General features: G+C 39.8%; 2 protein-coding genes and 3 long non-coding RNA genes across 6 annotated transcripts; all 5 read left to right on the top strand.

Moving 5' to 3' along the window:
• Positions 1 to 25,506: 25,506 nt before the first annotated feature.
• Positions 25,507 to 81,795, top strand: LOC117483729 (extended synaptotagmin-2-like). 2 transcript variants are annotated; one of them, XM_034132076.1, is made up of 24 exons: positions 25,507 to 25,673; positions 27,319 to 27,706; positions 42,737 to 42,778; positions 45,808 to 45,942; positions 47,234 to 47,310; positions 47,911 to 47,983; positions 51,962 to 52,051; positions 56,365 to 56,420; positions 59,365 to 59,485; positions 60,522 to 60,698; positions 62,593 to 62,678; positions 63,434 to 63,482; positions 64,105 to 64,194; positions 64,775 to 64,870; positions 69,931 to 69,993; positions 71,543 to 71,617; positions 72,513 to 72,599; positions 74,168 to 74,317; positions 74,436 to 74,851; positions 75,662 to 75,760; positions 75,858 to 75,989; positions 78,078 to 78,183; positions 78,458 to 78,507; positions 78,974 to 81,795. In XM_034132076.1, the coding sequence occupies exons 2-24, from the start codon at positions 27,326 to 27,328 to the stop codon at positions 79,017 to 79,019; spliced, it is 2,697 nt and encodes an 898-aa protein (XP_033987967.1). In that variant the 5' UTR covers positions 25,507 to 25,673; positions 27,319 to 27,325; the 3' UTR covers positions 79,020 to 81,795. The 2 variants fall into 2 exon arrangements, with proteins under 2 accessions (XP_033987967.1, XP_033987968.1); XM_034132077.1 differs by lacking the exon at positions 69,931 to 69,993.
• Positions 81,796 to 83,631: 1,836 nt separating this feature from the next.
• On the top strand, positions 83,632 to 85,944 carry LOC117483730 (tripartite motif-containing protein 16-like). Its single transcript, XM_034132078.1, has one exon. The coding sequence runs from the start codon at positions 83,699 to 83,701 to the stop codon at positions 85,364 to 85,366; it is 1,668 nt and encodes a 555-aa protein (XP_033987969.1). The 5' UTR covers positions 83,632 to 83,698; the 3' UTR covers positions 85,367 to 85,944.
• Positions 85,945 to 94,745: 8,801 nt separating this feature from the next.
• On the top strand, positions 94,746 to 96,424 carry LOC117483731. Its single transcript, XR_004556014.1, has 3 exons — positions 94,746 to 94,880; positions 95,157 to 95,206; positions 95,682 to 96,424. It is a non-coding gene; the product is annotated as an uncharacterized LOC117483731 (long non-coding RNA).
• Positions 96,425 to 111,557: 15,133 nt separating this feature from the next.
• LOC117483733 lies at positions 111,558 to 112,389 on the top strand. Its single transcript, XR_004556016.1, has 3 exons — positions 111,558 to 111,662; positions 111,939 to 111,988; positions 112,307 to 112,389. It is a non-coding gene; the product is annotated as an uncharacterized LOC117483733 (long non-coding RNA).
• Positions 112,390 to 139,151: 26,762 nt separating this feature from the next.
• Positions 139,152 to 140,210, top strand: LOC117483732. Its single transcript, XR_004556015.1, has 3 exons — positions 139,152 to 139,256; positions 139,533 to 139,582; positions 140,108 to 140,210. It is a non-coding gene; the product is annotated as an uncharacterized LOC117483732 (long non-coding RNA).
• The last annotated feature ends 1,007 nt before the right edge of the window (positions 140,211 to 141,217 follow it).

Below are 141,217 nucleotides of genomic sequence, written 5' to 3'. Positions count from 1 at the left end.
CTCTCTCTCTCTCTCTCTCTCTCTCTCTCTCTCTCTCTCTCTCACACACACACACTTAATCAATGTGAAATGCTGCACTTAGAGGTTTCTACACACTCTACTATATTTTCCATTCCACTCATCTTTTGTTCTTTGGTCTTTGAAGTCTAAGACATTTTACTGTCCTCATTCCCACACCTGTCTGAGTGCTGTCTGAGAGCTGTGTGTGTGTGTGCGTGTGCGTGTGCGTGTGCGTGTGTCCCAGCCAATTTTTTTATTTCATGTTAAAGAGCTTCTGCGTCACCCAACATAAAATCAGTTTTCTTTATTTTCTTTAACTTCTTATATTCAAATTAATACTTTATTTTCATTTCTTTAATAAATTGTTATTGCACATTCTTACTTCAATGTTGTATGTTTATATGTATTATTTTGTATCTCTTTATCTTTCATTTACTCCATTCTAAAATGGAGAAACTGGCAGGAAACCAAATTTCCTCCAGGATAAATATTTTTTTCTGATTCCTATATTTATTCATTTTAAATACTTATTTTTTTATTATTCTTATATATTTCTTTTTTTTAAATCTATTTTGCAACTTATTTTTTTAGATTGTTTATGTTCGCACCACCAGATTCCAAAGCAAATTCCTTGTATGTGTAAACGTGTTATGGCAGAATGTTTAATACACCGTATTTCTGATATTTATTAGAGATCACATGCAAAGCTATATGATGTGTGTTACTGAGTTGGGTCACACACAGTTAGAGAGACAATGGTCGTTCTGAATTATCAATAGATGTATTCATTTTAAGTGAGCTGACACCGAGGGTATAGGAAGTTCAGAGAAGGCCTCGGGTTATAAAAACAGTTAACCTTTGTTAGTTAACTAATCCTAAAGATGTCATGAGATGATGACGTTTTAAACAATACAGGTTATAGCTTTCAGAGAGAAAAATATGTGACATTTGTGTGGTTGGCTGCATGATAAAATGTGTGTGCGTTAAACATGTTTGGGGAACATGTTCGTGTGTCATTTAGAAAAGTATATCTGCCCTGTGTTGTTCTGTTCTTGGGGGCATTTACTGCGATTGGCTGCTTTGGGCAGCAGGTGGTGATGTTTATTCCCATTATTGTTTGTTATGTTGCAACAATAATAATAATTACTTATCAGCTATATCTGTTGTGTTTTATTGATTCCTCTCTGTTTCATTCTTTCCTGTTGTGTTATGCTGGATCTCCACAACAAACGTACCTGGCAATAAACTTGATTCTGATATACAAAATGATACCTTCAGTCTAATGCAGAGTTCTTTCCTTGTATGTTATCCTGCTGTGTTTCATTGGCCGGCCTCCATCAGATTAGCTTTTGGGGTTAGATTATTTTGAGTTTACTCGTCACTGGATTAAATATTACAGCAGAAAGTGAACAGGGATCAGGCCTGCAGAACCTCCAGCATCACATCCAACACATAACATCTGTGTTTAGTGCCAGGACGAAACAAATGGAGTTTAAAGCAGGTCACAGAAATCGAGACACACACCAGATACCTGCTGCCTTCCTGCAAAATCCCAACATCCTACTCGTTAAAAACTCCAATGCATTTTATCTTAGATGTACAGCACATGTACGGTCACATCTAACCTGTTTTATAGGGGATGACAAGCCTCTATGCCATACATCATACGCCATTATACACAACTCGTGAAATAAATCCTTGACATTGTCGAGGAAATAAATCCTTATTCTTCACTTTGGATGAAAACACAACTCGCCTTCAGTGAAAATGTGGTATCGGTCATCAAGGAAGAGGCGATGGTATTTGTTTGACAGATCCCTAAAGCAAGGACTTCCCATAAAAGAGTCATTTTGTGAGCAGTGTGTGTGTGAGAGTGTGTGTGTGTTTGAGTGTGTGTGAGTGTGAGTGTGAGTGTGAGTGTGAGTGTGAGTGTGAGTGTGAGTGTGAGTGTGTGTGTGTGTGTGTGTGTGTCAGATTATAGGGATGCTGTAAATGGTGGTTTCCTGATTTCTTTCATCACAATAAACGCTGCAGGGGGATTCAGAGCGACATGAAGCTCTCATTGTGCTTCACTTTTATAAATACACTCGAGGAACTTCTGTGGCAACTAAATGTTTTGTGTACTGAAAGAAAGTCTTCAGTCGGGTTGACAACTTGTTATTCCAGTGACGGCTGGAGGCGTCATGTCTTCAGTTTGTCCTTTCTTCACATGTTCGTGACTGTGCAGGAATGCATTGTGGGAAATCTTTCAATTTGGACTCAAGGATGAACTTCCAAAGTCGCTGTGGCCTCATAAAACATGCCTTTGGTCATACCTTATCATTTATATGCAATTTTGTAATGTGTCAATGTCAATTCTGATTGGCAGCAGGGTGTCCAGTAATTGCTGATAAAGGATAACGATTAAATGGACTGTAATTATATTCAGTCTTTGCGACTCCTCAAGGCGCATTTGTTTTGCAGGAATGCATTGTGGGAAACTCTTAAAATTTGACACAAACCTCCAATTAGACTCAAGAAAGTAAAACATGCCTTTGGTCATACCTTATCATTTATATGCTACTTTTTTGTCTGTTTTTAATTATTTATTGTTTTTGTTTACTTACTTTGTGTTTGATTTGTCTATTTTTCTGTTTTGGTAGACTTTTACATATTTTAGTAATGAGTCAATGTCAATTCTGATTGGCAGCAGGATAACGATTAAATGTTCTGGAATTATATTCATATAGCACTTTATCAGGTCTTTGCGACTCCAAGTGCTTTAAATGTACACAAGTCATCACCCAAACCCCATTCATACAGAGCAATGTAACACTTGCTCGAGTAAGTTAACATTCACACACACTCACACACCGTTGGCCATGTCGTTCGGAGCAACTCGGGATTACGTATCTTGCCAAAGGACATGTTGACGGCTGGGATTGAACCCAAAATTTTACACATATACTGTCAAAGTATATTTACTGTTTGTCAACCGTACGCAATGTTATTGACTTGAATATTGCTAGCATAACGTTCGTTTTCAGGCTCTTAGCTGAGCGGACAAAGGTATCCAAGGTATTATTTACTAGAGTAGTAAATAACGTTTCCATTCCACAAGAACCCTCAGGTTTCACCAGGGACAATTTACCTTGTAAACACATTATATTATGATGGTAAAATGCATGAACATATAAATAAATTTCTTTTTTTTCTTTGCAAAATGATATCTGTGGGATAACGCCTGCTGAGATGTCCATTATCAGGAAAAAATGGATGATGTGGGAGCCAGAACAAAATAGAAAGTAACTGGATTTGACTAGATTTAATGTTATCCCCAACAATGATTGGTGCTACACTTTGGGTCTTTTCATGGGATTTATTGACAAAACCCCCCACCAGAACATGGTTTTGGACAATAAGCAGTGTCATTCCCATTTAGGTCTATTTACTTGATGCATTTATATGGTGTGGTATGCAACACAAGACTCCATTAGTGGAATAAACCTACATTCAAACCCAGATTATGAGAACCACAACTCCACGGATAGCTGTTCATATTTGTAGCGCCTCCATTATACTCTGAGCTGTTGTGTGTATAATGGACGCGAGCCTTTCGTCTCATTGTGTAAATGTTCACGCTCTCGGCACAAAAGCAACTGTTGGTAAGAAGGGCACACGAGGAAACAGCGCTGTGCTTAATCATAATGGGTTATGCCTCGCTGCTTGCTGTGGCCTAAATAAAAAGACAAAACAGCTTTCCTTTGATAAAAAAGAAATCCATTCTCTCACTAACATACAAAATATATGGGAAACTTCTGTTGTTGGATTCTCAGTGCGGAAAAATGTCATGTTTTCTCAATAAAATGCTCGGAAGAGAAAACAAGAAGAGTACAGTACATTTTTGTATAGCTTTATACAGATTGATGTTTAGGTTTAGTATATCTGAGATTAAATTGATTCAATTATTTTATTTAAGTCATGTGTGGATTAGCTTGTAAAGGTACGGAGCCCCCTAGGGGACATGGAGAAGAAAAAAAAAAAAAAGTTTTGCCAGATCTCGCAAAATCCCTTTGCGAGATCTCGCACAACTTTTCATTTCGCTCAATGTACTTCCGGGTCAGTTCAGCAACACAGAAACCACAACAATGGAGCGGTTCATCGATTTTTACTTTGAGCTTGGCCTAAAATATAAAGATATAACCTCAGTGCTTGGCAATAGGCACAGGTTTCACATAAGTGAAAGACACCTCAAGAGAATACTCAGAGCGAGGGGACATGCACGTCGCAAAGCATAATCTGAGCTGAGTTATTGACAGATTGGAATTTCGCGGATCAATAACTCATGAACATAACGTTGTAAAAATACAAACAACATGACTTTACAATCATAGCAAGGTAGACAACGAGCTACAGAGTCGTTTTTATCAGAACAGTTCGATACGCGCCGTCATCCGAGCTACACATCAAGAATTGGTCACAATCTGCAGCTGGAGGAGAGAGGAGTGCTTAGGGACGGATGACGGTGCGTATCGAACTGTTCTGATAAAAACGACTCTGTAGCTCGTTGTCTACCTTGCTATGATTGTAAAGTCATGTTGTTTGTATTTTTACAACGTTATGTTCATGAGTTATTGATCTGCGAAATTCGAATCTGTCAATAACTCAGCTCAGATTATGTATTATAAACCTGTGCCTATTGCCAAGCACTGATGTTTATATCTTTATATTTTAGGCCAAGCTCAAAGTAAAAATTGATGAACCGCTCCATTGTTGTGGTTTCTGTGTTGCCGAACCAACTGACCCTAGGGGGCTCCGTATAAAGGTACCTGAATAGAAAGGTGCAGGAATGAGTCCCCAAAAATGTGTTACTTCCAGTTTCCTCACCTTGAAGTCAATGGTTTTCTGAATGTGTTTTTGGTTGTTAAAATAAGGTCTGTAGTTAACAGACTAAATGAGACGACTAAACGTCATCACGCCCAACATTAGCCACCTTTAGCTTAGCGGTGGTGACGTAAAGTCATGTGACCGTGCTGTAGTTCCTTTATAGCCCAACATTAGCCTCCTTTAGCTTAGCGGTGGTGACGTGAAGTCATGTGACCGTGCTGTAGTTCCTTTATAGCCCAACATTAGCCTCCTTTAGCTTAGCGGTGGTGACGTAAAGTCATGTGACCGTGCTGTAGTTCCTTTATAGCCCAACATTAGCCTCCTTTAGCTTAGCGGTGGTGACGTGAAGTCATGTGACCGTGCTGTAGTTCCTTTATAGCCCAACATTAGCCTCCTTTAGCTTAGCGGTGGTGACGTGAAGTCATGTGACCGTGCTGTAGTTCCTTTATAGCCCAACATTAGCCGCCTTTAGCTTAGCGGTGGTGACGTGACGTCATGTGACCGTGTTCACAATAGCATCAATTAATAAATGTACCTACCAATGTATCTGGTACATTTAACAACCTTGTGCTTTGTAGTTGTGGTGTCAAACTGCTGCCACAAGAAATACTGTCCATCCTATTCTACAAATGTAGATTTGTTGTAGCAAGAGAAGATGTAAGACTGCTGTTTAGACATCAGTTGTGTTTGGGCAGTCATCATCATTTAAAAGCCTATAAATTGGGGAGAGTAGCAGCGATAAAAGTTTGTTACATAAATGATGTGTCTATTTTGATAAATGTAAGCTTACAGGAGTATTTCACTCGTGCTTTAGATCTCTTTCCCTTTTTGTCGTTTCTTGTCAAAGAAGCCGCATTTTAACGACAACGCTAACATCTATTCCTCTAGTTTGACAAAATTGTTGCCTGACTTCACCGCCAGCATTATAGTGTAGGTGTGTAGATTTTATGTAAACCAAAGCTTCTTGTTATTCCCTCTGGAGGTGGAAATACCTGCTCTCATCTCTATCAGCCCTGCTAGTTTTCCGTGTGGGCGCTCTTAATGATTCAATACCACAACAGATTCTGGGGTTTAGACAAAAGGTAACAAACAACCCAATGACACAAACACCTTAACGGATAATTCTCGTTTCTATAGTTTCAGTTATCTTTCACATGTTGTTAATTAAGTCCAGACCCTGGAGAAAGTTATTCCAAGTTGTTCTTTTAGTTCTAATCTGGTTCTTGTTAACATTGTCTTGTTACAAATGAACAAGGAACTGTTGACATTAAGTCAAATGGACCAACAGGTAACTAATTAATTGAATAGTACTGTTAAAGTCATCCTGAACACACTAGGGATTGCATTGAAATCCTTACTCATGTATTTGTAGATTACCAGATGATCTTACATACATATTTACACCACTTATAACATTTCTATCTTGACAAAATGAGCTACAATCACTTTTGTCTATAGCCATTTTGGGAGTTTTTAAAAAGCACCGTGGCTCAACAACACAATTATACAACAAACAATGATTTAAGGCGGGGGCTTCCTTGTGATTTATAGGCCATTAAAGTATTTTCCCTGTCGAGTTTATCTTATAAATTGGACATTTTTCGAGTGTGTTCTCACTTCCTATAAAGTTCATTCTAACATATTGTTCGCATAAAAATGTCGTGTTCAGCTATGGTTTTACTCCCTTTCTTGATAGTGCTTGTTCCAAAAAAACAAGAAGGCGATATTCAACAAAACCCAAGGCTTCAATACTGAACAACTCAAACCAATGAGTTTTTGGCGAATAGATCGACCTCTGACATACAGTCTTAAATAAAAAGATTTGGGCTGTTTTATAATTCCTATAGTAACATACAGTATGAGTCCAGTGTAGGGCTGCGTGTAATCTCGATTATTTGGGTCAATAATTGATATCACGATTATTAAAAACGATTATCCATTTACTTTGAAAACATCCATTTATTGGAGAAAAAAAAATATGAACAGTATGTTTTTAACAGTTGATTACCCTGAACTTTAAGGCGCCGTTTACACGAGGAGAAAACTGCTTGTATCTGCATAGTTTCGCGTGCGCATAGCCCTATTATTTACACGAGGCCGATAGAAACTGAACACACAAACGATAACGGGTCCCAAGGTGGATAGATTTGCAAACGAAACGCTCTGGGGGGTCAACCGAGTCCGTGTGATCGCCTCTATACGAATATTTCCTGAAAAAATAACGACAGCCCCGCCTCTCCTCACCTCTTCCCACCTCTCCCCCTCACCCCCGCCTCATTGCTGATTTGTTTCTACAACAACAACAATGGCGGATCACAGGGTTGCTGTTGTGCTACAGACGCTACTGACCATGATTCATATGTTAGTGCTACAACTACGGTGCTTCTACGAAAACCACAAGCAACTAGTGGACATGGAGAACCACATATACGACATGTGGCTAAATCCACCGCGGAGAACAACCAGAAGGGCGACCAGGAGAAAGTTTTGGGTAAGACCGGGCAGAACTAGCAGTTGGTGGGACAATTTTGTCAATGGCGTTGTCGTGGACGATGAATGGAGGGAGAACTTCCGCATGTCCAAAGCCTCTGTCGTTGCCCTGACTGAAGAACTGCGCCCATATATCGAGAAGAAAACAACAAACATGAGGGCGCCAATTGATACACTGAAAAGGGTTGCTGCGGTACTTTATTACCTGAGCGACGAGGGAAGGCTACGGAAGACTGCTAACGCCTTCGGAGTTTCCCGCCCGTCTTTGTCCCTCATTATTAGGGAGACATGCAGAGCGATCACCATCCACCTGGGTCCAAAATACATCAAGCTGCCTTTTACTGAGCCCGAGACCGCGGATCTGGTTGAGGGGTTCCATTGTGCACATCGCATGCCACAATGTTTAGGAGCAGTGGACGGAACCCACATCGAAATCAAGCAGCCATCTAACGACTCCACTAGTTACATCAACAGGAAAGGAAAATATTCCTTTAATGTACAGGCTGTCTGTGATTACAGGTACCGATTCATGGATGTCGTGGTAAAGTGGCCTGGGAGTGTGCATGATGCACGGGTCTTTGCTAATTCCAAGCTAAACATGTACTTAAAAACTGGAAAGATCCCTGCCCTGAAAAAACAGATTGTGGACGAAGAGGAGGCCATACCAATTTATCTTCTTGGTGATCCTGCCTACCCGCTGCTGCCGTACCTGATGAAGGAATATGCATCCGGTGGCTCCACAGCTCAGGAACAGTACTTTGGGCTAACTTTGTGTAGTGCACGTATGGTCATTGAGTGTGCTTTTGGTCGCCTCAAGGCCAGATTTGCTGCTCTTAGAAGGCCTATGGACATAAACATGGATGACCTGCCCCATGTGATTTATTCCTGCTTTGTCCTCCACAATTTGTGTGAGGCCAGTAAGGACGCTGTGGATGATCAGTCTGTGTTGGGAACAATGCAAGCTGAAAAGGACTTACAGCCTCCCACACAGTGCAATGGCTATCTCACTGACTGTAATGAGGGGGAGGGAAAGAGAGTGAGGAGAGTGCTTACGGCGTACATTGACCCTTAGGTCAACTACATCAAAGACAGACTGTACATTTTTTTTAAAGGTGTTTATTAAGATGTGATAAACATTCTTTGTTACATTCCCTGTCCTCACTGTGCAGCTCCTTCAGCGACAGGCTGCTGTACAATATTCATATACCTGGCTGCTAAATCTGAGGACTGTTACAGGATTTTTTGTATTATATCCTAACTTTTTTTAGTACTTTTTAATGCATGTCACATGTGTGAAACTAAGCAAATAACTATGTGATTCTCCAATGTCCAAAGTGTGAAACTAAAAATAAAATTGGCTGCAACCACTTCCAGACTTTCTTTGAACTTAATGTGCAACAAATGTCATCATCCTCATGAATGAAGTTATATGGCCCATTCTACCGAGTCAGGTTGTCCATATATATTTTGTACCATATCTTATTTACACATATAGTAAAAGAACCGTACATTTTGATATGGTATTTTCAGACTGTATTGGCCACTAGCGAAACATAGTACATACACTGTAGTAAAAAACTATTATATTAACCTGTTAAGATTGTGTTACCTTCCCTTCTCTAAATAGTATTTTAACAAATATTTGAGGGTTTTCAGTAAAAGTAATATAAGCAAATGTTGAATCAAAGTTGAATTTATACAATTCATAAAAATCATAATGCAAACTTTCTTTGTGAAATGCATAATACTGATCATATTGATTCCAGAGATGAAATAGAAGGGAATGAGGCTATAATGGGTAATGTTTTTTGTATTTTGAGCAAAACACTTCATAGACATGTTTTTTATATATCTGAGACCTATAATATATGCCTAACAATAGTTTGGGCTTTACCATTAAAGCCCAATGTGACATATCACAGTTCAGATATTTGACACTAGGGGGGGTTACTTTTCATAAATGTGGTGTATTTAGTCAAAATTAGGTTTACAAGGTGAAAAGGACTTACAGCCTCCCACACACTGATATAGATATCTCACTGACTGTAATGAGGGAGAAGGAAAGAGAGTGAGGAGAGTGCTTGCGGAGTACATTGACCCTTACATGAAAGACAAGACTGTTCTTTTATTTTAATAAAGTTTTTATTAATAACATTATTTATAAATGTGTACACAGTAAAAGGAAAAAAAACACCTTTGCTAGCTAAAAAAAGAAAGGCTTAAAAAAAAGGGATTCTCCATTTGTACAAAGTCTGGTGGAGTTAAAAATAAAAATGTTTCCAGACTTCCTTTGCTCACTGCTTTACTGCTCCTCCTCATCCAGTGACCGCCTGAATGAATACGGAGGAGATTGTTGCTGTGGGGTGTCAGGGTTCGTGTGTGGTACAGAGGGGTTTAATCTTGGTGTGGCCGTGTGTGGCCTTCGGGGTGGGTATGAGGGCACCTGGAAGTGTCCATATCCACTGTTGTTAGTATATGGAGGTGCTTGCATCAAATTGTAAATTGTTTTAGCTTCGCTGTAAGCTGGCCCTGTGAAATTGTGTTCTTCTCGTGAGGGAAATCTTTCTCAGTCGTGGTCCTCGGATATTGCGCCTGAAATAAGTCGCCTATCTCCGTATATTTAGGCTTGCAGGACTCCCAGTCTACATTATCCTGTATTTTTGTCGTCTTATATTCTAATGTTGCATTTAAAAGAAGTTCCACCTCGTCGTCGGACCACGAAAATAGCTCCTTTCTTGCGCGAATAACAGCCATCTTCGTTTGTTTGTTTTGTTTGTGCCTCACACACATCCGGGGGGGATCTTATACTCGCTGCTTTTGGTGTATTTTGTGGCGGAAGTTACAGCGCCACTTACAGTCCCGCCATATGTACTACAGCTTTCGAGCGGTCTCGTGTGGAAGTACAGCGCCACTTACAGTCCCAGCATATGTACTACAGAGTTTCCAGCGGCCTCGTTTGAACAGACACGTTAAATGAAACAAATGCATGTGAACGGAAGACTTTTTTTGAATACGTATACTGTGCATAAACGCAAACGGCCTCGTGTGAGCGGGGCCTAAGTATAATTCAACTGAAAAACCAATTAAAAAAAATGTTTGTTGAAAAAAATTGTTTTATTTAGATTATGTTGTTTTCATAATCGTTGCAAGCCAAAATCGTAATTGCGATTAAAATACGATTAATTGAGCAGCCCTAGTCCAGTGAAACATTTACAGTGAGGAATACAGAGAATGGGCAGAAAGCTTTGTCACAAGGTGCAAAGTTGTAGTCAGTAGTAACAGTAGGCAATGCTTCAAATATGGATGTTGCTGCAAAAAACCTACAAATTCTAAAACGTGGATGCTTCACGAACATTTTCTATTTGTGTCATGGTGGGGATCCAAGATAAGAGACACCAATTCAATATCCTGTCAAATGTGAAGGATGTCACAATCACTCCAGCTGTGATGGGGTTGAATTGCGGTCAGAAAAGTGTTTCAGCAAAGCATTTAAATGTCAGACTGAATGTTTATCTTTGACCTTCTGGATATAAAATGTCATCACTTCATCATTTTTGTCTATTAGACATTTTGTCATGTGAATTCTTGAGCTATGGCACAAATTGTATGTTTCCGACCACCCAGAGACAGACCTCTTCCTCTCTCATGAGAATGTTTTGACCTTTCCATCAAAACATGTTCATCACTGGCTGGAGAGGTGTCAAATCTGACCGTTCCCCCTCATTACAGCGCTGTGTGCCGCTTTAATCATGCCTCTCAGAAAGAAACTAGACTCAATCTCACACGCTTGTTACAAGGATTTAGACTACAAAGACAACCAATTAGAACGGACTGAGCTGACAGCTGGAAATCTGGTCCAATCAGCGAACTAAAGGACGACAACTGCAGGCAGTAAGGAGCACATCTTCACCCAACACACACATTGGTTTGCCATTTATTTCAAGCATCCAAATCCATTATTTTCCAAAACAATCAAAGCTCATTTTCAATAAAAGTTTGTTTTCCTTTAGTTTCTTTTCCAAAGGTTCAATTCATATATATTATTTGTACTCCAATGGAATTAATGCAATGTCAAGCAATTAAAATATGCTGATGACGCGTCCTTTAAAAAGAATAATAATGTCTTTCATAATGTTTTCTCAGGTTTCAAAGCTTAAACTGTGGTGTAAGGTCAACTTGATGCAAATCAGCGCTGGGCAAACACTTTAAATACACTTTGAATTACCTCATTTGCAGACATTTTAACCACTTTTTAAAAACCTGTGAAGTCACCTAGATGAAGACTAACGTTGTGTCTCTATTTGTGTACTCCTGTATTTACATTTGCTGTTTGTGCGTTATAATGCGAAATATGGAAAAATGATTTCTTGGATGCTGCAGTCATAACATCAAAGTTTGGAAAGCTGGACACCTCTCACACTCAAACACCGCCATCTTTGCTACGTAATAATAATAATGGCAACAGGCAACGTTAATGTAATTAGAAGATTAGCAGTTAAGGTTCCTCCGGTGAACACAACAGTATTCAAAGACAAGTTACACCTGTGGATTTTGTTCACTATTTAGATAACATACCACTATACTAGAGTCAAAAACACACCGTGGTTGATTTTATATGCGGCCGTTTGAGACACTACTACACGGACACATTTTACGCAACTGCATAAGTGTGTAAATTGTTATATGAGGAAGCTGAGATCCTTCAACGTATGCAGCAAGATGCTGGAGATCTTCTATCAGTCTGTGGTGGCTAGTGCACTCTTCTTTGCTGCGGTCTGCTGGGGGGGCAGCATCAGAGACGGTGACACCAGCAGGATCAATAAACTGATCAGGAAAGCTGGGTCAGTCATCGGCATCAAGCTGGACCCCTTTGAAGCTGTGGTGGAGAGGAGGACACTGAACAGGCTGTTGTCCATCATGGATAACCCCACCCATCCTCTCCACCTGCAGCTGGACAGTCAGTGGAGCTCCTTCTCCAACAGTCTGCTGCAGCTCCTTCTCCAACAGACTGCTGCAGCTCCTTCTCCAACAGACTGCTGCAGCTCCTTCTCCAACAGACTGCTGCAGCTCCTTCTCCAACAGACTGCTGCAGCTCCTTCTCCATCAGACTGCTGCAGCTCCTTCTCCATCAGACTGCTGCAGCTCCTTCTCCAACAGACTGCTGCAGCTCCTTCTCCAACAGACTGCTGCAGCTCCCCTGCCACAAGGACAGATACTGGAAAACATTCCTGCCCACTGCAATAACTCACCTCTGGCTGGAAGAGAACTCTCTGCTCCATAGTTTCTCTTGGAATAAAACCACGTTGTACATTTTACTCTATAATCTGTTCAATATTTATACTCCATATTCCATATATTTTGAATATATATATATATTTGTATATATATATATATATATATATATATAATATCTGCATATATATTTTCTATTTCGACATGTATATTTTATATTTTATTTTATTTTTCTTTCTATTCTTGTATATTTTGTAGTTTTGTTTTATTGTAAAATGCCTTTTATGCTGCTGTAACAACAACCATTTCCCAATTTGGGATCAATAAAGTACGATCTATCTATCTATCTATCTATCTATCTATCTATATGCCATTTAGTTTGTGTTGTGTGTTGTGTATTCACTTGGTACGATATAGCAGTGTACTAAAGGAAGTATTCACATTGAAACTATTAATGTAAGTATGATAGTCAGAGTGTTTCCAATAACAAGTCTGAAGGGGGCTTGCAGTAAGTCTTGATGTTTTATAAAAGTGAATGTCAGCCAGATAGAGAGCATCCTTGTGTTCAATATCTCTGTCTGCTATGGACACTTGACTGTAATAAATAGAAACCCTGTAAATCATTAATGATATAGCTCAGTTTGGTTTGCTCCCCTCAGGGCAACAGTACATAATACCACTGGTAAAGAAAAAGGTCATTTTATCCCATGTGCAATTACTGAGGTCGATGTATTGCATCTATCTTTGATATGAGAGCGCAGGCTTTGAAAGGAATTAGACACAGGGTAAACTAACGAGTAACTTTCCTTTATTTCCATTGAGAGATAGAGCGTAGGCCCGTGAGTTTCTTTGGTTTCTTTTCTCATTAAGTCTCTAATTCCAATGGGCTTTGATGTCTTCTTACATGGATTTTCTTTAGTTAGTGCGGGGCTATTTGAGTTGCTTCTTTATATATGTTTAAATCCGTTTATAATGATGGTTTTCTGTCCTGGGATTACTCCTATTCTGCTCATGCTCACTACCCGGGCAATAACGTTTTTCAGAGCCCAAGGAAGATGTTCTGCCTAAAGCCCAACAATATTAAGTCTATTATGACATAGGAATGAACAAAGCAGCAAAACCTCGGATTTGAGAAGCTGGAACTGGGGGAATATTTGGCTTTCCAATTGGAAATAATTGGTTAAATACAACGAATCAGACATAAAATAGCTGCTGGTTAAATATCCAATTGATTTATCCATATTTTTGCAGCTATAGTAGAGTTATGTACAAATAGCCACAGATCTGAGACGGATTACACCTCCAAAAATAACAATAATCAGACTTCAATTAGACTTCAACTGATTAGAGCTGAACAATTAGTCCAGGATTGATGAATCAATTAAAATAATTAGTCGGAAAACACTAAACACTTAATCAATTAAACAATTGTTTCTAAACAATCATACTGAAATATTTTCGATGCTCACAGGGGAACATGTTGTGCTTTCATGTGGTAGTGAATCAAATATATTTAGACTAAGCTGAAGTTGATGATTATCTTCATTGATGATATGTAGTTACAAATGTCAGACAAGACTAAAAGACATATAATAATAATAACAAAAAAAACACAGGCTGTCATATTAAGAATGCTTGTTTGGTCTAAATGAAATACATTTAAAAAATCCCAAACCTGAAACATATCTGTGCGAGGACTCTTTAAAGTAGAGACACTACATACTGATTTACACCTGAACATCAGCAGGAGAGGACTCTTTAAAGTAGAGACACTACATACTGATATACACCTGAACATCAGCAGGAGAGAACTCTTTAAAGTAGAGACACTACATACTGATATACACCTGAACATCAGCAGGAGAGGACTCTTTAAAGTAGAGACACTACATACTGATATACACCTGAACATCAGCAGGAGAGGACTCTTTAAAGTAGAGACACTAAATATTGATATACACCTGAACATCAGCAGGAGAGGACTCTTTAAAGTAGAGACACTAAATATTGATATACACCTGAACATCAGCAGGAGAGGACTCTTTAAAGTAGAGACACTACATACTGATATACACCTGAACATCAGCAGGAGAGGACTCTTTAAAGTAGAGACACTAAATACTGATATACACCTGAACATCAGCAGGAGAGGACTCTTTAAAGCAGAGACACTACATACTGATATACACCTGAACATCAGCAGGAGAGGACTCTTTAAAGTAGAGACACTACATACTGATATACACCTGGACATCAGCAGGAGAGGACTCTTTAAAGTAGAGACGCTACATACTGATATACACCTGAACATCAGCAGGAGAGGACTCTTTAAAGTAGAGACACTACATACTGATATACACCTGGACATCAGCAGGAGAGGACTCTTTAAAGTAGAGACACTAAATACTGATATACACCTGAACATCAGCAGGAGAGGACTCTTTAAAGTAGAGACACTACATACTGATATACACCTGGACATCAGCAGGAGAGGACTCTTTAAAGTAGAGACGCTACATACTGATATACACCTGAACATCAGCAGGAGAGGACTCTTTAAAGTAGAGACACTACATACTGATATACACCTGAACATCAGCAGGAGAGGACTCTTTAAAGTAGAGACACTACATACTGAGATACACCTGAACATCAGCAGGAGAGGACTCTTTAAAGTAGAGACACTACATACTGATATACACCTGAACATCAGCAGGAGAGGACTCTTTAAAGTAGAGACACTACATACTGAGATACACCTGAACATCAGCAGGAGAGGACTCTTTAAAGTAGAGACACTACATACTGATATACACCTGAACATCAGCAGGAGAGGACTCTTTAGAGTCTTATTGTGAGTCGTTTCGAGTAAAAGCATCAACTAAATGTAATGTAATCTCTGTTCTTATCCTGGGTGTAAATAGCACCTAACTTAAAGTAAATCTTTTTTATGAAGCTATTCTCCTATCTTTTATTTGTTTAGAATTGATTTTGAATCTGGACTTGAGACCCAAGAATCCAAATGAAACTGTGAGATTACCAGAGATTCCCACATCTAACTCAGACCTATTGTGGTGTGAATGTGCTATAAATCGTATGTTGATAGATTATAAGTGGATTCTCTTCCTGCAAATCCAATGATGACGTGTAGTTTAATCATATCATGCATTATAAAATCACTCATGAACTACATCGGGATGTTCCAGCTTCTATTCTTAGCCCTGTTCTTTTTTCTTCCGGCATCAAATATTTACACCAAACTCCACTGACTTTATGGTGGTCTTTATTGTGAGAATAAAGCAATAAAGGAACATTTAAATTAAGTATTTTTGAAAGAAAGCATCTGTCCAAGTTATAGCTGAACTGATTTAATTTACACATCAACATTTTTCCTTGTGCAGTGCCCTTGAGCAAAAGACAGACTTTAACTGTTACTGCACTATTATGCTTTTTGGGGTTCAAAACACAGCCGGCCAGCTAACCAATCAGAGCAGACTGGGCTCTGGTTTCAGACAGAGGGTGAACAGAGGTGCTGCAGCACAGGCAATATGAGAAAAATAAAGAGCTTTTTGAACATTAAATCATGGAGACATGTCCCAGTAGAGACACATACTGATATACACCTGAACATCAGCAGGAGAGGACTCTTTAAAGCAGGGGTGGGGAACCTTTTTCCTCTCAAGAGCCATTTCAATTTTTTCAACATCCTCCGGGGGCCGTACAAATTATTGACCTCTGCTTAAAAATACTAAAATCACAGCCCATTAATTTGGCCTTTCTTTCATGCTGTGCAAAGAAAAAGCAACCTCTTAATCCAGATATCTTACCATGACTCGTGTATGCATGCACGTGCACGGTGTGGCATGACCCCCAAAACAGAAAGATATGGACACAAGATGTGTGCAAATGTATTTAGTTTCCTATCCATGTGAACATGATTTAAGTGTGGGGGGGACCTAACCTCCTCTAGGGGGGTCTGGGGTGCATGCTCCCCCGGGAAGATTTTCTTTTTAAATGTTGAAGTTAAAAGCATCAATCTGGTGCACTTTGAGAGCAACATTAGGAGATCTATGGATACATCTCTCAACACCCATATGAAACAGAACTGTAAGCAGATTTTATTTTTCTTTATAGATATTTTACAAATCACACCCCATTTAAACTGTATTCTTGTTTATTAATAACAACTTTTTTTTACTGTCATATAGTATTTTATACCAGTTCTTCCTTTATTCTCTTGTGTTTGTATAACTATAATGATCATATAAAGATGTGCCTTTATCTCACTGGTTGTAGAAAAAGCTTCTTATATTCGTTAGCATAGCTAGCTAACCAGATGCTAATAACAACAAAGTTATTGACTGTCTGATCAGTATGTCAGATGAACAGATCGCCACCGGGCTTACAACTAAAGACACAGCCACGCAAAAACTGTGGCATGTTTACGGCTCCTTATGGGTACTGCAATTTGTGAAGTCCCGGCCCGGAGGGGCGTTCTGGTGCTCTCCGGCAGAACTACACCCTGTCAGACGAGACATATACCACGTGATGACACGTTAGGCTCGTGTTGTGTTCAAGGACCCTGACCTTGGCCAGAAAAAACAGGCACTCGCTTGTTTAATTCTTTTGCGGTCTAGATTTCTTAAATGTTTTTCTTTTTTGCGTGTGTTTATAAATTACCTCGAGGGCCGTACCAAATGGTCTCGCGGGCCGTATACGGCCCGGGGGCCGGAGGTTCCCCACCCCTGCTTTAAAGTATAGACACTAAATACTGATATACACCTGAACATCAGCAGGAGAGGACACTTTAAAGTAGAGACACTACATACTGATATACACCTGAACATCAGCAGGAGAGGACTCTTTAAAGTATAGACACTACATACTGATATACACCTGAACATCAGCAGGAGAGGACTCTTTAAAGTAGAGACACTACATACTGATATACACCTGAACATCAGCAGGAGAGGACTCTTTAAAGAAGAGTTTAGTAGAGTATAGAGTAGGAGTTTGGTACAATCTGTGCTCAGAAAAAGGTTTTTATGTGTTCTTTGGTTGACATCAGTTGTATGAAATAAAAAATAAAAAATAGCACTTAGAGAATTTAGCCCATTAGAAACTAATTCCCCAGCACTAACAATGGTTTGGTTTATTTCAAGCGAATACATTTGCATTTCTCTGAGTTTCTATATTTATTGTTTATTGCACTTATCGCAAGTTGCTTTGAGTAAAAGCATCAGCTAAATGTAATGTAATCTCTGTTCTTAACAGTACCTAATTTCTTCTTCAAATTAAAGGGGACCTATCATGCAAAATGCACTTTTGTACGTCTTTTATACATGAATATGTGTCCCCGGCGTTCCAGGGAACTCACCAAGTGTCAGAAAACACAACCCTCTCTATTTTCCTCCATACCCAAATCTCTAAAAAAGGGGCTGCAACGGATCTGGTAAAAACTGATCCAGATTTGAACACTTTACTGACGTCAGTAAAGTGGCGCTACGGCTATTGGGCCAACTCTCCACCTATCAGGGGAATGTGGGGTTGGGCCACGGCCGGCCATTGCCGCTCGAAAGCGCTGGAGACGCTGTAGTACATATGCCAGGCCTGTAAGTGGCGCTGTAGTCTGCCACAAAAGCAGCGAAGAAGACTTCCCGCCCATAGTTACCATGGTTACCCTTCTGTTTATTCTCCGCTGTGGCTCTTTTTCTCCCTCCCTGAGGCAAGCGTTTGCTCCCGCTGCTTTAATTCAATGCAATCCCTCCCCGTCGAGGCAAGCACTGTAATTCTCTCCGGTTAGTCCACCAGGAGATGACAAACACCCACCTCTCCGCCTCTTCCAAGGAACGAGGGGACCGTGCGGCAGAGTTTCAGTTTCAGTTTCTTTCGCCGGTCAAGATGTCCGTTAAAGTTTAAATCTTCCGGACAAAATTAGAAAAGTGCCGGTCAAAGGTCTTCTTTGTTATTTATTGAGCTTTAAAACAAATGAATAACGACTCTATAGGCCTATAATAATATAATAAAACACGGAGGACGGAGATCTTTTTTTCTCCCCCTCTTGACTTGATCAGAGCACGGCTCCCCTCTCCTGCAGGGGGGCATGGTCTCACAGAATCAGACCCGTAGACAGCAAACAGCACATAGAGCGAAATGAGGCATGGCTAAAATGCATGATCTGTTTGGTATTTTGAAAACAGAAACGTATAAAATATACCTTATATAGGTATGGCCCTACAATATATCATTTAGATATAGCATGATAGGTGTCCTTTAAGTAAATCATGTCGGACACACAAAATTCATCCCCGAGTATAAAAGCGGGAAAGAGCGTTGGGGGTTTTTGTAAAAGGTTTTTGTGTGTACAGTACATTAGGTGGCATCAGTGAGATCCTTAAACCCTCACATTTGTTTTGGGTGATGTGAACATTTTGACAGCCCGGTCTGCTTTCAGTCAGAGGAGGATTCTGGGAAGAGGGCAGTGTTTATCCCGAGGAGGATCAGCACTGGGATAACAGCCTGAAGACGGCTAAACATTAACAGACGGCAGCGAGATTATTCCCACTAATTATCTTCATTACTGACACAAGAAATGTTTTAGGACAACATCAACTGCCCTGATGTTTAATCCCTACAGAAACAAACAATTTCATTACGGATTCATCTGCTAATTATTCTGGAGTGTATATTTCATCAGTATGTTCTATAATATGTTGGTAAAAAGTGGTTTTCAGAGCCAAAGAAGACGTGTACAGTTTGCTTTCTGTCATTTCAAATCACAAATATATTTAGTTTATGATCTAATAGGAGGGAAAGAGGCAACACAACCTCACATTTTTCGAAGCTGGAATAGGGAAAATGTTGGCTATTCACTTAACCAGTTAAGCCCTGAGCCTGTTTTTCAGGTCTCAGGCTCGAAAATGACATTCCCAGAACAAATGACTATATTATCTTCACTTCTAAAAGGGGTGAATTAATAATCTTTTTTCTCAAAGCAATGATAAACCTGTGAGTTGGATGTAGAAAAGTCAGAATCAATATAGAATATTTTACTTTTTAAGTAAATTCAGATTGAACATAGTAAAAAAACGTAAATTATAGTGTCCGTCCAAAAAGAAAACATTAGGCTACTTATAGTGAGAACCACCCTTGAATGATGGGATGGTAGACTAAAAGCTTTAGGAATCCAAACTATAACATATAATAAGTACCCTGTATCAAGATTGATGCAAAACAAATGACATTTTACCTAGAGAGATATAGAACGAACTAGCTATCAAGAAATGTACTTGGTAATTTCCATTTTTAACATATAGATTCTAGGATTTCCTATAAAAAGCCGGAAGTCTGTGAATGATTGCACTTGCAGTATTAACAATCATAATCAAACTTCACACTTCAACTGATTAGAGATGAAACAACCAGTCCATCATTGATTAATCCACAGAATAAATAATTGCTAACACTTTTCATTATGATGTAGTAGGCCATTGCATTTTCTCAAATGTAAATATATGGTGGGTTTTGTATGACAGTAAATTGGTTATCTTTTGACTAAGGCTGGAGTTTATGATTTAAAAAAAATTAATGATTCATAGTTACGTCTTTAAAATGTCAGATAATAGTACAAAATATATATATTGTAATTCTAAAATATAAATAAAAAGCCAAAGTGACATTGAGAATTCAGGTGTGGTCTGAAAGATAATAAAAAAAGGCAAAGCTGACAAGTTAGGATTTGTTGTCTGGTCTAAAAACAAATAAATAAATACATAATAAAAATCAAATCACAAACCTATCTTATAGGACTTCAAATGCAATAAGATTTGGGGATTTTTTTTTTCACATGACATAATCATTAAATCAAGCTTACACTAAGACATCAGAAAATAAACGACCCTAAAGTAGGACAACTCCACACACATGTCCATATAAGGTAATAATATAATGTTATGAGCAATATAAATGTGATATTTCACCATTAGTAATGACAATAACAATGTCAAATCTCGACATGTATCTTTCATTTTTGTCATCCAGGTGTGCAATTGAAATTAGTATTTGTGATTTACATTTTAATGCTAGAAACCACAAATTAATAGTCAGCATAATTTGTGTTTGATATGAAATCGTTTGCATTAAAACATCCCTGTAAGTAAGTAGATAAAAGACTCACCATGAGCAGAAAGGTGGAGAAACACAAGGTGAGAAAAAGCAAACTTTTCATGTTTCCTCCTCAGGTTGAATCCTCTCACAGGTCCTCACGCAGGTAATAAATAAAACCAGGAGTTCGGACTTCATTTAAAATCCACTTTAGACTTCTCCATCCCGACAACAGGGTCTGAATACTGTTTTAATTCCATGAAAGTGCAGAAAAAACGGATGAAAATGCATGAGAATCCAGTGATGGTGTGTATCCCCACTGTTTCCCTCCACTGAGTTAACGTGCAGAGAGAGATCAGTGACCTGCAGACAAGTCTCCAACGATGAGCACAGAGACTTCCGGTGCTGTATTTCAAAATAAAACCTTAATTTACCTTCACTTCCGGAATTCCCCCCCCACCATATTTGTTCTCGTTTACGATGGAATTTTGATTGTCATGATACAACGACAGATATTTGGAAAATACTTATAGTTGCTATTTGTTTGTTATTCTTTTTGTCCCTGAAATAATTACATGTATCTTGTAAGCCTACATCCTGCACGAATAGAGAAGAGATGGTATTTTTTTTTTTCTTATTTGGCTTTTTTATTTGGGCAAGTAGACTATATTAAGTCAAGTAGCCTAATAAAACTTAAGTACGATTTTTATATATTGTTTCCATACTACATTTTGGAAGCAAATATTGTACTTTCTACTGTAATATTGTACTTTTTTTTAACTTTACTTCTACTATTAAAAATATCACTATACAATTAATAAAATGTCTTCACATTTACATATTTCATTCAATGCTTTGAACATTACCTAATCATTAATATGCCTTGTTCTTTTATCTTACAAAAGACATTCTTCATGGTTACAATAGCTGTTAAATAGGCCCTATTATGCTTTGTGGGATTATCCCTTTATAGTGTGTCATATGGATTTCTGTGCATGTAAATGGTCTGCAAAGGATCCCTTTGTTCCCTCCAGATGGAATTTTCTTTCTCTTTTTGAACATGAAAGCATGGAGACATGTCCCAGAAGAGGCACTAAATACAAATATGAACCTGAAAATGAGCAGAATGTGGCCTCTTTAATTGGCCCATGATGCTTACCACCTGCAGTTCACAGTTTATCCACTTCTTTATTACCAAAAGACTACAGACGGCAGCGATCCAGTACTCTTTTCATCCCCGCCAAATCATTTCTGTGCGGACTATCAGAGCCAAACAGAAGCCCTGTGTTAGATGTTTTCCCACAATACACTGAGAGGGGGGGGGGGGAATAACAGGGAGCCGGGGTTTGTTTGTCTAAATCCAACTGTGAAGTCTGGATCCAAACACTCACTCACCCCACAACAACCCTGTTACCTTGAGTAACCCATAACCCTAACTCTAAATACATTTGAAATTATTTCACTTTTCGGTTAGACATTTGAAGAAAAAATTGTGTGATGCGCAGCTATTGTGCCTATTCTTTTCTTTCTTTAAAAGAGGATAAAACCATTGTTGGACGTTTATGAATTTGTGTAAATAGTTTCTAGTTTGCATATTAAGCAAATGGAATTGTGTGTGATGTTAAATGGAGTTCATATTAAAGCCCCCTTAATGTTGTGTCAAAAGAGTTCATGTGGAAGCCATGGAAGTACATTTATTGGTTTATAATAAACAAATATATCGTATTTTTTGTCGTAATGAGTTTGCTTTTTCATTTCATAATATGGTGGAGGAAAATATTGATATATTCATATCATTTCATGTTTTCCCTCTGTCATTATGCTTTTGTGGTTCCTAAATTGCGTTATTTGTATTCCACATTTGACATTTGCAGCATAAAAAGTGTTAAGTGCAAAGGCTAAATGCTAACAAATATGGATTAAAGCAGACTTTTTGGTAGCAAGAGTGTATGTGCATTATAAACCCATCCTAATCTGGTTAATGTTCCCTTCAAATAGCAGGAAAATATGGCGCCCTTGGCTTTAGACCAGGTTTTTTTTGGTTACTGGTGCTCAAGCTAGCAATATGTTAAAATGAGATATGTTCAGGCAGTCTTTTTGACTGCCTGAACATATCTCATTTTAACATCAACACTACCATGTGCACATACATGGGCACAATACAGTATGATACTTACACAATGTTGGCACTTAGCGTTAAAAGGACAAATGCGTCATTCTGAAACTAGCTATGACTGTTGTACTGCGCGGATGTGAGAAAGGGCGCTCTAAAAGAAATATGTATCCACTTCAATGAGTCTTTCAGATTTACAACTAGATTATGAAAGTCTTTCTTTGAAATCTAGTAAAGTTCATTGGGGAAACACACAGTTTATCAGCTGAAGTCACTTAAGAGCCAGAGAGAGTGGAAACTTTATGATTCAGTAGGAACTCTCAGGACATTAATACATGCTCCCCTCTCTTTTTATAAATGCACATATCTCAGTACATGGTTTCTGTCCTGGCAGCTACCAGCTGTGGGCGAAAGTATCAACAAGACATTAATATGAGCAGACAGAAAACATAAAGCAGTCCCAGTACTTTATGACTTGTGTATAAACCCGGATTTAAACAGCGTGACGTGTTAAAAAAATACGTTAACATAGTAAACCCTGAGCCAGATAAGGGCAATTTATCATTACGTTTCTCAACTTATTTATTTTGTATTTTTTATATTTATGATTTATTTTTGGCACATTTTTTATTCCAGGGGAAAATTGGGTTTGCGAAAGTTGCTTCATTCAAGAAAAAATAAATCAAATAAATATATATTTTTTTTTTAAAAGGTGCAAAAAAAAAAGATAAAACATAACAAATATTTTACATATTATATAAAAATAAAAAGTGAAAGATACGTTTATTTTATAAATATATTTATATTTACATAAGACGTTTACAATTGTACACATTGCAATACAATATATAACTCAAATAAACTTTAAGGAAATCTACTTTTCCTCAAATTTTCGAATGAATTTAAATTAAATTCAAAGTGGCTGTATTGGTAAACATTTCAAGAAAATGGTTTGCTAAAGCATCGGAGTACACAACATTTTTTTCCCTCTGTCTCGTTACCCACATGCATTAACACTGATTGGACATAAATACATGTTTTGTTAGTTTTGAAGTGGTTTCTGGGGAGCTCTGTAAAGAGGAAGGGCGTTGTTGGTTCCAGTCATTTCCCTTATAAGGTTTTCTGTTGCTTGTCATGGTTTTTTTTTCTTTCTAAATGATTGTTTTGCTCTGATTTGAATGTATTCACCTCCTGGAAAAATACACTGTGAACAGCTTAACAACTGCGAGATAAAAATAAAAGTTTTTATTATTTTAAATATTGCTCACATTTCAGTTTCGAGTTGGAAAAGAAAATTTAATTGGTAACTAATTATCCTTTTTGTTGAGTTGAGTTTCTTACAATATACTATGTGGAGATTTACTTTCCAGTTAATTAATTATGATAATTCATCCATGTAACTGAATGATTATTTGTGTAGTGCCTAGAATACTCCTTAACGGCACTCCAACATGAATAAGGTATGCAAATGTCTCTTTCAATAAACAATATATCAACTCAACTGTCTCTGCAGACTCCCCCCTTTTCTCCAGAATGTATTTTATAGTCTTGATGTGGATTTATACTCTATACAAACACTACCATGACATCTAGTGGGTAATCACGCTCTGTGCAAACTCTGCTCAAAAACTCCTCATTTACAGTCCACTTCAAGATGGTATCTTTTAATTTTACATAGAAAATTAGAGTAGGCTGTCTAATTTATACTGTAAACTAATGAGGTCAATAGTAGTGTAAGCTCCCACATTACAGGCAACAGATAGGATGAAATGGTCAAAGGTCAAAGGCTAGTATCCCTGATGGCATGTGTAAGGGGATTGGTAAAGTGTGATGGGAAAATAGTTGAAGCCTCACTAGTTGTATATTTTGACCACACCACAAATAACAGTTTTGCATATCTGAGATATAAAAATAAGTATATAGAAAGATCAATCAGGGAAACATCATGTTTAAATAAGACTGTAGGCCTACGTGGTTAGTAGTAGCCTATCGCACGGGCTGATTCCTGTAGCATTTAATTTAGATTTCATATATTTAAATTTGACTACTTTTAAGACAATAGGCCTACCAATAATTGTATTATTGGTATTGTCCTACAATTAATGATTTGTATAGGGAGTGGGAACAAGGCAACTGAACAAGCAGTAGAGGATCAATTACCCCGAAATATAGCTAAATTAACACATTTACTGATACCTGACCCCTTAAATGCAGTTTACAATTTGTGGGACCTTGTAGGCCTATTATCTTTGTTAAAATATAAAAATGTTAGACCATTGAGACAACTTTGTGTGTTCGGATGTTCGGATCCAAAAGAAAACCAACAAAAATAAAAAAACTATGGACATCCTACTATTAGGCCTACAATAAAACCACTTGTTGGACTTAATATTAACTATATTTAGGCTATTTAAAAAATAAAATGTTTTGAAACAAGGAGAGTTTGGATTTGTTATTTGAATATGGACAGTTTGGTCTTGGATGCGTTTTGGGAGAGATTTTAAGAATATATCTAGGTCTAGGTATAACAACATATCGTCAAATGTGGACTACATTGACATTACAACTACGAAGACTGCTCAAATATCGTATTTGTGAAACTTTGACAGTTGGAGAAGAAGCACCATTTTCTCTCCACAAGATGGCGCCCAGGTCCGCCGTTATGTTTGTGTTTTGAAGCTCCCTCCCTGTCTGAGGCTGACCTTCTTCCCACGATGACAGTTTCCTGCAGGCTGTCCGCCTCACAGCGAGATGTGCTGAAGGGGAAGACGGGGTTATCTGAGTTAAAGCTGCTCGGCATGCTGTGGACTTGAGAGGAGGAGTGATTTTTTACTTTATTTTTTAAAGGGAAGGACGAATGTCGATACTGGTGAGTGTGTTGTTTGATAAATAAGTAGTTTTTTTCCGGCTAGTGTTTGGTTTACGCAGCTCCGATACGTGTCACTTTGCGGAGAGAACGTCACGAAAGACTCCCTTCAAAAGAATGGGGAATAAAGAGATCAATTGCTTTATTTGTAATTCTACGCACTGTAGGCAAAAACGTATACACAATTTAGATTAAGTAGAATGTGATCTTGTATTCGGCATATATTTAATCTAGCGAAACACAATATCTTTCAGTAAAAAATGTACTTTAGTTAACAAATGTACACTTTACGTTGCAGTGTGTTTTGATGGCAGAAGATTGCGGAGGCAGCGGTTGAAGCACTTTTAAAAGTCAAAATCTTACAGAAAAGAAATTGTGTAGGTGTATTACGTTAATGCCGAATTAAAAACGATTGTGTAACATTACGAATGATATATTACGTTCTCACTTTTGAAGTAGCTACTGCTGACATTTTCCACAGGTAACACAAATGTGCTAATATTGCAATGGAGTTTCGTATGACGTCCTCCCAGACAAGAAGGTAGACAGTGGAATAACATGTATAAATATGCCATTTGGAAATGTTTTGGAGACTAAAAGAGTATTATTTTAATGCCGTTAGGTAATATTCGGCTCTAATGTGGGTGTTGTGTAGTCAACTTTTTACTGCATAGGCTACTTGTTGAAGGGGAGTTACTGTAACATGGAGCCTCAATCTGGGTTAGGCCCGATATCTATTGTAGCCTTTTTAATATACCAATCATTTAAATACTGTTAAATTGTATTTTTGGAACCTATAACATCTTTGGTTCACAGGAAGTGAAATATGTTATACATTCACCCCCTGGTGTGCTGTCCATACACTTCTCATCAGTGTTGGCACTAATCAAATAACCAGTTAGTAAAACACATAATCTCAATGGTACATTTATGAGCCTCAACAGTTGGCTTGTTTTATTCTGTCATGCTTAATGTTGTTTTATTCCTTAGGGTATAACTACAGCATGACTGTGTCGTCATTTTCTGACCTTTGGAGATAGATATTGTGCATCCTGACCAAAAGTCAAAGAAAACTTTATTGTCAATTTCTCTGTGTGTGCTACAGACAGAGAAATCCAATTGCGTTTGTTACTGTCCCAAATAATAAGAATCAATACACATACATACACACCTGAACACCCAATCTAATATATACAGATATATGGACACATAATTAAGAGGTATACAATAAAAAAAGAATGCATAACAATAAATGTCTACAAATGATGCTTCGACTTTGTAGGTTTGTTACAAGATTCAAAGGTTTTATTGTCATATGCACAAAGCTATAGTGTAGAAATGGCAATGAAATTATTCTGACCTGAGCTCCTCCAACAATGCAACATATATAATAAAATACTAAAATACGAAATAAAAAGTAGTGCAAAAAGTCTATATACATGTAAATAGAATATGATATGTACAAGAACAGAATATGAAATAAAATAATGTAAATTAAGGCAAAATTAAATACGGTTTATTGCGTGGATAACTATTTATATAGATAAGTATATTGCATGAAAAACAGGAATGTTTATCGGGGCACTTAGCAGAGCTCAGGTGTTTAGCAGACTGTATAACTTTTCCTGTTTTTAAAATGTCGTTCCAGTGGTGAAATGACTAACAGGATGGAGGGTTCTTCGGCCCCAGGAGCCAAGGCGAACGGACCCATTGCAGCGCCCAGCAGCCCAACAAGCTCCAAAATCGGTCCGCCACTGTCCCCAGATGACCTGGACGATGGGCCTCAGTCTTCTCTGACTGATGTCACCCAAATGTGGATTACATTCGTCAAGACTTTCGCTATCATCTTCCCCATCTACGTCATGGGATACTTTGAGTTCAGCTTTAGTTGGGTTCTGATTGGACTCGCCATGTTGTTCTATTGGAGGAAAAACCACGGCACTAAGGACTACAGGATAAACCGAGCCTTAGCATACCTGGACCATGAGGATAAAGTATTGAAGCAGAGTGTGCCTACTTCAGATCTACCACCATGGGTAAGTCTTCCAGTGTTGTTACAGGAGTTTCAGGCTTCACCCCTCCCTTGGGCGTTCTTCTTCACCCTGCATGACGACGTTTAGGATGTCAACATTGAGTGTTCGCCTGCAAAACTGGCTGATAGGGATAACCTGCCACAACCAAAATGAAACTAGTTAGTCTTCACTCAAATTAAATATACATGTATTTTTCTCTTAGGGAAAACCTTGGATAGCACTATCCTACTTTCTTAGTTTGAGAAAAACAGATTTCTTGAGTATGTTTCCACATTTCAAGAAATCAAAGGACGAGACAAGTACCTTGTCATTTCCTTGTTTGGGTCTGTGGTTAGCCTTTCAAAACTCTTGCGTGTGATGTGTTGAAACTGGACGATTTAGCTGAACTTATTTCAACTTATGAGACTTGTTGTTGAGTAACACTCAGCTGCAAAAATTTTATTGGTGAAAAAGCAGTTTTTGGGGGAGTTAAGCTTGCAACAAATAGAGAATAATTAACAGTTGTTGGCAGTTGGCTACTCCCGAATGGCCAGCAATGTGAAACCATAAATTACCAACTTCATTTCTTGTCTTTGGATAATATTTCCTGGTGTTTAACCTACAAAGACCAATATGTTTGCAATCAGGGATCAATGTATTCATTCATCTCTGATTTCATTTGAATCTACAGGACAAATCAAATGTGGTTGCTCCTTAATGATGGTCTCATTAATAGCCTCCGGAAAGGTCACCCATTTTGCACACAAGCTCCCCATCAGTTCTATGAACTAATCCGTTTTTGAGCATTTCCATCGTCAGAGGCACCCGAAAGTGTTGGGAGTCTTCAATGAATAATTAACACATGGCCTCTGAGCCGACAGGGTGCCCGACGCTGGCACTGGTAAAAGCAGGAGAGCCATCAAACCTGTTCTTAATTTTCACTTTCCGTGTTCTTCCCCCTTGGCGTAGTTCCCTGTGACACATTTAGAAAGCTGTGTGAAGGAATAGGAGGTCGACTTGCTTCACGGCTACAACATAGCTGCCATTCTCCGTCTCAACATGTGCAAGCTTATCCTGCAAAAAATGTTGGTTCCCAAAGTGCAAGAAGGAATGGAGAGGAGTCACAGTGAGCCAGTAACATTTGCTTGTCAGAGCTTACTTTGCAAATTATCTCTTTCGGCCCGTGTTGGCTGAGAGTACAATGCTTTTCCCAAAGCCTTTTTTTTTTAGAGCAGGGCAATAGATAGAAGACTTTAGTTCAGTAATGGTTCCATTTATGATTTTCAAGCCTTGTTAAATACGCATCACACTTAAGGGGTTTTCAAATGGTGTTATTCTGTAGGGTGATAAAGTCAAATTGACCTGACATATCTCTGATCTTCCTTTTTCTAGTGAAGGCCAGACGATAACACAGAATTCAGGACAAATTGTTTTCATTTTGATTGGTTGTGTGCTCGACCTATCTCTGCATGCATGATAGAAACCTAATATTGTATTGTAGTTTACCTTTACAAAACCACATTTTAGCTAATTTAATAGAACAGTTTAATCAACATAATAAAGCCGCTATTAAGTATATGGATTTTGTTATTACTACTCTAAAAACAAGTTTATTTATATGCAAGTATTATGTTGACCTTGGTACCATTATCTGTTATTTGTAATAGTGGCACCTTTTTTAAAAGCATTCCTGCTGAGTGAATTGGAGCATTTTAAAGTGACCTTACTTTCCCAGTTAGTCTTGTGAGTTTTCCTTTTTTGTATTGCTGGTGTTGGTCCATATTCATTTAATAGTGTCAACAATGATGTCAACAAAATGTGTAGTTGAACATCAATATTACCAGCAACCCACACTTGATCTATACCATCATATTTTATGTGGTCTATTTTTTAAATGTAATTATGAAGCATTTCATACCAGAGCCTTTCAGTGACTTGAGAGATTTAGACAGTGCCTCGGTAATAAAGAGGTTCCCAGTCTGCCATCATATTTTAGTTTATGGCTGATGATGCTGGAAAAACTGTGGGAGGCTGAGTGGATGGCAGGCTGCCAGCGGGACTCAAACCCAGCCACAAAGCATCCCATCAACACATCCATTATCACACAGACCTTGAGAAACACAGAACTCAGCAATAGAGTGGTGCAGTGATGATGTGTTTTTGTAGGCTGACCATAACACAAGGGCTCCCTCCATTAAAACACAATGGGATTTTCCATTGGGTTTTTGAATATATGTTTCTGATAATGATATGTTTTGCTCAGAAGGATAATCTCCACATATTAACACCACTTTGTAATTGTTGAAGTGTAAATGCAATCTCCAGAAGTAAAATGCTAAACTTGGCTTTAAACAAACTACATCACGGTCACATGACACATCACCACCGCTTACCTTAAGGCGGATAATGTTCGGCGTGATGACGTTTAGTCTTTGTTTTTTCCATTGGTTTTCGATAAAATTGCAGAATATAAGCTCTGTGTAAAAAAAAAACGTTTATGATGCTTACACGTTTTGTTCAGCAGGATAATCTCCAAATATTAACACCACTTTATGATTTCTGAAGTAAAAAGCTAACGTTATGCTATAAAGGAACTACAGCACGGTCGCATGACTTCACAACACCACCGCTAAGCTAAAGGTGGCTAATGATGGGATTGATGACGTTTAGTTGACTCATTTAGACACTTGTTAGCAATCGCTGTTTTTTTATGTCGTAGAACAAAACATTTAAATCTCTTCTGCTTACAGTGTTTCCCACATAATTTGATTGTATTTGTGGGGGCACCGCACCCCCCCCTCCCCCCCGGCAAGAAAAGCCAAAGGCCCCTTAACCTAGGGCTGTGCGATTATGGCAAAAATCATAATCACGATTATTTTGGTCAATAATTGATATCACGATTATTAAATACGATTATTCATTGACTTTGAAAACATCCATTTATTGAACTTTTAAATACAAATAATAATTTGAACAGTATCTCTTTAACTGTTGATTTCCCTGAATGTATAATTCAACTGAAAAACCAATACAAAAATAAATGATACATAAATAATATAAAAATAATAAATACCAATAAACAAGATCAACAAATATTTTGGAGCGCACTTCAACAAGCTACTAAACATATATAAATATGATAAATACAAATACATTTGATCAAATATGTTGCAGTGCACTGTCACAACCTAGCAAAGCAAAATAATCGTTTTTTTCGATTATGTTGTTTTCGTAATTGTGGCAGGCCAAAATCGTAATTGCGATTAAAATACGATTAATTGCACAGCCCTACCTTAACCTATTTGGGTGGCCCACGCATCCACCCCCCCCCCTCAAATAACAAAATACATGCGAGTTCATGGCTACTGTAGCAGAGAACATTCTTGTTGCTCTGTGTTGCGTTGTTAATGAGTGAGACACACCGGAGTTGAGGATCTGTGGGGTTTATTCTCCCAAAAATATAATTTACAATTTAGGCATTTAGCAGACGCCTTATTCCAAAGCGACTTACGATGACCAATTACAGGGACATTCTCCCTGGAGTAACTGAGGGCCTTACTCAAGGGCACACTAGTAGTGGTGTTCCAAGCGGGATTTGAACTCGCAATCAGCCCACCTCACTATCCATTAGACCACCAAAAATATATATATATATATATATATATATATATATATATATATATATATATATATATATATATATATATATATATAATAAAAAAAAAAAAACATTGTCTTATATTAACCACAGACCTTATTCAAGTAATCTTACCAAAAAAAAGCCCTTGACTTCAAGTAGAGGGAACTTGTAAGTGCTTAAATGCTGACTAATTTCTAGGTTTAGGACTCATTCCTGCACCAATCTAAAGCCTGGGCCCAATACAAAACGATCAGCTATGTTTTTGTCTACAAAGTAGAATAAGGAAGAGACAGAGTGTTGGTAGAGCAGCTGTCTTTTTTGTTGTTTTAGGAGTCAGCTAGCTTATCTTTTAGTCAAACATTTTTTAACCCACATCAACGGGACTAATGTATAAACGTTTGAATGTATAAACCAAACAATGGTGATTGGCAGCTCATTGTTTTTGCCTGATTAAAGGGAAACTGACACACAAGCGAGTGAAAGTACGTCTGAAGGATTAACATGTTTTACTGATTACCAATCAGCTGTGAACTTTGACCCCTGAAAGACACTCAGACGCTGTCAGTCTGTCCTTAATACAGTAGAAGATACTTTATCTTTTTCACCTCTATCACACTGACCTCAGAACCCAATGATTAGAAGCTTATAGAAGACCTTGAGTCAGCGTGAAATAATCGTAGTTAGGAGCCAGTTTGTGTTACTGGCAGATTACTTGTTGGTAAAATGAGGATCAGGAACAAATACTTTCAAATTGCCAATCGCAACTTCCCAATGTGCAGGTTGAAGTCTTAAAGTTACTTTTTTGTCCAATACTTCGAAATTCTCGCATTTAAAAACCTAATCTCCAACAAAACATTTCCATTGAATGATTAAGTGATCAATCAAACAACTCATTTATTTTAATCTAATTTAATGTGACTAATTCCATCCAATCTAGAACACTTTCTCTAACTGTTCTGCCCTGAAGTTTTTTAAACTGAAGGTCCCTAAGCATTTCTCATTTGTGGTTAATGTCCTGCCAAAGTGGCTGTTCGTACTTTAGTAATCTGCTTAAACAAAAGAGCTTTTGATTGTAATTTCTAAGGATTATGTAAAGATTAACGCCCCGATACCAAGAGGTATTTTCAATGGAGTGAGGTAATTGTTACCTCCTTAGGCTTTGTGTCATCAAGGCTATGAAATCACAGAAAATAGTCCACAAATCTAGTAATTTCCAGGGCCCAATGTTAAACATTTAGGCCCCATTTACGCGGGAAAGCAAACAAACCGAATTCGATATCAAAAAAGTATTCCATTCACACGGATACGGCTCAATAAACGTGTCCCTTCACACGAGACCGCTCGACCCGCTGGAGACGCTGTAGTACATATGCCGGGCCTGTAAGTGGCGTACTTCCGCCACAAAATACACCAAAAGCAGCGAAGAAGACCCCCCCCCCCCCGAGCATGGTTGCCATGGTTGCCTGGTTGCCTGGTTGCCCTTTTGTTTATTCTCCGCGGTGGATTTAGCAACATGTAGTTCATGTAGTTCTCCATGTCCACTTGTTGCTGATGGTTGTGGTAGAGGAGCTGTAGATTTGCACTAACATCTGTAGCATGGTCAGTAGCTACTGACAGTAGCTACTGACCATGCTACAGCAGTGAGCAGCAGAGGTGGGTAGAGGCTATGGCTTCATCGTTATCAGGAAATGATCGTATAGGACGTACACACGGAGCCGTTTGGCCCCTCAGAGTGTTCCGTCCGCAGATCTATCCACCTTGGGACCTGTTATCGTTTGAGGGGTCCGTTTCCGTGGTTCCGTTACGGCCTCCCGTTTAAACAGTGCCTTAAAAACATAGTCTGAGTGTGTACAACAACACTCTACACTTTCATGAGTAAATACAATATATATTTGAATTATTTTACTTTTTACACGAGTATTCAGCTGCAAATGTTTCTGCCAAATGAATACAATTTGATTGGTTAAAGTTTAAGCACAAAAGTAAAGCGGTAATTAGTTTCTACCATCTTTCTCTTTGTTTGTTTTCTAATAGATGCAACATTTCTATTTTCCTGTCATGAAATTCAAGCCAGTTGTGGAAGGTTTTGTTTTCACAACAATCTCCCACTTTCCCCTAATTGCGATATTAGAGTGAACGACTTTTTGATCCATATTATCGTTGAAAAATGGGAATATTTACCAAACAAGGATTCTGTAGATTACCTTTTTAAATGCAGAGAATAAGTCAAATTCAATTTAGATATTGCACGAGCCCACTATTCGAATTTGATAACATTTTGATTAATCGTGCGGCTCTAGCAACAACTTAATTTATTTAGGGGTTTCAGTGAATTTTAATGTCCTTTTTAAACCTCTTTATTTCCACCCCAGTTGCACACACAATGAATACAATGCAATACGCTGAATAGAGCCACCTACTCACTCTGCATGTAAAGTCAACAACTCTGATGATCCCTGAATTATGGACTTTTGGTGGAGAGCCAGACTTCTTCTTCTTCTTCTCTCACTCTTTCAAGAAATATGCAGAGAATGAGTCAGTGTGGGTAGCAGCTCAGAGTCAACAGGCTGAGAATGCCTGAGGTAATGGTGCAGTTTTATCGCTGCTGTCAGACACAAGCAGCATCTATAAAGGCTTTATTTCGGTTGTTGTGGCCCCGCTGGTGTTCAGGAGTATTTAAAGTTATATTGCAGAGTCTAAACAGGGACTGTGGCAACCATGGGTCAGAAACATCACTGGACACACGGAGAAACATGGCAACCTTTAAAGGAGCCATATTATGCAAATGTTCAGGTGTATATCAGTATGTAGTGTCTCTACTTTAAAGAGTCCTCTCCTGCTGATGTTCAGGTGTATATCAGTATGTAGTGTCTCTACTTTAAAGAGTCCTCTCCTGCTGATGTTCAGGTGTATATCAGTATGTAGTGTCTCTACTTTAAAGAGTCCTCTCCTGCTGATGTTCAGGTGTATATCAGTATGTAGTGTCTCTACTTTAAAGAGTCCTCTCCTGCTGATGTTCAGGTGTATATCAGTATGTAGTGTCTCTACTTTAAAGAGTCCTCTCCTGCTGATGTTCAGGTGTATATCAGTATGTAGTGTCTCTACTTTAAAGAGTCCTCTCCTGCTGATGTTCAGGTGTATATCAGTATGTAGTGTCTCTACTTTAAAGAGTCCTCTCCTGCTGATGTTCAGGTGTATATCAGTATGTAGTGTCTCTACTTTAAAGAGTCCTCTCCTGCTGATGTTCAGGTGTATATCAGTATGTAGTGTCTCTACTTTAAAGAGTCCTCTCCTGCTGATGTTCAGGTGTATATCAGTATGTAGTGTCTCTACTTTAAAGAGTCCTCTCCTGCTGATGTTCAGGTGTATATCAGTATGTAGTGTCTCTACTTTAAAGAGTCCTCTCCTGCTGATGTTCAGGTGTATATCAGTATGTAGTGTCTCTACTTTAAAGAGTCCTCTCCTGCTGATGTTCAGGTGTATATCAGTATGTAGTATCTCTACTTTAAAGAGTCCTCTCCTGCTGATGTTCAGGTGTATATCAGTATGTAGTGTCTCTACTTTAAAGAGTCCTCTCCTGCTGATGTTCAGGTGTATATCAGTATGTAGTGTCTCTACTTTAAAGAGTCCTCTCCTGCTGATGTTCAGGTGTATATCAGTATGTAGTGTCTCTACTTTAAAGAGTCCTCTCCTGCTGATGTTCAGGTGTATCACGTACAATGTGTTGGAGCGCTAGCCAATAGGAGCACAAGTTTTTTAACCAGGAGAATAATTCTCATTAGGATTAAAAATGTCTTTGAGTCCTGGCCAAGATAGAGTAATTGTGTAATAATTGGTAATGTACAGTAAATACATATTAGGTTCAGCCCTACTTTCAGTAACAATATAAATATAATGTGGTTTTAAATTATGCCTGCTAGATACTATGAATTCAAAATGAAAGTATAAACTTTAGAAAGTTCAGAACTGGATAAATGCTGAAAATTTAAAAAGTAACAACTTCAAGAAAAAGGCTTTTGTTTTTGTTTTTCAAATAAATGTTTCACTCATTTCATCACGTAACAAACATCCCACACATTTGCTCTCATCATGCAACATTACTTTCATGTGCTTTTTTTAGTCTCTGTCCATAATCCATGATCACTCGAATGCTCTTTAATCCTTTGATCCATATGAGCTGGAAAATCATAATGTTTGTGAGGAAATGAGCAAAAGATAATCAGAGCCAGACTCCCATGTGCAACCTTTAAAGCTCTTAGGCTGCAGCCACACGAGGACGATAACGGTCGTATCCGCTACAGTTCTCTATCAGATGGATAGACGATTTCGGTGCGTTTCCGTTATCGTCCTTGTGTGGCTGCAGCCTTAATGTAATTAGCAATGCATGACATAAGATATGGGGCTACAGGGCATACAGTAAAACCACATTCCTGTTAAAGTATACACAATACAAGAGCTGAAATTTGAGCAGCGCAATTTAGGAATGTGTTTCAATAGCCCAAAGGACTTGTGTGGCCAGTGTGAAGAGACATTTATTAAGAGGATTTTCATATGTTTTAAGACAGTTTTTACAGATATTTTGACTATATGTGAAATGGTTTTTCACCAGTGCTTTAAGACTCCATGACTCTTGTGTATTAGTTTAGTATCCTTACCTTAATCAGAGCTGTTAACAAGCAGGTTTTTACTTTCAGATGATTGATTTTTAAGTAGTTTAAGCGCCTTTGGATTGTGATTGATTGTGTTATCACATTTAAAGGTAGGGTAGGTAAGTTTGAGAAACCGGCTCGAGATCGCTAGAATTTGAAAATACACAACCGGAGAACATTTTTGTCAAAGCACTTAAGATATTCATTGCTATCGGGATGTTAAGAGCATTCCATGGAATATAACAAAAAGTGTATCTCGAGCCGGTTTCTCAAACTTAACTACCCTACTGTACCTTTAACTACATCAGATTAAGTAGAAGTTGAGCAAAGGTGAATCGGGTGAAACCAAAACAAACAGAAGTCATCACTGTTCAGTGTTTCCCACAGATCTGAAATATACTTGGGGGGGTGCTGGTAGCGGGGGGGGGGGTTGAGGTGACGTGTCTTTGTGACGTGCAACAACATCAACATTAACATTAACCTTTCTGTTGGTCGCTTGTTAGCAGACCCTTCACGCCATGGCAGAGCGAACAGGTACAGCCAGGGCCCATAGTGATAGCCCTATAGTTTAAATATACTACCCACAAATAAACATATGGACATGGGTTACTATTTAAAAAAAAATGTTAAATGTATTTAGGAACCTATCAATGTGATTTTAAGTAGGGGTGGACCTCAAATCCTCTAGGGGACCAATCGAGGGCTTTGATTTATGATCTGTATGACAGTGGCCATGTCGGCAGGCCACATCATGTAGACAGCCAGTCACCCTGTGTGAGGCAGGCCACATCATGTAGACAGCCAGTCACCCTGTGTGAGGCAGACCACTTAACAGGCCAGGCCATCGGGAAACCCCCCGGTCCTCCCGATGGCCAGTCCGGGAGTGGGTACAGGAGGCGTAGAGCGAGCGATCATTGTCTACAAGTTAATCGATCGCAGATGGCGTCGTGGTCGCGGGCGAATAAAAAAAATAAAAATAAATAATATATAAAAAAAACGAAAAACTACTTGGGCGGCCGTTAATATACCTGGGCGGCCCGCCCAAGTACAGTCTATGTGTGGGAAACCCTGCTGTTATGCAAATCCACTCCATCCTAGGACACAAAATAAGCACCAAGTGGCTATTAGATTTGCATCGCTCACGAGCCAATAGAAACAATGGTAATCTCCTAAATGCCTGGTAGGATTCGAACATGTGTTGGTGGCAGTGTTTCCGCCAGGGGGGCGTCTTGCCGTCATTTGACGAGGGCGTACAAAAAATAAATAATTCGAGAGAAGATCGAGAGTTTTTATAACTTGAAATGAGGAAAAGGAAAAAGGACAAGGACATCCCTCAAAGGGCAAAGGAGTCTGTTGGGATCATTTTCGCCGCCCGCAAAGCGTGTTCCTGTGACGGAAAGTGTACTGCCGGCAAGCCTTGGCGGGGGGTGCTAGTGGAGCACGCGCGTGAACTGCGAGCGCCGGAGCCTCGTAGCGGCGAAACTGAGGCTCCGTGGTAAACTGTGGTAACATAAAGAGCCGTTTAGGAGCCGAAAGAGCCGGCTCTTCTTAGTGAGCCGAGCCAAATGATCCGGCTCACTAAAAAGAGCCGCAATTCCCATCACTAATACGTAAAGAGATAGTATCTATAAAGGGAACGGCTCAATTCAAAATTCAAGTCACGTGACACAACGTGACGTCACACTGTTTGGCACCCTTCAGATGAGGTATGCCAGTGTTTGAGTCAGTGTGGGTGTGTGTAACTATGAATATAAAGGTGGGTGTTGCTGGAAATGTTCAGTCAAACTCCTCCAACCCTCTTCCCTTGATGGCACATTTAAAAACAATGTAGTTGCAACCAGTCCGACTTTTCCATCTGCCTTTGAATAGACAGACATGGAAAGCTACCACCGCAGTGTTTCTGATTCTCTCTCTACGCCTCTTTCTGTTCCTCTCCACCTCCTCCTCCTCCTCCTCCTCTCTTTCTCTGCTCTCGGATGACATGTTCTGGGTGGGGTTTCTTCTTCTGATGTGCCAAAGGGCTGGGCTCTGCTCCACGCTGGAGAATGGAAACAATGTGGAGAAACAGAACAAGCCTTGTGCTGCTCTGCCCTGCTTTCACCTCCAGTTTGTGAATGTTTTCAATGGTTTTTCTCTTAAAACACTCGCCTCCAACACATTGGATTTAAAACAGTTCTTAAGGTTAAAGTGTGGGGGTGTTTCAATCTAAGTTTGTGGGTACAGATCGTTGCCCTTTTCACACTACGAATAAGGATGAAAAGGCATATTTTAGCTACAATCTTGACTTTAAATGAATATAATAACCATGTTATCCCCCCCAAACTGCCTTAAATTAAAGTCACTCCTTGTACTCAATGTTTTAAAGAACATCCAATGTTCTGATATAGATCCAAAACCTCCAAAGACATTTCTACTTTCGAAACAGAACAAGCCTCGTGCTGCTCTGCCCTGCTTTCACCTCCAGTCTGTGAATGTTTTCAATGGTTTTTCTCTTAAAACACTCGCTTCCAGTACATTGGATTTAAAACAGTTGTTGAGGTTAAAGTGTGGGGGTGTTTGAATCCACATTTGTTGGTACAGATCACTACAAATGAGGATGAAAAGGCATATTCTAGCTTAAATTCATGTTATCCCCCCCACACTGCCTTAAATGTAAGTAACTCCTTATACTCAATGTTTGAAATAGAAATCCAATGTTCTGATTCAGAGACAAGACATTTCTACTTCATGCACTCACAGCTGGAGCAACTCGTTTTTCTCTCTCCACTCCTTCCTATTGAAAGGCTTTGTATGTTTTAGTAAATGCATTGTAAAATGTTATTACCTGTAAAGCAGAAACTGGCTGAAGGGACAGGAAGAAGTCACTTAAAACATAGCAGTCTCCCTCATCTTAAATCTTTAAGGAAAACCTTTTATTTTTAGGTTTGGAAAGAGACACTACCTCAAATGTAAATGTCTTCCCAGTTTACTGCAAGATGTAAGATATCAAATAAAAAGCTATGTTTGACCCTAACCCTAACCCTGATTTTGCAGCCTTGATGGAAACTGTATTAATTTTCCTGAAGCGTAAAAACTGGAGAACATTTCCATCTTGGGGATATTGATTTAGAGCGTCTTAAACGCTTACATTTGGCTTAAGATACTCTGTTTTCAGCACTTATAAAGAAGCACTTCTGGTTGATAAGGGAACAAGATGCCGGCCATGTATTCCACCAGAATAAGCAGTTTGCACGATGATCGATGAGACCTTTCTCTCGCCAAGAATTCTTGGAGAGAATCCTGCTGTAAATGAGTATGCTCGTATTTTACGCTGACAAGCCACATTGACTGTTGTCAATGCTTAAAAAATAAGATTGCATTATTCCTCTGCATGTCACAACAGCACCTCGTTCTGCAGTCATTTTAGTTCCAGGAAAAGACAATCAAATTAGAAAGATTTAGGAGGGTTCTATGTTGAATATATTGCTTTATTCTTGAACTACTTCGTTCCTACCCTAACATATGGTCATGAAAGATGGGTCATGATGACAGAAAGAACGAGATCACGGATACAAGGGGCCGATATGGGTTTCCTTTCCCTGGCTCATCTCTCTTAGGGATAAGTTAAGAAGTACAGTCATCCAGGAGGGTAGAAAGGAGCCAGTAGAGCTGGTAAGGATGCCACCTGGCCGCGTCTATTGTTTTCCAACCCAATTGAGATTTAACCACGCCCACAAATCAAGTGTGTACGACAACACTCAAAAACCCAAGGATTTAATGTTTATAATGCAAAAGGATAAATCAAATGTTTGGTACACTAGATGTATGAAGATAATGAACTGTCCCTGGTTACAAGGTTGAATTAATATCAGTTATACTCTAGCTTAGGAGAAAATAAAACCCATTTGGGCTGTTTGCCAGTGTTCCCGGGGAATTTTGAATTGAGCTGTCCCTTAAGTTATAGATACTATCTCTTTACGTATTAGTGATGGGAATTCCGGCTCTTTTAGGCTCGCCGGCAGTGCACTTTCCGTCACAGGAACACGCTTTGCTGGCGGCGAAAATAATCCCACCAGACTCCTTTGCCCCTCCAACAGAGGGATGTCCTTGTCCTTTTTCCTTTTCGTCATTTCAAGCGATAAAAACTCGATCTTCTCTCGAATTTTTTTTTTTTTGGACGCCCTCGGTTTGGGTTCAGGGCGTCAAATGACGGCAAGACGCCCCCCTGGCGGAAACGCTGCTGTTCACCATTCAGCGTTCTGCAGCAAGAGGAATATTTGTCATTCTCCGACAGTGTTGGGAAGTAATAAAGTTTACTCAAATACTATAATATTCATAATAATAATAGATTACATTTTTATATTGCCTTTCAAGAGACCCCAGGCGGCTTCACATGGTGTAAGGACAAACAAACAAACAAACATGTAGTACTTATGTACAAATACTTTATTCTATGGTGAATCATTATTAAAAGAAGAATGACTTTTACTCGGCTCAGCGTAAATAAGGTCTTCTTCCACATTATGGATATTACTTTATAATGCCTGCTAAGTTTTGTTGTTTTTCTACCATTTAATTGGCAAAGCTGTGCCTGAACGTCATCTAAAATAGCACATCAATAACATGAAAGCAAAGGTATGCAGGGAGGAGGTCCAGTTATCGAATCGCTTTTGCGAACTCTACAATGAATTGAAAACAAACATATTTCTTTTATAATGAGTCCCTGCTGAGTTTAACAATTGATGATATGAGTTTAGTTTAGTTTCTGCCTGTTAAAAGGTAAGAAATCTGCTTAGACATGAATCCACATTAGGGTGTCAGTGAGATGTATCAGCAAAGGTACGCAGGGAGGAGTTGAAGTCATCGAAATAATCGCTATTGAAGGCTCGACAATGACTCCTAATCTAACATCTAGTCATGTCTTTGCACCCTCAGCACAATAGACTCAGATTTCATCCACCGATTCCTCTCTTATCTCTTTCTCGCTTTCCCTGAGAACTAAATATAGACGTCAGCGCGGAGCAACCCTCTCGTCACTAAGCTCTCCGGTTTCTGCACCTTTCGGCGCCTTCTGCAGTTTGAAGAGACGCTAATCGAGCACGTTTTCTGTTTGTTTTTGTTGTCGGAAGCTGAGTTGGATTCTTAGTCGACAGGCATTGACACGGCATAGCTGTAACATCTTTCATTTGCCGGTTTAAAACAATCAACTCCAGCAATTCTAAACATAATTATCTATGCTGTCCACACCCCTCTCTCTCTCTCACACACACATGCATTGTCTTTGGGGGTGTGTCTGCAAAGGGAGGATAGGATTTCCAAACAGCTGTGACATAGTTGGAGTGTGAGTCCTTCTTTTAAACACACACGTGTAACCTAAAGTGTGGGAGGGGCTGTGTTTCCGGAAATGTCTTTCGTCGTTCAGCATTCCCATTTGTTATATGATATCCTCGGGCCATTAGATCGCATGGAAATATAGCTGTGTGTTCAAAAGTACGGGCAGAAATGGATACATATATCTCTGAGAAACAGTTCAATCATATTATAAACAATTTGTGATGATTGGAAACAGATATGGGAAGCTTAGCATCAACATGTGTGCAGATTTAAATACTAACCGGTTCCTGTTTTCGTGTCAGGTGCACACAAATGTCGCTAACAAGCTGGACTAAACAGGAAACTAATTGGAAAAAGAAAGGTAGGGTTAGCACTGTTGCTAACCAACGGGGAATAATAGATAAACAAATCAAGCCCGGTGACGTTGTTGTGTACCAATAATGATTTAATGACGGAAATGAAAGTCTTAAAAAATGCCATTCTTCTTCTTCTCTTCACTTTTCTTTGTATCTAAATGATAGATTAGGTGTCTGAATAAAACCGTTTCCAACTCTTTTTAAAACACCAATATAACAGATGATTATACACTTAAAAAAACATTGTGTAAAAATACTAAAAAAAGGGAAACGCATGGTAGTACAGGTGATACTATTTGTGCCAGATCCATCACAGTATTTGACGCTCTTACTCGATGTAGGATGTTGCCTTGAATGACTTCACTCTGCAAAAAAAATGACGTGGCATTGTTAAGGCGAGACACTATAGGTGAATAGGGAATTCTTTTTAACTTAAAGATATCAGCTAGAGATATCTCCAGTTAATTACTTTCATTAAGACAATTGTTCTTTGTATTACACGTTTTCTGAAATCGCATGTTTAAATATGCAAATTAGCCATAATCTCATTTAAATATGCGCATATTTTAATACATTTCAGGAACACGGAAATGACTCAGTTTCCTTGCGTAAAAAAAGCACATTTTTTAAACACATTGTTGTTCTTCCTCAGTCTTATTTGTTTCCTCATACTTTATATTTAGTGTTATATCCCCAGTATTGTCTCAAACCTAATAGAGGACATTGTTCCTCTGCAGCTGCTTGTTTTATTGCACCCGTTAGTCACTCTTTCCTCCGTTTACTCGTGTTTTCCAACTCATCTGCTCTGTTTTTACTCTGCAGCAGATGCACTAGTCTGTAATTAGTTCAGGTGCCGGCCACATCTGGCACAGCTTCACTTGATCCAACCTTGAATAACCTTCACAGTTTAAACATAGACAGCCCACAGTGTTGAACACTGCAGCACCTAAACTTGTCATTACTGCCCGACGTGAATCAATGGGAAAACCAGGAAACAGATGTGAAAGAAATCGACAGAATATTTGACCTAAACATTATGTCGTCTGTGTGAATTTAAATCGTAGTTTGAACTCTTTCCTTCCTGTCTCTTTTCCAGGTCCATTATCCAGATGTGGAGAGAGTGGAATGGCTGAATAAGGTACACACACACACACACACACACACACACACACACTCACACACACACACACACACTGCTTCTCTCTCACTGTACTTGTTCACAGACACGTCCGCTTCATAATGTCAGTGATATGTTTTAAAACACGCATGCCATTCCACCTTAAGTTCACATATATGCTAACTCGGCCACAGAAAGACACACACACACACACGGCACACACACACACACACACACACACACGGCACACACACGGCACACACACACAAACACTCTCACTCTCTCTCTCTGCTCTCGCCCACTGGTTTGCTCTACATTCGGCCCTGTTAGCCTGTTAGCCTGTTAGCTAGCACATAGGTATATAAATAGGCTCTCAATCTGGAGCTCTGCTAGACCCTGAACCAGATCTAACATTCCCCGAAGAGAGAGAGCTGCACTTCCTCACATATTGCCCTAAATTCAAACCTGTCTGGGAACCATTTATTCAAAAATTCTGCAGTAGGAATCGAGACATCATTAAAACTGAAAATGTAAAAGTGAGTAAAACCGTAATGTGGGAAATTAAGAAAAGCAGGACAGTGTGTCAGGTCAATTTACACCATATCTCTTTACTTTATATGTAATATATCTATATGTAATATATCTATATATATATATATATATATATTATATCCTGCACAATAATCAAGAAGTCACCTATATGATAACTGTTGTTCTTTTCCGCTTTTATCACATAATGGGGTTTGGAAACGAGGCTGGGTGACTTGAATGACTTAGTTCAAGGTCAAAAAAAGGTTGTGTTTCTTGTAAAACAAACACTTTAATTCAGTTTTTATTCAAGCTATATTTCTATATGTCATTATTTGTACAATGCTTTAGAAATACTGCATGTCATTATGCTAAAAAAGCTATTTGAATTGAGAGGAAAGGGAGTAATAAAGAAGCACTTAGTGTAAATGTCCAGGTGCACTTCCAGTCAGAAGCTAATGGGTGCTGATGATCCAAATCGGACAAAGTGCTCTTCAGGTTTACGGTTGTTTACAAACACAGAGAGTCTGATTTTAAGGGGCAATAATTAAATATGTATGCTCCTCTAAAGCAAAGTGTTTTTCTGCGTGGAGGTGAGGACTCCTCTTCCCTTCTTACTGCTTATCTACTGAAGTTGAACGTGAGGGATTTAAAGCCTGATTATTAGTCTGGTAATTTGTTAAATCGGCTTATTTTTTGCAAATGAATTACAATCGAAATGTGTGTGTAGCTGGCGGAGAGAGAGTCTCACAATACATGCACTAAAGTGGGCAAAAAGATCAATAGAAAGTGATAAAACAACAAATACACAATCAATCTAAATCAGAATACTTTGTTTATCTCGGGGTGAATTGGGTTTCTTGACAGTTGCTCCATTTAAGAATGAAATGGGATAAAGATATTTATAAAAACATGGGAATTTCAACTAAGAATGTGAAATAAAATACAATGGAATACATATATGTATATAAACATAAGAAAATAAGGTAAAATGTCTAATAAAAGATATAGTAAGAGAACAATATTTACATACAAATAACAATACATATGTTCAATATTCAATCAAATACAATCGAATACAAATATTTATAAAAATGACAATATGTAGTATTTAAATGACAATAAATACAGTGTTGTGTACTTTGTAGTATTTATATATTAATGCTGAATTACACAGTCAACACAATATTATCATATTTGTATTATAGAAACATATTATTAATACTCCTAACTGCAACACCCCTATAAACAAAGTTATAACAATTATATTTAATAACAATTTATTTGCAAGTTGTCCTTTTTTGGGAAGACATTTGACATTTAAAGGAATAAGGTTTCCTCCAGGACTAAAGCACCAAAACAAAACCACAAACAATGCTCGTGTTCAGTCAGATATTCAGTCCCTTTTTTCCTGAACAGCTGAGAGCCACTCCTCAAAGACATCAAGTCAGGTGACGATCGGCTCTGAGAACATTCCTGCTCTCACACATTCCCGTTGTCTCGACTGTAAGAATTCCTCAAAAGTTTTTCGAGGTCACTGAGCAGCAGAGGATGTCTTTGAGATCAAATGTGGCCATGGCTGCGGTAACAGATACATGACTAACTCCCATTATATTACTATAAAACTGCAAAAGATAGTGTGTGTGTGAGAAAGTTTGTAGTGATTTTACATCGGTTACTATTCCACAAGTCCATCTACATGTGTCCAGACTTGTCTATTTACTGTTTCTCATTCGAACCCCATTCCTATATTTGCAACATACTTTGGGATTTTAGCCTTTGCACACCATTTACATGCACCAAAACATACATTACATGTCACTTGTTAGACGCTTTTATCCAAAGCAACTAACATACTCAATACTGTGGACAATCCCCCACAGGAGCAATTTGGGTTGAAGTGTCTCAACGACATGCTGACTGCAGTGGGGTTTGAACCTGTGACCCCCTGATCCAAACACTAACGCACTAGTCCACTGCGCCACACGCCTCCTACACATAACACACTACAGGAAAGGGAAATAAACGCATAATGGGAACCCTTTAAAAGAAAACAAAGGAATTCTTACTTGGGTTGAAGTTAAGCCTGGGCAATAAATGAATAAAACATATTAATATCGTGACATAAAACTGAAAAAAAGTGATTTTCATTTTCTAAACTTAACCGACAGTTTTAGTTGTTCTATTATTTGCCTTTATCTGCTAAGCTAATATCTTTAAATAACTTGTGATTAATTATCATAATTCTACTCAAATATGTTGTGAAAGCCCCAATATTCAACCTTACAATATCGATATTGAGGTGTTTCATCTGAAATTGTGATTATTCTCCATATTGCTCAGACCCTAAATGAAGCGTGTAGAAAAACAAATGGTGTTGAAAAATGGTTTTATAAACACTGACAATGACACCAAGGATGTGACATCTACAACATGTCTTAGCTCCAGCTGTGCATCCACCATGTTGGGTTTAGAGGTGAATTATCCGTCTAATTCTTTCTTCCTCTCTCTTTCTTCTTCAGACGGTGAAGCAGATGTGGCCGTTCATCTCCCAGTTTGTGGACAAGCTGTTCAGAGAGACCATCGAGCCGGCAGTGCAGGCCGCAAACCCTCACCTCAGCTCCTTCTGCTTCACCAAGATCGACATGGGCGACAAGGTGACACTGAGACAAAGTCTGACACAATATAATAGAGAGGCTGTTAGCATCTCAAGGGCTTCCTTTACAAAAAGTCAATGAGATTTGTCATTTTGGATTATTGCAGAAAATAATCTCTGTGGCAAACACACATTTATGATATTTACGAGCTTTGTTCAGCAAGATAATCTCCAGATATTAACACCACTTTATGACGTAAGAAGTAAATGTTGTGCTATCAAGGAACTACAGCACGGTCACATGACTTCACGTCACCACCGCTAAGCTAAAGGCGGCTAATGTTGGGCTATAAAGGAACTACAGCATGGTCACATGACTTCACGTTACCACCGCTAAGCTAAAGGTGGCTAATGTTGGGCTATAAAGGAACTACAGCACGGTCACATGACTTCACGTCACCACTGCTAAGCTAAAGGTGGCTAATGTTGGGCTATAAAGGAACTACAGCACGGTCACATGACTTCACGTCACCACCGCTAAGCTAAAGGCGGCTAATGTTGGGCTATAAAGGAACTACAGCACGGTCACATGACTTCACGTCACCACTGCTAAGCTAAAGGTGGCTAATGTTGGGCTATAAAGGAACTACAGCACGGTCACATGACATCACGTCACCACTGCTAAGCTAAAGGTGGCTAATGTTGGGCTATAAAGGAACTACAGCACGGTCACATGACTTCACGTCACCACCGCTAAGCTAAAGGTGGCTAATGTTGGGCTATAAAGGAACTACAGCACAGTCACATGACTTCACGTCACCACCGCTAAGCTAAAGGCGGCTAATGTTGGGCTATAAAGGAACTACAGCACGGTCGCATTATTTCACGTCACCACCGCTAAGCTAAAGGCGGCTAATGTTGGGCTATAAAGGAACTACAGCACGGTCACATGACTTCACGTCACCACTGCTAAGCTAAAGGCGGCTAATGTTGGGCTATAAAGGAACTACAGCACAGTCACATGACTTCACGTCACCACTGCTAAGCTAAAGGTGGCTAATGTTGGGCTATAAAGGAACTACAGCACCACCGCTAAGCTAAAGGCGGGTAATGTTGGACGTGATGGCGTTTAGTCGTCTCATTTAGACTCTTGTTAGCAACCGCTGTTTTTAAATGAACTAGTGTGGTATTTACTGATGTATTTGATGTCTTAGAACAAAATGTTAAAGTTCCTCTCGGTTGAACCACATACTAAACCATTGTTTACTCAAACATTTCAGACTAGAGGTAATAAACCGGTATTTTCTTTGAGATTTCCTCACTTTGAGACGTTTTTATCTGTGTTTCTGCAGCCGCTGAGAGTGAACGGGGTGAAGGTTTACACAGAGAATGTGGACAAGAGGCAGATCATCATGGATCTGCAGATCAGGTACACACACTTCACCTCTCACACTCTCACACACTTTAACCCAAATACATTTTATTTTGTGAACGATAAGGCTTCTGATATTCAATATTTTACCAATTGTCAGCAATCCCCATGATAAGAAAAATAACAACGGTGGCTACAAGCAGCAAAGTAGTGCAAATACAATGTAGTCTCAAATGCACTTTTTACTCCTGTCAAATGACAAATTGTTGAAAATTAAGCTGTTTTAGGACATTTTTTAGTTGAAAAAAGGAAACTTTGTATAGATATTTCCTTGGTTTTGGTCTTTGCTTAGGGTATTTTGACACTGAAGTTAAAGATGAATACGGAAGAGGATTAGGGTCATGTGATTTCTTCTGAGAAAATAGTCATAATTCCCACTTTAATCTAAATAAATCTTCACTTTTGGTGAGAATTTTTCCTCCTTTTGAATCCTCTTCCGTAGAAAAACACTCATTTTAATTTAAAAATTAAATTGTCTCTGCTTCCGTTTGTCGAGAACAAATGCAAACCTTTAAGACATGAATGTACAACACATTTCTATTTCCTTCTTCCTTACTTCACAATTACCATCATTTAATCTATTTGTAATCTTTCCAGTTTTGTGGGGAATACAGAGATAGACGTGGACATCAAGAAGTACTACTGCAGAGCGGGAATCAAGAGTATTCAGGTAGGACTGCAGCGGGGGATATATCATGTGAAGTGCTATTAACATTCTCAATGCCATGTCATGATGTAGGTTTGTTAGCCAGGGTGACGTAGAATACAAATGGTCTCACTAAGAAGAGGTAGGTCACTTCAAGTGTTCAAACTATTAGACGATCATCAAAATAAGAGAAATAATTCACTTTTTTCCTGTTTTTAATCATTTTAAATGTAATATTTTTGTCTTTAGGGTTGTTGTTTGTTAGACAAGCAACACATACATCAACAATTAGGATCCCTGCACTTGTAATTGACTTTTTTTTAAACTATTTTAAATGAACAATCAATAAATCAGAGGAACAATCAACTGATTACGTGATATTGAAAATATGTATTGGTTGCAGCCGTAGTCAGATTTGAATTTGTGGAATAATTGTATGTATATATATATATATATATATATATATATATATATATATATATATATATATATATATATACAATAGAATAAATAAAACTAGTAAATTAATACTCAAAGTAATTCAGTTTGCATGCATTTAAACTTGAACTGCACATGCATATTTAGTTATGAGGATAAATAGGTACAAAAAATTGACAGACATTCAGACTGGTTTTCCATATAAAGACAATTATCCAATTATCAATTCTAAGTTGCCTGATACTGTACAGCTCGTTTCAGCTGTATACAAGAGTTAAAATAACAACAATCCAGCCATTAAAACAAACAAAAACCCTGAATAAATTCATACATTAACCCAGATTACCCCACGTAAAATGTCCTTTTCCTCATAATCAAGGCTCAGTAACAGTCATCATGTTATGTGACATATTTTCCTTGATGGTTTGAGAAGAAAAAGCAACTCAGACTCAGATATCATTAAAACGCTCATAATCTCCTCTTTAAGCAGTGTGTACAACTCAAAATCTGCTTTTGAGTTAACCCAGGATCCCCCACTTAAATTAAAATCTGATGTCCTTTTCCTAAGTACAGTAGCCTGTGATGTACCATGTTATGTGAAAGGATGGGTATCATTAAGGTTTTAACGGTACTACTACTTTTATCGATCCGGTCCTTTAACGGTACTTGTATCGGTTCTTTTAGAGAACAAAATAAGGTAAACTAACTAAACAAATTGTGAACAAAACTAACATTGCTTTTTATTTAAATTAAATAAATAATATTTCACATCAAAAGAAACAACAATGTTTTAACAAATCGTATTAAATAATCTGATGCCAGAATAGCTGACAAAATAAATAACTCAGTTACCTCTAATCATCAACCCCGTCTGGATGTGGTGCACTTTTGCTAAATGTTTAAACAAATTGCTCGTGTTACCGCCCTGACATGCTCAACTCTTATTCCTCTTTTGGTAACGAGCATTGTCCACATCGAGACGGGCAAAGTTTAACCACACCTTGGAGCGCGTTCTCTCCCCCATCTCGTGTGTGTGTGTGTGTGTGTGTGTGTGTGTTGCATGCATGTAGCAGCCGCGTGTGTAAACTGCCCCGCCCCCTCGCACACAGACGGGGGAGAGAGAGAGATCTCTCGTCTGGATTGGAGAGATCGAAAATACATCATATTCATAGACGCATGTTAGAAACTAGTTGGCGACACTAAGACTGCGATATAATGTTTCTGTAGCAATAATACATATGACATATATGTTTTAAATGTCTCCAGTACCGATAAAAACACTGATAACGTTGGAGCTTAACGGCGCATAAAACACACGTGATGACGTCACCAACGAATCGCCGACTGAAGTAGTTGGCAACTAATTTGGTCATCGATTTTAATCGATTAAGTCGATTAGTTGTTGCACCCCTAAGTAGTAATATAATACATGTTATTTATATAGCGCTTTTCCCGGTGCTCAAAGAGCAGCTGCGTGTGTATAAACTGCCCCGACCCCTCGCACACAGACGAGAGAGAGAGATCTCTCGTCTGGATTGGAAAGATGGAAAATACTAAATAATCATAATATATAATGTAATATAATGTTTATGTAGCAATAATACATATGAGATATTTTTTAAATGTCTCCAGTACCGATAAAAAGACCGATAACGTCGGGGCTTAACGGTACCACGGTCTTTAATAATTCAGCCCCGGGGCCCGTTTAATACCGGGGCTCGGTACCCATCCCTAGGTATGTGACATATTTTCCTTGATGATTTGAGAAGGAAAGCAACACAGATATCATTAGAAAGCTCATCATCCCCTCTTCTTAACTCTAAATCTGATCAGTTCTTTCAGACAGATGTTATCATCGACAGCAGCTCTCATTTTCTTTGACCCCTGTGTGACCTCTTGCCTTCTGCAGAAACACTTTTACATAATGTGTTGACACAGGCCTGATAAAGGAGCTGTTATCCTCTCCGCTGCATCAGGCCATATTTGCTGTTCAGAGATCAGAGAAAGTCAGCGCAGTCAATATTTGCTTTTAAACTGTACAGCTGCAGTGTGTCGGCTTTTAGAGACTGCTGAAGAAATAAGTAGTTACAGCTGAGCTTGAATGATGAGTCACTTTCTGAGACTTTCTCACGCCACTTACTCCAGAACAGGACTGCTTCTTCTGTTAAAACCATGGTGGACTATAATGAACAACATTCACTTATTTATATTAATTTTAGCAGGATATGAAAATAAGCTTTCTCATGTAGTTAAATATATAGCTTTTATTAGTAGATATGAACTTACTCCCCTCGTTTTGTTTAGACATTTTATTTATCTTGCCTTATTTAAGATTTTCTGCCGCTGAAACGATCTCCAATGTCCTTCATTTTATTATTTTTATTGTACTAAGTTCAATTTAATGATACCTTTACTTCACATTTGTTTTACTCTATTTACTTAATATTAATTAATTTAATTAATTTAATTTATTGTATTTATTTTTATTATCTATTTATTCATGTATTTTATTATTTTAAAGTATTTATTATTATGTTTTTATTTATGCATTTATTTTATTTTTCTTACATTTTAATATTACTACTTTTCCTAATCTAATTTCTTCTACCTCGGGTTAAAATGCATCCTGACACACACAATCTCCTGCCCATGATTTATAAACCTTCAGGAAGGAGGTTGGTGTGTATAAACAAAATGAAAGGCTATCTTAAATCTCTCCACTGCGCCCATTTTGATGATCTTAATGTTGGTATTTGATTACTCACAGTGAGTTACGACCAAATTTGGTGCTGCAGACGGGCAGGCTGCATATCTGAGCTCTGAGTCACTGACAGAGACGTCTTCAAGTGGAAAACATTCACTGATGTTACTTCAGAATCAGAATACCTTTTATTATTCCCACAGAGGGTGTGTGTGTGTGTGTGTGTGTGTGTGTGTGTGTTGTGTGTGTGTGTGTGTGTGGTGTGTGTGTGTGTGTGTGTGTTGTGTGTGTGTGTGGTGTGTGTGTGTGTGTGTTGTGTGTGTGTGTGTGTGTGTGTTGTGTGTTGTGTGTGTGTGTGTGGGTGTGTTGTGTTGTGTGTGTGTGATGTGTGTGTGTAGTGTGTTGTGTGTGTGTTGTGTGTGTGTGGTGTGTGTGATGTGTGTGTGCTGTTGTGTGTGATTGTGTAGTGTGTGTGTGTGGTGTGTGTGTGGTGTGTGTCGTGTGGTGTGTGTGTGTGTGTGTGTGTTGTGGTGTCTGTGTGCTGTGTGTGTGTGTGTGTGTGTGTGATGTGTTGTGTGTGTCTGTGTGTGTGTGTGTGTGTGTGTGTGTGTGTGTGTGTGTGTGTGTGTGTGTGTGTGTGTGTGTGTGTGTGTGTGTGTGTTGTGTGTGCTGTGTGTGTGTGTGTCCTGCCTCCGAACCTACATAAGGAATAGCAGCTTAGAAAAAGATGATAAATGGCCTTACATGATATGTTATGGGACTTTTTAAAAAGACAATGAACATAAATACGTTTCAGTGAGATATTAAACATCACTAAGGACTAACTGACTAATTCATAATGTGTTGTATTATGTCCTCTGCAGCTCCATGGGACGCTGAGAGTGGTGATGGAGCCTCTGCTGGGAGACATGCCTCTGATCGGAGCGCTGTCCGTCTTCTTCCTCAAGAAACCAGTGAGTATCTTTTTAGTCTTAAAGGGGACCTATCATGCAAAATGCACTTTGTGATGTCTTTTATACATAAATATGTGTCCCTGGGAACTCACGCAGCATCAGAAAATAAAACCCTCTCTCTTTTCCTCCGTACCCAAATCTCTAAAAACGGGGCTACAACGGAGCTGATACAGATTTGCGTCCGATATGACGTAATATCGGAAATGTGGACCCACGGCCCTATCAGAAACGTTGCTATCAGAAACAATGCCCGACTGTTTTGGACGTAATATGGTCGGTGTTTCCATTAGCATCGCTAACACTCAGAGCTAACCTGTACTGGAGAGCATGTGTGTGAAGAAGCAGGAAATAAAAAGGAACTCACCTTGTGGTATAACCGGCAAGAGAGAAAGCCTTTGAGCTCCATACTGTTTCAGAAATAATCCTTGATAATCCATGATATGGCGTTTCATCACCGCAGTATTTAGTTTAGACAGTAGCTGCCGGGTCCCGCATGAGCTCAGACCCCCTTTTTTTTTTTTAAAGCTTTATGCCCCAAATCAGCACTTTTGAAACAGGAAGTGAAATAGAGGGATATGAGGCATGGCTAGAATGGGTGATCTGTTTGGTATTTTGAGCAAAACACTTCATAGACATGTTTTTTAATATATTTGTATATATCTGAGACCTATGCTATTGCCTAAAAATAGCATGATAGGTGACCTTTAAAGACAAAAAAACAGGTGTGCAGGTTGTCCATTTTTTGTTTTAACCCCCCCCCCCCCCTCCCCCCTACAGAATAAGACAAGATTAATGGTACAAAAACATTTAAAATGATAGACAAACATATCAGAATCAGAAACAGGTTTATTACCAGGTAGGTTGAGACGTACGAGGAATTTGACTTATCAAAGAACACAGATAGAGAACTATTTTAAGAACACTGTAGTAAAAAAAGACTATGGTTGAAACCACAGCACAAAAAACTAAAACAACAAAAAAAACATGTTAGTCATCATGGTTGACTTTAGTAAATCTGTGTTCTAATTCAGTTTAACAATGATGAATCAGTTAGGGAAGAGTACACAGTTTCAAACTTTTCATGTACGTTAAAAATGGTTGCACCAGTGAGTATCTTTGACCTCTTTTCTCTGGTCTTCTTTATCAGTGCATTCCTCGCTCACTGCTCTCTTCCTTCCTCTGATTCTGCACGTCTTCCAGATGCAGCCTTTGATACGGGAACACTAGGGCTGCACGATTACACGGTTATGCACGAAACTACTTTGCGATTATTATCTTGACTGGTTTTGCCATTGGAGGGATTGATGTATTATGTATTTATTTCAACAAGGACCATGCATACAGATACATTAATCTCAGCAAAGAGAAGACATGAATTATGCCAGATGTTTAGCTAGTAGCTCATTTCCATCTGCAGTCCTTAGGTCCTTATGGTCATTTTTTGCATCATTATTCTCACTTGTTTAAGAGGATCTGTATTGAACAAAGATATTTTATAAAGTCTGTAGAATACGATTTGTAGACTGGGATATCTATGCAGTTAATTCACAAACATTTGAATATTGCACTAGCCCAGATCGCCATTTTGATTCCATTTCAATGAATGTTGCAGCCCTAACCGGTTCCCATATACATGGCACGCGTCTCTGTGTGTATGTGTGTATGTGTATGTGTGTGTGTGTGTGTGTGTGTGTATGTGTATGTGTGTGTGTGTGTGTGTGTGTGTGTACCATCAAGATCTTTAAACAGACATGTGAAATAGTTTCCTCTCCTCAGAAAATTAGCATATTCTATATTTTGATCTGTCATTTGCATATGGCCCGAGTAGACGTCTGTGCACAGGTCTTAGGATAAAGCACACGTTAACAAAGAGAGAGGGTTATTATTTCTCTACAAGAAGATTATTATTTAAGGTGACATTTTTGAGTCATCGTTTTTTCCGATATGAGTTGTTCTGATAAATCCCCCGCGCTGCTTTCTTTGTCTTCCTGTGCCAGCGTGGCAGAACGGCATTGTGGGTAACCGTGGTCTACATCTAGAGCGCTAACTAGGCCACAGAAAGACACACGCACACACACACACACACACACGCACACGCACACGCACACGCACACGCACACGCACACGCACACGCACACGCACACGCACACACACTACCATTCTAAGAAGGGAAATATTGTACCACTAAAAAACAGGATGTTTTGATGTGGATTAACACATTTTTAAGTACCCTAAATAATGTATGAACTAACAGCACACTATTGGATGCAATTTAGTTTGTTTTTTTGTCATTTATTTCACATTGTCAGCTTCTGAAATTATTTTAAGTTTTTGTTTATTTTTGATAACTTGTCTAATAAATGAGTATTCTTACTCCATAAACTATAAGTACATATGATCCCACTTACCTAAATACCTTTTGCAACACAGTACTTCCTTCTAATAGAGTATTTCTACAGTGTTGTACTAGTACTTTTACTTCTAAGGATCTGAATGAAGGGATCTTTGGGAAGCTGTCTTCATTTCTGCAGTTTCATGCGTCACTTTTCCTCATCAGCTGTACAACTGCTCCCAGTACTTCACAATTTAAGCCTCTTTCAAAACCCTTTTTCATTCAACATTGCAGTCACTCTTAATCTGTAACACACACACACACACACACACACACACACACACACACACCATGTTTACATCACTTCAGGGGACATTACATTGACTTACATGTATTTCCTGGAGACTTATCCTAACCCTAACCATAACCAACACATGCCTAACCCTTACACACACACACAGACACACAGACACACACACACACACACACACACACACACACACACACACACACACACACACACACACACACACACACACACAGAGAGACGCGTGCCATTCCACCTTAAGTTCACATATATGCTAACCCTGACAGCTGGCACGAGGCCCGCGCTCCTCTCATGGTGCCTGCTGTTATTTTAAGATTCCCAACATGAGTCTGGTGATATGGACCTTACAGTTGGTGTGATGAAGATTACAACACCTGGAACAATGGGAGAAATTACATTCAACTATAATACCTTTTTTATTAGTCAGTTTAAAAACTATGTGAAGATTATTTTGGAGATTTGAGATTAAAATGAGAATTCTGAGAAACAAATAATTCCAATTTTCTTCAGAAAATCGCAGAATTCTGACATTTCTCTCCTGAAATGTTAGGATATATTACTTTAACAACATCTGGAACCTTATTTTATACAGACAGGTTACGTTTTCTGTGTTTACTGGGTTTTTCAATTTGGTTTTTTTTCCAGTCTTCTTACTGCAAGTCTTTCCCACTTTCCTGCAAAGTGTGTGTTGCTAAAAAAAGGAATCCATATCACCTCCATCTATTTCAAGTAATATAAGGAGACCTAACTTTCGTTTGATAAGAAACACTTTTCTTATTTTGACTTCTCCTTATCCACTGTTGTATCTAATAGCTGTTAATTTGTTTATGCAATGTCATTTACAAAGTACCTCAGCACAGACTTCCTGTTTGTTTGAGAGCTAACCCAATCAGCTCTATTGATTAACGGGTCGATTGAGTTACAGTCGGATCTGCAGAGTCATGGTGCCGGCACTGAGGAGCTGAGAATATGTAGAAGAAAAATCATTGAGATTTAGTTCAAAAGCTAAAACTTAAAATCACTTTTCTTAATGTTTCTGCTGCAGCTGAGAGTTGTTGTATTTATTTATTTATTGAAGTAGATTTAAAAATAGTTCCTTATAATTATGTTGGAATATATTAAGCTTTTTTTTATCTGATTGATGCGATTAGATTAATTGTCCATATTAAATCCTGACGTTTTATAATTGAAATACTGTAAATGTAACTATTTTACTTAACAGAATATTGCACACACAAACAAAAATATTACAGGCCATTAAATGTGTTATGAATACTTTAAAACCTAAGTTGCTATCAGGGGAAAATCCACCATTTGATAGGTAGTGAAATGATTCATACAAATCCTCAAATATGCAAATGTGATGTTTCTTTCCTACAAAAAAATCTCAAAAATAGTCACCAGAAACCTTAAACATTTGTGAATAATTTTTCTGCAACTTCTTAATAAACCTATTTGATCGTCACATTAAAGACTCATCTGGTGTCAAAACAAAAGTCTAAAAGTGTGTTTATGTAATTGTGATTTCCATTAATATGTTTAACAATGAGAGAGGTCATGTAATATACATGTTAAACACTTTATGTATTTACTTATTTTCCTTTTTTCTTCATCTATTATCAAAATCTTAATCATATTTCTTCTCTTTTTCAGTTGCTGGACATCAATTGGTCGGGACTCACAAACATGCTGGATATTCCTGGTGTCAGGTGTGTGTGTGTGTGTGTGTGTATTACTATACTTGTGGGGACCTAAATCTGTTTACACAGTCACGTGTGGGGACTCGCCTTCCTTATGGGGACATAATGGAGGTCCCCATAAGGGGAATCATTAATTTTAGGGTGAAGACTTGGTTAGGGTTAGGTTAAGGTTAAGGGTTAGGCATGTGTTGGTTATGGTTAAGGTTAGGACAAGTCTCCAGGAAATGCATGAAAGTCAATGTAATGTCCCCTGAAGTGATGTATACATGGTGTGTGTGTGTGCATCCTTTTGAAAGTGTATAACCATTTGCATGTCTGTGTGTCATTTGCTGGTCGCTGCATCCATTGATTTTACCTTGAATTACTCAGTTTACTTTGTTGTAAAGAACAAAGGTGCACACACACTCTTTAGTATTTTTTGCAGCGTGTAGAAGAGAAAATCTTTCCTGACAGAATAAAGCTGGTGCTTTGAAGAGACGTTCCCAGTGGACCCACTCTCTTACTGCTGCTGAAATTATATTACGTTTACCAGCGGATCACAGAATGGATTTCCCCACTAAGTATCGGTATTTACTATTTATAGTAACGTGATTATAAAAGTGGAGCCGCCGCAGACTGAGTTGTGATGTCGGATAGATTATGCAATTCCAGACGACATCAAATACATCAGTAAATACCCCACTGCTGAATTTTAAAAACGGTGGTTGCTATCAAGTGTCTAAATGAGACGACTAAACGTCATCACGACCAACATTAGCCGCCTTTAGCTTAGCGGTGGTGACATGAAGTCATGTGACCGTGCTGTAGTTCCTTTATAGCCCAACATTAGCCGGCTTTAGCTTAGCGGTGGTGACGTGAAGTCATGTGACCGTGCTGTAGTTCATTTATAGCCCAACATTAGCCACCTTTAGCTTAGCGGTGGTGACATGAAGTCATGTGACCGTGATGTAGTTCATTTATAGCCCAACATTAGCCGCCTTTAGCTTAGCGGTGGTGACATGAAGTCATGTGACCGTGATGGAGTTCCTTTATAGCCCAACATTAGCCACCTTTAGCTTAGCAGTGGTGACGTGAAGTCATGTGACCATGCTGTAGTTCCTTTATAGCCCAACATTAGCCACCTTTAGCTTAGCAGTGGTGACGTGAAGTCATGTGACCATGCTGTAGTTCCTTTATAGCCCAACATTAGCCACCTTTAGCTTAGCGGTGGTGACGTGAAGTCATGTGACCATGCTGTAGTTCCTTTATAGCCCAACATTAGCCACCTTTAGCTTAGCGGTGGTGACATGAAGTCATGTGACCGTGATGTAGTTCCTTTATAGCCCAACATTAGCCACCTTTAGCTTAGCAGTGGTGACGTGAAGTCATGTGACCATGCTGTAGTTCCTTTATAGCCCAACATTAGCCACCTTTAGCTTAGCAGTGGTGACGTGAAGTCATGTGACCATGCTGTAGTTCCTTTATAGCCCAACATTAGCCACCTTTAGCTTAGCGGTGGTGACGTGAAGTCATGTGACCATGCTGTAGTTCCTTTATAGGCCAACTTTAGCCACCATTAGCTTAGCGGTGGTGACGTGAAGTCATGTGACCGTGCTGTAGTTCCTTTAGCTTTTTACTTCTAAAACCATGAATTGATTTTAAAATAATCCTGCTGAGTATCGAATCATTCATTTGCAACAGATCTTATTTTCTGCTATATTCCAAAAGCCAATGGAATAATCCCAAGCTTTTTGTCAGGGAGATGCTAACTTCCATGTCGGCCTACAAAAATACATCATCATCCATCACTCTTTTGCCAATTATTTAGCCAAGAAGCTAGCTCGGCTAATAACAACAGTGTGTATTTTTTAAACCTGACTTTTCCCCATATTGTTGTACATGCAACAGGAGACATCCTATAATAACACAGAGTGCTGCTAACACACTGCTAGCTGGTTTCCTCTGTGTTGACCTGTTGCTGTATCCTGCTGATTCACTGTTTGTTTTCAGCAGAGAAACACTGCGGTTTCCAAAAGACTCCGCCCTGTGAAATGTAGCTTTCCTTGTTTGACGAGTTTGTGTGAAATCACCAGTGTGTGTCTGTGTGTGTGTGTGTGTGTGTGTGTGTGTGTCTGTGTCTGTGTCTGCTGAAGCCCTGCCCTTGCCCCACCCTCCTCTCTCTCTCCCTCCCTTCCTGTGAGAGCCCTCATTATTTCCTCAGTGAGGATTTGCGTTTTTCGTTCTGATGCAGCAGGAAATCCTGATGTGTTTAGTGAGTCAGCAGACCAGGAATTAACTGAGATCAACTTTAGAGTCTGATACACAGACCCAGGATCAGCTCTTTCAGGGGGGATTTATTACAGTAGTGAGGCAGAGCAGCTGTGTTTTAATACACGATGCTGCTGCCCTCTAGAGGAAATTAGGGTTAACATCAATGCATACTTACATATGAAAACAGATATTCTTTATTATATCCACAACGGGGAATTGTACATTGTTACAACAGAGAGACAAGCACATGTTAGTAAAATCACATTAAATAAAATCACAAAATATTGCAGTATTTCAAGTGAAAGTATAAAACATCACAAAACCTGTGGATTTAAAACATGGTTTGAAGTGAAAATACATTTGATAAAAGTCATTAACTTTCGTTTTGTCTTTAAAATATCAGAACATTTTGGAACATTTTGGTTTCTTAATCTTATATCTTGTCTGTCTCGAACCCAAAGAAATGCACTTCTTTGAAATGTAAAAAATAAACTGGAAATCTCAATATATTTGAGTCCCAAAAAAACTGCAATTTCTGCCCTTTATGAAAAAGTACTTTGAACTTTGAATTAATCATTTTTGTTTTGTTTTAAATATCTTGTTACTCTTTATAATTGTGCTCCTCCTCCTCCTCCTCCTCCTCCTCCTCCTCCTCCTCCTCCTCCTCCTCCTCCTCCTCCTCCTCCTCCTCTTCCTCTCTCAGTGGTTTGTGTGATAACATCATCCAGGACGTCATCTACAGCTTCCTCGTTCTTCCCAACCGGATCACCATTCCTCTGGTGGGAGAGGCCCAGCTGGCCCAGCTCCGCTTCCCCATTCCCCAGGTAACACACTCACTCACTCACACTCACTCACACTCACTCACTCACTCACTCACACTCACTCACTCACTCACACTCACTCACTCACTCACACTCACTCACACTCACTCACTCACTCACTCACACTCACTCACTCACTCACTCACTCACACTCACTCACTCACTCACACTCACACTCACTCACTCACTCACTCACACACTCACTCACTCACTCACTCACTCACTCACTCACTCACTCACACACAGTCGTATGCTCATAATATCAATACATTTAGGCACATTTAAGTTTGACACAAACACACACTCACTCACTCACTCACTCACTCACACACTCTCTCACACACACACTCACACACTCACTCACTCACTCACTCACACAGTCGTATGCTCATAATATCAATACATTTAGGCACATTTAAGTTTGACACAAACGCACACTCTCATACACACACACACACTCTCACACACACACACACACATACACACACACACACACTCTCACTCACACTGTCGTATGCTCATCATATCAATACATTTAGGCACATTTAAGTTTGACTCACACACACACACACACACACACACACACTCACAACAGACATTTTACAGTGTCATAGTTTTCAGACAATAAGTAAATTAATGAATCTGTTAATTGGCAGAGAATTATTTCACAAAACAATTGGTTGTTTTATATCATCTTCTGTTATCTGTATTCTGTGTATTTACATTTAAATGTTCGCATATGGGTCGAAAAATCAAAATAAACTAAACCAAATGTATCAAACTTCCTATTTTTTGAGTGAATTGCTCATCCTGTCTCAAGAAGCAAGCAGAAAAACTGCTAAATTACAAAAAATGTGTACTTATTCCTGCATTTTACTACTACCATTGTGTCACTTGCACTATTTTCTTGCACTGTTCTTTTAATATGAAGTATTCTTGTTGATTTGGAGGCGCCTCGAACTTCAGATTTGGATTGCCAACAACTCCTCTGTAACCATTGTGCAATTGCCAATAAAGCTTTTGATTCTCTAATCCTCAGGGCGTGCTGAGGATCCACTTCATCGAGGCGCAGGAACTGCTGGGTAAAGACAAGTTTTTGGGCGGGCTGATCAAAGGGAAGTCCGACCCGTACGGTGTCATCAAGGTGGGAACGCAGCTCTTCCAAAGCAAAGTCATCCACGAGACCGTCAACCCCAAGTGGAACGAAGTGTATGAGGTAAAGTCTGACAGAGGATCCGTACTGTAGAGTGGTGCAGTGACGCGTCCTAAAACCAGGAAGTGAGTCAGCATTATTTTCACCACTTCCTGTTCCCTCGTCTCAGAGCCAATGGGATCTCTCCATAGGGTTTTGGAAACTATCTGGAACTAAGGTCTGTGGTTGAGACACATTGAAGAGACGGATCACGTTTTGTTCTACGACATTAAATCCATCAGCAGTGACCTCACTGGTGGTTTCTGAAGAGTTGACGTGTCTGAAAAACGATGGTTGTTACCAAGTGGCTGAATAGGACTACAGAAGTCCTGGAGGCCGTTGTACGTCATTACGCCGAACACGTGAACACTCCCGCTAAGTTTGTTTCTGTTCTGCTTGAAAGCAAGTACCTGCCTCCTGCTAACTGTTCAAACAAACGCTTCAACTCGTACCATTTAGAATCTGTGTGTTTGAATATGGATCTTAAGTTGGCGTGACGTTGAAGTCGTGCTGCTGTACTCGCCTGTAGTTCCTTTATAGCATAACGTTAGCATTTTGCTTCTGGCGACTAGATTTAAGATTAGAACATTATAAAAGTAGGGTAGACATGAGGAGATTATCCGGCTGAACAAAACGTGCATTTATCAAACAGGTTCGTTTTCCACAGATCTTATTTCCAGCTATTTTTCAAAATCTTATGGAGAAATCCCGTTGCTTTTTTGTCGAGGGAACCAGCAGCTTACTTCCGGGTAAATACGTCATCCCTGCACCGCTCTATTAGAGTTAAAATGGGGGGGGGGGAAATGACGTTATACTTTGTTGTTGAGGCAAGACGAGTCTATTTTTACAGCACAAGGCAATTAAAACATTAAAAGCCATAGTGCAAACTATCATCAAAAAGACAAGAAATTACTACTGTAATTAAAACAATATGAAATGGAATAAGACAGGTATAACATGCTTAAGCTATTGTGTAGTGTTGGGTATAAATAGGTATTTGATTTAAATATGTATTTTATTCATCTTTGGGTCATTTTTTGTAATTTAAAAATAGAATACAAGGAAAAAATTTAATTGAAAATAAATATATATTTACAGTATATAAACATAAGAAGTGAAAGTAAAAAAGAGCACATTGTACGACAGTATTTAACAATAATAAATATTCATCCATCCATCTTCTCCCGCTTATCCGTGGTCGGGTCGTGGAGGTATCAGTTCCAGCAGAGAGCCCCAAACGTTCCTTTCCCTGGCCACATCAACCAGCTCTGACTGCGGGGTCCCAAGGCGCTCCTGGGCCAGCGAAGAGATATAATCCCTCCACCTGGTCCTAGGTCTACCCCTCGCTCTCCTCCCAGCTGGACGTGCCTGGAACACCTCCCTAGAGAGGCGCCCAGGTGGCATCCTTACTAGGTGCCCGAACCACCTCAACGGGCTCATTTCGACGCGAAGGAGGAGCGGTTCAACTCCGAGTCCCTCCCAGATGACTGAACTTCTCACCTTATCCCTAAGGGAGACGCCAGCCACCCTGCGGAGGAAACCCATCTCGGCCGCTTGTATCCGCGATCTCGTTCTTTCGGTCATGACCCATCCTTCATGACCATAGGTGAGGGTAGGAACGGAAATGGCCCGGTAGACAGAGAGCTTTGCCTTCTGGCTCAGCTCTCTGTTCGTCACAACGGTGCGGTAAAGCGACTGCAGTACCGCTCCCGCTGCTCCGATTCTCCGGCCCATCTCACGCTCCATTGTTCCCTCACTCGAGAACAAGACTAAATAATAAATATGTGTATTAATATTTATAAAGACATTATTAATGCTCCAGATCATTCCTATGGATCTACAGAAACAATCCAGGTTATACAGCCTAAGTATTGTCCATAATTGTCCGTTTTAAATGGAGTTTTATTTGTATTTTCAGGCCTTGATGTACGAACACGCTGGACCAAACATGCTGGAGCTCGAGCTGTTCGATGAAGACACGGATAAAGACGACTTCCTCGGGAGGTAAATGTTCAAACTTATTAAAAAACGTATTGGAAAGTGAAACCCCTCTCTTTCCCCCTGCTCTGTTTCTCTCTCTTTATAACCTCTGATCTTTGTTAAACTCAAAACACAAGCCTTATATATTCTGTCTCTGAAAACGTTATGATATTTAAATACTTTGCATGAATTAAGGCAAGATTTAAAAGTGCTGACACGACTCTAATGTGTGCAGCAGAGAGGAAATAATAATGATAATAGTTTCTAGAGTATCATTGTGTTTTTCTCTCGTCTTATACTAATCATATTCGTCACACTAATAGGATTTCACACTCCATTAACCTGAAGCTGCCTCACAGCGACTCTTACTGGGGTTTAGTGTGTGTGTGTGTGTGTGTGTGTGTGTGTGTGTGTGTGTGTGTGTGTGTGTGTGTGTGTGTGTGTGTGTGTGTGTGTGTGTGTGTGTGTGTGTGTGTGTGTGTGTGTGTGTGTGTGTGTGTGTGTGTGTGTGTGTGTGTGTGTGTGTGTGTGTGTGTGTGTGTGTGTGTGTGTGTGTGTGTGTGTGTGTGTGTGTGTGTGTGTGTGTGTGTGTGTGTGTGTGTGTGTGTGTGTGTGTGTGTGTGTGTGTGTGTGTGTGTGTGTGTGTGTGTGTGTGTGTGTGTGTGTGTGTGTGCTAAATGTATTGATATTATGAGCATACGACTGTGTGTGATTGTGTCTTTGAGAGTGTGTGTGATGAGTCGGCACTTATAGAAAGTTCGGTGTGTTTTGTTTTTCAGTCTGATGATCGACGTGGCCGAGCTGCAGAAGGAGCAGAAGGTGGACGAGGTAATCTGCAGATTTTACTCTCAAATTTAAATAGGAGACTTTTAGTGAAATATTTGCTCCTCTGTGCTCATTACTGTCATTTACTTTCTTTACACGTACAAGAGGTTACCTGTCACTCAAACCCTGTGTGGAAAACCCATTAGTATTGCATTTTATGTTGATAAAAGTAGAGTTTTTGCAAGTTAAATTCAGTTGTTCCCTCCTGTTAGCCATGATGCATAATAGTGACGACACTCCCGATGAATTGAGACGCTAGAGAGACTAAACTTGACTCATTGCGATTCAACAAAGTGTTTAATAAAGAGAGTAAAACAAACAATAAAGAGGTATGATGACCAAAGATTGTCGGCTTCTTATATAACATCATCTGATAAAGGAGATTATCAACATTTTTTTTTTGGAGGATGTTTTAATGTTATAACCATCATTTTAAAAAGTGTCATTAAAATAATTTGTGGTGAAGAGTAGCAAGAACAGTTGTTTTGATCTGTAAAAATATTGCCTTCACTTCTAAAATCCATATATTGTTATTTATGAGATATAATTGAATGCAAGAAGGGTGGACATTGTGTATAAAAAGTATTCTGATATTAACAATAAGACCTTTTTTCTGTGTCTGCAGTGGTTTGTGATAGAAGACGTGGCGACAGGGAAGATTCACCTGAAACTGGAGTGGTTATCTCTGCTGCCCTCACCGGAGAAACTGGACCAGGTACTTCATTTAATGAGGAAAACTCATTTAAATTATTAATATTAAACCTAATTAACTTTATAATTATACTTAACTTAACACAATTAGTAGAAGCAAGTAGAATTTACTTTTTTGCTTATATATTTACTTAGAAGATGGAGGAATACCGGTTCTTGTAGGTAATCATACATCCTGTCATGTACAAAATACTGAGTTTTTTTCTCAAAATGTTGATTTTTTTCTGAAAATCCAGATTATTTTCTAAAATCTCCAAATTCTGACTTTTTTTCAAAATCTCAAAATTCTGACTTTTTCTCAAAATTCTGACTTTTTCTCAAAATTCTGTATTTTTACTCAAAATCTAATTTTTTTTACTCAAAATCTCAAAATTCTGACTTTTTTCTCAAAATTTCAAAATCCTGACTTTTTTTCTCAAAATTCTGACTTTTTCTGAACATATGTCTATCTCCATAGGAAGAGGAAGAGTACATTCAGTATTTTCCCAACAATAAAACCATGCACATGTAAGCTCTTCCAATGAGGCTTTGCAGGATACATTTACCCCCAAAAACTAACCAGTGTCTCTTCCTCTTCCTCTCAGGCGCTAACGAGCATTAAAGCTGATCGCAATCAGGCGAACGACGGCCTCTCGTCGGCGTTGCTCGTCGTCTTCCTGGATTCAGCAAGAAATCTGCCGGTAAGTCAGTCTGATCCAACTTCCCAGCATGCACCTGGGCTAATGATTTCCAGTTTTAACCCTCAAGTCAAGAGGCGCTTTCACACCGGAGTACTTTTCCCAAGAACTAGGCCGATAGGGGGGGGGGAGATTTGGTTTCACACCAAAAAGATCTGGAACTAGTCCCTAGTTCACGCGAACCTTTTCACCCCCAGATAGTTCCTGCTAGAGAGGGGGTACTTTCCTGGGGAGGAAATGGTTCGTGGGTGTGTCGGCCACACTAACAATTTCTGATTGTCTGGGCGAATTGCAAACCACGCCCCGTAAAACACCAAAAGGTTTTGTGAAGCCGCCATTTTATTTGCTGGCATTAGCATTATTAGCATTAGCATTAGCCCAGCGCACCAACGGAGAGAGACTAACTTATGGCAACACAAAAGAAAACATGGGAGCAGTGGAGATGAGGAGGTGTCGGCGCTTCTGGCGATTTACTCGGAAGGCTTCAGTAGAAGCTGCTGGGAGTCCCAGCAGCTTCTACTGAAGCCTTCCCCAACTCCGGGGGACTCCGGGACTTCGGGTGGCAGTATACGCCGTGAAGTTGTTTGCGGTCTGCCAGTAAACCCAAAGCAGAAGAAGAAGAAGTGATGTCAGCGGCTTCATTTGCGTAATCCTCCCTCAGGGAACTTATTCCGGTGTGAACGCGATCTGCTAGGACAGTTACAGGGACTAAAGAGTTTGGGGGGACTAAGTACCGGGAACTAAGTACCGCAAAGTACTTGGTGTGAAAGCGGCTAAGGAGAGAAAAAGGGGGTTTGTTGTTGATTGTGTTTTGGAAAGCAACTTGTTTTTAAGATATAGGAACTGTTGTGCCCTGTCTGTTATAAATCTGACTCTTTCTGAACTTTTTAACTTAACATGTTGATTTCTCTGCTTATTTTGTGTTATTTAGTTTTTACGAGACTCTCCGTAACACTGTTGATGTATTTTTACATCATTTTTTTAAATTATTGCTGTAGGTTGCTGTCTTTGTTGCTGTGTGGTTGAATACTCTTAATGAGTATTTCCTGATTTCCCAACCATGAGATGCTGAAGGAGTTTTAAAACACACATTGTTGGGAACAGATGAAGAGTTTTACAAATCCAGTTTTATCTCGTTGGATCCAGTTTCTACTTCAGTCTTTCACTCATTTTCTTTTCTGAACTTATTTTCTGTTCTTCACTCCATTTCCTCTCAAATATACCATAGAATAAGCTAAAGCCTACCAAATAATAGTGATTAATGTTGTCATAGTGCTTTATTCAGATATCTTTACAAATCAAACCGAATGAAAGTTAAAAATCCCATTTATTTATTTTTTTAAATATGCTAAAATCAATATTTGCTTCAATGCTAAATATTCTTCTGTTTGATAAAATAACATAATACATTGAATATTTTACTCATGTATGAACTAGTACTGGTGCAGCAGTTCTATCAGTCAAGTAAGTCTACATTTGTTTCCTAAATAAAATAATAGAAATTGTATAAAACGGTAAAAAATATATACTCATTATGTCAAAAAATGTAGTCTTTTTTATTAAATATTATTATAACGTAAAACCACATTTGAAATAAACCTCTTGAAATGGATTTGCCTAAAATAAAACATTATTATTATTATTTCATCTGGCAGTATGTAGCTGTAGCTGTTCACAATTCTATCACGCAGTATTTCCTGATTGAAATACCTTTTATTTGTTAGCTTTAACCTCCGTAGTGCAGGCTTACCTTCCTCTTTTCAGCCCCTTCTTCTTCCTCCTCTTCCTCTTCCTCATCTCTGAAGAGCGTCTTCGAGGGGAACTTGGGTTCGGGATACTTAAAAGAGAGGCGGGCGGCGGGCCTCGTGTTTTGCGAGAACACGGCTTCTCTCTATAGGACGTTATTTGTGAGTGGGTTTGATCACTGATAGATAACATCTGCTCGACGTCATGCTACCCTTTTTGTTACGTTTGTTAAAAAAAGAAATCGTTTGGAGTGTTTGCCTGATGAGCATGAATCCAGACTCGTGCATGAGAATTCATTCAATCATTTTATTCATTATTTGTTTTAGGAATAACCCGTGTTTGAAAACCATAGCAGTGGTGGGCGGAAGCAACATGCTAATCATGCTAAATACAGCGCTAGCTAAGCAGCAGTTGGTCAAAAAGACTTATCACCCACAGATTGCTTTAAAAATACCTCATGACCTAGAGGGGGTTCGACACACTCTAAGGAACACTTTCGTTTTGTTTACTCGTGATCCAAGCGAGTAATTACATAAGTTAATGAACCGTTTTCTAGCTTAAAGGGGTCATACTATGCTCATGTATATCAGTATGTAGTGTCTCTACTTTAAAGAGTCCTCTCCTGCTGATGTTCAGGTGTATATCAGTATGTAGTGTCTCTACTTTAAAGAGTCCTCTCCTGCTGATGTTCAGGTGTATATCAGTATGTAGTGTCTCTACTTTAAAGAGTCCTCTCCTGCTGATGTTCAGGTGTATATCAGTATGTAGTGTCTCTACTTTAAAGAGTCCTCTCCTGCTGATGTTCAGGTGTATATCAGTATGTAGTGTCTCTACTTTAAAGAGTCCTCTCCTGCTGATGTTCAGGTGTATATCAGTATGTAGTGTCTCTACTTTAAAGAGTCCTCTCCTGCTGATGTTCAGGTGTATATCAGTATGTAGTGTCTCTACTTTAAAGAGTCCTCTCCTGCTGATGTTCAGGTGTATATCAGTATGTAGTTGTCTCTACTTTAAAGAGTCCTCTCCTGCTGATGTTCAGGTGTATATCAGTATGTAGTGTCTCTACTTTAAAGAGTCCTCTCCTGCTGATGTTCAGGTGTGTATCAGTATGTAGTGTCTCTACTTTAAAGAGTCCTCTCCTGCTGATGTTCAGGTGTATATCAGTATGTAGTGTCTCTACTTTAAAGAGTCCTCTCCTGCTGATGTTCAGGTGTATATCAGTATGTAGTGTCTCTACTTTAAAGAGTCCTCTCCTGCTGATGTTCAGGTGTATATCAGTATGTAGTGTCTCTACTTTAAAGAGTCCTCTCCTGCTGATGTTCAGGTTTATATCAGTATGTAGTGTCTCTACTTTAAAGAGTCCTCTCCTGCTGATGTTCAGGTGTATATCAGTATGTAGTGTCTCTACTTTAAAGAGTCCTCTCCTGCTGATGTTCAGGTGTATATCAGTATGTAGTGTCTCTACTTTAAAGAGTCCTCTCCTGCTGATGTTCAGGTGTATATCAGTATGTAGTGTCTCTACTTTAAAGAGTCCTCTCCTGCTGATGTTCAGGTTTATATCAGTATGTAGTGTCTCTACTTTAAAGAGTCCTCTCCTGCTGATGTTCAGGTGTATATCAGTATGTAGTGTCTCTACTTTAAAGAGTCCTCTCCTGCTGATGTTCAGGTGTATATCAGTATGTAGTGTCTCTACTTTAAAGAGTCCTCTCCTGCTGATGTTCAGGTGTATATCAGTATGTAGTGTCTCTACTGGGACATGTCTCCATGCTTTAATGTTCAAAAAGCTCTTTATTTTTCTCATGAGAAAAACCTCACCTCTTTTCACCCTCTGTCTGAAACGAGAGCCCAGTCTGCTCTGATTGGTTAGCTGGCCGGCTCTGTTGTGATTGGTCAACCGCTTAGAGATGTCACATACAAAGAAAAAGCGTGCATCCTAAGAGGCATAGCATACAATAAAGCAGAGGATTTCATCAATTCCTTTGTGTTTCTCGTGCAAATTAGTTTCTTCTTATCTTTGAGACTCTGAGAGCAGGGAGGCTGAATTCTCTCTGGATTGCTTTCCCTCCATCCTCCCTGAAGACACCCATTCTCTTTAGTAGCACATTGTAACCCCTCCATGAAGAACTGTGGCTATTTTATTTCATTCATTTTAAAGTAATGCACAGACCTGTTGACAAGAAACGACCTTAACACTGAAACACATGATGTAGTTCTCACTGTTTGCCACTAGGTGTCTCTAATGAGCACTGCTTTGATGATATGTCCCTTTACAGTTTACCTGTCAACAAGTCTGTGTTTTACTTTAAAAATCTAACCCTATAATAACCCTAACTTCACATGTATCCATGTTACTTCAAAGCTAACCTTGGGGATAATGAGGGAAATCCAATATTTAAAAAATGACAACAATATCCTCTTAAATACATTTGATTTGAACGTTTAATTTTTCATTTTTAACCCCACACTTTTTTCTGAGATACATTGATTTCAAACCTGCACTGTGTGTTCCTGTGATGAGATGATAACGATCTGACACTATCGTTGAAATGAATGGATTTCCCGCCTACATACACATATAAATGTCACCCGGTGTCTCTTTCCTCTGATCCTCATTCATCAATCTCTTTCCATGTTAATCAATGACTCCCATCTAATGCTGTCTTAACTAGAGTCCAACTAATATGCTTTAAAATTGGGTTTATGGCAGATATTTTTGTATTAACATAATTCAAGACAAATTAAATTGTAATGTTTTATTTCTTTTGACATTTTTTAATTTTATTTTAAACTATAGTGGATTTTTTTAATCAACAATTAAAATAATATACATAATAAGACATTTCATTTTTATATTTTTATTTTGTACTATATATTATTTATTACTATTATTATGTATTATTATTTCATATTATACATTTCATATTTTTATTATTTTTTATTTATTATTATTACATTTCAATTTGTTCATGATTTAAAAAAAACGTAAATATAATTATATTTAAATGAAAAACCCCTCCTTTGCAATAAATCTTGAATTGTATCCTTAAATATATATATATATATTAAAACAAATATATATATATATATATTAATTTCGGCCTGATAAATCCAGTATTGGTCGGACTCTAGTTTTTCCTCATGTCCAGGTTTTAATTGGGGAATGAAATTAACCATGTGATCATCTGTGTTGTCTCTTTGTCTGTCCAATTGGTGTCTTCCTCATCCTCCTCCTCATCCCTGCATGCCCCTCTTTCCCCTAATAACCTCCTGGTGTGTGTGTTTCCATGTGTGTGTGTGCTCTCTCCTGGGGAAAATCAAAGCGCAATCCGTTAGAGTTCAACCAGTCGGGGCTGAGGAAGACCTCGGTCAGTAAAGCTCTGAAGGTAAACAAGCACTCCCGTATCAATGAGACACCGAGCAACACAGTTTATTATCTTTAAAGGTCCCCTATTTTACTGTTTTTCATCAATATATTATAGGTCTCAGATATATACAGAGCCTGTCTCTGATTGGCTGAAACACCAAACAGATCATTGCAGCATCCCATAATCCCCTCTGTTTCAGCCCTGTTTCAAAAGTGCTGATTCTCTGTCTGTTACTTTAGATGAAAATACTTTATTGATCCTAATTTTGGGTTCCAGCAGCATAATTCTATCTACCTACCTACCTACCTACCTACCTACCTACCTACCTACCTACCTACCTACCTACCTACCTACCTACCTACCTATACCTACCCTACCTACCCTACCTACCTACCTAGCTACCTACCTACCTACCTACCTACCTATACCTACCCTACCTACCTACCTAGCTACCTACCCTACCTACCTACCTACCTACCTACCTACCTACCTACCCTACCTACCCTACCTACCTACCTACCTACCTACCTACCTACCTACCTACCTACCTACCTACCTACCTACCTACCTACCTACCTACCTACCTACCTACCTACCTACCTACCTACCTACCTACCCATTCTATCTATGCTATCTATCTATCATAAAAAGACAAGGCGTTGTACATTACAGAAATTAAAAGACTAGAAGTAATCAATCCAAAATGCAAACGTCACAAATAGAAATAAAATAGCATTAAAAAAGTAGAGAATATACATGTTGAAATACAAATGTACAGTAACAAAATATAAAGCGAATGTGTAAGGAATGAAATATTAAATGGAATATAAATACCAAATGTACAGTGTGAGTTCAACTCTCTAATTAAGGAGCACCTTACATCCTAAACTCTTAATGGAGTCAAATGTAAGGATTTTGGGACAGATTAGGTCTCTGTAAATATCAGGGAGTGATGTTTCTAAGCTCATTACATCATAATATAATGAGATGTTCCTAACAGGAAGTGAACCTACTTACTGACTGTTGTTGTGGAATCATTAACGAACTCCACTAATCATGTTTGTTTACTAAAACTGTGTCTAACAATGTGTGTAGTAAATAACAACATTGTTTCCCAAAGTTACATTTACACTCATACGTCTGATTCTGATCTTGTTAAAAACTGATTTAATGTCAATGTACTTTCCCTCCTAACTCCTCTCCTTAAAAAGATTCACGTTTGACTGAAATGTGAAGAGTAGCTCCGGGTAGTTTGGTATCTTGGTAAACATATAAGATACCAAAGCCCAAAATGACACTGTATGAGCTCTAAATCCACATTTTGAAAGCTTTAAACATACTGTACAGTTAGCGCCATCTCATGTTGGCAAAACGTATTTTACACTTTAATATATAAAAACATACATACTCAACTTAATTTTAGATTTAATTTCAGATGTTTACTTGTATTTCTTTATGTTAAGAATATGCTATATATGAGATCAATCTTTACCAAAGCTTGTAGAGTTGAAGACTTCATATTTGTGTATTTATTTGCTTGTAAAACGTTTTTCTTCCTCTCCTGCAGTCCGGTAAAAAAGTGACCAGCGATCCAAATCCATTCGTCCAGTTCAGAGTGGGACACAAGTCCTACGATAGCAAGGTGAGACCAAAACACGGTGTTATTTTAGGAAGTATACTCCTTAATGGGAGGCGTGTGGCGCAGTGGGTTAGTGCGTTGGTGTTCGGATCAGGGGAGCACAGGTTCAAACCCCACTGCAGTCAGCATGTCGTTGTGTCCCTGAGACACTTCACCCCAAATTGCTCCTGTGGGGATTGTCCACAGTATTGAGTATGTAAGTCACTTTGGATAAAAGCGTCTAACAAGTAACATGTCATGTAATGTAATAATCTTATGTATCCTCCTCATTTCAAAACGCAACAGAGTTATGTACGTTTTATCTAAAGTAATACTTGAAATACGTCATGGGAATAAATGGATTGGGGGTAACTTTGCCTTTTAGTTAGCAGATACTGTAACATTGTGTGAATTTAAGTTGTTAACTTACTTTCTTGTGTCCGTGCATTAAGTACAAAGATAGAGTCAGGGTGTTGTTAGCCTAGCTTAGCATAAAGACCAGCTAGTTTTGAGTCTTTATGCTAAGCTAGGCTAACCGTGTGGTGAATTCAGCTCTGTAAGTAAAACACAAATCATCATATCTTATCAGCGCACTTTCCCTTAGAAATACGCTGTGGTAATTTAGGAGACAATTTTCATGCAATAAGTCTGTTAATTTATTTTAATATAATGTCACCAACGATGCTAAGATAGCTATTCTCTACTGTAGCTGCTAAACTTAGCACATTTAGCGAGCAACTAACAGTACAATACGTTTGCAATTGGCTGAATCTTCACACATTTTAATGGACAAAATGCCATTTTCAGACTTGTTCTATCTTATTAAATACAAAAAAACATATTATTTTGTATTTAATGGAGTTTGTGACCAGTTTACCCAAATTTCCCTCTAACTCCTCTCTGTTGTTTCCTCCTTCAGACCCGATATAAGACCAATGAGCCGGTGTGGGAGGAGGCGTTCACCTTCCTGATCCATAACCCCCGCAGCCAGGAGCTGGAGGTCGAGGTACGGAGGCTAATCTTAGTCTTTTTTTAATATTTTCTTTGCTACTGTAGTCTAAACTTTATAAGCAGTAAAGGCGAGACAGTCTATGGCAGGGCTTCTCAAACTCCGGACCAAGGTCCCGATCCGTACCGAACCCTGTGTTCCATTACCATGACCGCAAGTTAACCGCAAGTTTACCTTGTCTTTCTTAATGCTTCTAATGCCTTTTTTGCCGAGGTTGAAGGCATCGGCTACAGACAAACAGTGCCATTTCTACTGGCATTGATCCGGACCAGTGACCTTGTATACAATTCACAAGTGGACCTTTAATAAAAAGATTTGAGTACCCCTGGTCTATGGGGAGACTCTGGATCTTAATTTGGACGATTCAGTGAAGAAAGAAGATGTCGTACTTTGTCCAAATTAAAGATTAAATGCAGCGCGGCAAAAACTGTGGCATGCCCCCTCAGCATCCCCCCCCCCCCCCCCCCACGTTTATATTTTTTGAGAATGAGTTCTTATTTTATTTAATGTATTTGGGTCTACAACAGATTATACAAATGTTTATGTCAGTAAATGTGTACTAACAGAGGCGGGGGTGTTTGTGAAAACAACGGGGACAGAGCTGCTGTCAGACGATCAGCTGTGCGGCGTCATCACAAACGGACGTCGCTTCACGTGACGCTCCGGAGGAAACGACGTCCCATTGCTCTTAAAACTAATTTCCCTGCTTCTCGTGGTTTCCTTGCGTCTCTCCATGCTTCCCTGGTGGGAGGGACTAGTCGCAGGGAAACAACGCAAGTGAGGGACGCAAGGAATCCATTTAACCGACCTGAGATGCAGCCACTGTCAGCTCCTTGTAGCAGCGAGCTGACCAATCAGAGCACACTGGGCTCACAGGGAGGGGGCGGGGGGGGCAGGAGCTCCAACAAGGCGTGTAGGACAGAGTGTTCATACTATACAGAGATGCTGTATGAGAAACCAATGTGAGTTTGGAACATTGAACAATGTAAATCTATTCTAGTAGACCTCAACAATGGAATTATGATCAGTAGAAATGGCCATGACATGGGACCTTTAAATTATCTATAACCCCCACTTTGTACTTTGACGTTTGACTTATTCATCAACATTTAATCAAAATGGCTATAACTTAATGGTTTAATTCTGCAAACGGTCTCAAAAAAGACTCTCTCTTTGGGCCTTTTTAAATATTTTCCTTGCTAATTTAGTCTAAAATATATAAGCAATAAAGGCGAGACAGTCTGTGGAGAGACTCTGGATCTTAATTTTGACGATTCAGTGAAGAAAGAAGATGTCGAACTCTGTCCAAATTAAAGATGAAATTACCTAAAACCCCCACTTTATATAGAGAAACTGCTCGTTATTGTACTTTGACCAATTATTCATAAAGATTTAAACAAAATTGCTATCATTTAATGGTTTGATTCTGCAAACTGTCTCCAAAAAGCCTCTCTCTGTGGGTCTTTTTGAATATTTTCTTTGCTGCTCTAATCTAAACATTATTCGCAGTAAAGGCGAGACACACTCAAGACAAAAACAATGACTTCCCCTCCGTGTGTTTCCAGATTAAAGACGAGAAACACGAGTGTACGTTGGGCGTTTTGACGGTGCCGCTGACTCGCCTTCTGGAGGCCGAGGAAATGACCTTAAATGAACGTTTCCCCCTCAAGAACTCCGGCCCGAGCTGCACGCTGAAGATGAAGATGGCTCTGAGGGTAAGATAAGAGAAGAAGTACTTTATTGATCCCAATTTGGGAAATGTTTGGCACAAGGCATTGCACATGATTATATAACACAGATTCTACACTGATTCTGATTCTGTTTTAATTTCAGGTGCTGAGCTTGGACAAAACCCCTCCCTCTTCCTCCGAACCCTCCTCCCCCTCTTCAGTGCAGGTCAACAAGAACAAGAAAACAAACCCTCAACCTGCCGCCTCTTCCTCCGACTCCCCCGTTCCTCCCTCCTCCACCTTCGATATCCCTCGCTCCGCCTCAGTGTCGGCGCAGGACGTCATGAATCGAAGGAAAGAAGCCAACGATCCGAACCGCTCTGTAGGGAGCACTGATTTGGGGCAGGGAGGAAGAGGAGGAGGTTTAGCTCTGAGTGGGAGAAGCTCCTCTAATCTCGCCATTTCCGGGTCGCAGCAATATCTGGCGGGAGGAAAAGAGCTGACTCCAAGCATCGCTTCTGATATCTCCAACCCTTACGCCACTCAGGAGCTCCAGCAGAGACTCGCGCAGCTGCAGAAGTAACTATCAAACTATCACATATCAATTTATCTCAAGTCAAGTCAACTTTATTGTCAATCTTTCAGTTTGTGTGTACCAAGCCCCAGGGAAGTGCCCAAACGGCGGTACTACAACTCCCGTATCAGTCCGTGACGTCACCCGGCCCAGAAAGACTTTTCCCCATTGACTAACATCGGGAAAGAGTAGTCTGTAAATCAGCTTATCATTTTTTTTAAACAAAATAAACTACCCAGCACGAACACTATTACATCCCTTATTAGAATCATTCGGTCCTTAAAAGTTGTAAAAATGCCACTAAAAGCTGAATCTAGATTTATTTTTTCCTATCCATCATTCTACTGAGCACGAAGGTGGGCAGGGGCTTAATGACAGGGGCGGGGCTACGGGAAAAACGCAACTCTCCCTCTATGAGCTACATACTACGGGGTACTTCGGTCCTTGACAGCAAGGCAATGATGGGTAATTTTGTGACGTTTTTGCTTCTCGAGAATGTCAGGCCATTTTGTTCCTCATGCGCAAAAGAGAGCTCTCATATGAAAGAACGAGACCCCGCCTCCCACGTGTATCCAGTTCTTAGTATACAGCCAGGGAGTGTGGGACAGGAGATCGATAGATTAGAGATCGAGAGAGAGACTCGCAGAGAGAGGATAATATAGTCTCTCTCTCTCTCTCGACAGAGAGATCTCTCTATCGATCTTCTCTCTCTCTCTTCTCGCTCTCTCTCCTCTCTCTCTCTCTCTCTCTTCTCTATTCTCTCTCTCTCTCTCTCTCTCTCTCTCTCTCTTCCTCTCTCTCTCTTCTCTCTGCAGTGGTTCTGGTCCCGGTCACTCCCCTCTGGGTGAGATCCAGCTCACTATCAGACACTCCTCCCAGAGGAACAAACTCATCGTGGTGGTGCACGGCTGCAGGTACGAACAACACAGAACCAGGAGTTTTACTGACTCTATATATCAGGAGAGGGTTTTTTAAGTCTTCAGTTATAATCTGTTGTTTCCCTTCCCTCAGAAACCTGATAGCGTTCACGGACCACGGCTCGGACCCGTACGTCCGCCTCTACCTGCTTCCCGACAAACGGAGGTCAGGGAGGAGGAAAACTCACACCTTCAAGAAGACCCTCAACCCCGTTTACGACCAGACGTGAGTCCCACCTTCACTGGCCTTTTTGGACAACTTATTTTCATTAAAAGTCAAAAAAGAACTAGATCTATGATATGTAGTGTGTGGAGTTATCCCAAATCTTTCCAACAATTGTCAAACCAGAGAAATCTGTCGTTATTAATCAGAATCAGAATCCCTTTATTAGTCCCACAGAGGGGAAATGTACATTTGTTACAGCAGAAAAGAGCCAAAGACAGCGTAATGTTACCTAAGAAGCATGCATGAAAAAAAATAACAGTAAAAAAAGTTGAATAATTTACAAAATGCACATCCTGTAACAGTTCTGAGGATTTAGCAGCCAGGTATAGCCAGTTATTAACGGCATATATATATTGCACATAGTTGGTTGGTATTTAACAACAAGGGGTGTTATCGTCTGTTAACAAGGTAGCGTTGCATTTGGCCTCCTCTAATGGCATTTTACCCCCATATTTTACTGTCAGAAACCTTCAAGCCACATATTTACAAAACACTTTGTAGATTTGTAGATAAAAAAAACAGTGACTTGATGGGATGGTGAGAGCAAATGATATCACCAAACGCTGTCTTTAGTTAATTTGTTGATTGACGGTCCAAGAATCAGAATCAGAATCCCTTTATTAGTCCCACAGAGGGTGTGGTGGGGGAAACTTCTGTAGCAATGGAGAGTCAGGACTCAAAGAGACACGAGGAGAGCTGGAGCTTTGATGGCAAACACTGACGGTTTATTTGGAGCTTCGGCCGGAGAATTGACAAGACAGGTGGTGTGTCACGAGTTGACACAGCGGTTGCCAAACCAATTCTGAAGAACTCTTTCTGCAGCTCGAGGTTTTAACTAGTTCGGAGTGTAATAATCAACATTCTTCATCAGCGAGATTAAACAATTATGGACCCTGAATCTAACTAGAGCTCTCGTCCATAGGAAAGAATGTGCGCCAGAGAACCTACGTCCCTGAACAGTAAACTACCTCATGGCGGCTTGTGCTCTGTCATAGACTGGCAACAACAATGCGCCCAAGCTGCCCCTCCTTACGAGAGATAGCAGCGATACCCAAGGCCGCAGACCTATGCCATGGGAAGGAGACAGTGAGATGAGAACATGATGAACTGGGTCGAAGGTTGAATACCTAAGCATATTATTCCCTAACCGTGAGCATTTGGTGAGGGATATTGTCAGATATCTGGAACAAACTCCCAGAAACCTGCAGGTCCGCTGCAACTCTGACTACTTTGAAATCCAGGCTGAAGACTTTGTAACTTTTATTTATTTTTAATTATCTTTGCTTTTTAATGTTTCTAATGTGTTTTATGCTCTTAATGTTTTTGATTTTTGTAAAGCACTTTGAATTGCCTTGTGTTGAAAAGTGCTATATAAATAAACTTGCCTTGCCTTATAGTCTGGAGTGGCAGGAAAATAAATACTATAGGCGTTTTCACACCAAGTACTTTTCCCAGGAATAGTTCCCGGGACTTTTATTTCCTGGAACTATCTAGTAAATCGTGTTCACACCGGAATAAGTCCCTGAGGGAGCCGCTGACGTCACTTCTTCTTCTTCTGCTTTGGGTTTACTGGCAGGCCGCAAACAACTTCACGGCGTATACTGCCACCCGAAGTCCCCGGCCGGAAGTCCCCGGAGTTGGGGACTGGCTTCAGTAGAAGCTGCTGGGACTCCCTGCAGCTTCTACTGAAGCCTTCCGAGTAAATCGCCAGAAGCGCAGACACCTCCTCATCACTCCACCGCTCCGCTTTCTTTTGTGTTGCCATAAGTTAGTCTCTCTCCGTTTGTGCGCTGGGCTAATGCTAATGATAATAATGCTAATGCGAGCAAATAAAATGGCGGCTTCACAAAAACTTTTCAGAGTTTTACGGGGCGTGGTTTGCAATTCGCCCAGCCAATCAGAAATTGGAACCTTTTCCTCCCCAGGAAAGTACCTGCTCTCTAGCAGGGACTAAAAAGGGGTGAAAAGGTTCTCAATTTTTTTTTCAGAACTATTCCTGGGAAAAGTACTCCGGTGTGAAAGCGCCTTGTGCTTTTAAACGTAGTATTTTAGCAGCTGATGATTGGTAATGTTTCCTCTCCTCCTCAGCTATGAGTTCAGTGTGTCTCTCGTGGAGCTCCACAGACGCACTCTGGACGTCGCGGTGAAGAACGGAGGAGGACTGCTCTCCAAACACAAAGGCCTTCTGGGAAAGGTACGCTCTCTCACTACAGATTCTACACGCTTCATTAAACACAGAAATGTCTTGAAATCAATCCAATTATCTATAAAGCAGTCTTTGTTTGAGGATTATGGATTTAAATCTTGAGTTTTGACAATATTCCAGTTTGTTCATCTACCTGAAATAGTGTTACAAGAGTATCTTCAAGGATGGTAGATTATTCTGCTCATGTCATATCAACTGTTTGCAGTCTTTTAAACACTTGATGTAGCATTTTTAAATAAGCTCTGTTGTCTTTTCTCCTCAGGTTCTGGTGGATTTGACGTACGAGGACACGTCTAAGGGTTGGACACAATGGTGAGTGATTGATATCTCACTTATTATTTATATAACTCTGATCATACAAATATGAAGACCAACAAACAGCTCAGTTTCATGTATGTTGTTAAGAAATCTTTGAATAAAAATAAAAGCATGTATCTGTCAGATTTCCCAAATAAAAGCATGGATCTGTCAGATTTTCAAAATAAAAGCATGTATCTGTCAGATTTCCAAAATAAAACATGGATCTGTCAGATTTTCAAAATAAAAGCATGTATCTGTCAGACTTCCAAAATAAAAGCATGTATCTGTCAGATTTCCAAAATAAAAGCATGTATCTGTCAGATTTCCAAAATAAAAGCATGGATCTGTCAGATTTTCAAAATAAAAGCATGTATCTGTCAGACTTCCAAAATAAAAGCATGTATCTGTCAGATTTCCAAAATAAAAGCGTGGATCTGTCCGATTTTCAAAATAAAAGCTTCTCTTTCTCCTCCTGCAGGTATGAGCTGAGTGAAGATGGTCTGACGAAACCTCAACAACTATAGAGCGAAACAACCATCACAATCACCATCATCATCATCATCACCATCATCACCACAACCATCATCATCATCATCATCATCATCATCACCACAATGATACGAGACATCTATTATTTTTACTAAGTGTACAAAGTAAAGAAGAAGCAGCTTTGATCCATTTAACCACATCAGTCGCAAGGCAGACCTCCCCTTTAAGAAGAGCCAGGCTTTAAAGGGAGTATTCCACATGTAGAATATTCAATATATCACCAATACTACTATGTACTGCTGTGGAAAATATATTCCATATTTATAGGAGAATATATATACCAGCTGTAGATGAAGACAATCTATTTTTTTGCGGTAAAATATGTAAAAGTTTGTAAATATATAAACGATGACGCTCGACTAAAGAGGGCGCCGTGTTTGAGAGAGATTCAGGCCAAATGATTGTTTGTCGTTTTCTTTGATTTCTTTGAAAACATTCTAGACGCCACCAAAGAGACGAGAAGTCATTTTTTGTATTCTCTTCCCTCGTTTGCTTTCCTCTGGTTTAATTCCACTTTGATAACATGTGTTTAAAACATCTTAAAGATAAGTATAAGTACACACAGGGGCGCCGCTTGCAAAGAGGCAAGGCAGGGCTTGGGGCCCCGGACCAGAAGGGGGCCCCCAAAGGAGGTAGATTAAGAAGGTCCACAACATGAAACACCCTTTCATTTACTGCAAGGACATGTCGGGAAACCCCCTCAAGGCGCCCCCATGCATAGCGCGCCGTAAAATGCTGCTTCTTATTTTAAGTTTCGTTGCCTTGCTCCGCTCTGGGGGGGGGCGGAGAAGAGTGTGTTGGGGCGCCACTGATGGCTGGTTTCGAGGGGCCCCCAGTGAATTTTTGCCTAGGGCCCCCACAGACTCTAGAATCGCCACTGAGTACACAAAAGGTGTGTTGAATCCACAGTTTTTGTATCCGGTAATACACCTGTTGTTATTCTAGAATAAGGCCATTGTTATTGTTTTTAAAGCTGAATATTTTGTGTTTTTTGTATCTATCTGGGATCATCAGTCGGTTTTAGCGAGTAGTTCTTATCTCAAATTAAGAGTATTTATAATTGAAAAAATGCCAAATTAGAGAGTCATGTATTGCAATTATATAAATAACATATTTATGGAGTAGTGATCCCTTCCTTTATGAGAAAAGACCTATTTTTTCTGTTAAATATGAAAGTTAGAAGTTGAAAACAGACAGATTTATCCGTATTTCCCCAAATATTAGTATTGCAATTATCACGCATATTTTCTTCATTTATCTAAAGCCACTATGTACAAAAACACATTTTATACACATTTATGGTATTGTCATGTTCCCCGATTAATGTGTATCATAAAGAAACCATCACTTCCTGTCGGCTTTTCACAATAAGATATCTCCAGTTTTTTGTCTTTTATTTTGAAAATACAGGAATAAATCAGTGAATAAAGACAGTGCTTGTGATGTGATTAATGTGTAGCTATCCTAAAGAAAACATCACTTCCTGTCGGTTTTTCACAATAAAAGATATCCAGTTTTTTGTTTATTTGAATATCTTTTATTTTGAAAATACAGGAATAAACCAGTGAATAAAGACAGTGTTCGTGATGTTTAAATTACAGAAGAAATCTAATAAAAGTGGCTTGAAAAACTGATACAATTGGGAAAAAATGACATTAACAAAATGTACACATTAACAGTTTACACTTTAAATTTACACCAAAAATATTCCTAGTACAAATATATGTTTGCACCACTTTTCACATTAATAAAAACACTTCTGATTGCTTTTTTATTTTTAAAAAGCTTTTTAATACACAAAAAAGTACATTTAAAAAATTCACATTGGTCCCCAAACTAAGAGAAATTATCTGCAACACAAAAAAATGTCCCCTTTTTGTAACATTGTCAAAAATATGCGAAAGATAAGCTTTATTTACTGGCCAATAAATATGGACAAATAATGGATAAAATAAAATCTTCTGAAAAATATCAAATAATTACAAATAAATCCACAAATAACTACTTTTAAAATTGAGAAAATTGGAATTAATTGACATCTCATAAAATTAGAAATAAGGTTTAAAAAAATGTGCTTTTTTTTTTTTTTTTTTTTAGTTAGTCACCATTTCAGTCTGGGTTTATATCGTCATGAGTTCCGCTATAATCAAGTTTTCCACATGTTGTTTATGAATCAACATGAGTCTTAACGTGTCAATAATACGTGTCATTTTTAGGTCTTGAAATTGTTGAAATTCACGTTTACTTATTTTATTTGGTGTACATATATTTGTTACCGCGCATATCATGTTTAAAAACTGCATTGATTTCACAGCACTTGCTCAAAAGGGATTTATATCAAACTACAACATAAATGTTAGTATTTAAAACAGCAAATAATATCGTTTCTTTTCAAATACACTCTCTTGCCATCAAGAAAGTATTTTACGCACATGTATGAACGCTCTGTTATGTATGTAATGTTTTATTACGTGTATTTTGCAGCTGTCACCCATTTCTCTTCCTTGTTCCTGTTTTATTTTGAAAGGATCAAACTGTTTTCTCTTTTGGATGCGAGAGCTTCTCTGAAAGGCGGTTTTGTTGTTCCCCGTCTTCTTAATTTATCTTGTGCCTTAAGAGATATTTACGTGTATAAAAAAATAAGAAGATGCTTCAACGGTTTTTCCTCATGTGTCACAATGTCTCCTAAATGTCTTTTAAAAAGAAATAAAGAGCTTTAGCTGGCCATAGCAGCATGGAGCTGTACAGCACTGTGTTTCTCATCATTTCTGTATTTATCATTGCACTGCTATTGGCTAGCGCTCCAACACATTGTACGTGATAGGCTAAGGGGCGGGACATCTCTAAGCGGTCGACCAATCACAACTGATCATTAAAGCATGGAGACATGTCCCAGTAGAGACACTACATACTGATATACATCTGAACATCAGCAGGAGAGGACTCTTTAAAGTAGAGACACTACATACTGATATACACCTGAACATCAGCAGGAGAGGACTCTTTAAAGTAGAGACACTACACACCTGAACATCAGCAGGAGAGGACTCTTTAAAGTACAGACACAACATACTGATATACACCTGAACATCAGCAAGAGAGGACTCTTTAAAGTAGAGACACTACATACTGATATACACCTGAACATCAGCAGGAGAGGACTCTTTAAAGTAGAGACACTACATACTGATATACACCTGATATTCATATCAAAAATCCAAAGGAGCACAAAAACAACAGCAGGAAACCTCCATTTGAAAAACAGCTGCAGTTTACTTTTTTTTTTTTTAACCTTTTGAAATAAAATCTCAGAAATCAGAAAAATACTCAATTTAATTTCTGAGGTGTTGTTTTTTTTTGGCAGCTAGACTTCATCACTTATGTTGCTCTCACAGCAAAAATGCATTCATGACCCAATCTTAATTGTGTTTATAAAAGATTTAAGGGTAATTCAGGTTTATTTAAAATAATGTCCCTTTTTTTTAACCATTAAAAGTCCAAATTACATCTTAAATAATTCATATTTCACCTTAAGTATCACACTCTGCTCTCATTACACCAGACCCATGTTTAGACACTGATGTTTTTAGGCCCACTACATTTCATATTACAACTTGGCATATTTGTATTGCAGACTACTTATCCGTAAGGGAATACAGAATACAGTACACAGAAATGCAATAGCACAATGTACTGTTTGGGGCTGATAATAGAGGTAGAGTAGCTCTGTTTTACGACTTACAATGCTTGACAGAAACCCTGCACACTCCCAGATAACACAGATAAGAATTCAAGTAGGCTATATTATATGTAATGCAGAACAACTTTCATGGCTGTATGAATGTAAAAGATGGTGTTTTAGTATATTAAAAAGTCGCTGAATGAAGAACTGGACAAAGTTCTTGCTGCTGTGTGCAGGTAACTGTGTTATTTCATCAACAATGTTACTTGCAAGAAGTGTGCATGAAAGGGTTAACAAAGGGTTAAAGAAGTCAGCAAAACAGCCCCCAACACTTTGTTTTCCCTCAGTGGGATTGACTTGTAGCCTCACTAACTTATTATAAGGACTTTGGAACAGGGTAATAGTCCTCTGCCACGTTGCCACTATAAAACCCTGATGAGCTATCCGTCTTCTTCCTGCTCTCATGCATATTGAAACTTATAAAACATAGCTTTTTCCACTGTCTCCTACAAAGGATGTTCATATGCACTATACTAATGCATGTTTTAAGACATCAGCCTATATGCTGCAGTTGTAGTAGATCTTCCAAGCATGACTGGACAAAGTGCTTGCTGCTGTGTTCATTTCAATTTCCTCAATTTACTCGCAGAGATCTCTCATTAAGTCAGCGAGAGAGCCTCAAAGCACCTTGTGTTTTCACAGTTTGATCAGCCTGAAAACTCTCACATTTACTGAAGGAAGCAGTGAGAGTGGACTTTGGAGCGGACTGTCTCTTTAACAACGCTCCCCCTTATGAATTGCGTCATACTTCCTGGTTCCCTCCCCTGTAGAGCTGCAGCTGGAGGATGGGTGTAACCAGTGCATGAGCTGATAAGCCCTATTCACTGCACACACACATGATCAGATCACACTCACACTAGTTTCAGGTTTCAGGAAGTGAAACTCAGACACTCGCAGTCACTGAGAGGTGAAATGGCGCAGAAAGGAGTTCAGCTGGACCGGGAAACCTTCTCTTGTTCGATCTGTCTGGATCTACTGAAGGATCCGGTGGCGACTTCCTATGGACACAGCTACTGCATGAAGTGTATTCAAACCCACTGGGATAAAGAGGATGAGAAGAAAGTCTACAGCTGCCCTCAGTGTAGAAAGAGCTTCACACCGAGGCCTGTCCTGCTGAAAAACACCATGTTAGCAGATTTAGTGGAGGAGCTGAAGAAGACTGGACTCCAAGCTGCTCCTGCTGATCACTGCTATGCTGGAGCTGAAGATGTGGCCTGTGATGTCTGCACTAGGAGAAAACTGAGAGCCTGTAAGTCCTGTCTGCAGTGTTTGGCCTCTTATTGTGACAAACACCTCCAGCCTCATTATGACGCAGCTACGTTTAAAAAACACAAGCTGGTGGAGCCCTCCAAGAAGCTCCAGGAGAACATCTGCTCTCGTCACGACGAGGTGATGAAGATGTTCTGCCGCACTGATCAGCAGTGTATCTGTTATCTCTGCTCTGTGGACGAACACAAAGGCCACGACACGGTGTCAGCTGCAGCAGAAAGGACTGAGAGGCAGAGAGAGCTGGAGGGGAGTCGACTAAACATCCAGCAGAGAATCCAGGACAGAGAGAAGGAGGTGAAGCTGCTTCAGCAGGAGGTGGAGGCCGTCAATGGCTCTGCTGATAAAGCAGTGGAGGACAGTGAGAAGATGTTCACTGAGCTGATCCGTCTCATGGAGAAGAGAAGCTCTGATGTGAAGCAGCAGCTCAGATCCCAGCAGAAGAGTGAAGTGAGTCGAGTCAAAGAGCTTCAGGAGAAGCTGGAGCAGGAGATGGCTGAGCTGAAGAGGAGAGACGCTGAGCTGAAGCTGCTGTCTCACACAGAGGATCACAACCAGTTTCTGCACAGCTACCCCTCACTGTCAGCCCTCAGTGAACCTACACACTCCTCCAGCATCAACATCCGTCCTCTGAGCTACTTTGAGGACGTGACGGCGGCCCTGTCAGCAGTCAGAGACAAACTACAGGACGTCCTGAGAGAGGAATGGACAAACGTCTCACCGACTGAAGTGGATGTTTTACTGTCAGCAGCAGAGCCCACCACCAGAGCTGGGTTCTTAAAATATTCACAGGAGATCACTCTGGATCCAAACACAGCACACACACAGCTGGTATTATCTGAGGGGAGCAGAAAAGCAACAGTCATGGAACAACATCAGTCTTATTCTAGTCACCCAGACAGATTCACTGTATATTCTCAGGTCCTGAGTAGAGAGAGTCTGACTGGACGTTGTTACTGGGAGGTGGAGTGGAGAGGGGTAAGAGTTCATGTAGCAGTCGCATACAAGAATATCAGCAGAGCAGGGAGGGGGCTTGAACGTGTATTTGGATACAATGACAAATCTTGGTCCTTAGAGTGTCACCAAAACAGTTATTCATTTCGTTACAACAGTATCCACACTCCCGTCTCAGGTCCTCAGTCCTCCAGAGTAGGAGTGTACCTGGATCACAGAGCAGGTATTCTGTCCTTCTACAGCGTCTCTGAAACCATGACTCTCCTCCACAGAGTCCAGACCACATTCACTCAGCCGCTACATGCTGGAGTTTATCTTTATGGTGATGGAGCCACAGCTGAGTTTTGTAAACTGAAATAGCCTGAAGTCATTTGAGGAACTCTTCTACTTCTTAAACTCATTGTGTGTCCATCATTGTTGCTGAGAGCTGATTGTTCATGTCTTCACTGCACAGAGATCAGCTGTCAATCAAACATTATGGGATGTGCTTTAACATCTTCTCATGAGTTGTTCTGTAGATGTTGGAGTTTCTTTAGGCGGCGCTCCTTCCTGTGTCTGTTTAGCCATGGAGGCTGTCACTGCTCAGGAGGATTTCTGTTAACCTCAACTCATATTTCTCTGCATGGAAATGTAAACTTTGCTCTAAATATTTGTTGAATATCGATATTGATTTATTTGTATGTTGTTGTTTCTATTGTAAAGCATGAGAGAGAGAAAGCACCAGAGCTTCTTTCATTGTAGATATTTTATTCTAAATGTCTTCAATGTGTTACTAAGTCTCAAAGTGTTGAATGCATAAAGGAAAGTTTGAAGAAGGAAATAAAACACATTAAAAGAAAAGCTAACAGGTTGAGTTTGTAATACATTGTGTTTCTATTTTCAAGATGTGATATGAGTGCCACATGTACATGTCTGTACAAAATAATATGTTGAGGTTTTTCTTGTTAATAAAAAAGCTAAGAGGAAAAAATCTCAGTCTTTTGTTTTTTTAATTAAAAAATATTTGTAAATTATTTTTCTAAAACAAGATATTTGCATTTTTTATTTATTTTTAGGATTAAGAAAATAATAATAAATGAATGTGTATATCAGTATGTAGTGTCTCTACTTTAAAGAGTCCTCTCCTGATGTTCAGGTGTATATCAGTATGTAGTGTCTCTACTTTAAAGAGTCCTCTCCTGCTGATGTTCAGGTGTATATCAGTAAGTAGTGTCTCTACTTTAAAGAGTCCTCTCCTGCTGATGTTCAGGTGTATATCAGAATGTAGTGTCTCTACTTTAAAGAGTCCTCTCCTGATGTTCAGGTGTATATCAGTATGTAGTGTCTCTACTTTAAAGAGTCCTCTCCTGCTGATGTTCAGGTGTATATCAGTATGTAGTGTCTCTACTTTAAAGAGTCCTCTCCTGCTGATGTTCAGGTGTATATCAGTATGTCGTGTCTCTACTTTAAAGAGTCCTCTCCTGCTGATGTTCAGGTGTATATCAGTATGTAGTGTCTCTACTTTAAAGAGTCCTCTCCTGCTGATGTTCAGGTGTATATCAGTATGTAGTGTCTCTACTTTAAAAAGTCCTCTCCTGATGATGTTCAGGTGTATATCAGTATGTAGTGTCTCTACTTTAAAGAGTCCTCTCCTGCTGATGTTCAGGTGTATATTAGTATGTAGTGTCTCTACTTTAAAGAGTCCTCTCCTGCTGATGTTACCAGGGTAATTCAGGTTTATTTAAAATACATTCCCAGTGCTTTTACCCTTTTAAAATCCAAATTACATCTTAAATTGTTCACATTTCACCTTAGTATCTTGTAAATATGACTAATGTGTGGCTGCTAAGCATGAGTTTGTACCAAATTGACCCTAAGTATGAAGAGATTATTTTATATCAGTGATATGTTTTACTTTTGCGACAAACTTCACCTTTTTATGCACGGTTTACCTCTTCTTATAAAGCACTACAACTTACATAAACCCCCCCCCCCGTAATTTATCCCACAAATTGCTGAATTAGAGGAATATAAAATGAGAGTTTTTCTGGAGAAATCGCCTTACCGAATTTGCAATAAAAAAAGTACAGAGACTGCATATAAAAGTCTATGATGCAATCATAACAAAAGCTGCATATTCAATATAAACAGCTCCATAATCACAGAGTGTGGTTCATAAAAACATGAACAGGTGGTGGTTTGCATATAATGTAGAAAAGTATGCACAGTAATGTCAGAGTGCATGGTGGTTAACACAGAAGCAACACCATTAGCCTTAGTGAGCATTGAGCGTTGAATAAATGTGAAATATTGTTCAAAATGTATTTAAATGTGTATTTTTGTAACCTGTGTGGACATGATTTATGATCAGCTGATGTTTTGCTGGAGTAAGAACATCCCTTTATTGTTCTGTACCACTAGAGGGAGGCAGTCACCTGTGAAACAGCTCATTGCTTTCATTTCACACACTTTTCATCATGCAGGGACATTTTAGCATAATAGGTGACCTTTAAATATAAACACAATCCACTTACCTACACTGTATGTATGTCAACATATTCATAGATATGTAAAAACTGGTGCAGTGTTTGTAATTGGACGGTGCTTTTATTGTCAAAAGACTTTCACTTGAAGACTATTTGCACAACAGAATATTCAGAGATAAAGATACGATAAGATAAGAAGGACTTTATTGATACTAATTTTGGGAAATGTTTGCGTTGCAGCAGAATAAAAAGACATGGCATTGTACCTTAGAGAAATGAATGATCTGGTTTCTAAATAATAGTTTTAGTTTAGATAAACGTACAATATGTCAGCTCACCATTAGTTGTAGTAGTTAATCAGAATCAGAATCAGAAACAGGTTTATTACCAGGTAGGTTCACACGTACGAGGAATTTGACTTGGTGTCATGGTGCATAAAAACAAGAATTAAAAACACAGGTAGAGAACTAGAAAAATATTATACATTTTTGTGACCAGTTTACCCAAATGTCCCTCTACCTCCTCTCTGTTGTTTCCTCCTTCAGACCCGATATAAGACCAATGAGCCGGTGTGGGACGAGGCGTTCACCTTCCTGATCCATAACCCCCGCAGCCAGGAGCTGGAGGTCGAGGTACGGAGGCTAATCTTAGTCTTTTTTTATATTTTCTTTGCTTCTAAAATATATAAGCAGTAGAGGCGAGACAGTCTGTGGAGAGACTCTGGATCTTAATTTTGACGATTCAGTGAAGAAAGAAGATGTTGAACTCTGTCCAAATTAAAGATTAAATTATTATCTAAAACCCCCACTTTATATAAAGCGAGAGAGAGCAGGAAACTGTTGTGCTTATTCATAAAGATTTAATCAAAATTGCTATAATTTAATGCTTTGATTCTGCAAACTGTCTCCAAAAAGTCTCTCTCTGTGAGTCTTTTAAAATATTTTCTTTGCTGCTCTAGTCTAAACATTATTCGCAGTAAAGGCGAGACCAGTGGCGGTTCGAGAACATTTTACATGGGGTGGCAATGGGGGGGCAAGAGGTCATGCCAGGGTGGCATGGGAGGGCGGACAGTACGTGGTATTTTATACTGTATATAACCTATTTATTGTTCATTCATGCCCTAACACAAGTGTTCTTAATTCACAAGAGAAACCAGGTGTTCAGACAAACAATCGGGTGCCCTTTGAGTCCCCCAAGCTTACTTCAACAATTTTAAATGAAAGGAAACTACAAAATGTATTTTAAAGCAATGAATTAATGGAACAGGTTGTTTTGCATTACAATGTAAAACTAAATATATATATATATTTTTTGTTTTTAAAAAATTGGTTGTCTTAGAAGAAGACAGACATATTTCCTCACTAAGCATTATTACATATTAATTTAATATTAAACAAATCAAAATGGCCAATTATCCCAAAATGTTGCTGCTAATATAATCATATGCTTGTCAACTTTAACTGATCAAAAAGAAATTCTGAAAAAATACTTGAATTATCTATGAAATTGCAATATTGACACACGTCCCTCAGTTTGTTTCAACCCCGTCACGCCATACCATTTACCCTCCTATTAAGTTAAAATAATGGATCAGTCCATGTGTGATCTGCATTGAGGGAATTACATCACAAAAGTCTTCTGAAGAAAAGATGGCAAAGAAAGGCAAGTGTCAGTTTCTTCTCTTACCTATATTTCAGTTTTTGTATTTTCAGATTAAGATTGACAAACTCAACATTTCAACTCTATTATATGAATTAATAATAGTAAATAATTGTTTATTACAAAATAAACAATAGTTTTGCAAAATATTACAATTGTGTAATGTCCTTGACTTCCATGTGGTGCCATATCTTAGCTAAACAAGGTCTCATGGCTACTGTTTGTCAAAAACTTCAACCCTGTTACATTTTTTCAAGGAAATTCCTAGTAATTATTTATATGTTGTGCCTGAGGTGGGAAAATGTAAGTAGTCCACTACCAGATGTTATGACCAAACATTTTGGTTTCATTTTTCAAAGATGTAAAGACCCAAAAGGCACCCGATTCAGAGAATACTCAGAATTCTGCTTACTGTAAGTACAGTAAAAGTACTTAGTTATAATTAAGTACACAAATGACATCACCCATCTCCTAGAGAGCTAAAGGTGACCTGTGCAGCAACACATTTCAATATGTGTCAATACTAAGAGCTGCTAGATTGTGCTGCTGTGATGGAATATGTAAGGAGAATAAGAACATACCATGTGGTCCAGCTGGAGTCTCCTCTGCCTCCTGATCCCTGCCTCTGTCCCTCTTTCTGACACTTCATCTGTATTCCTCACATGTCTTCTTCTTCACTAATGTCTTCATCTCCTCCTCTTCCTCCTGCTCTGACCCTCCTGGTCTCTTCAGTGAACTCTCTTCTTCTTTCTGTTCATCCTGATCACTTCTCAGATATGTTCATTTCAAACCTTTATTGTTGTCTGTCTTTGTGTTGTTGTTGAATCACTCCAGCTACTCTGGCCTGCAAGAGTCTACTTGTGAAAAGCACTGGTACAAATGCTTGTATAACTTTACACGTTAGGGCCATGTAGCTAATAAGTAGCATATCATAAATATAACATCAGAAAGTATTTATCAAACGCACACAGGCAGCTGTGTTCAGACCCAGTTTGACGGTAAAGGATGTATCCTGGTTTCATTGATCTGGCCCAGGGCTGGACTGGGACAGCAAATCGGCCCTGGCATTTAGACCCAGACCGGCCCAAATCCATAAAACAAACGAATAGTAGCGGTTCCTGACAAGAAGAATAACTCAGTATAATTTTAAAAAACGCTATTATCCTTTTTACGTACCAGGGGCAAACAAAACTAATACATACCACAAGTATGTGTAACTATCAATCATTAGAAATTAGACCTTCAAACCCTCTCACAAAGCGAACAGTGACCGAGCACTAATAGGGGGGTCTGGTGGGGTATGCCCCCCCCAGAAGATTTTTTTTTTAAATAACCCCTTAAATTATGACTTCTAGTGAATTTAGGGGGGGGGGGGGACCCTATAGTGCCCTGCCTCCCCTTTCTATGACAACACAATAGAGATAAGACCAGATGAGTCTACAGGATGAGTCGACGGCATCTTTTTATATACATTGACGCTTTCATTTAATTTTTCCATCCTTTTTTTAATCGCTGTAATTGTATTGCCTTTTTCATCTGTACACACGACACCTATTGCACGTCTGTCCGTCCTGGGAGAGGGATCCCTCTTCTGTTGCTCTCACAGAGGTTTCTTCCTACTTCCCACTGTTAATTGTGAGGTCTGTTTTGGGGAGTTTTTCCTTGAGCGCTGCAAGGGTCTAAGGACAGAGGATGTCGTACCTGTACACACTGTGAAGCCCTCTGAGACAAATTGTAATTTGTGATATTGGGCTATATAAATAAAATGTGATTGATTGACGCACGCAAGGGGCTATAGTGCAAGTCTTAGGCGGCTGGTTTCTCAGAACCTCACAGAGCACACAGAACTGAAGGAACACAGGCTTAACCAAAAATACTATCCACTGTCTTTATTTTTTTTCCTGAGAATAGGTTTGAAAGAGACAGATTTAAATTTACAAAGAGAGTTGAAGCAACATTTGACAGAAATCCCACATAAATTACAAAAGTACACAACTAGCAAGATATATATACTGTATATATATACTGTACACACAAAGTAACTTATATACTAGACTGAAATAACTCAAATGAATGCTTGTTGTGGAGAGGGGCACTATGTCCAGCGTCCATTCCTCGGTGTGTGTGTGTGTGTGTGTGTGTGTGTGTGTGTGTGTGTGTGTGTGTGTGTGTGTGTGTGTGTGTGTGTGTGTGTGTGTGTGTGTGTGTGTGTGTGTGTGTGTGTGTTTGCATGTGTGAGTGTAGTTGGGGGGGTTTGGGAGAGTCAAAAAGGATGCAGGTGACCTCTTTGGTCCCTGATAGAGGTCCATACAAATAGGCATTGACATAACAATACCACACAGTTAATGGTCAAAGCTACATGTGTGCCTCAATTTTTTTTATCTATTTCTATATTATTCATTCTATATATTGTCAATCAAAACTACCACAAAAAGCTGACTATAAACATTTTTTTCAGGTCCCAAAAGACCACTTATACCTTATAACCACATAAGTAAATAAACTAAACAAAACAAGCTGCCATCTGACAGTAATTGTTCATGAATGGTGGTTAACAAAATAATGACATTCTTTCAATGAGACAACGTATCAGAGTCCCATTAAGCTATATTTTAACTTGCCAGGGAAAACCTAAAAAAAGCCAGCTTACTAGCTTGTAGGCTAACGAATGTTTCTCTTATAATATTTGTCTTATTAGTGCTTCATCAAGGGGATATTAATGGGTTCCAGAACTACAGAGTATCATAACCTTAATAATAATCTTTTCCTAATTTTCTTAGCTTCTGCTTACCGCGAGTTCTCCTCCCTCTCCTCACTCGCGCTGATCTCTCTCCCTCTCATCATCTTCCTCACCACCAATATCGGCCACGGGTGCTGAAGATGGACCTGCACCTGTACTAAACATGTCGGTTATTTTGACACAAGCGGCAGCATCAGCACGAAGGGCCTGCTTTTTTCTTGCCTCGAAAAAAAAGGCAGTTTTGCTTCAACGGCCGGCTCACCTCCTGGGGGCGTGATTTAATGATGCACACCGAGCGGCCCAAAGGGGGAGGTGATTAAAGATTTGATTGGGCCGGCCCAGTGTCAATTACTTAAAACATTTAAACAGAGGGCCAATCTACCCGTCTTATGGGCCGTGACTTCAGAAAAAAAAAAAATGACGTGTCGGCCCAAAAGGCACGTCGGCCCACCGGGAAAATGCCCGGTATGCCAGATGGCCAGTCCAGCCCTGATCTGGCCTCATTGCTGTGATGTGTAGTTTACGTGGATTTTACCGTACCGCATAGTTTAGCAAAGTGATCGATCTCCCAGCTAGCGCTGTCTGTGTAGTATTTTGTAACGTAACGCCCCAAACAGCGACCGTCTGTTAAACGCTATCGATTCAAACAGCTGCGTTTTATTAATATTTAGTTTCAAGCTCTCGTCCTTAGTAAAAACAAAACTAGTGGAAGGGGAAATGCTCCCAGGGGAAGCTGATCCACCTTCAGGTGCTGGGACAGCTCGCTCCCTCTCTGCAGCTCTGTGAGCCGCGGTCTGTGTGAACGCCGCTCCGCAGTTTAATGCAGGGCCGTAGCTGCGTTTTTAACGGGCCTAAGTAAGATGATATTTAAAATGATTCACTTTTAATTAATGAACTGCTTGTTTCTTTGCTTGAGAAGCCTGTGGACAGAGTGTAGGTTTGTTTTAGTACAGTTTTAGGGAAACAAAAGTTAGGGGGGCAGCTGGGGGGGCAAGGCTCTCCAGTGGGGAGGCAGCTGCCCCCCTTGCCCCCCCGTAGATCCGCCCCTGGGCGAGACACACTCAAGACAAAAACAATGACTTCCCCTCCGGGTGTTTTCAGGTTAAAGACGAGAAACACGAGTGTACGTTGGGCGTTTTGACGGTGCCGCTGACTCGCCTTCTGGAGGCCGAAGAAATTACCTTAAAGTGGACCTATCATGCTATATTTGAATAATATAGTGTAGGACCATACCTATATAAGGCATATTTATACTTTTTTTTTTCAAAATACCAAACAGATCATGCATTTTAGCCATGCCTCATTTTCCTCAATTTGACATTTTGTAGCTCTGTTTTTGAAAGGGCAGATTCAGTGAGAACAGCACCATCTACAGGCCTGGCATATGTACTACAGCGTCTCCAGCGCTTTCGAACGGCAATGGCTGTGGCTGTCTCCTCCTGATTGGTGGAGTTGGCCCAATAGCCGTAGCGCCACTGTCCTGACGTCAGGACAGTGTTCAAATCTGGATCAGTTTTGATCAGATCCGTTGCAGCCCCTTTTTTAGAGATTTGGGTATGGAGGAAAATAGAGAGGGTTGTGTTTTCTGACACTTGGTGAGTTCCCTGGAACACCGGGGACACATATTCATGTATAAAAGATGTACAAAAGTGCATTTTGCATGATAGGTCCCCTTTAAATCAGCGTTTCCCCCTCAAGAACTCCGGCCCGAGCTGCACGCTGAAGATGAAGATGGCTCTGAGGGTAAGATAAGATAAGAAGTACTTTATTGATCCCAATTTGGGAAATGTTTGGCACAAGGCATTGCACATTATTATATAACACAGATTCTACACTGATTCTGATTCTGTTTTAATCTCAGGTGCTGAGCTTGGAGAAAAACCCTCCCTCCTCCCCCTCCCCCTCTTCGGTGCAGGTCAACACACCGAAGACGGGGTGTTGACCCCCTCAAGCTGCCCCTCCTTACGAGAGATAGCAGCAATACCCAAGGCCGTAGAACTATGCCATGGGAAAAGAGACAGTGAGAGGAGAAAATGATGAACTGTGTCGAAGGTTGAATACCTAAGCAAATTATTCCCTAACAGTGAGCATTTGGTGAGGGATATTGTCAGATATCTGGAACAAACTCCCAGAAACCTGCAGGTCCGCTGCAACTCTGACTACTTTGAAATCCAGGCTGAAGACTTTGTAACTTTTATTTATGTTTTATTATCTTTGCTTTTTAATGTTTCTAATGTGTTTTATGCTCTTAATGTTTTTGATTTTTCCCAGGAATAGTTCCCGGAACTTTTATTTCCTGGAACTATCTAGTAAATCGTGTTCACACCGGAATAAGTCCCTGAGGGAGCCGCTGACGTCACTTCTTCTTCTTCTGCTTTGGGTTTACTGGCAGGCCGCAAACAACTTCACGGCGTATACTGCCACCCGAAGTCCCCGGCCGGAAGTCCCCGGAGTTGGGGACTGGCTTCAGTAGAAGCTGCTGGGACTCCCTGCAGCTTCTACTGAAGCCTTCCGAGTAAATCGCCAGAAGCGCAGACACCTCCTCATCACTCCACCGCTCCGCTTTCTTTTGTGTTGCCATAAGTTAGTCTCTCTCCGTTTGTGCGCTGGGCTAATGCTAATGCTAATAATGCTAATGCGAGCAAATAAAATGGCGGCTTCACAAAAACTTTTCAGAGTTTTACGGGGCGTGGTTTGCAATTCGCCCAGCCAATCAGAAATGGGAACCTTTTCCTCCCCAGGAAAGTACCTGCTCTCTAGCAGGCACTAAAAAGGGGTGAAAAGGTTCTCAATTTTTTTTTCAGAACTATTCCTGGGAAAAGTACTCCGGTGTGAAAGCGCCTTGTGCTTTTAAACGTAGTATTTTAGCAGCTGATGATTGGTAATGTTTCCTCTCCTCCTCAGCTATGAGTTCAGTGTGTCTCTCGTGGAGCTCCACAGACGCACTCTGGACGTCGCGGTGAAGAACGGAGGAGGACTGCTCTCCAAACACAAAGGCCTTCTGGGAAAGGTACGCTCTCTCACTACAGATTCTACACGCTTCATTAAATACAGAAATGTCTTGAAATCAATCCAATTATCTATAAAGCAGTCTTTGTTTGAGGATTATGGATTTAAATCTTGAGTTTTGACAATATTCCAGTTTGTTCATCTACCTGAAATAGTGTTACAAGAGTATCTTCAAGGATGGTAGATTATTCTGCTCATGTCATATTTCAACTGTTTGCAGTCTTTTAAACACTTGATTTAGCATTTTTAAATAAGCTCTGTTGTCTTTTCTCCTCAGGTTCTGGTGGATTTGACGTACGAGGACACGTCTAAGGGTTGGACACAATGGTGAGTGATTGATATCTCACTTATTATTTATATAACTCTGATCATACAAATATGAAGACCAACAAACAGCTCAGTTTCATGTATGTTGTTAAGAAATCTTTGAATAAAAATAAAAGCATGTATCTGTCAGATTTCCAAAATAAAAGCATGGATCTGTCAGATTTTCTAAATAAAAGCATGTATCTGTCAGACTTCCAAAATAAAAGCATGTATCTGTCAGATTTCCAAACAAAAAGCATGTATCTGTCAGATTTCCAGATTTTCAAAATAAAAGCATGTATCTGTCAGACTTCCAAAATAAAAGCATGTATCTGTCAGATTTCCAAAATAAAAGCATGTATCTGTCAGATTTCCAAAATAAAAGCATGGATCTGTCAGATTTCCAAAATAAAAGCATGTATCTGTCAGATTTCCAAAATAAAAGCGTGGATCTGTCCGATTTTCAAAATAAAAGCTTCTCTTTCTCCTCCTGCAGGTATGAGCTGAGTGAAGATGGTCTGACGAAACCTCAACAACTATAGAGCGAAACAACCATCACAATCACCATCATCATCATCATCACAATCATCATCACCACAACCATCATCATCATCATCATCATTATCACCACAATGATACGAGACATCTATTATTTTTACTAAGTCTACAAAGTAAAGAAGAAGCAGCTTTGATCCATTTAACCACATCAGTCGCAAGGCAGACCTCCCCTTTAAGAAGAGCCAGGCTTTAAAGGGAGTATTCCACATGTAGAATATTCAATATATCACCAATACTACCATGTACTGCTGTGGAAAATATATTCCATATTTATAGGAGAATATAAATACCAGCTGTAGATGAAGACAATCTATTTTTTTGCGGTAAAATATGTAAAAGTTTGTAAATATATAAACGATGACGCTCGACTAAAGAGGGCGCCGTGTTTGAGACAGATTCAGGCCAAATGATTGTTTGTCGTTTTCTTTGATTTCTTTGAAAACATTCTAGACGCCACCAAAGAGACGAGAAGTCATTTTTTGTATTCTCTTCCCTCGTTTGCTTTCCTCTGGTTTAATTCCACTTTGATAACATGTGTTTAAAACATCTTAAAGATAAGTATAAGTACACACAGGGGCGCCGCTTGCAAAGAGGCAAGGCAGGGCTTGGGGCCCCGGACCAGAAGGGGGCCCCCAAAGAAGGTAGATTAAGAAGGTCCACAACATGAAACACCCTTTCATTTACTGCAAGGACATGTCGGGAAACTCCCTCAAGGCGGCCCCATGCATAGCGCGCCGTAAAATGCTGCTTCTTATTTTAAGTTTCGTTGCCTTGCTCCGCTCTGGGGGGGGGGGGGGGGGGAGAAGAGTGTGTTGGGGCGCCACTGATGGCTGGTTTCGTGGGGCCCCCAGTGAATTATTGCCTAGGGCCCCCACAGACTCTAGAATCGCCACTGAGTACACAAAAGGTGTGTTGAATCCACAGTTTTTGTATCCGGTAATACACCTGTTGTTATTCTAGAATAAGGCCATTGTTATTGTTTTTAAAGCTGAATATATATTTTGCATCTATCTGGGATCATCAGTCGGTTTTAGCGAGTAGTTCTTATCTCAAATTAAGAGTATTTATAATTGAAAAAATGCCAAATTAGAGAGTCATGTATTGCAATTATATAAATAACATATTTATGGAGTAGTGATCCCTTCCTTTATGAGAAAAGACCTATTTTTTCTGTTAAATATGAAAGTTAGAAGTTGAAAACAGACAGATTTATCCGTATTTCCCCAAATATTAGTATTGCAATTATCACGCATATTTTCTTCATTTATCTAAAGCCACTATGTATAAAAACACATTTTATACACATTTATAGTATTGTCATGTTCCCCGATTAATGTGTATCATAAAGAAACCATCAATTCCTGTCGGCTTTTCACAATAAGATATCTCCAGTTTTTTGTCTTTTATTCTGAAAATACAGGAATAAATCAGTGAATAAAGACACTGCTTGTGATGTGATTAATGTGTAGCTATCCTAAAGAAAACATCACTTCCTGTCGGTTTTTCACAATAAAAGATATCCAGTTTTTTGTTTATTTGAATATCTTTTATTTTGAAAATACAGGAATAAACCAGTGAATAAAGACAGTGTTCGTGATGTTTAAATTACAGAAGAAATCTAATAAAAGTGGCTTGAAAAACTGATACAATTGGGAAAAAATGACATTAACAAAATGTACACATTAACAGTTTACACTTTAAATTTACACCAAAAATATTCCTAGTACAAATATATGTTTGCACCACTTTTCACATTAATAAAAACACTTCTGATTGCTTTTTTATTTTTAAAAAGCTTTTTAATACACAAAAAAGTACATTTAAAAAATTCACATTGGTCCCCAAACTAAGAGAAATTATCTGCAACACAAAAAAATGTCCCCTTTTTGTAACATTGTCAAAAATATGCGAAAGATAAGCTTTATTTACTGGCCAATAAATATGGACAAATAATGGCTTTAAAAATAAAGAAAAAGATGACGACAAAATCTTCTGAAAAATATCAAATAATTACAAATAAATCCACAAATAACTACTTTTAAAATTGAGAAAATTGGAATTAATTGACATCTCATAAAATTAGAAATAAGGTCTAAAAAAATGTGCTTTTTCTTTTCTTTTTTTTTAGTTAGTCACCATTTCAGTCTGGGTTTATATCGTCAAGAGTTCCGCTATAATCAAGTTTTCCACATGTTGTTTATGAATCAACATGAGTCTTAACGTGTCAATAATACGTGTCATTTTTAGGTCTTGAAATTGTTGAAATTCACGTTTACTTATTATTTTATTTGGTGTACATATATTTGTTACCGCGCATATCATGTTTAAAAACTGCATTGTTTTCACAGCACTTGCTCAAAAGGGATTTATATCAAACTACAACATAAATGTTAGTATTTAAAACAGTAAATAATATCGTTTCTTTTCAAATACACTCTCTTGCCATCAAGAAAGTATTTTACGCACATGTATGAACGCTCTGTTATGTATGTAATGTTTTATTACGTGTATTTTGCAGCTGTCACCCATTTCTCTTCCTTGTTCCTGTTTTATTTTGAAAGGATCAAACTGTTTTCTCTTTTGGATGCGAGAGCTTCTCTGAAAGGCGGTTTTGTTGTTCCCCGTCTTCTTAATTTATCTTGTGCCTTAAGAGATATTTACGTGTATAAAAAAATAAGAAGATGCTTCAACGGTTTTTCCTCATGTGTCACAATGTCTCCTAAATGTCTTTTAAAAACAAATAAAGAGCTTTAGCTGGCTGTAGCAGCATGGAGCTGTACAGCACTGTGTTTCTCATCATTTCTGTATTCATCATTGCACTCCTATTGGCTAGCGCTCCAACACATTGTACGTGATAGGCTAAGGGGCGGGACATCTCTAAGCGGTCGACCAATCACAACTGAACATTAAAGCATGGAGACATGTCCCAGTAGAGACACTACATACTGATATACACCTGAACATCAGCAGGAGAGTACTCTTTAAAGTAGAGACACTACATACTGATATACACCTGAACATCAGCAGGAGAGGACTCTTTAAAGTAGAGACACTACATACTGATATACACCTGAACATCAGCAGGAGAGGACTATTTAAAGTAGAGACACTACATACTGATATACACCTGAACATCATGAGGAGAGGACTTTTTAAAGTAGAGACACTACATACTGATATACACCTGAACATCAGCAGGAGAGGACTATTTAAAGTAGAGACACTACATACTGATATACACCTGAACATCAGCAGGAGAGGACTATTTAAAGTAGAGACACTACATACTGATATACACCTGAACATCAGCAGGAGAGGACTCTTTAAAGTAGAGACACTACATACTGATATACACCTGAACATCAGGAGAGGACTCTTTAAAGTAGAGACACTACATACTGATATACACCTGAACATCAGCAGGAGAGGACTCTTTAAAGTAGAGACACTACATACTGATATACACCTGAACATCAGCAGGAGAGGACTCTTTAAAGTAGAGACACTACATACTGATATACACCTGAACATCAGCAGGAGAGCACTCTTTAAAGTAGAGACACTACATACTGATATACACCTGATATTCATATCAAAAATCCAAAGGAGCACAAAAATAACAGCAGGAAACCTCCATTTGAAAAACAGCTGCAGTTTACTTTATTTTTAACCTTTTGAAATAAAATCTCAGAAATCAGAAAAATGCTCAATTTAATTTCTGAGGTGTTGTTTTTTTTTGGCAACTAGACTTCATCACTTATGTTGCTCTCACAGCAAAAATGCATTCATGACACAATCTTAATTGTGTTTATAAAAGATTTAAGGGTAATTCAGGTTTATTTAAAATAATGTCCCTTTTTTTTAACCATTAAAAGTCCAAATTACATCTTAAATAATTCATATTTCACCTTAAGTATCACACTCTGCTCTCATTACACCAGACCCATGTTTAGACACTGATGTTTTTAGGCCCACTACATTTCATATTACAACTTGGCATATTTGTATTGCAGACTACTTATCCGTAAGGGAATACAGAATACAGTACACAGAAATGCAATAGCACAATGTACTGTTTGGGGCTGATAATAGAGGTAGAGTAGCTCTGTTTTACGACTTACAATGCTTGACAGAAACCCTGCACACTCCCAGATAACACAGATAAGAATTCAAGTAGGCTATATTATATGTAATGCAGAACAACTTTCATGGCTGTATGAATGTAAAAGATGGTGTTTTAGTATATTAAAAAGTCACTGAATGAAGAACTGGACAAAGTTCTTGCTGCTGTGTGCAGGTAACTGTGTTATTTCATCAACAATGTTACTTGCAAGAAGTGTGCAGGAAAGGGTTAACAAAGGGTTAAAGAAGTCAGCAAAACAGCCCCCAACACTTTGTTTTCCCTCAGTGGGATTGCCTTGTAGCCTCACTAACTTATTAGAAGGACTTTGGAACAGGGTAATAGTCCTCTGCCACGTTGCCACTATAAAACCCTGATGAGCTATCCGTCTTCTTCCTGCTCTCATGCATATTTAAACTTATAAAACATATCTCAGTGGTGACCACTCCTCATCGATGGTGGGCGGTGACGTAGGGAGGGAACTTCCCTCCTCTTTGTCATTGTCTTAGTTTCTCTGATTAGATCATCTCTCTGAGTGAATCTTAAATGTATGTGTGATCAACAGATGCTTTTTTAGGGTGAGATGGTTTTGCATACAGTGACAGAGGGTATCAGCTGCTATGACAAAGCTTGTAGGTGTAATTTCTAACACCTCCCCTTCTCAGGTTGCAACGAGTAACAGGTTAAATGAGAAAGCTGTTTCCTCATTCTCTGCATTGAGTGAGCAAAAGCAGGAGGAGGGAGATTTGTCGTCCGTCAGAGATTGTTTCTGTTCAGAGAAAGTGGATATTTTACCTTCTGTCTGCAGTCCGTAACTATCACTGAGAGGTGAGATGGCACATGGAGGAGTTCAGCTGGACCGTGAAACCTTCTCTTGTTCGATCTGTCTGGATCTACTGAAGGATCCGGTCACTATTCCCTGTGGACACAGCTACTGCATGGACTGTATCAAACACCACTGGGATGGAGAGCTAAGCCACAGCTGCCCTCAGTGTAGAAAGATCTTCAAACCGAGGCCTGTCCTGCTGAAAAGCACCATGTTAGCAGATTTAATGGAGGAGCTGAAGAAGACTGGACTCCAAGCTGCTCCTGCTGATCACTGCTATGCTGGAGCTGAAGATGTGGCCTGTGATGTCTGCACTGGGAGAAAACTGAGAGCCTGTAAGTCCTGTCTGCAGTGTCTGGCCTCTTATTGTGACGAACACCTCCAGCCTCATTATGACGCAGCTACGTTTAAAAAACACAAGCTGGTGGAGCCCTCCAAGAAGCTCCAGGAGAACATCTGCTCTCGTCACGACGAGGTGATGATGTTCTGCCGCACTGATCAGCAGTGTATCTGTTATCTCTGCTCTGTGGACGAACACAAAGGCCACGACACGGTGTCAGCTGCAGAGCCCACCACCAGAGCTGGGTTCTTACAATATTCACAGGGAATCACACTGGATCCAAACACAACATACACAGAGCTGTTATTATCTGAGCGGAGCAGAAAAGCAACATTCATGAAACAACATCAGTCTTATTCTAGTCACCCAGACAGATTCACTGTATATTCTCAGGTCCTGAGTAGAGAGAGTCTGACTGGACGTTGTTACTGGGAGGTGGAGTGGAGAGGGGTAAGAGTTCATGTAGCAGTCGCATACAAGAATATCAGCAGAGCAGGGAGGGGGCTTGAACGTGTATTTGGATACAATGACAAATCCTTGTCCTTAGAGTGTCACCAAAACAGATATTCATTTTGTTACAACAGTATCCTCACTCCCGTCTCAGGTCCTCCGTCTTCCAGAGTTGGAGTGTACCTGGATCACAGAGCAGGTATTCTGTCCTTCTACAGCGTCTCTGAAACCATGACTCTCCTCCACAGAGTCCAGACCACATTCACTCAGCCGCTACATGCTGGACTTGCATATGGTTATGGTCATGGAGACACAGCTGAGTTTTGTAAACTGAAATAGCCTGAAGTCATTTGAGGAACTCTTCTACTTCTTAAACTCATTGTGTGTCCATCATTGTTGCTGAGAGCTGATTGTTCATGTCTTCACTGCACAGAGATCAGCTGTCAATCAAACATTATGGGATGTGCTTTAACCTCTTCTCATGAGTTGTTCTGTAGATGTTGGAGTTTCTTTAGGCGGCGCTCCTTCCTGTGTCTGTTTAGCCATGGAGGCTGTCACTGCTCAGGAGGATTTCTGTTAACCTCAACTCATATTTCTCTGCATGGAAATGTAAACTTTGCTCTAAATATTTGTTGAATATCGTTATTGATGTATTTGTATCTTGTTGTTTCTCTTGTAAAGCATGAGAGAGAGAAAGCACCAGAGCTTCTTTCATTGTAGATAGTTTATTCTAAATGTCTTCAATGTGTTACTAAGTCTCAAAGTGTTGAATGCATAAAGGAAAGTTTGAAGAAGGAAATAAAACACATTCAAAGAAAAGCTAACAGGTTGAGTTTGTAATAAATTGTGTTTCTATTTTCAAGATGTGAGATGAGTGCCACATTTACATGTCTGTACAAAATAAAATGTTGAGGTTTTTCTTGTTAATAAAAGATTTAAGAGGACAAAATCTCAGTCTTTTGTTTTTTTAATTAAAAAAATATTTGTAAATTATTTTTCTGAAACCAGATATTTGCATTTTTTATTTATTTTTAGGATTAAGAAAATAATAATAAATGAATGTGTATATCAGTATGTAGTGTCTCTACTTTAAAGAGTCCTCTCCTGATGTTCAGGTGTATATCAGTATGTAGTGTCTCTACTTTAAAGAGTCCTCTCCTGCTGATGTTCAGGTGTATATCAGTATTTAGTGTCTCTACTTTAAAGAGTCCTCTCCTGCTGATGTTCCGGTGTATATCAGTATGTAGTGTCTCTACTTTAAAGAGTCCTCTCCTGCTGATGTTCAGGTGTATATCAGTAGGTAGTGTCTCTACTTTAAAGAGTCCTCTCCTGCTGATGTTCAGGTGTATATCAGTATAGTGTTTCTACTTTAAAGAGTCCTCTCCTGCTGATGTTCAGGTGTATATCAGTATAGTGTTTCTACTTTAAAGAGTCCTCTCCTGCTGATGTTCAGGTGTATATCAGTATGTAGTGTCTCTACTTTAAAGAGTCCTCTCCTGCTGATGTTCCGGTGTATATCAGTATGTAGTGTCTCTACTTTAAAGAGTCCTCTCCTGCTGATGTTCAGGTGTATACCAGTATGTAGTGTCTCTACTTTAAAGAGTCCTCTCCTGCTGATGTTCCGGTGTATATCAGTATGTAGTGTCTCTACTTTAAAGAGTCCTCTCCTGCTGATGTTACCAGGGTAATTCAGGTTTATTTAAAATACATTCCCAGTGCTTTTACCCTTTTAAAATCCAAATTACATCTTAAATTGTTCACACTTCACCTTAGTATCTTGTAAATATGACTAATGTGTGGCTGCTAAGCATGAGTTTGTATCAAATTGACCCTAAGTATGAAGAGATTATTTTATATCAGTGATATATTTACTTTTGCGACAAACTTCACCTTTTTATGCACGGTTTACCTCTTCTTATAAACCACTACAATTTACAGAAACCCCCCCCCCCCCGTAATCTATCCCACAAATTGCTGAATTAGAGGAATATAAAATGAGAGTTTTTCTGGAGAAATTGCCTTACAGAATTTGCAAAAAAAAAAGTACAGAGATTGCATATAAAAGTCTATGATGCAATCATAACAAAAGCTGCATATTGTAGTGCCGAGAGAAGGGAGACGGAGGCGGTGCATCGGAGGTGCAAATCCCACTTTATTGAGGAGCAGAAATTGACATGCTGTCGGGTCGCAGCCGCAGAAGAGAAGAGAAAGTGTAAGGGACAACACACAGTAGGTACCCCGGAGGTACCGTCAACATATCTGTCCGTGCGGAAACAATACCCCCAACCTGTAGTTCCTGGATTGAATTATGTAACCCCAGTGTATGAATCAGTGATCATTACACAAGCCCCCCCAGAATTCAACCATGGACACAATCCTCGCGTCCGGGAGGAAGCACCACAGGGGCCGAGGAGGGCGGGGGGCGGGCCGGAACGGGCCGTCGTCAGGGGGCCGCAGAAAGCAGGGTCGGCAGGGAGGAGCGCTGCCCGGCCGCAGGCGAAGGCACAGCGGCGACGGGCACGAAGTCCTCGGGAGGAAGGAGCCGTGTCCCCGGGAGGAGGGAGCTGTGGACAGGGGAGAGGCCAGACGGGGCGCCGTCGAGGCGAACCGTGAGCCGAACCGTGAGCCGCGGTTAGAGGTGAGGCCAGGCAGGGTCCCGAAGCGCGCCACCCGCGGGCCGATGAAGGCACGGGCGACGTTCGAAACCGCCGAGGCGAGGGAAGAGGCGAGACGGGGTCCAGAAGCGCGTCACCCACGGGCCGAAGCAGGCATGTGTGACGTCCGAAACCGCCGTCGAGGTGGTGATAAAGCGAGAGGGTCCACACGAGGCCGACCAGACATGGTCGAACCTCCTCTCAGGCACCAGAAAAAGCCCAAAAATGGTCGTCCCGTCCACGAACAAAAACAGGTGGGCGAAATAGCGAGAGGATCCACGCGAGGCCAACCAGACTCGATCGAACCTCCTCTCAGGCACCACAAAAAACAAAAACAAAAAAAACAGTCGGATGTCGATAGCCGCTGGTAGCTGCTAGTCATCGTCAGCCGTTGCTAGCAGTCGTCGCTAGCCGTTGGTAGCAGCTAACCGTTAGCTGTCGTGGCTAGCTGTCGTGGCTAGCTGTCGTTAGCAGTCGAGGCTAGCCGCTCTCGACGGCCGGTAGTCGCTGTCGTCGTCGTCGCCCCGGAGCCTCTGCTAGGAGGCGTGCCCCCACCAGGGAAGGTGCTGCAGCGTGCAGTGGCAAGCACCTCGGGGGTAAATCGCGGGGCGGCCAGGAGGAACCGGCCAGCATCTTCGGCCAAAGCGCGGGGCTCAACACTAGCCGAGTTAGCTAGTGCAGCCCGGACTTGCAGCCTGTCCCGAAGAACCAGCTCCACGAGGCAGAAGTCGGGTCTCTCCATACCCAGCAGGTCGTGCATCGTCCCCTCATAGCAGGAAGGCTTGCTGCCCTCCAGTGCCGAGACGAAGCGGGAATGGTGAGCGACGTTCCCAGCCATTCCGTGGGTCGCATCGAGCCTCAGTCCGAGCGCACGAGGCAGCCACGGATGTCTCCAAGAATCTCCGGCATTTCGAGAAAAACAGTATGTTTTTTGCCGTGCTCGCTTCAGTCTCGGATCCTTCGCGAGACTTACGTCAGGGTCACCAATGTAGTGCCGAGAGAAGGGAGACGGAGGCGGTGCATCGGAGGTGCAAATCCCACTTTATTGAGGAGCAGAAATTGACATGCTGTCGGGTCGCAGCCGCAGAAGAGAAGAGAAAGTGTAAGGGACAACACACAGTAGGTACCCCGGAGGTACCGTCAACATATCTGTCCGTGCGGAAACAATACCCCCAACCTGTAGTTCCTGGATTGAATTATGTAACCCCAGTGTATGAATCAGTGATCACTACAATATTCAATATAAACAGCTCCATAATCACAGAGTGTGGTTCATAAAAACATGAACAGGTGGTGGTTTGCATATAATGTAGAAAAGTATGCACAGTAATGTCAGAGTGCATGGTGGTTAACACAGAAGCAACACCATTAGCCTTAGTGAGCATTGAGCGTTGAATAAATGTGAAATATTGTTCAAATTCTATTTAAATGTGTATTTTTGTAACCTGTGTGGACATGATTTATGATCAGCTGATGTTTTGCTGGAGTAAGAACATCCCTTTATTGTTCTGTACCACTAGAGGGAGGCAGTCACCTGTGAAACAGCTCATTGCTTTCATTTCACACACTTCTCATCATGCAGGGACATTTGAGCATAATAGGTGACCTTTAAATATAAACACAATCCACTTACCTACACTGTATGTATGTCAACATATTCATAGATATGTAAAAACTGGTGCAATGATTGTAATTGGACGGTGCTTTTATTGTCAAAAGACTTTCACTTGAAGACTATTTGCACAACAGAATATTCAGAGATAAAGATACGATAAGATAAGAAGGACTTTATTGATACTAATTTTGGGAAATGTTTGCGTTGCAGCAGAATAAAAAGACATGGCATTGTACCTTAGAGAAATTAATGATCTGGTTTCTAAATAATAGTTTTAGTTTAGATAAACGTACAATATGTCAGCTCACCATTAGTTGTAGTAGTTAATCAGAATCAGAATCAGAAACAGGTTTATTACCAGGTAGGTTTACACGTACGAGGAATTTGACTTGGTGTCATGGTGCATACAAACAAGAATTAAAAACACAGGTAGAGAACTAGAAAAATATTATACATTTTTGTGACCAGTTTACCCAAATGTCCCTCTACCTCCTCTCTGTTGTTTCCTCCTTCAGACCCGATATAAGACCAATGAGCCGGTGGGGGACGAGGCGTTCACCTTCCTGATCCATAACCCCCGCAGCCAGGAGCTGGAGGTCGAGGTACGGAGGCTAATCTTAGTCTTTTTTTATATTTTCTTTGCTTCTTAAATATATAAGCAGTAGAGGCGAGACAGTCTGTGGAGAGACTCTGGATCTTAATTTTGACGATTCAGTGAAGAAAGAAGATGTCGAACTCTGTCCAAATTAAAGATTAAATTATCTAAAACCCCACTTTATATAAAGCGAGAGAGAGCAGGAAACTGTTGTACTTATTCATAAAGATTTAATCAACATTGCTATAATTTAACGCTTTGATTCTGCAAACTGTCTCCAAAAAGTCTCTCTCTGTGAGTCTTTTTAAATATTTTCTTTGCTGCTCTAGTCTAAACATTATTCGCAGAAACGGCGAGACCAGTGGCGGTTCTAGAACATTTTACATGGGGTGGCAAAGGGGGGGCAAGAGGTCATGCCAAGGTGGCATGGGAGGGCGGACAGTACGTGGTATTTTATACTGTATATAACCTATTTATTGTTCATTCATGCCCTAACACAAGTGTTCTTAATTCACAAGAGAAACCAGGTGTTCAGACAAACAATCGGGTGCCCTTTGAGTCCCCCAAGCTTACTTCAACAATTTTAAATGAAAGGAAACTACAAAATGTATTTTAAAGCAATGAATTAATGGAACAGGTTGTTTTGCATTACAATGTAAAACTAAATATATATTTTTTTTTGTTTAAAAAAAATTGGTTGTCTTAGTAGAAGACAGACATATTTCCTCACTAAGCATTATTACATATTAATTTAATATTAAACAAATCAAAATGGCCAATTATCCCAAAATGTTGCTGCTAATATAATCATATGCTTGTCAACTTTAACTGATCAAAAAGAAATTCTGAAAAAAATACTTGAATTATCTATGAAATTGCAATATTGACACACGTCCCTCAGTTTGTTTCAACCCCGTCACGCCATACCATTTACCCTCCTATTAAGTTAAAATAATGGATCAGTCCATGTGTGATCTGCATTGAGGGAATTACATCACAAAAGTCTTCTGAAGAAAAGATGGCAAAGAAAGGCAAGTGTCAGTTTCTTCTCTTACCTATATTTCAGTTTTTGTATTTTCAGATTAAGATTGACAAGCTCAACATTTCAACTCTGTTATATGAATTAATAATAGTAAATCATTGTTTATTACAAAATAAACAATAGTTTTGCAAAATATTACAATTGTGTAATGTCCTTGACTTCCATGTGGTGCCATATCTTAGCTAAACAAGGTCTCATGGCTACTGTTTATCAAAAACTTCAACCCTGTTACATTTTTTCAAGGAAATTCCTAGTAATTATTTTTATGTTGTGCCTGAGGTGGGAAAATGTAAGTAGTCCACTACCAGATGTTATGACCAAACATTTTGGTTTCATTTTTCAAAGATGTAAAGACCCAAAAGGCACCCGATTCAGAGAATACTCAGAATTCTGCTTACTGTAAGTACAGTAAAAGTACTTAGTTATAATTAAGTACACAAATGACATCACCCATCTCTTAGAGAGCTAAAGGTGACCTGTGCAGCAACACATTTCAATATGTGTCAATACTAAGAGCTGCTAGATTGTGCTGCTGTGATGGAATATGTAAGGAGAATAAGAACATACCATGTGGTCCAGCTGGAGTCTCCTCTGCCTCCTGATCCCTGCCTCTGTCCCTCTTTCTGACACTTCATCTGTATTCCACACATACATGTATTCTTCTTCACTAATGTCTTCATCTCCTCCTCTTCCTCCTGCTCTGACCCTCCTGGTCTCTTCATCAAAATTCTTCCCAAAGGTCAAGGAATACCATGATCATAACACCAGAGGGAGCTCCACAAATCATGTAAAACCCAGATTTGGCACAAAAAAAGGGGAATACACGTTTCGCAATTATGCCACATCAAGGTGGAACGCTCTTCCTAAAACTGTAAAGGAAAGTAAAACTATACTTACCTTCAAAACCTCTCTTAAAGAGCACCTTCGGGGGAAAGCATTGCAAAACTGGCCCCGGTAATGGTTCAAATCTCAACCTGTCGTACAATGGACAGCTTCCCCCCCCCCATCTATGTATATACTCGCATTTTAGACTCTGTTACTAACTGTATATCTGTAGACTTGGTATGTCTTAAATGTCCGGTTAGGATGTATTAGAACGAAATCTAAAATGAAAATTGTAAATAAGCCATCTGTATGTAAAAAACCACCTGTATGTAAATTGTAAATAAGCCATCTGTATGTCAAATATGTCTTATATGTCTTAAATGATATGATGAATTGGAAATGGGGGACCCTGATGTAAACAAGACGAAAGTCTTTCTCTGGTCTGCATCCCCTTAACAATTGTATGTTTTGAGCTGTACTGTACTGTACCCAATATACAAGCTGTTAATAAACTTTTCAATCAATCAATCAATTCATCTCTCTTTTCCTTTTCCTCTTTCTGTTCGTCCTGATCACTTCTCAGATATGTTCATTTCAAACCTTTATTGTTGTCTGTCTTTGTGTTGTTGTTGAATCACTCCAGCTACTCTGGCCTGCAAGAGTCTACTTGTGAAAAGCACTGGTACAAATGCTTGTATAACTTTACAAGTTAGGGCCATGTAGCTAATAAGTAGCATATCATAAATATAACATCGGAAAGTATTTATCAAACGCACACAGGCAGCTGTGTTTAGATCCAGTTTGACGGTAAAGGATGTATCCTGGTTTCATTGATCTGGCCTCATTGCTGTGATGTGTAGTTTACGTGGATTTTACCGTACCGCATAGTTTAGCAAAGTGATCGATCTCCCAGCTAGCGCTGTCTGTGTAGTGTTTTGTAACGTAACGCCCCAAACAGCGACCGTCTGTTAAACGCTATCGATTCAAACGGCTGCGTTTTGTTAATATTTAGTTTCAAGCTCTCGTCCTTAGTAAAAACAAAACTAGTGGAAGGGGAAATGCTCCCAGGGGAAGCTGATCCACCCTAGGTGCTGGGACAGCTCGCTCCCTCTCTGCAGCTCTGTGAGCCGCGGTCTGTGTGAACGCCGCTCCGCAGTTTAATGCAGGGCCGGAGCTGCGTTTTTAACGGGCCTAAGTAAGATGATATTTAAAATGATTCACTTTTAATTAATGAACTGCTTGTTTCTTTGCTTGAGAAGCCTGTGGACAGAGTGTAGGTTTGTTTTAGTACAGTTTTAGGGAAACAAAAGTTAGGGGGGCAGCTGGGGGGGAAAGGCTCTCCAGTGGGGAGGCAGCTGCCCCCCTTGCCCCCCCGTAGATCCGCCCCTGGGCGAGACACACTCAAGACAAAAACAATGACTTCCCCTCCGTGTGTTTTCAGGTTAAAGACGAGAAACACGAGTGTACGTTGGGCGTTTTGACGGTGCCGCTGACTCGCCTTCTGGAGGCCGAGGAAATGACCTTAAAGTGGACCTATCATGCTATATTTGAATAATATAGTGTAGGACCAAACCTATATAAGGCATATTTATACTTTTTTTTTTTCAAAATACCAAACAGATCATGCATTTTAGCCATGCCTCATTTTGCTCAATTTGACATTTTGTAGCTCTGTTTTTGAAAGGGCAGATTCAGTGAGAACAGCACCATCTACAGGCCTGGCATATGTACTACAGCGTCTCCAGCGCTTTCGAACGGCAATGGCCGTGGCTGTCTCCTCCTGATTGGTGGAGTTGGCCCAATAGCCGTAGCGCCACTGTTCTGACGTCAGGACAGTGTTCAAATCTGGATCAGTTTTTATCAGATCCGTTGCAGCCCCTTTTTTAGAGATTTGGGTATGGAGGAAAATAGAGAGGGTTGTGTTTTCTGACACTTGGTGAGTTCCCTGGAACACCGGGGACACATATTCATGTAGAAAAGACGTACAAAAGTGCATTTTGCATGATAGGTCCCCTTTAAATCAGCGTTTCCCCCTCAAGAACTCCGGCCCGAGCTGCACGCTGAAGATGAAGATGGCTCTGAGGGTAAGATAAGAGAAGAAGTACTTTATTGATCCCAATTTGGGAAATGTTTGGCACAAGGCATTGCACATGATTATATAACACAGATTCTACACTGATTCTGATTCTGTTTTAATCTCAGGTGCTGAACTTGGACAAAAACCCTTCCTCCTCCTCCTCCCCCTCTTCGGTGCAGGTCAACACACCGAAGAGGGGGTGTTGACCCCCTCAAGCTGCCCCTCCTTACGAGAGATAGCAACAATACCCAAGGCCGTAGAACTATGCCACGGGAAAGAGACAGTGAGAGGAGAAAATGTTGAACTGTGTCGAAGGTTGAATACCTAAGCATATTATTCCCGAACAGTGAGCATTTGGTGAGGGATATTGTCAGATATCTGGAACAAACTCCCAGAAACTTGCAGGTCCGCTGCAACTCTGACTACTTTGAAATCCCGGCTGAAGACTTTATAACTTTTATTTATGTTTTATTATCTTTGCTTTTTAATGTTTCTAATGTGTTTTATGCTCTTAATGTCTTTGATTTTTGTAAAGCACTTTGAATTGCCTTGTGTTGAAAAGTGTTATATAAATAAACTTGCCTTGCCTTATAGTCTGGAGTGGCAGGAAAATAAATACTATAGGCGCTTTCACACCAAGTACTTTTCCCAGGAATAGTTCCCGGAACTTTTATTTCCTGGAACTATCTAGTAAATCGTGTTCACACCGGAATAAGTCCCTGAGGGAGCCGCTGACGTCACTTCTTCTTCTTCTTCTGCTTTGGGTTTACTGGCAGGCCGCAAACAACTTCACGACGTATACTGCCACCCGAAGTCCCCGGCCAGAAGTCCCCGGAGTTGGGGACTGGCTTCAGTAGAAGCTGCTGGGACTCCCTGCAGCTTCTACTGAAGCCTTCAGAGTAAATCGCCAGAAGCGCAGACACCTCCTCCTCACTCCACCGCTCCCCTTTCTTTTGTGTTGCCATAATTTAGACTCTCTCCGTTTGTCCGCTGGGCTAATGCTAATGATAATAATGCTAATGCGAGCAAATAAAATGGCGGCTTCACAAAAACCTTTCAGAGTTTTACGGGGCGTGGTTTGCAATTCGCCCAGCCAATCAGAAATTGGAACCTTTTTCTCCCCAGGAAAGTACCTGCTCTCTAGCAGGCACTAAAAAGGGGTGAAAACTATTCCTGGGAAAAGTACTCCGGTGTGAAAGCGCCTTGTGCTTTTAAACGTAGTAATTTTAGCAGCTGATGATTGGTAATGTTTCCTCTCCTCCTCCTCAGCTATGAGTTCAGTGTGTCTCTCGTGGAGCTCCACAGACGCACTCTGGACGTCGCGGTGAAGAACGGAGGAGGACTGCTCTCCAAACACAAAGGCCTTCTGGGAAAGGTACGCTCTCTCAATACAGATTCTACACGCTTCATTAAATACAGAAATGTCTTGAAATCAATCCAATTATCTATAAAGCAGTCTTTGTTTGAGGATTATGGATTTAAATCTTGAGTTTTGACAATATTCCAGTTTGTTCATCTACCTGAAATAGTGTTACAAGAGTATCTTCAAGGATGGTAGATTATTCTGCTCATGTCATATTTCAACTGTTTGCAGTCTTTTAAACACTTGATTTAGCATTTTTAAATAAGCTCTGTTGTCTTTTCTCCTCAGGTTCTGGTGGATTTGACGTACGAGGACACGTCTAAGGGTTGGACACAATGGTGAGTGATTGATATCTCACTTATTATTTATAAAACTCTGATCATACAAATATGAAGACCAACAAACAGCTCAGTTTCATGTATGATGTTAAGAAATCTTTGAATCAAAATAAAAGCATGTATCTGTCAGATTTCCAAAATAAAAGCATGGATCTGTCAGATTTTCAAAATAAAAGCATGGATCTGTCAGATTTTCAAAATAAAAGCATGGATCTGTCAGATTTTCAAAAATAAAAGCATGGATCTGTCAGATTTTCAAAATAAAAGCATGGATCTGTCAGATTTTCAAAATAAAAGCTTCTCTTTCTCCTCCTGCAGGTATGAGCTGAGTGAAGATGGTCTGACGAAACCTCAACAACTATAGAGCGAAACAACCATCACAATCACCATCATCATCATCACAATCATCATCACCACAACCATCATCACCACAACCATCATCATCATCACCACAATGATACAGTACATCTATTATTTTTACTAAGTGTACAAAGTAAAGAAGAAGCAGCTTTGATCCATTTAACCACATCAGTCGCAAGGCAGACCTCCCCTTTAAGAAGAGCCAGGCTTTAAAGGGAGTATTCCACATGTAGAATATTCAATATATCACCAATACTACCATGTACTGCTGTGGAAAATATATTCCATATTTATAGGAGAATATATATACCAGCTGTAGAGGAAGACAATCTATTTTTTTGCGGTAACATGTAAAACTTTGTAAATATATAAACGATGACGCTCGACTAAAGAAGGGCGCCGTGTTTGAGAGATTCAGGCCAAATGATTGTTTGTCGTTTTCTTTGATTCATTCGTTTTTACGAATGAAAAACATTCTAGACGCCACCAAAGAGACGAGAAGTCATTTTTTGTATTCTCTTCCCTCGTTTGCTTTCCTCTGGTTTAATTCCACTTTGATAACATGTGTTTAAAACATCTTAAAGATAAGTATAAGTACACACAGGCAAGGCAGGCAACTGCTTGGGGCCCAGGACCAGAAGGGGGCCCCCAAAGGAGGTAGATTAAGAAGGTCCACAACATTAAACACCCTTTCATTTACTGCAAGGACATGTCGGGAAACCCCCTCAAGGCGGCCCCATGCATAGCGCGCCGTAAAATGCTGCTTCTTATTTTAAGTTTCGTTGCCTTGCTCCGCTCTGGGGGGGGGGGGGGGAAGAGTGTGTTGGGGCTGGTTTCAAGGGGCCCCCAGTGAATTTTTGCCTAGGGCCCCCACAGACTCTAGAATCGCCACTGAGTACACAAAAGGTGTGTTGAATCCACAGTTTTTGTATCCGGTAATACACCTGTTGTTATTCTAGAATAAGGCCATTGTTATTGTTTTTAAAGCTGAATATTTTGTGTTTTTTGCATCTATCTGGGATCATCAGTCGGTTTTAGCGAGTAGTTCTTATCTCAAATTAAGAGTATTTATAATTGAAAAAATGCCAAATTAGAGAGTCATGTATTGCAATTATATAAATAACATATTTATGGAGTAGTGTTCCCTTCCTTTATGAGAAAAGACCTATTTTTTCTGTTAAATATGAAAGTTAGAAGTTGAAAACAGACAGATTTATCCGTATTTCCCCAAATATTAGTATTGCAATTATCACGCATATTTTCTTCATTTATCTAAAGCCACTATGTATAAAAACACATTTTATACACATTTATGGTATTGTCATGTTCCCCGATTAATGTGTATCATAAAGAAACCATCACTTCCTGTCGGCTTTTCACAATAAGATATCTCCAGTTTTTTGTCTTTTATTTTGAAAATACAGGAATAAACCAGTGAATAAAGACAGTGCTTGTGATGTGATTAATGTGTAGCTATCCTAAAGAAAACATCACTTCCTGTCGGTTTTTCACAATAAAAGATATCCAGTTTTTTGTTTATTTGAATATCTTTTATTTTGAAAATAAAGACAGTGTTTTTGATGTTTAAATTACAGAAGAAATCTAATAAAAGTGGCTTTAAAAACTGATACAATTGGGAAAAAATGACATTAACAAAATGTACACATTAACAGTTTACACTTTAAATTTACACCAAAAATATTCCTAGTACAAATATATGTTTGCACCACTTTTCACATTAATAAAAACACTTCTGATTGCTTTAAAAAAAAAAAGAAGCTTTTTAATACACAAAAAAGTACATTTAAAAAATTCACATTGGTGAACTAAGAGAAATTATCTGCAACACAAAAAAATGTCCCCTTTTTATAACATTGTCAAAAATATGCGAAAAATAAGCTTTATTTACTGGCCAATAAATATGGACAAATAATGGAAAGTTGGAGTAAGATGACGACAAAATCTTCTGAAAAATATCAAATAATTACAAATAAATCCACAAATAACGGTTTTTAAAATTGATAAAATTGGAATTAATTGACATCTCCTAAAATTAGAAACAAGGTCTAAAAAATGTGCTTTTTTCTTTAGTTAGTCACCATTTCAGTCTGGGTTTATATCGTCATAAGTTCCGCTATAATCAAGTTTTCCACATGTTGTTTATGAATCAACATGAGTCTTAATGTGTCAATAATACGTGTCATTTTTAGGTCTTGAAATTGTTGAAATTCACGTTTACTTATTCTTTTATTTGGTGTACATATATTTGTTACCACGCATATCATGTTTAAAAACTGCATTGATTTCACAGCACTTGCTCAAAAGGGATTTATATCAAACTACAACATAAATGTTAGTATTTAAAACAGTAAATAATATCGTTTCTTTTCAAATACACTCTCTTGCTATCAAGAAAGTATTTTACGCACATGTATGAACGCTCTGTTATGTATGTAATGTTTCATTACGTGTATTTTGCAGCTGTCACCCATTTCTCTTCCTTGTTCCTGTTTTATTTTGAAAGGATCAAACTGTTTTCTCTTTTGGATGCGAGAGCTTCTCTGAAAGGCGGTTTTGTTGTTCCCCGTCTTCTTAATTTATCTTGTGCCTTAAGAGATATTTACGTGTATAAAAAAATAAGAAGATGCTTCAACGGTTTTTCCTCATGTGTCACAATGTCTCCTAAATGTCTTTTAAAAACAAATAAAGAGCTTTAGCTGACTATAGCAGCATGGAGCTGTACAGCACTGTGTTTCTCATCATTTCTGTATTTATCATTGCACTCCTATTGGCTAGCGCTCCAACACATTGTACGTGATAGGCTAAGGGGCGGGACATCTCTAAGCGGTCGACCAATCACAACTGAACATTAAAGCATGGAGACATGTCCCAGTAGAGACACTACATACTGATATACACCTAAACATCAGCAGGAGAGTACTCTTTAAAGTAGAGACACTACATAATGATACACACCTGAACATCATGAGGAGAGGACTCTTTAAAGTAGAGACACTACATACTGATATACACCTGAACATCAGCAGGAGAGGACTCTTTAAAGTAGAGACACTACATACTGATATACACCTGAACATCAGCAGGAGAGGACTCTTTAAAGTAGAGACACTACATACTGATATACACCTGAACATCAGCAGGAGAGGACTCTTTAAAGTAGAGACACTACATACTGATATACACCTGAACATCAGCAGGAGAGGACTCTTTAAAGTAGAAACGCTACACACCTAAACATCAGCAGGAGAGGACTCTTTAAAGTAGAGACACTACATACTGATATACACCTGAACATCAGCAGGAGAGGACTCTTTAAAGTAGAGACACTACATACTGATATACACCTGAACATCAGCAGGAGAGGACTCTTTAAAGTAGAGACACTACATACTGATATACACCTGAACATCAGCAGGAGAGGACTCTTTAAAGTAGAGACACTACATACTGATATACACCTGAACATCAGCAGGAGAGGACTCTTTAAAGTAGAAACACTACACACCTAAACATCAGCAGGAGAGGACTCTTTAAAGTAGAGACACTACATACTGATATACACCTGAACATCAGCAGGAGAGGACTCTTTAAAGTAGAGACACTACATACTGATATACACCTGAACATCAGCAGGAGAGGACTCTTTAAAGTAGAGACACTACATACTGATATACACCTGAACATCAGCAGGAGAGGACTCTTTAAAGTAGAAACACTACACACCTAAACATCAGCAGGAGAGGACTCTTTAAAGTAGAGACACTACATACTGATATACACCTGAACATCAGCAGGAGAGGACTCTTTAAAGTAGAGACACTACATACTGATATACACCTGAACATCAGCAGGAGAGGACTCTTTAAAGTAGAGACACTACATACTGATATACACCTGAACATCAGCAGGAGAGGACTCTTTAAAGTAGAAATACTACACACCTAAACATCAGCAGGAGAGGACTCTTTAAAGTAGAGACACTACATACTGATATACACCTGATATTCATATCAAAAATCCAAAGGAGCACAAAAACAACAGCAGGAAACCTCCATTTGAAAAACAGCTGCAGTTTACTTTAATTTTCACTTTTTGAAATAAAATCTCAGAAATCAGAAAAATGCTCAATTTAATTTCTGAGGTGTTGTTTTTTTTTGGCAGCTAGACTTCATCACTTATGTTGCTCTCACAGCAAAAATGCATTCATGACACAATCTTAATTGTGTTTATAAAAGATTTAAGGGTAATTCAGGTTTATTTAAAATAATGTCCCTTTTTTTTAACCATTAAAAGTCCAAATTACATCTTAAATAATTCATATTTCACCTTAAGTATCACACTCTGCTCTCATTACACCAGACCCATGTTTAGACACTGATGTTTTTAGGCCCACTACATTTCATATTACAACTTGGCATATTTGTATTGCAGACTACTTATCCGTAAGGGAATACAGAATACAGTACACAGAAATGCAATAGCACAATGTACTGTTTGGGGCTGATAATAGAGGTAGAGTAGCTCTGTTTTACGACTTACAATGCTTGACAGAAACCCTGCACACTCCCAGATAACACAGATAAGAATTCAAGTAGGCTATATTATATGTAATGCAGAACAACTTTCATGGCTGTATGAATGTAAAAGATGGTGTTTTAGTATATTAAAAAGTCGCTGAATGAAGAACTGGACAAAGTTCTTGCTGCTGTGTGCAGGTAACTGTTAGTGATGTGTCGGTCGCGAACGAGCCGATTCTTTTGAACGGCTCTTTGGTACGAACGAGGGGAACCGAGTCCTACTTGGTGAGAGCCGTTCTTGTTATCGTTCAATCGTTGGTCCGCACTCACTGCCTGCCAAAATCCACTCGCCTTTTAAAAAGCTTGATTTTGTTCCCCAAACGTATTCTGTGAAGATCCGCCCCTACTCTGTTTGGTAGGTTTCAGCACGAGGAGTGAGATGGGGTGGGTCTTAACGGAATACGCGAGAGAGAGAAGTCATAACAAGTGGTACAGGACAGGTAGACAACGTGTTTTTCGGATGGAAAATGAGCCAAACGCGAAAACGCAGCAGCATTTGGATTCACTTCAACCAAAACCCAGGCAGTGATAAAGCGCACCATTTGTAAAGGCAAAATATCCTTTAAAGCAGGATCAACAAATAATCTCCATCGCCACTTAAAAACACAGTATCTAATATTAAGAGTTGCATGAATTTCATTCAAGGCAAGGCAACTTTATTTACTTAACACATACAGAGGGTAAATTCAAAGTACATTCACTGACATGATGACATGGATATGGCGCCACCTTGTGTGATGTTTACAATGCCGATTATTGACATTAGGTCTGGCAATACAGTCAATCATTATCCTGGTGATTATTTTGCAAATAAACCTAGTAACCTTAAAAAAAACGGCTCTTTTGAACGGCTCTTTTGAACGGCTCTTTGAAAGGAACGGAGCCATAAGATCCGGCTCCCTTCAAAGAGCCATAATTCCCATCACTAGTAACTGTGTTATTTCATCAACAATGTTACTTGCAAGAAGTGTGCATGAAAGGGTTAACAAAGGGTTAAAGAAGTCAGCAAAACAGCCCCCAACACTTTGTTTTCCCTCAGTGGGATTGCCTTGTAGCCTCACTAACTTATTAGAAGGACTTTGGAACAGGGTAATAGTCCTCTGCCACGTTGCCACTATAAAACCCTGATGAGCTATCCGTCTTCTTCCTGCTCTCATGCATATTTAAACTTATAAAACATATCTCAGTGGTGACCCCTCCTCATCGATGGTGGGCGGTGACGTAGGGAGGGAACTTCCCTCCTCTTTCTCATTGGCTTAGTTTCTCTGATTAGATCATCTCTCTGAGAGTGAATCTTAAATGTATGTGTGATCAACAGATGCTATTTTAGGGTGAGATGGTTTTGCATACAGTGACAGAGGGGGTATCAGCTGCTATGACAAAGCTTGTAGGTGTAATTTCTAACACCTCCCCTTCTCAGGTTGCAACGAGTAACAGGTTAAATGAGAAAGCTGTTTCCTCATTCTCTGCATTGAGTGAGCAAAAGCAGCAGGAGGAGGGAGATTTGTCGTCCGTCAGAGATTGTTTCTGTTCAGAGAAAGTGGATATTTTACCTTCTGTCTGCAGTCCGTAACTATCACTGAGAGGTGAGATGGCACATGGTGGAGTTCAGCTGGACCGTGAAACCTTCTCTTGTTCGATCTGTCTGGATCTACTGAAGGATCCGGTCACTATTCCCTGTGGACACAGCTACTGCATGGACTGTATCAAACACCACTGGGATGGAGAGCTAAGCCAGAGCTGCCCTCAGTGTAGAAAGATCTTCAAACCGAGGCCTCTCCTGCTGAAAAGCACCATGTTAGCAGATTTAATGGAGGAGCTGAAGAAGACTGGACTCCAAGCTGCTCCTGCTGATCACTGCTATGCTGGAGCTGAAGATGTGGCCTGTGATGTCTGCACTGGGAGAAAACTGAGAGCCTGTAAGTCCTGTCTGCAGTGTTTGGCCTCTTATTGTGACGAACACCTTCAGCCTCATTATGACGCAGCTACATTTAAAAAACACAAGCTGGTGGAGCCCTCCAAGAAGCTCCAGGAGAACATCTGCTCTCGTCACGATGAGGTGATGATGTTCTGCCGCACTGATCAGCAGTGTATCTGTTATCTCTGCTCTGTAGAGGAACACAAAGGCCACGACACAGTGACAGCTGCAGAGCCCACCACCAGAGCTGGGTTCTTACAATATTCACAGGAGATCACACTGGATCCAAACACAACATACACAGAGCTGTTATCATCTGAGGGGAGCAGAAAAGCAACATTCATGAAACAACATCAGTCTTATTCTAGTCACCCAGACAGATTCACTGTATATTCTCAGGTCCTGAGTAGAGAGAGTCTGACTGGACGTTGTTACTGGGAGGTGGAGTGGAGAGGGGTAAGAGTTCATGTAGCAGTCGCATACAAGAATATCAGCAGAGCAGGGAGGGGGCTTGAACGTGTATTTGGATACAATGACAAATCCTTGTCCTTAGAGTGTGACCAAAACAGATATTCATTTTGTTACAACAGTATCCTCACTCCCGTCTCAGGTCCTCAGTCCTCCAGAGTAGGAGTGTACCTGGATCACAGAGCAGGTATTCTGTCCTTCTACAGCGTCTCTGAAACCATGACTCTCCTCCACAGAGTCCAGACCACATTCACTCAGCCGCTACATGCTGGAGTTTATCTTGATGGTCATGGAGACACAGCTGAGTTTTGTAAACTGAAATAGCCTGAAGTCATTTGAGGAACTCTTCTACTTCTTAAACTCATTGTGTGTCCATCATTGTTGCTGAGAGCTGATTGTTCATGTCTTCACTGCACAGAGATCAGCTGTCAATCAAACATTATGGGATGTGCTTTAACATCTTCTCATGAGTTGTTCTGTAGATGTTGGAGTTTCTTTAGGCGGCGCTCCTTCCTGTGTCTGTTTAGCCATGGAGGCTGTCACTGCTCAGGAGGATTTCTGTTAACCTCAACTCATATTTCTCTGCATGGAAATGTAAACTTTGCTCTAAATATTTGTTGAATATCGATATTGATTTATTTGTATGTTGTTGTTTCTCTTGTAAAGCATGAGAGAGAGAAAGCACCAGAGCTTCTTTCATTGTAGATATTTTATTCTAAATGTCTTCAATGTGTTACTAAGTCTCAATGTGTTGAATGCAGAAAGGAAAGTTTGAAGAAGGAAATAAAACACATTAAAAGAAAAGCTAACAGGTTGAGTTTGTAATAAATTGTGTTTCTATTTTCAAGATGTGAGATGGGTGCCACATTTACATGTCTGTACAAAATAAAATGTTGGGGTTTTTCTTGTTAATAAAAAAGCTAAAAGGACAAAATCTCAGTGTTTTTTTTTTATTTAAAAAATATCTCTATATTATTTTTCTGAAATAAGATATTTGCATTTTTTATTTATTTTTAGGATTAAGAAAATAATTATAAATGAATGTGTATATCAGTATGTAGTGTCTCTACTTTAAAGAGTCCTCTCCTGCTGATGTTCAGGTGTATATCAGTATGTAGTGTCTCTACTTTAAAGAGTCCTCTCCTGCTGATGTTCAGGTGTATATCAGTATGTAGTGTTTCTACTTTAAAGAGTCCTCTCCTGCTGATGTTCCGGTGTATATCAGTATGTAGTGTCTCTACTTTAAAGAGTCCTCTCCTGCTGATGTTCAGGTGTATATCAGTATGTAGTGTCTCTACTTTAAAGAGTCCTCTCCTGCTGATGTTCAGGTGTATATCAGTATGTAGTGTCTCTACTTTAAAGAGTCCTCTCCTGCTGATGTCCAAGTGTATATCAGTATGTAGTGTCTCTACTTTAAAGAGTCCTCTCCTGCTGATGTTCAGGTGTATATCAGTATGTAGTGTCTCTACTTTAAAGAGTCCTCTCCTGCTGATGTTCAGGTGTATATCAGTATGTAGTGTCTCTACTTTAAAGAGTCCTCTCCTGCTGATGTCCAGGTGTATATCAGTATGTAGTGTCTCTACTTTAAAGAGTCCTCTCCTGCTGATGTTCAGGTGTATATCAGTATGTAGTGTCTCTACTTTAAAGAGTCCTCTCCTGCTGATGTCCAGGTGTATATCAGTATGTAGTGTCTCTACTTTAAAGAGTCCTCTCCTGCTGATGTTCAGGTGTATATCAGTATGTAGTGTCTGTCAAGTTATGATCTGGTCTTAATGATTGACTCCTGCCCAAACTTGAAAACGGCCCGATTCCCTCCAAAAGGACACATGGGACAACTCAGATTTGCATCATTCTCCTCTTTATTTCGAGTTATTGCAGAATTATTTCTGCTTCATTTAGCCTCTTGATAGCCTTCTGATGCTTCATTCAGGTTGAAAACCTTAAACACAAAACATACTTTCATTCACTTCATCTCAAGTTATAATTAAACTTAACACTTAAACAAAAATAATTGCATCTCAACAAAGTAAATTATAATCCAGCATCTTATGTTTTAGCTTAACTTCATAAACTAGAAATAATAATTCATCTTAATAAAACATGGTTCCAACAGAAAAATACATTCACAAAATATATCACCAGCAGCGTCTTTGGTTGAATCCTTGAGTCTTTCTCCTCTCCCACAGTGAATTGTTTGCTTCTCTGCTGAGAGTGTGCCTTCACAGGTGTGTTGCATTAAGCTCCTTAACAAGGAGTGGCACACTCTTCCTTTGAGCCACCTCCTCAGTGGAAGCACAGACCCTAGGCTCCCTGTCTCCACCTGCTGGACTGGAGCCAGATTTTGATTTCTCTGGCTCTGCCAAAACACCTCCCACTTGAGCTCCTGGTTCCTGAACCCAAGGAGGTCACAACACTTTTCCTACTGAAGTTACAGAAAATGATTCACTGCTGATGAGTTTGTTGTATTGTACTATTTTCCCGCATTTTGCTCTTCAATGGGAAGCAGAACCACTATGCGCCGAACGTCTCTGTGAAGTACTGTGGCAGGGATTTTAGTTGAGAGTTTCTTGTTGGTTCCCATAACTTTTCCCCATGTGAAGGTTCCATTTCCTCCAAGGTTGTTGAGGGCCCTTTTCACGACACAAACAGCTGCTTCAGCAGCTCCATTCCTGTGAGGTGAGTCTGCAGGATGAATTTTCCAGCTCCATTCTGTTCCATGTTTGGTAGCTTCATCCTCCAGCTCAGATTTTTCTAAGCAGTCCAGAAACATGTAGAGCTCCTTCAGGGCAGGTCTGGCTCCTACAAAGTTGCTTCCGGGATCTGACCACATTTTCTTCGGATGTCCCCTCAATGCAGTGAATCTTTTGTAGGCCAGTAGGAAGCCTTCAGCTGACTGGTCTCCAACAACATCTGCATGTATTGCTCTGGATGCCATACAGCAGAAGACAATGCCCCATACTTTCAGCCTTACTTTTTTCCTCACTTGGTCCTTCACCTCATATGGTCCAAACAGGTCCACAGTTGTGTATTCAAAGGGTCTTGCTGGATTTGTCCGCTCTGATGGCAGGTCACTCATGATTTGCTTGCACTTCCTTCCTCTGGCCTTTCTGCATATCACGCAGCTGTCCACCACCTTTTTAGCCAATCTTCTGCCTTTGACAACCCAGGCTTTCTTTCTCATCTGTAGGAGTGTTCCTGCTATTTCCTCGTGGTTTGCTCTGTGGGCCTTTTGAGCAAGAAGTGTGGATATCCATGCCTCATAAGGTAGGATTGGTACTACACCTTTGTCCTCATTGAAGTATTGGATCCTTCCTCCACATACTAAGAGTCCCGACTCTTCCTCCTTATACACAACCAACCTGCTGAGAGTAATGTCTTTAAATGTTACTCCTTCCTGGGCTGAAAGGAAAAGATGTCTGAGTGCATCTTCACATTCTCCAACAGAGAGCACAGTTTTCTTAGTTCTCAATTCTCCCTCTCCTTTTGAAGGAATTACCTCCCACTTTGACCTGTGGGGAGTTGGGTTCATCATCCTCCTCTTCCACTCCTTAGCAGCTCTCAGCACCCAGGCAACAACTCGGACCAGTTTATCCAAGCTGCTGAATTTCCTCACATCAATCAGTTGCCCTATAACTGAGCCAGCTGGTATTCTTCGGGTTCGAGTCTCTTTCTCACTCAGAGGGTTTTATAAGGGTTACAGGTTCTTTACCATCAGGATGCTTCATCTTTGCCTGAGCTCTGGTGAGTGCTGCTGTGAATGTTTTCCTTTGGATTTTCTTGATGCCCTCTTTTGCATTTGCCGCAACCTCCTTGGCTGACTTCTTTGGCCACTCCTCCACTAGCATTTTCAGAAAGGAAGGTCCTTTCTGCCACTCAGATTCCTCCTTGAGATCAGCAGGGGTCGCTCCTCTTGTTATGATGTCAGAAATGTTTAGGTCACCTGAAATCCACCACCAATCCTCAACCGATCCAGACTTTTGGATTTCACCTACTCTGTTGGCAAAGAATGTCTGATATCCATAACTGTCACGCTGGATTGCTCCCAACACAGTTTGACTGTCCAGGAGGTGGAACCATTGTCCTATTTCCATTCGACTGTGCTTTTCAATATGCCTTCTTAGACGAGCTGCAAAAACCGCACCACAGATCTCTGCCTTTACAGGGTCACCTTTTTGATTCAGCGGTGTGAGTTTTGCCTTGGATTCAACCAGTCTGATTTGGATACCTTCTTCCGTCTCCCACCTGAGGTATACCACAGCTCCAAAGCTTTTGTCACTTCCATCGGAGAATGTTATTCCCAAAGGTTCACCGATCCAGCTGGGTGGTGTCAAGCTTCTGTCGAAGGTGATTTGACTCAGTTGCACATACTCTTCAAATACTTGTATTGCTTCCTCCCTTAGGCCTGCTGACAGTGGATTATCCCAAGTTTCCCGGGCGGATTCTCCGCTTCCTGCCTCCTGGAACGCTTTTCTGACTAGTATGGCTCCCTTCTGTTTCAATGGTGTGACAAGGCCGATGGGATCATAGAGGCCTGCTACTTGACTTAATAGCTCTCTTCTGGTTAAAGGGTCAGGAGTCTTTCCTCTTACCTCTTCTTCAAGGAGGTCTTGGCCTACTCTCATTTTCCTTTTTCTCTTTGAGAAGTTGATGGAGGTAAGCACATATAGTTTGTCCTCCTCCACGAGGTAGCCAACCCCCAGGGCCTTATTGTCCTCTTCCTTCATTTGATTTGGAAGTATCAATACTCTGTCTTCTCCTGCAGATGTCACTTGGTTATGGTTCTCCTGCACTTGCCTCCCACTTTGCCCTGAGTGGACCCAAGGTTTAAGAAAGAATCCTCCAGCTTTCAGGATTTCCTCAACCCCATTAGTGCACTCTTCTAACCTTTTTTGGTCATTGTGGGATGTCAGGATGTTATCCACGTAGCAATCTTCCTCCAGGACTCTTCTTTCCTCTTCGAGGTGTGTAAACACTGGTAGCCTTGATGTTTCTCGCATAGCCAACTGTGCTATGCATCCTGCAGGTCGATCACCTATGTTGACTCTTGTTATTGCGTATTCACTTATTTCTTCGTCCTGAGTGTCTCTCCATAAGAATCTGTGAAGATCCATTTCCAGGTCTTCCAGCCACACAGAATTATACATCTTCCTGATGTCTCCCAAAGCTGCATGCACTCCTCTTCTGAATCGGAGTAAAACTCCTCGGATTGGATTCAGGCCCCTTCAGTAGAAGATCGTTCATACTGAACCCTTTGAACTTTTGGCTGCTGTTCCACACAAGGCGTACTGGTGTTGTCACAGAGTGAGGATTTGGTGCCACTAAGTGGCTCACATACCATACTGGTCCTGTCCAGCTGTCCTTTAACTCTTTCGTGAGTTTCTTTGCTGCTCCTCTTTCCACCATTTCATGTACCTGTGCCTTGTAGGCAGCTTGCCAATCTGGCTCCCTCTTGAGTTGTTTTTCTGTCCTCAGAAAAGTTGCTTCCACTGCAGTCTTATTGTTGGGAAGAGAGATTGGGTCCTCGATCCAAGGGTACTTTGTATCCCAGTGTGGAGCACTACTGTGGGCATCCGCTGTAACATAGGTAAGGCCTTGTTTTATGATCTCCAGCTCTTTTTCCTCAATTAATGTCATTTCCTTTCCTCCAGGCTGACAATGACCACATCGACATCCTCCACATTTTGGTTCACAGGCTGCTCCAATACTGTCCCACTTCCACCAATCCAGAAACTCTCTGTCAACAGCTGTGCTTTTAGTTTCAGCCTGAATCTCTTCAGCTCCGATGATTTCCTCGTATTTCACTGCGGCCATACGCATGGAGCAAGCGAAGTGTGTCTCAGACTTATGTGTTGTCATCTCCACTTCCTCAAAGAGATCAGGGTGAGTTCCAGCCACAGTTTTACCCAGTGGGCTGTCCCACAAAACGAGGTCTCCGACAATCTTCACCCTCTGTGGGACCAGTCTACCTTCTCGGTGGCTGATAAGTAGCTCAATGTTTTCTGGTCTTTTTAAATCCTCAAGTCTGACTTCTGGAAAGAACTTCTTCAGCTTTTCAGGTTCGATGACTCTTTGCACGTTGGCTATTTCATTGAGGCCATAACAAACAAGTTGGTGCGCTTTCTCTGTACCTCTGGGTGTCTTGACTCTAACTCTGAGGAAATATCTTCTGCTGTTCACTCTCATTGTCATTCCTCCAACTCCATGGACAACCAATGTGATTTTTTCACTTTCCAGGTTTAACCTGTTGGCGGCTCTGTGGGTTATGTAGTTGGTGTCTGATGCTAAATCTATCAGGGTTCCAACTTTCTGACCTGAATTTGCAGTAACTTCCAGCAGCATCATGATAACTGGTATCTCGTCCTGTCTATTTCCTTCCATCAGCACAGACCGGTCCTTTTCATTACAGTTTGTTATTGCAGTCATATTGGTAAAGGCGTTCTTGCATTTTTCTGCTATTTCGGGAGAGAGTTCGGCAATAAATTTCACTTGCTCTTCTGTGAGTTTGGGTCTTTTCTTCAAGTCTTTCCCACCTTTGTCCAGCTCACGTTCTCTGTACTCTCCTCTAGGACAGAGGAAAAAGTGGTGGTCTGAAGAGCTCCCCTTCTTGCATTCTCTTTTCCTGCAAAGGTAGGTGTTTATACATTCATGTCCTTCTTCATGACATCTCAAACACCTCTTACAAGCTCCTAATCTCTTCACAGCATCTAACTTTTCGACCAGATTTAGGCCCCGCTCACACGGGACCGTTTGCGTTTATGCACAGTATGCGTATTCAAAAAAGTCTTCCGTTCACATGCATTTGTTTCATTTAACGTGTCTGTTTAAACGAGGCCGCTGGAAACGCTGTAGTACATATGCTGGGACTGTAAGTGGCGCTGTAACTTCCGCCAAAATACACCAAAAGCCGCGAAGAAGAGCAGCCTGGAGCAGCCCCGCAGCAATGTTGCCATGGCTACCCTTCTGTTTAAGCCCTGAAACTGAAACTGAAACTGAAAGAAACTGAAAGAAACCGAATCTGTTGTTGCTGATGGTTGTGGTAGAGGAGCTGTATATTTTTGCACTAATATCTGTAGCATGGTCAGTAGCAGTAGCACTAGCAGTAGCTACTGACAGGAGGAAGTCAGTGTGTGTGGCGATTGCTGGTATTCAGCGGGATATAGTCATTTCCTCAGCATATGGATAAATGCAACGGGGAAGTTAACTGAAAGAAACCAAGAAGCACGTCTCTGTGGATATTGCATCGAGAGGACGGCTCAGAAAGAGAGATATTCTCTACAAACACCGGGTGAGATGCACCTTTGTCAATATAATGGATCAATGCATGAAATCTGACTCTGTTTATTTTGTTTAAGGAGTATATTGGGCGTTAACAATTCTGGTTTGCCTTTTATAATATTATTTCATTCAAGAACCCCTTGTGCGTTTAATTAACACAGCTATCTTTGATAGTTGCTACAGCAGTGAGCAGGAGAGGCGGGGCTATCCTATTTTTCCAGGAAATATTCGTATAGAGGTGATTACACGGACTCGGTTGACCCCCCAGAGCGTTTCGTTTGCAAATCTATCCACCTTGGGACCCGTTATTGTTTGTGGGGTCAGTTTCTATCGGCCTCGTGTAAATAATAGGGCTATACGCACGCGAAACTATGCAGATACAAGCAGTTTTCTCCTCGTGTAAACGGCGCCTTAGGCTCTTGATCTGCTTGCAAAAGAATAGTTTCTCTTCATGCCTTTCTTCTCCACAGACAATGCATCCTCCGTCTCTCCTGGTGGAACGTGTTGAGGAATATTTTCATTCAAACTTCCTTTCAGGTTTCTCTGACTTTTCAGTTACTCCAAGCTGCTCCAGTTTTTCCAAGATCTCTTCTTGTGTCTTCAGAAACTTGAGGAGACTGTCAAACTGGTTCTCAGGGGTGACTCTATTGCTGGGATTTACCATGAAGACGAGCCAATCCTTCTTTACAGGTTCCGGCAGCTTGCTCTCTATGGACCTAGTGACCAGTGGGTTCTTGATGGCATCAGTCCTTCCAAGCTTTGTCAGGTCTGCCAGTGCTTTCTCCACAGTTTGGATTAAGTCGATGACTCTTCTTGGTTGATCTGCTCTTAAAACAGGAATTTTCTCAAGATCTTCAATTATTTCTATTGCAATTGTAGACTTATTCCCATATCTATTTTCAAGCACTCTAAAGATGTTTTCTGCTGTGTTGTATGTTGAAAGTCTGAGGTTTCTTGAGATTTTCTCATCCATGCTGTCCAAAAGCTGAATCTTTTTGACTTCACTCGAGCCTGTTGGTTCTCCCTGTCTTTGCAGGCTCTCCCAGTCTCTTTTCCATCTGTGGAAATCTCTTTTACAGCCATGAAATTTGGGCAGACTAATTGGTTTAATTCTCACCAAGGGCGTGGTGTTTGCTGCATGTGGGGTTGATGAAGCAGCCGTTAAAGTCCGCAGATCTGCACTCTTCTCTTCTTCTGAATTTCTTTGTGCAAACACAAACTCTGCTCTCCTTGCTTCAAGCTTGTTATTCATTGACTTTAAGCCTTTGACCCTGCCTTCTAGATTAGCTTTTTCAGTCTCTGGAATCCACAGTTCCCAAGATGCTAGGCTTTTACTAGCTTCCTTGACCAGCTTCTCCATGAACACCAACTGGATCTCATAACCATCACGATTGAGTGCAGATACAGGCGTCTCAGCAGCATTATCACAAGCCGTTTCTGCTTCCTGGATTGAGGTTTCCAGCTCCTTTTGCCCATAACGAGACCACAGGTTTGTTTGAACAATTCTTTTCACATCATTCATTCTTATTTCACATTCATCGATAGTTTTTCCCATGTCAGCCTCTTGTTGCTCGCTAAGCGCCTCTTCCACATCTTCAGCAGTGCTGGCTTCTATGTCTGCGAGTAGGCCACTCCGAAAGTCATCATTTGCTTCACTGACATTTCTTCCCATCAAAGTGAGCTTTTTGAATTCCTCCCGAAGCTCAGTTTCAGTCATGCCTTGTGCTCCTCTGCTAAGAAAGTTAGCTACTTTTGTGAATGCACCTTTAGCCATTGTCCTCTCCTGCTTGAGCTGCTTGACACTTTTCCCATAGGCTTCCTCCGCCATTTTGTTGAGGTGTGTGGTTACTGCAGACAGTTTGGTTCCTTCTGAATTTTCCAGGTTCTTGATCCTTTAGTCCTTATTGCTTGGCAATGGTTTTCAACTGTCAAGTTATGATCTGGTCTTAATGATTGACTCCTGCCCAAAACTTGAAAACGGCCCGATTCCCTCCAAAAGGACACATGGGACAACTCAGATTTGCATCATTCTCCTCTTTATTTCAAGTTATTGCAGAATTATTTCTGCTTCATTTAGCCTCTTGATAGCCTTCTGATGCTTCATTCAGGTTGAAAACCTTAAACACAAAACTTCACTTCATCTCAAGTTATAATTAAACTTAACACTTAAACAAAAATAATTGCATCTCAACAAAGTAAATTATAATCCAGCATCTTATGTTTTAGCTTAACTTCATAAACTAGAAATAATAATTCATCTTAATAAAACATGGTTCCAACAGAAAAATACATTCACAAAATATATCACCAGCAGCGTCTTTGGTTGAATCCTTGAGTCTTTCTCCTCTCCCACAGTGAATTGTTTGCTTCTCTGCTGAGAGTGTGCCTTCACAGGTGTGTTGCATTAAGCTCCTTAACAAGGAGTGGCACACTCTTCCTTTGAGCCACCTCCTCAGTGGAAGCACAGACCCTAGGCTCCCTGTCTCCACCTGCTGGACTGGAGCCAGATTGTGATTTCTCTGGCTCTGCCAAAACAGTGTCTCTACTTTAAAGAGTCCTCTCCTGCTGATGTTACCAGGGTAATTCAGGTTTATTTAAAATACATTCCCAGTGCTTTTACCCTTTTAAAATCCAAATTACATCTTAAATTGTTCACATTTCACCTTAGTATCTTGTAAATATGACTAATGTGTGGCTGCTAAGCATGAGTTTGTACCAAATTGACCCTAAGTATGAAGAGATTATTTTATATCAGTGATAGGTTTTACTTTTGCAACAAACTTCCCCTTTTTATGCACGGTTTACCTCTTCTTATAAAGCACTACAACTTACATACCCCCCCCCCCCCCGTAATTTATCCCACAAATTGCTGAATTAGAGGAATATAAGATGAGAGTTTTTCTGGAGAAATCCCCTTACCAAATTTTCAATAAAAAAAAGTACAGAGACTGCATATAAAAGTCTATGATGCAATCATAACAAAATCTGCATATTCAATATAAACAGCTCCATAATCACAGAGTGTGGTTCATAAAAACATGAACAGGTGGTGGTTTGCATATAATGTAGAAAAGTATGCACAGTAATGTCAGAGTGCATGGTGGTTAACACAGAAGCAACACCATTAGCCTTAGTGAGCATTGAGCGTGGAATAAATGTGAAATATTGTTCGAAATGTATTTAAATGTGTATTTTTGTAACCTGTGTGGACATGATTTATGATCAGCTGATGTTTTCCTGGAGTAAGAACATCCCTTTATTGTTCTGTACCACTAGAGGGAGGCAGTCACCTGTGAAACAGCTCATTGCTTTCATTTCACACACTTCTCATCATGCAGGGACATTTTAGCATAATAGGTGACCTTTAAATATAAACACAATCCACTTACCTACACTGTATGTATGTCAACATATTCATAGATATGTAAAAACTGGTGCAGTGTTTGTAATTGGACGGTGCTTTTATTGTCAAAAGACTTTCACTTGAAGACTATTTGCACAACAGAATATTCAGAGATAAAGATACGATAAGATAAGAAGGACTTTATTGATACGAATTTTGGGAAATGTTTGCGTTGCAGCAGAATAAAAAGACATGGCATTGTACCTTAGAGAAATTAATGTTCTGGTTTCTAAATAATAGTTTTAGTTTAGATAAACGTACAATATGTCAGCTCACCATTAGTTGTAGTAGTTAATCAGAATCAGAATCAGAATCAGAAACAGGTTTATTACCAGGTAGGTTTACACGTACGAGGAATTTGACTTGGTGTCATGGTGCATAAAAACAAGAATTAAAAACACAGGTAGAGAACTAGAAAAATATTATACATTTTTGTGACCAGTTTACCCAAATGTCCCTCTACCTCCTCTCTGTTGTTTCCTCCTTCAGACCCGATATAAGACCAATGAGCCGGTGTGGGACGAGGCGTTCACCTTCCTGATCCATAACCCCCGCAGCCAGGAGCTGGAGGTCGAGGTACGGAGGCTAATCTTAGTCTTTTTTTATATTTTCTTTGCTTCTTAAATATATAAGCAGTAGAGGCGAGACAGTCTGTGGAGAGACTCTGGATCTTAATTTTGACGATTCAGTGAAGAAAGAAGATGTCGAACTCTGTCCAAATTAAAGATTAAATTATCTAAAACCCCACTTTATATAGAGCGAGAGAGAGCAGGAAACTGTTGTGCTTATTCATAAAGATTTAATCAACATTGCTATAATTTAATGGTTTGATTCTGCAAATCTGTCTCCAAAAAGTCTCTCTCTGTGAGTCTTTTTAAATATTTTCTTTGCTGCTCTAGTCTAAACATTATTCGCAGTAAAGGCGAGACCAGTGGCGGTTCAAGAACATTTTACATGGGGTGGCAAAGGGGGGGCAAGAGGTCATGCCAAGGTGGCATGGGAGGGCGGACAGTACGTGGTATTTTATACTGTATATAACCTATTTATTGTTCATTCATGCCCTAACACAAGTGTTCTTAATTCACAAGAGAAACCAGGTGTTCAGACAAACAATCGGGTGCCCTTTGAGTCCCCCAAGCTTACTTCAACAATTTTAAATGAAAGGAAACTACAAAATGTATTTTAAAGCAATGAATTAATGGAACAGGTTGTTTTGCATTACAATGTAAAACTAAATATATATATTTTTTTTGTTTTAAAAAAATTGGTTGTCTTAGTAGAAGACAGACATATTTCCTCACTAAGCATTATTACTTATTAATTTAATATTAAACAAATCAAAATGGCCAATTATCCCAAAATGTTGCTGCTAATATAATCATATGCTTGTCAACTTTAACTGATCAAAAAGAAATTGTGAAAAAATACTTGAATTATCTATGAAATTGCAATATTGACACACGTCCCTCAGTTTGTTTCAACCCCGTCACGCCATACCATTTACCCTCCTATTAAGTTAAAATAATGGATCAGTCCATGTGTGATCTGCATTGAGGGAATTACATCACAAAAGTCTTCTGAAGAAAAGATGGCAAAGAAAGGCAAGTGTCAGTTTCTTCTCTTACCTATATTTCAGTTTTTGTATTTTCAGATTAAGATTGACAAGCTCAACATTTCAACTCTGTTATATGAATTAATAATAGTAAATCATTGTTTATTACAAAATAAACAATAGTTTTGCAAAATATTACAATTGAGTAATGTCCTTGACTTCCATGTGGTGCCATATCTTAGCTAAACAAGGTCTCATGGCTACTGTTTGTCAAAAACTTCAACCCTGTTACATTTTTTCAAGGAAGTTCCTAGTAATTATTTATATGTTGTGCCTGAGGTGGGAAAATGTAAGTAGTCCACTACCAGATGTTATGACCAAACATTTTGGTTTCATTTTTCAAAGATGTAAAGACCCAAAAGGCACCCGATTCAGAGAATACTCAGAATTCTGCTTACTTTAAGTACAGTAAAAGTACTTAGTTATAATGAAGTACACAAATGATATCACCCATCTCCTAGAGAGCTAAAGGTGACCTGTGCAGCAACACATTTCAATATGTGTCAATACTAAGAGCTGCTAGATTGTGCTGCTGTGATGGAATATGTAAGGAGAATAAGAACATACCATGTGGTCCAGCTGGAGTCTCCTCTGCCTCCTGATCCCTGCCTCTGTCCCTCTTTCTGACACTTCATCTGTATTCCTCACATACATGTCTTCTTCTTCACTAATGTCTTCATCTCCTCCTCTTCCTCCTGCTCTGACCCTCCTGGTCTCTACAGTGAACTCTCTTTTCCTTTTCCTCTTTCTGTTCGTCCTGATCACTTCTCAGATATGTTCATTTCAAACCTTTATTGTTGTCTGTCTTTGTGTTGTTGTTGAATCACTCCAGCTACTCTGGCCTGCAAGAGTCTACTTGTGAAAAGCACTGGTACAAATGCTTGTATAACTTTACACGTTAGGGCCATGTAGCTAATAAGTAGCATATCATAAATATAACATCAGAAAGTATTTATCAAACGCACACAGGCAGCTGTGTTCAGACCCAGTTTGACGGTAAAGGATGTATCCTGGTTTCAATGATCTGGGGCCTCATTTATAAAGGGATATACGCTCAAAAAATGGCGTACGCCAGTTTCTACGCAATGTTTGCGATTTATAAAATACTAACTTGACGGGAAAATGTGCGGTCCTCCACGCAAACTGTAACCCATGCGTACGCACTAAGCACAACAACGGGAGAGACGAGAAACTGCGACACCGTTGGCAGAAGGAAGAATGGAGAGAAATATGTGGAAATAAATAAAATGTTACCTCTCATTTATCATATGAAGAATTCATTTTCAAACATTGATTAAAGCCAATCTTAAAATGATTAAACAAACGCCTGTTTGAGACTCCTCAGTGCACACAAAAACATAACTTGGGGAAATAAATAAATACGGATATGTTATTTAAAACCACCTCGAATATGTTGTGTTAATGTTATGAAATGTTTTCTCATAAATGATGCGGTAAGCAGGAGGACAGAATAACGTCTAAACTGACGCCGTTTTGCATTTCTATAGGTTGTAGATACGAGCATGGTTTTATATACTATCACGTTAATCGTGTTTTATGCCGTTTGCCAAGACTTGATAAGTCGCTCGTAAAACACAGGAGGTATGGAAACTAAGAACACCATATGCGGTAAATTGTACAGCTAATATAACACAACACATTAGTTGTATTTCCTTTAACTGGTGGATTATGGATATATAGTTGCTGATCGACAGCTGGAACACAAACCACCAAATACAACAAAATAATTCAGATCCAGTCGTCATGACTCCACTCCGGAGGGATTCCCCGATCATTTCTTACAGTTTCTCATCAAGGGGGGGGTCTCCTGTCCCCGGGACAAACACACTGCCTGAGGAAGGTTATGTGTATTTTTTTTGTCATTAACTTTTTTCGGACCACTTATTTATTTATTTTCGTGACGATCCGACCTCCATGCTGCTACTCTGGTTCAAACTGCATCCACCAAACAATATGATTTATCTCGACCTCCCCAAAATAACCAAAATCTGACACGGTGCGAGATGTCTTTTTTAGCTGTTCTGTCGTAATTTCCTGCGATCTTCTTCATGCAGTCAGTCAAAAATGAATGAATGAATGGGCGTTTCTTTGACTATTTATAGGCAAATATGGGCGTTACGAGTCGATTGTGATTTATCAAGGGAAACAGGCGTAGGGAGTGCCGTACGCACTTCCCTCACCGGTACGCAATGTTTTGTGAATCGGAAAATGTCGGAAAATTTCTGTACCTATTTTTTTGCTTTGTACTACGTAAGCAACCTTCTCACGTCAATCCTACGCAAGGCGTTATAAATGAGGCCCCTGGCCTCATTGCTGTGATGTGTAGTTTACGTGGATTTTACCGTACCACATAGTTTAGCAAAGTGATCGATCTCCCAGCTAGCGGTGTCTGTGTAGTATTTTTTAACGTAACGCCCCAAACAGCGACCGTCTGTTAAACGCTATCGATTCAAACGGCTGCGTTTTATTAATATTTAGTTTCAAGCTCTCGTCCTTAGTAAAAACAAAACTAGTGGAAGGGGAAATGCTCCCAGGGGAAGCTGATCCACCCTAGGTGCTGGGACAGCTCGCTCCCTCTCTGCAGCTCTGTGAGCCGCGGTCTGTGTGAACGCCGCTCCGCAGTTTAATGCAGGGCCGTAGCTGCGTTTTTAACGGGCCTAAGTAAGATGATATTTAAAATGATTCACTTTTAATTAATGAACTGCTTGTTTCGTTGCTTGAGAAGCCTGTGGACAGAGTGTAGGTTTGTTTTAGTACAGTTTTAGGGAAACAAAAGTTAGGGGGGCAGCTGGGGGGGCAAGGCTCTACACCCTGCTGAAAAAAACAGCTTAGACCAACAAGGCTGGTCTGGCTGGTCAGGCTGGTAAACCAGCCTGACCAGCCAGTCAATATTAGGCTGGATTAGTTTGCTGGTTAAGAGGGGTTTTGGACACTTTAGCTGGTCAGGATAGCTGGTTTGGTCACAGTGGTCTAGCTGGTTACCATTAGCTGGTCGGGATAGCTGGTTTAGCTGGTTTAGCTGGTAAAAGCTGGTGGTCACAGTGTTCTAGCTGGTCACCATTAGCTGGTCCGACTGCTATGATCTTGAGTAGAACTTTAACTGGGATTACTTGATGGTTAAGCTGGTCATATATGATGATGAAACACTCTCACCCAATTGCAGTAGCTCAATGAACATCTATCATTTCAGATCAGAGCACCTACCTTACCAGAAAGGTACCAGAATGTATAGAATGTCTGTAAATAAATACTCATACATCAAATGATTAGAAGCAGGAAAATAATTTATAACACACAATGAACATTAACACACATTTGAAAACATTTTCAAAACACCCATTACTTCATATTTTTAAGCAGTTTCCTTCAATTGTTTCTTTCCGTTTTTCACAAGGTCCTGTATTTTTTGTGAAATGTAGTAACCGGCCAACTTTTCCCTCTCGGTCTTCTCCGCGTTTTGTGAATTCAGCCATCCTCTGAAGCACTCTTGAAAAGAGAAAGGAAAAACAGATTAAATGTTAGCTTTGTGTTATGATTACTTAAATATGTGCACTGTGAGATGAAAAAGAAAAATGTATCTGAACCATTTTTTAAGCGATTTGTAATCTATTCTTGTCGACTTGCAGCCTAAATACAAAGATAAATCCACTCTCCTACCACTGCTTACCTCTAATGAGCCTTGGTAGAACTAGTGTCCGAGTCATGGGGTCCAGAACGGACTGAAGACATGTGGAACAGAGGGCAGGCATGGTTCCATGTACAGGGAACTTTTTGAACCTTTCTGCAGCGATAAATAAAGAAAACAAAGAAGACATTATTAATAATAGTAATGATGGTAACAACAATAATATTAGTATAACTATTTATATAGCACTTACACAATTGCAAAGTGATTCTCACAACAAAAATAAAGAACAAAACAATATCAACAATAAAAAAACAAATGATTATAGGAATGTTAAGAGACAAAGAAATGCTAAACATTCTGAGAGGCCGACTACAAAAGCTAGACTCAATGGCTCTTGATGACATCAATGAGCTGTCCCAATAGATGCTGTTGTATAAAAAGAAATAGAATAGGTCCAGATTTCTTCTATTTTGTGTTGGATGATTTGTTTTATTGATTGCTGATGGATGTATATATATATATATATATATATATATATATATATATATATATATATATATATATATATATATATAGGGTTTATTCAACAGCAGTAAAGCATTAAATTGCTAAATTAACGTACACTGAACTGTAAAACAACTTACCACTATTTAGGAAAGGCTCTGATCAGGAGGGTTGACTAGTAGGACAGCAAAGAGGTGGTGTCATGTACAACCATTGGTAGATGTTACACCTGAAAGAAAGATAAGGAAATAAGAGAAGACAGGAGGACAAACATCCTCTTAAGTACTACTGTTTCTAGTAGATCTCTACTGTCCAATAAAACTGAAATTCCCCAAAAAATCATATTTAAAAAAAAAAAAAAAAAGTTAAAAACAATAACTTGCTTTTGGCATTGAAATAGATTAGATTAGAATCTCACCTTTTTCCTGGATGTCAGGAAGGCATTCCCTTCAAGTCCGCAACCAGTCATAGGAGTTCAAATGCAAAGCCTGAACGATGACAAGAGCGAGATTTACATTTTACAATTATATTTTTAATTCATACCAGAGCAGTGTGTACGACATGCAAAGAACAGATCAAATCCCCTGACAGACTCACACACTTTGGTGATGTCCTTATCTGATAATGTTTCATTTTTTAGCAGCAAAGTAACATTACTCAAAGTATATGTATGTTTTGCATCTCCTCAACAATGGTCTGTATCATTGAGTAGAAAAAAACTGTCCCCACAATTTCAGGTAGATTAACACACATTTGTAAGAAAAATTTACAATGAAGCACAAAAACCCTCTTTGTATTAAGCTAGCTGCCACAGAAAGTACAGCTTAACATGCTAATCTTTGGTGGAGAGCTACAGTTAGCTAACTTCATGTTCAACACAACACCTCTAATGGCATTACATTGACGATTTTAAACAAAACGTAACTCTCAACTTGTAAGATAACGTTAAGTTAACTTACAACTTATAGCTGCATTACGTTTTTCAGGGGAAACACAAACTGCAGAAAACGTTAGCTGCTAACTGTTGTTAGCTAAGACAGCTAGCCTCCTAGCAAACGTAAGGTTAAGTTAACATTAACGTAACGTTGTAAGAAAGCAAAACGAACCTTCGAGAAAGCTTTTACTCTCAGACTTGGTGAAATTGTGTAGTGTTGCTTACCTCCAGAAGGACTTTTAGCGCGTTTCCCAGTAGACAGAGCTGTCAGAGCGGTGCCTCTCAGAAGAGCAGCCGCTGGGCGGAGTCACAGAAACGTTCAACTGATCTTCACTCCTCGACCGTTAGTGCCAGTCAAAACATACCGCTTTGTTTCAACCACTGCCGTCTCGCCGTTCCCCCGTGTCCCGCCCTCTCTGTCTGTCTGTGTCTATTTCAGTTTCTGAATTTCTATTTCTAGCAAGACTGCTGGTAGACCAGCTTCACCAGCTTCACCAGCATAGACCAGCTAAAACCAGCATAGACCAGCATGACATCCATGCTGGGCTATGCTGGTTTAGCTGACCAGGCTGGTCTTGAACCAGCAAGAACAGCCTGGCCAACTTGTCCAGCCTGGTAAACCAACTAAACCAGCCTAACACCAGCCTAAAACCAGCTAAAACCAGCTAAAACCAGCTAAAACTAGCTAAAACCAGCTAAAACCAGCAACCATCTTAAGCTGGTCTATGCTGGTTTTTTCAGCAGGGCAGTGGGGGGGGCAGCTGCTGCCCAGCACCATCTACAGGCCTGGCATATGTACTACAGCGTCTCCAGCGCTTTCGAACGGCAATGGCCGTGGCTGTCTCCTCCTGATTGGTGGAGTTGGCCCAATAGCCGTAGCGCCACCGTCCTGACGTCAGGACAGTGTTCAAATCTGGATCAGTTTTTATCAGATCCGTTGCAGCCCCTTTTTTAGAGATTTGGGTATGGAGGAAAATAGAGAGGGTTGTGTTTTCTGACACTTGGTGAGTTCCCTGGAACACCGGGGACACATATTCATGTAGAAAAGACGTACAAAAGTGCATTTTGCAAGATAGGTCCCCTTTAAATCAGCGTTTCCCCCTCAAGAACTCCGGCCCGAGCTGCACGCTGAAGATGAAGATGGCTCTGAGGGTAAGATAAGAGAAGAAGTACTTTATTGATCCCAATTTGGGAAATGTTTGGCACAAGGCATTGCACATGATTATTTAACACAGATTCTACACTGATTCTGATTCTGTTTTAATCTCAGGTGCTGAGCTTGGACAAAAACCCTCCCTCCTCCTCCTCCCCCTCTTCGGTGCAGGTCAACACACCGAAGAGGAGGTGTTGACCCCCTCAAGCTGCCCCTCCTTACGAGAGATAACAGCAATACCCAAGGCCGTAGAACTATGCCATGGGAAAAGAGACAGTGAGAGGAGAAAATGATGAACTGTGTCGAAGGTTGAATACCTAAGCAAATTATTCCCTAACAGTGAGCATTTGGTGAGGGATATTGTCAGATATCTGGAACAAACTCCCAGAAACCTGCAGGTCCGCTGCAACTCTGACTACTTTTAAATCCAGGCTGAAGACTTTGTAACTTTTATTTATGTTTTATTATCTTTGCTTTTGAACTTTGAATTGCCTTGTGTTGAAAAGTGCTATATAAATAAACTTGCCTTGCCTTATAGTCTGGAGTGGCAGGAAAATAAATACTATAGGCGCTTTCACACCAAGTACTTTCTTTTCCCAGGAATAGTTCCCGGAACTTTCATTTCCTGGAACTATCTAGTAAATCGCGTTCACACCGGAATAAGTCCCTGAGGGAGCCGCTGACGTCACTTCTTCTTCTTCTTCTGCTTTGGGTTTAGTGGCAGGCCGCAAACAACTTCACGGCGTATACTGCCACCCGAAGTCCCCGGCCGGAAGTCCCCGGAGTTGGGAACTGGCTTCAGTAGAAGCTGCTGGGACTCCCTGCAGCTTCTACTGAAGCCTTCCGAGTAAATCGCCAGAAGCGCCGACACCTCCTCATCACTCCACCGCTCCCCTTTCTTTTGTGTTGCCATAAGTTAGTCTCTCTTCGTTTGTGCGCTGGGCTAATGCTAATGCTAATAATGCTAATGCGAGCAAATAAAATGGCGGCTTCACAACAACTTTTCAGAGTTTTACGGGGCGTGGTTTGCAATTCTCCCAGCCAATCAGAAATTGGAACCTTTTCCTCCCCAGGAAAGTACCTGCTCTCTAGCAGGCACTAAAAAGGGGTGAAAAGGTTTGCAAAAAAAAGTTCTAGTTCCAGATCTTTTTGGTGTGAATGCAAAATCCCAGGAACTATCGGAACTATTCCTGGGAAAAGTACTCCGGTGTGAAAGCGCCTTGTGCTTTTAAACGTAGTATTTTAGCAGCTGATGATTGCTGATGTTTCCTCTCCTCCTCCTCCTCAGCTATGAGTTCAGTGTGTCTCTCGTGGAGCTCCACAGACGCACTCTGGACGTCGCGGTGAAGAACGGAGGAGGACTGCTCTCCAAACACAAAGGCCTTCTGGGAAAGGTACGCTCTCTCACTAAAGATTCTACACGCTTCATTAAATACAGAAATGTCTTGAAATCAATCCAATTATCTATAAAGCAGTCTTTGTTTGAGGATTATGGATTTAAATCTTGAGTTTTGACAATATTCCAGTTTGTTCATCTACCTGAAATAGTGTTACAAGAGTATCTTCAAGGATGGTAGATTATTCTGCTCATGTCATATTTCAACTGTTTGCAGTCTTTTAAACACTTGATGTAACATTTTTAAATAAGCTCTGTTGTCTTTTCTCCTCAGGTTCTGGTGGATTTGACGTACGAGGACACGTCTAAGGGTTGGACACAATGGTGAGTGATTGATATCTCACTTATTATTTATAAAACTCTGATCATACAAATATGAAGACCAACAAACAGCTCAGTTTCATGTGTGTTGTTAAGAAATCTTTGAATAAAAATAAAGCATGTATCTGTCAGATTTCCCAAATAAAAGCATGTATCTGTCAGATTTCCCAAATAAAAGCATGGATCTGTCAGATTTTCAAAATAAAAGCATGTATCTGTCAGATTTCCAAAATAAAAGCATGTATCTGTCAGATTTCCAAAATAAAACATGGATCTGTCAGATTTTCAAAATAAAAGCATGTATCTGTCAGACTTCCAAAATAAAAGCATGTATCTGTCAGATTTCCAAAATAAAAGCATGTATCTGTCAGATTTCCAAAATAAAAGCATGGATCTGTCAGATTTTCAAAATAAAAGCATGTATCTGTCAGACTTCCAAAATAAAAGCATGTATCTGTCAGATTTCCAAAATAAAAGCGTGGATCTGTCCGATTTTCAAAATAAAAGCTTCTCTTTCTCCTCCTGCAGGTATGAGCTGAGTGAAGATGGTCTGACGAAACCTCAACAACTATAGAGCGAAACAACCATCACAATCACCATCATCATCATCATCGCAATCATCATCACCACAACCATCATCATCATCATCATCATCATCATCATCACTACAATGATACGAGACATCTATTATTTTTACTAAGTGTACAAAGTAAAGAAGAAGCAGCTTTGATCCATTTAACCACATCAGTCGCAAGGCAGACCTCCCCTTTAAGAAGAGCCAGGCTTTAAAGGGAGTATTCCACATGTAGAATATTCAATATATCACCAATACTACTATGTACTGCTGTGGAAAATATATTCCATATTTATAGGAGAATATATATACCAGCTGTAGATGAAGACAATCTATTTTTTTGCGGTAAAATATGTAAAAGTTTGTAAATATATAAACGATGACGCTCGACTAAAGAGGGCGCCGTGTTTGAGAGAGATTCAGGCCAAATGATTGTTTGTCGTTTTCTTTGATTTCTTTGAAAACATTCTAGACGCCACCAAAGAGACGAGAAGTCATTTTTTGTATTCTCTTCCCTCGTTTGCTTTCCTCTGGTTTAATTCCACTTTGATAACATGTGTTTAAAACATCTTAAAGATAAGTATAAGTACACACAGGGGCGCCGCTTGCAAAGAGGCAAGGCAGGGCTTGGGGCCCCGGACCAGAAGGGGGCCCCCAAAGAAGCTAGATTAAGAAGGTCCACAACATGAAACACCCTTTCATTTACTGCAAGGACATGTCGGGAAACCCCCTCAAGGCGGCCCCATGCATAGCGCGCCGTAAAATGCTGCTTCTTATTTTAAGTTTCGTTGCCTTGCTCCGCTCTGGGGGGGGGGGGGGGGGGGGGGGGAGAAGAGTGTGTTGGGGCGCCACTGATGGCTGGTTTCGAGGGGCCCCCAGTGAATTTTTGCCTAGGGCCCCCACAGACTCTAGAATCGCCACTGAGTACACAAAAGGTGTGTTGAATCCACAGTTTTTGTATCCGGTAATACACCTGTTGTTATTCTAGAATAAGGCCATTGTTATTGTTTTTAAAGCTGAATATTTTGTGTTTTTTGCATGTATCTGGGATCATCAGTCGGTTT

This window comes from Trematomus bernacchii, unplaced genomic scaffold (genome assembly GCF_902827165.1).
Source record: "Trematomus bernacchii unplaced genomic scaffold, fTreBer1.1, whole genome shotgun sequence".
Lineage (NCBI taxonomy): Eukaryota > Metazoa > Chordata > Actinopteri > Perciformes > Nototheniidae > Trematomus > Trematomus bernacchii.
The sequence above is the reverse complement of the archived record's forward strand: the minus strand, read 5'-3'. Positions and strand labels throughout refer to the sequence as shown.

Excerpts from the sequence above, each read along its gene's own strand:
- LOC117483729 (XM_034132076.1), top strand. The coding sequence starts at position 27,326 with ATGACTAACAGGATGGAGGGTTCTTCGGCCCCAGGAGCCAAGGCGAAC. Across the intron at positions 75,761-75,857 it reads GTGGTGGTGCACGGCTGCAG|AAACCTGATAGCGTTCACGG; the intron begins GTACGAACAACA and ends CCCTTCCCTCAG. Across the intron at positions 78,184-78,457 it reads ACAAAGGCCTTCTGGGAAAG|GTTCTGGTGGATTTGACGTA; the intron begins GTACGCTCTCTC and ends TTTTCTCCTCAG.
- LOC117483730 (XM_034132078.1), top strand. The coding sequence starts at position 83,699 with ATGGCGCAGAAAGGAGTTCAGCTGGACCGGGAAACCTTCTCTTGTTCG.